A 144,179-nucleotide genomic window follows, 5' to 3' on the forward strand; every position below is an offset into this window, starting at 1 on the left:
AACTTGTAGCTGCTTTTTAACTTTCTTTTGCATTTTGAGTGGGGAAAACACAACATCGTTGCTAAGGAAAGGCTGGATAAATTATCAATCAATCAATCTTAATCTGTTTCATAAGGACTGCGATGATGGATCAAACCAAAAGTCCAACTAGTCCAGCATTCTGTTTGCACAGTGGTCAACCAGCTGCCTGTGGAAAACCCACAAGTAGGACATGAGGACCTTCCCGCCCATGTTCCCCAGCAACTGGTTTGCATATCATACTATATCTCATACTGGAGTTAGCATCTAGCCATCAGGACTAGTAGCCATTGATGGCCTTACCCTCCATGAATTTGTCCAACCCCCTTTTAAAGCAGTCCAAATGGGTGGCCATCACTACATCTTATGGTAGCAAATTCTATAGTTTAACTATGCACTATGTGAAAAAGGCCTTCCATTGCCTGTCCTGAATCTCCCACCAAGCAGCTTCACTGGGTTGAGAGGTGGTGGTGGTGGCAAAGTTCCCCTACTCATTTTCTCCATTGTTACATGATGTGCTCTCATTAGACCCGTGTACGAACTTGCACACGTTCTAATGAGACTTACACCCGCTTATAAGGAATCTTTTGACATTGGCAATAGAGCGTCTGTGGCTAAGTAAGGCGATTCTTACTCAAGAAACTTACAGCATTGAAGGGGATAACGCCACAATGGCCCATTTCTTGAGGTTGAAACAAATGCCAAGGCACAAGCTAGTTTTGGGGAAATTAGCTGAGCAAGTAGAGGCTTAGAAACAGTTTCAAGATTGAAAAATAGACTTTTTGAGACTTAAGAACATACACTAAGGGCCTTCCTAGACGAGGCCTTAGCGCGCCTTCTGTCCCGGCTTCCCTGCTGTGCGTCCAGATGACGCACAGGGGAATCCGGAGACAGGCCGCGCTGAGGCCTTCTCCAACGCGCCATAAGCGAATTCGCTTATGGCGCGCCTTTTCCCCAGCTTCGGCCTGAGGCCGGAGCTGGGGAAGGTCTAGGGACTTCCGTGGCTTTTTGCGGCTAATCGCTTACTCACGAGTAGCCACAAAAAGCCGCGGACTGGCCACAGCGCTGAGCGCTGTGCCCATCGGCCCGGGGAGATCCCGGGAGGGAAAAGGAGGGGAGACGACACAGGACACACACACACACACACACACACACACACACACACACACGGAGGGAAAAGGAGGGGAGATGACACAGGACACACACACACACACACACACACACGGAGGGAAAAGGAGGGGAGATGACACAGGACACACACACACACACACACACACACACAGAGGGAAAAGGAGGGGAGACGACACAGGACACACACACACACACACACACACACGGAGGGAAAAGGAGGGGAGATGACACAGGACACACACACACACACACACACACACACACGGAGGGAAAAGGAGGGGAGATGACACAGGACACACACACACACACACACGGAGGGAAAAGGAGGGGAGATGACACAGGACACACACACACACACACACACGGAGGGAAAAGGAGGGGAGACGACACAGGACACACACACACACACACACACACACACGGAGGGAAAAGGAGGGGAGATGACACAGGACACACACACACACACACACACACACGGAGGGAAAAGGAGGGGAGATGACACAGGACACACACACACACACACACACACACGGAGGGAAAAGGAGGGGAGATGACACACGGGACATGGAGGGAGAGAAAGATCAGGAAGGGATCAGGAGCGGATGGGGGGGGGGGTTTAACTAATAAAAAACCCTTACCTTCTCCGCAGTCTTCGGGCGCACGTGGCCCCTTTAAACTTTTTAAAAAATGGCCGGCGCTGCAGGGCTTCCGTCGTCCCTGCGCGTTGTGCGTCTAGGAGGCTGGGCGACGCGCGTTAAAGTTTGCACGCCGTCGCCCCGCCTCCCTGCCGGCTTATCCCGGCAGGTCTAGCAAGGCCCACAGAGACAGCAGGGGAAAGAGTAGAGGGAATCTTTAAAGGCAATATACCTTTCCCTGGGCTGCAGCCCTTTCCTGTAGACCAGAACTGGGGAGTGTTGCAACTCCTGGTCTTAGGTGAAGAGGAATCATAGAATCATAGAATAGCAGAGTTGGAAGGGGCCTACAAGGCCATCGAGTCCAACCCCCTGCTCAATGCAGGAATCCACCATAAAGCATCCCTGACAGAGGGTTGTCCAGCTGCCTCTTGAATGCCTCTAGTGTGGGAGAGCCCACAACCTCCCTAGGTAACTGATTCCATTGTCGCACTGCTCTAACAGTCAGGAAGTTTTTCCTGATGTCCAGCTAGAATCTGGCTTCCTTTAACTTGAGCCTGTTATTCTGTGTCCTGCACTCTGGGAGGATCGAGAAGAGATCCTGGCCCTCCTCTGTGTGACAACCTTTTAAGTATTTGAAGAGTGCTATCATGTCTCCCCTCAATCTTCTCTTCTCCAGGCTAAACATGCCCAGTTCTTTCAGTGAAAAGAATACAGGGAGGCAAAGCACTCACCCATGGCAGCTTGCTCCTCTGTGTTTCTGGTTCAAGAGAGAGAGAGAGCTAGCTTCCTTCTTCCCTTAAACCTGAGGGGTTTTGTATGATCTTGTCTAAAGATCTACTAGCTATGGGAACAAAAGAGGGTGATTTGGGATGATGGCTGTACTTGATGCAGCTTGAAGTTCAGCAACAGGGCTGCATTAGCATGTGTATGACCAGGTGTGACTCTTGCCATCCAGCATTCATATTCTGCTTAGTTTTACCCCTACCTTTGTCTCTGGGGAATGCATTTGAAGAAGTCTATCAGGAAATGGTTACTTGACCTAGGCCTTTTGTGAATGCTCTCAGGTGGGGTTTTGGGTTGCTTCAAAATGGAGTCAGTACTGCTCACAGAAGCTACCTTGTAATACCATCATGCATACTATGTCTTCCCTCACTTGCCTTTTCTCTAAGCCGAACAGTCTCAACGTATTGTGTCAAATTGCAAAACAAGTGCAAACGTGACACCTATTCAGTGGCAGTAAACAAGCTTTGAGGACAACGCTGTGTAGAAAGGTTCATTTAAATATCATGATGCTCTTTGATAGACAACAGCTACAATAAATAATGCCAAAAGTCCCAAAACACAGGTGCTCTTGGAAGACTGGAAAAAACTTAAATCCATTCCAGGAAATAAAACGTAGCTGCAGTGTTCAGTTGCCTGTGGTTATATCGGGATTCTTCAACAATACCAGATTCCCGTGCAGGTTCCCGTGCACACTGTCAGAAAATCTGGCCAAACAAGGTTTGAAGTTAATCGCGTGATTGTCCCTGGCAGGCTGCCCAATTTGGATCAGGGCTGTGGTGTGTGTGAGAAGACCTTTTACAATTTGTTCCCAACAAAGCCAGAATTCCTGATGGTTTTACCATCAGGAATAGTTTACCATTTAAATAGTTTACCATTTAAAACTTTAATTTTTTTAAAAAAAATATCATATAAAACCAGCAAAAGTTATACTCCGGGGAAGGCTCGTCTAAAAAGATGTGTTTTCAGGGGGCGTTTGAAAGATGTTATATTTTCCACCTCCTGAACTGCATGAGGGAGAGTTTTCCAGAGGATGGGTGCCACTACAGAGAAGGCCCTGCTCTTGAGGTTCTACATGATAGCATTCTGTTCGTCTTGGAATGATGAGCAGGACCTCCTCTGAGGATCGTAAATGTCGTCTGGGTGTGTGTAAGGTATTTGTACCTCACCTTTCTACCAAGTAAAATGGCAGTCTCGGTGGTTGTGTGGAGGAGGGGCCTTCTCCATTTTGGCACTTGTCATGAGGAACGATCTCCATGGAGATCAGCAAGGTTCTAAGTATGGAGCCTTTCCACTGTTAACTAAAACATTTATTTACCCAGGGGTTTTTGTGACCCACCAGCATTGCCAGCTATCCTTGGTTATTTCACTGTGATGTTTTATTGGTTGGTTTTATTGCATTTTATTGTGATTTTACCTTGTGAACTGCTTTGGGTTTGCTTTTTGGTTTTTTGGCGTGTGTTGTTTCCCCCCTTCCCCTTCAAATGTGGTATAGGCGATTTCTGAAATTTTGTATTTTTAAAATGGCCATATTTATCTGGCCTGCTAATCCTAGAATTCCCCATCTTCTAACAACCTCATTGTGTTTATAAACGAAAGCAGGGAGAAAAACCGTTAACTGCACACATTGTGTAACTCCAGAGAGAGAGAGAGAACGCTGGAAATTCAGCCTCTTGTTCTAAAGCTGTCAGTGCTTTCATGTCAACATCATATGACTTGTATACTCAGAATAAAACAAATCCAAACCATGCATTGGAAGGAGACAAAAGTTCATGGCCCGAGTTAAATCGAAGGCAAACTTTTCCTGGATTTGCCGGATGTACATTCTGGATTTGCAAGTAAGTACATTCTCAGACTACAACTATCTTTGCTAAATATTTCTTTCCATGGAAGCTTCTCAGACTTATACAACATACATTATTTTCCTAAGGTGTCCCCCCGCCCCCGTTTCATCAAAAGAGGATATCTTATCAGCACATGACATCATAATTCTGCTTTAAGTAAATTGAACGATGTTGGTGTGGAAATACAACTGATTATCCTTTAATTTCTTTGCTATGTTCATCTGCCTGAAACAATGCTGCATGTCTTTTGGAGAAGACTTCTCAAACCTGGTGCACTCCCAAGTTGCCATACCATGCACTAGGTCAGTGGTGAGCAGAAGATATCTCTAGATGTTGGGACTACAGTTCCCAGAAGCCTCTGCTAGCATGGCTAATGGTCTGGAATGCTGGGAGCTGAAGTCCAAAACACCTTGAGATAGATCTGCTTTCTGCCTACCCTTGCTGTAGGTGGTTCACTGGACAGCTGACCCTGCCATGCAGCAGAGTGAAGCAACATGCTTCAGGCAGCAGCGAGGGAGGGATAGATGAGGGCGTGAATTGCCTGTGAGTTTCATTATTTTGCTTTTTTGTCAGCTGCTGGTTTTATGCTGTATTTGGATTTCATGGTTTTAATTTTGCATGTAATCACTTTACTTTTTATTGTAATCTACTTAGAGAACATTAATTATTGAACGGCATATAAACAACATAAATAAATTAATAAAAATTAGTGCAGCAAGACATTTGAAAGTGTTGGCCCTAACTTTGGGTTGGCTAGGTCATATTTCATCTCTGCTTCAGGCCACAAAATATCTTGGTCCAGCATATATCCAGAGTCCTGGTTGGGAATTTCTTCCACCTGCAGATTGGTTGTGCATCAAAAAAAGCATTTTGTGGTAGGGTGAGTTTTAGGCCAAGACATGTGGGGAGCCACAAGTTGTCCAGCCCTGGCCTAGAGTATTCAGGTGAGGGTCAGCCTGTGGTGACAGCCCTATCGGTAATGCTTTTGGAGGAATCCTTAGAAAATGGCGGTTCCCCCAATCCATCACTGGAGGCACGGGTGGGTGAGACGGAGCCTGCTGGCTTTCCATTGCCTGGTGTGGACTAAAATAGCATCGTATGTTCATTCAACAGATGGGGAGGTGCGGGAATGGAGATGACTTCAGAGTCAGAGGAGCAATTGAAATGAAAAATAATGTATTTATTTTTGCATTTATATCCGGCCTTTTTTCCTCCAAGGAACCCAAGGCGGCACACATAATCCTCCTCTTCATTTTTATCCTCACAACAACAACCCTGTGAGGTAGGTTGGGCTGAGAATCTGTGCCTGGCCCAAAGTCACCCAGTGGGTTTCCATGGCCGAGTGGGGACTAGAACCTGGATCTCCCAACTCCCAGTCCAACACCTTAGCCACTACACCACACTGGCTCTGAAAAATAATCATTCTCTTCTGCTGAAAGCAAAAACTAGTACCATCATTATTCTTATACTAGCTTGACTCAGCAGAGCATCTGCACACTAGTGCATTATCATACTTTTTTGGCTTTTCTAGGAGCTCCCGGAAAAACTGGATGCGAGGCCAACTCCCCTTCCAGGAACTCCCCCCTGCTCCCTCCTAACTGCTCACCCTGTTCGCCTTCCTGCTGACCCGTGGGACTTACCTGAGGCCTCTGCACATGCTGGTGAGCTGCCCGGGCTCCTCTTTGTGTTCCACTCCCCCTCTTTGGACTGCTATAACATCATACTTTTCTGACTTTTGTGTGGGTGCCCAGAAAAGCTGGACTTGGGAGTCCAATCCCACACATTCCCCTCCCCACTCCCCGTTCCCTCCCCGTCGCTCTTACCTGAGGCCTCCGTGCTGGTTCGGCAATGAGATGTTTCAATGCCAGCTGTATCAGCTGTAATATCCTGTTGCTTAGCAACACAAAGTTCTTCTCATATCACCTGTTGCTTAGCAACACCAAGTTCTTCCTCGGAATAGTGCCACGCACTGCTGCATGGCACACACTGCCTTAGCGTTTTATATAGAAAGATGTGAGAATAAGAACGAGCGACTCTAACCACTGATGGTTGTGTGGGCTGTTTATCGTTGGGCTTACCAATGGATGCAGGTTTCTATTGGCTGCAAGTTGCAACTGGAAGGGAGTCATCCATTTGGGTCATTGTTTTGGGGAGCAGCAATGGTATAAGGATGATACTCTGAGTCTTTGCGGAGTTCTGCAAATGCTAACCTGCCCTGGGATTTGGTTGGTTAAGTGCCAGCTTAATTTCCCCCAGATATTTAGCATCATCTTTTTGATGAGTTGCACTGTACCTTGTACAGATTCTTGTTCGGTAGTTTTTGATTGTGACTTTTTGTTATTGCTATTATTGCTTTGATTTGTATGCTGCTCCCTGGACCTTATAAACATAAGATACAAATATATATGTTTTTATACACATGCTCTACTGCTTGTTACTTGATTCTGCTCAGATTTGGTGAGATATGCTCTTGCCTTTTGTAGAGAACACTGTGAGTTCAGTGGAACCAGGATCCTTAGGCGGGATACATATAGTCACACTGACCACGGTTTGCATGTAACAGTGGTAAATCATGAGTTTATTAATGAACCCACATATTTCTGTAGTGTGTTTCACAGCCATTTTGAATATTCAACCCCCAATTAGGTGTTGCCATGTAATGTCCAAACCCAGACATTATAGGTCAATCATGGGTTAAACAACCCACAGATAACCTGCAATTAGTAGGTTAACTTGGGTTGAACCCAATATAGTATCTGGGTTTGAATGTTATGTAGTCTGATTGGGGCTTGAGTTATAAAAAATGCTATGGAACGTGTGTGGCAAATCATGGGATAGTAAATTAATCCACGATTTGCAGCGTTATGTGTGAACAGCCCCATTGCCTCCCCTGCCTTTCTATGGTCCATTGTAGGGCCCAACCATCTTCTCCTCCTCTCATACAAGTCAGTGGGAGCCATTTCTTTCTATTGGATAAATGTACATACTAAATTGTAAAAAACCCCACTGAGGTCCAGAAGCGTGTGTGTTCATGCATGTGTGTGTTGTGCGGGGGAGAATGCAAAACGTGTCCACTCTGATATAGTGAATTACCGCCAGTCTTCAAGGCTGGCTGCATTGGGTGCAGTTCAATTGTGTCCTCTGTTGCAACCCATTTGGTGGAACTGATATCAAGGAGCACTTTGCTAGCTCCCAGTAAAAGAAACAATATTGTATGTGTTTCATAATGATTGGTTTATAAAAACTATTGAAATATCGCTTATACATCTCCTGTTCTACTAATGCAGGCTTCCCCAACCTGGTGTCCTCTAAATGTTTTGGACTTCAACTTCCATCAACCCCAGTTGTAGTTGAAAACATCTGGAGGGCTCCAGATTGGGGAAGGCTGCATTACTGAGTGACCAACATTACTTAAATATTTTCCGTAAAGAAATCTCCATTTTAAATGGCTTCTTCTTTTAAAGGCTGATTCGCGTGTGACGAATAAGAATAACACTCAACATTAAAAAAAATGCTCAGACCAGATGTACACCATCAATTGATGAACTGCTCCCAAACAAGCTTTCCTACTGCTTATAGACACAGTAAGATAGACTTCTGTGCATGCCATGCAACAATGCAATACCATTTTCCTATATTATCCATTTAGGAAATGGCGGCATTGCATGTGAGGCTGGTCAGCTTCTTAAGCAGGGGAAATGGTTCCGTTCTGCAACATTTATGGTAGTGATGAATTCATTGTATGTTGACTCCTGCAAGCCTGGAACTCGGCTTTGGGATTCTGAAATATTCATGCCAGTTGCTTTTGTGATGACCAAATTACTACAAGAGGAGGAACGTGATGAATTTTAAAGGTTTTGCTTTGTTGCCGTCTGTAAGTTGCCTGCAGAGATGACGAAGTGAGAAAGCAGGTTTATGTTTCATTATCTTGAAACTTGACAAAACCATGGAAACCCTCCGCCCAGGTCGGTTCGGGTCAATGCAAGTTTAACTACGTTTTACTTTGTGTGCTAAAGGCGCTGACAAGTCTTGAAAAATATCCCACTTGGAAACAATGGCTGGGAGTTGGAAAGTAGAGATTGTACACATCTCCTGCTAACCGAAGGCTTCTAACTGTGCGGGACACGGTTGCTGCACTAAGGTAAGCCTGTTAGATCTGCACAAACAGTTCTTGCATCGTCACACAAACACTATTTATTGCTGTTCAACTGAGAGCCTACTCCGTGCCTCAATTCTGAGTTTCTGCAATGGACTCAATGACAAGAGAGAATTTGATGTCCAGTTCTGGAACCTTTTGGACAACAACCTATCAACACAGTAAATTTAGATGACAGTTGTCCTTTACAGGATAATGCTGTGGAACAGTTTGGCTGGGCTATTGGAATAAATACTTTTAGTGCTGCTATTTTTGGTAAGGAGGAGTGCCTAAGCAGTTTGTCTAGTCCCGTGCACCAGTGGCCAACCAGATGCCTCTGAAAAGTTTATAAGAAGAGCTCATATTGAAAATGGCCTACTTTTCGCCCAGCATCTGCTAATCAGATGAATACTGCCTCTGAATACAGAGGTTGCACTGAGTTGTTTTGTTTAGCTAATAGACTAACCGCTGTCAGATCCAGGCTCCATAAATCGGTCTATAGCCCTTTGACAGAATTTTATTACATTCCCCCACACCCTCTTAAAGGGGCCAACCTATACACACTTACCTGGGAGTAAGACCCATTGAACTCATTCGGCCTTACTTCTTTGTTGACACATAGGAGTACACTGAAGTCATATTTTTCCTACACCAAAAAGGCCCATACTTGTAGAAAAGATGTACTAATTCCTTGATCATTTTACTTGTTCTTTTCTGCATCTTCTCTAGCTGTAGCTTATATATTTTTGCCTTCTCTTATACTGGTGGATGTATAAGAGATTCCAAATGGCATTAATAGTTTATTTTATTTTCAGGGACTTTCCAAATTCCTCAATACTGCAGCACACTGCAGTGCTCAACATTTCAGTCAGCCTTCTACTATGGCCCCTAACCACCATTCCTTGTTAGTCACAGAGGCCATATATGTTAGGCGCAGAGCCCATTCGGCGCATATATATATATTGAAGTCGGCAGCAGTGGTAGTTTGCATGAATATGAATTATTTTATATGTATGTACTTCATCTGCCATTTTGCTACTCAATGACCCAGTTTGGAATGTCCTTATAGTGTTGTTTTACACTCTGCTTGGAAATTTACCATTCAGAACCGTTTTGCATCATATTACAATAAAAAAATGAATACAAAATAAAATGTATGGATAAATGAAGTAATCCAGATCTCAATGCAGATCGTGTGTGTGCACGCTACCATTTACTTCCCTCCATTATGACAGGTGTTCAATTAATATTTTGCCTTTCTTTTTTTTGATTATTAAAAATCCAACACCTTTTCTCTTACTCTACTCAGTTTTTAATGAGGCCTTTTACCAAAGGATTTTAGATAGTAAGGACTTTTTTAAAGGCCAGTGATAATGTTTGCCAGGCCACCTTTATCAAAATACTAGTTGCTTTATACAAGATATATAAGGAGATACTTAAGCTATTTCATGAATCATAACTGCATACAGACACCCATACTTTGGGCTGGATCTTGACTTAATCATACTTAAGCAGACCCATTGAAATAAATGGGACATAAGTTGTTGTTGTTGTTGTTATTATTATTATTATATTTATTTGTATCCCACCTTTTGCCCAATGCTGGGCCTTACAAAGTTTAAAACATACATTGTGGTGGGGGGGGGAGAAACAAAATCATAAACGTTTAAAATACACAACAAAATTATAAGACATTAACATAATGGAGGGCCAGATTATTCTCCAAAGGCCTGCTGGAACAAAAAATGTTTAGCCTGCTTCCGAAAGCCCATCAAGGAGGGAGCCAGCCTAGCTTCCCCGGGGAAGAGAGTTCCAGAGCACTGGAGCAGCCACCGAGAAGGCCCTCTCCCAGGTTCCCACCAAACGCGCCTGTGAAGATGGTGGGACTGAAAGAAGGGCTTCTCCAGAAGATCTCAAAGCACGGGCAGGCTCATAAGGGAGAATATGTTCTTTCAAGTTAGTCATGATCCTACCCCTTATAATTTAATTTATTTATTTATTTATTACATTTTTATACCGCCCAATAGCCGAAGCTCTCTGGGCGGTTCACAAAAATTAAAACCATCATAAAACAATTTACAGTCTATTTCAGGTAGAAATAACCTGTGAGCTAGAAGTTGCCGGTTCAGATTTTTACTTAGAAATGAACTCACTGGATGACCTTAACTAGGCAACCATCTCTTGATCTCTGCCCCACCCCACCCTAACATGGGGGCAGAATGAGCCTCTCTCATGAAGTTGTGTGAAATATTGAGATAAGATATGTGAAAATATTAGTATTTTGCATCTATGTACGAATACACTGGTGTTAAGTTTATTACTAGACATCTACCAGACCGATTTTGCTCATTTTTTTTAAAAAAAAACCTGAAGCTTGAGAGCTGTGTTGACCTGCAGAAAATTTTGAAACTTGAAAGAAGTTCAAAGCTTGAACTTTGATAGCAAAACAATATGTTTATTTGTTCCGTGCCAAACAGTTTCCTATTACTTTACACTTTAGTGCTGGTTTATTTCTTCTGCGCCAAACAGCGCCTGCTCTGACATCACGTGTTTTCAGCCTGAAACTTAGAAGAAATGCTAAATGATCTTTTTAAAAAGAATGTGCCCAACAGCACCTCTTCTGACATGTTTTAGGCTTCAAACTTAAAGAAATGCTAAATATCTTTTCTTCAACCCCCCCCCCTCCTTCTTCTTGTACCAGACAGATTTTGCTCATTTTTGTTTTGTTTTTACCTTAGGAAAAAACAGGATTCAGTGTAGGTTTTGTGTATCAAACTTATTAAGCTAATTTCTATTTTGTTTTCTCATTCTACTAGTGCCCATGGAGAGACTATGACTAGGTCCAAGAGCATACAGCACCCTGGTTATTGCACCCAGGTTGAAGACCAAATCACTATCTACTATAGCATAGTAGCTTCCAGTAGAGTCCCTTATTAGCTAGCCCTGAAGAAGAGGATCTCTGTCCATCAAAAGGGTCATTCTGTAGAATGCTGCATTCTGTTCCAACAAGAAACAGTTGCTCATTTTCAGCAGCCTGAGCAGGCAGCACAAAATTCTGTGGAGTAATACTCTGGGGAAAGGCTGGATTACAAAAACAATTAACTTTAACTAATCACAGACCTAGGGAGGGAGATGCTGGACAATTCTAATCCCCCTTCCGTTTATATCTTGGTCCCAAATCCAAAGCCCACTTTAGTGGGTGGGGAATAGAAAATTATGCTACAGGACTAGCTGGCCTCAGATATTACTAAACAGCAAGTGCTTCCAAGGCTCTATTATTATTATTATTATTATTATTATTATTATTATTATTATTATTATTATTATTATTTCGCCTTTTTCCCAGGACTGGAACGCAAGGCGGTTTATGAGATTAAAACATGTATAATTAAAACATGTAAATATAAATTACAAAAGTTAAAATAGAATCAAACCTACAGTAAAATTAAAAACATGTTAATTTAAAAAAAAACTGTAACAGGTTAAAAGCGGGGGATCCAATACATTAACACAGGTCCAGTATAGTTCCACAAGCCTGCTGAAACAAAAAAGTTTTTGCCTGGCTCCAAAACTGTAGCACAGAGGGAGCCGGCCTAGCCTCCCTAGGAAGGGAGTCCCAGAGCCTTGGAGCAGCCACCGAGAAGGCCCTCTCCTGCGCACCCATCAAGTGTGCCTGGGATGTTGGTGGGACTGAGAGAAAGGCCTCCCCAGAAGATCTCAGAGCACAGGCAGGCTCATATGGGAGAATACGGTCTTTCAGATATCCTGGGCCTGAGCCGTAGAGGCCTTTATAGGTAATAATCAGCACTTTGAATTGTGCCCAGAAACAGACCAGAAGCCAGTGAAGCTGTTTTAACAGGGGAGTTGTATGCTCCCTGTAACCAGCCCCGATCAACAATTTGGCTGCAGCTCTTTGAAGCAGCTGAAGTTTCCAAACAGTCTTCAAAGGCAGCCCCACGTAGAGTGTGTTACAGTAATTCAAATGAGATGTAACTAAGGCATGTGTCACCGTGGCCAAGTCCGACATCTCAAGGAACTTTGGATTTAGGGTTGTGGGTAGTTGGCCATCTACTGCCTCCAAACCTAAATTATCGGACCCCTCCCCTCCCCCATATTCTATCTCAGCTGCCACAGTTCAGTCCTACACAGTTCAATGCATCACTCACGCCCCACCCCATTTTCTAGGCAATAAGAAAACAAAAACAGGACTATGGCTCCCTGCAAGATCTGTACGTAGCAACTAAAACTTTTGTTGCAACATACTGAGTTATGCCTAAACTATGCAGCCCTGCAAATCCTTTTGTGGGTTTTGCAAATAGTTAAAATGCTTTCACGGAATACGGCACATCAAAAAGACAAGTTCACTGAACGTCCTATTTCGACATTCAGTTTCATATTTCACGATGTACCTGTTCTCGGTGCGTGCTTCTTTCTTACGGAAGGACCAACTCACCGATTACCCAGGTGCAATGAAAGCGTTTCGGGTTTTGATATGTCTTGAGTTAACTGCTATGATATAGAAAACATTCAGCAGAACGGTTTCTCTAACCTCCCCAGCCTCTTCCACTGTGTGAAAATCCTATGGGCTAGAGAGAAGAAAGACTTCAAATCCGCGCCATTGTCATGTCGAATGCACAATGTGAGTGATAAATTTTCTCCATCGCATTAATTACCCTAAATTAGTGTTCCAGATTACTAAATTGTGGTGAATTAGTTCATATTACAAAAGTTATGCGATTAACAGCAAGAGCACACAAATAGCACCTGCTGGAATTATCGCATACTTGAACTGTAGTTGCAACCCTTACAATTAGATGCCATTGCCAATATTCTTAGCTAAGTGCTCAAAATTTAAGGATTCGGTTAGTTTTAAAATGATTTGCAAATACAGCAATAACAAACAAACAAGGTACCAGGTGAACCACAAAAGGGTGAGGGAGAAGGAAAAAGAAGGCACATATCATAAAACACAATAATCATTTGCATCACCCTTAATATCAAAGGAAGAGGGGGAAAGGAGGATTCAACATTTCCATTTCAAATATATATGTTAATATAAGCAGTTCATATATCTAAATAAGCACCTATATGAGATTAATGGCTGTACGAGATCTGTTCAAATGTAGCAAGAGCAGCAAGATCTTCAGCCCTTTGACTGATATGTGGTGGGTTTATCACTCTAAGTTTGAGGTTTAAGTCTCTTTACATCTGTAAGGGCTCTCACTACCCAATTTTGCTGTCCATTTGTTAATCCCCACATTACAGGGATGTAATTTAAAAGCGCGTAAACATCTGTTATTATCAGAGATTTTTCGAGAACAAAACTTAAACGAGCAATGACTTCCAATCCAAAAGAAGCAAATGGAGCACAACTATTTTCATAGAAGTATTGGGGTCTTATTTTCTGGAAAATATAGATGAGCAGAGGCTATGATGGCTATGTGCTACCTCCAGTATCAGAAGCAGTAAGCCTGTCTACTCCAGTTGCTGGGGAACATGGGTGGGAAGGTGCTGTTGTACCATGCTTGCAGTTCCCTGGTCATCAGCTGGTTGGTCACTGTGTGAACAGAGGGCTTGACTAGATGTAATCTTGGGGCATGACTAGACAGGGCGATATCCTGGAGATTGCCCCGGGATCATCCCTGTGCATCCACATGACGCATAAGGGATCCTGGGGGCAGGGAGGGATGATCCCTCCCTTTCCCTGGGATAACTGGGACGGCTTTAATCCCAACTTTTCCCGCGGTCTTGGGATCGTCCCGAGACGTGTTGGCAGCTGTCCCGGTTTCTTCCAAGCTCCTTGTGAGGAACCGCGAGGAACCGGGCACGGAGCTCTTCAGGTATGTTTAACAAATGCTGCCTATTTCTCACACTCTCTAAAAATATCAGCTTAGAGTCAGCTAAACCAGACACACACACACAGAAATGGAGTGCTTCTTCTGTAGCAATTGCAGTTATGGCATTTTGCAAGTGAAGGCTACAGAGCAATAATGATTTCAAGAGGACCCACAAGTCAGGTAGTGCCTTTTGGGGTGGTTTGGTCACACCTGTGCTACAAAAGGAACAAACAGAAGCAGGGAGGTGAAGATTTCCCCCCCCCCCCCAAGAACACCCAGTCTGCTCTTGACAGGACTAAGATTAAATATCAGGCTTGCTTAATCATCAAACAACAACGACTTCTATCAGATAACACCAACTCAAATATTGAAAAGGCAACAGTACAGACAGGGCTGGAAAGGAGTTAGAACTTGTTTATTCGGTTTGGCAGTGCTGAAGGTGTAAAATCACAGTGACTAATTTTGGGTAGTAGTTATATATAACACATCAATAATACTGCATTTTTCTTTAGAAAGGAAAGTGGGGGCGGAGGGAAAGGTGGCATTTAACTTGTCAATGAATTTCCTATTTCTGCTCTATCACTCAACATTAACAAACCAGGATATGCCGAATTTTCCAGATTAGATGCTTTAATTCCCAAATTAATCCAAGCAACCAGCTATTACAGGCTCAGTGTTCTGTTATCCTGCCATTCTACAACATGTGGCATTTTAAAGACCCTGGAAGTGACTCGCAAACATTAGAAAATCTGTGATAACAGCCGAGAAAGAGTCTCTTCTGCTTGACTCAAAGGAAGCCAGGAGCAGGCATGTATTCTTCCTTTGGTCATATCCTTGTTATAACAAGAGAAGGCCATTTGTTAAGCAGTCCAATCCTCCCTGACTCTGAAATTACTTTTACATAGCTTTGTTGTTGTTGTTTATTCGTTCAGTCGTTTCCGACTCTTCGTGACTTCATGGACCAGCCCACGCCAGAGCTCTCTGTCAGCTGTTGCCGTTGCATAGCTTTACCAAATGTCCTGAGGACACATCTTGAACCTTCATTCATTCATTCTGTTTCTAAACAGTCCTAAAGCCAAGGATCTCTGGGCAGTTCACAACATTCTTTATTATTAAAAGTATCTATGTGTTGCTTTCCTGCCCACCAGGGCCTCCAAAACAAGGTACAATAAAATTCAGTAAAATCATAGGAAAATAGAAGCAAAACAAAAAAAAAAGCAAAGCAAAATCACCCAGAACCTTCTTTAAAAACAGACCAGACACAATTTTAAAAAGCCAAAGGCCTGGCAAAACAATACCGTTTTTACTGCCTTTGTAAACTTTTGAAAGTGATGGTGCCAGCCTGATTTACCTGGGGAGGGAGCTAAAGGTGCTGCTTTTTAAAAGGCCGTGTCACATACGCAGCAACCTTATCTCTCTTGATGGCAGGGCATGCAAGAGGGCCTCTAATGAAGATCTCAAAGTATGGGCGGAGGACGAGGTGGTTCTCCAGTTTATTCTGTCCCCAAGCTGTTTAGGGCTTTATAGGTCAAAACCAGCAGCTTGAACTGAGTTTGGAAATAAACTGGAAGCCAGTACAGTTGATTCAAGACTGGTGATATAAAGTGTATGCTAGTTGTCTGTCTGCTGCATTTTGCACAAGCTGTAGTTTCTGAACACTTTTCAGAGGCAGCTCTAAACAGAGTGCATTGCAATAGTCTAAACAAGTGGTGTAATTAAGGCATGGATCACCATGCACAGATCCACCTTCCCTAGGAAGCTGGGCAAGGTACTGCCTCATTTGCGGTCTGGAAAGGAACACAGGATGTATTTTAGGACAGTGGTTCCCATGGAGTGAGGGCATGGGAGATGCACCCTTCCTGGAATGCAGGTAGTCATGAAGCTGGGAAATTGCACCTGTGAAAAACGTTGGTCTTTCTCCTACTTTTCTTTTGTAGCTCACCTGTTATCCAAGATCCAGCTAGACGTTACCAAGAATCCCAGGAAAAAGTAGTCAAACCGTTGATGCCCCTTCAGTGGTGGCATGGGGTATGCTTGAAAGCAAAGCCTCTGGTTGGCCCAGCATGGCTGCCTACCTATCTTAGGCCGTTCCTTAGGCAATGACCAAGACATAATGAGCAGATCTGGCCACCTTGGGAGGCAATTTGGCCACTCTGTGTGACAATGGCCCTGTATGGCTTAGTGTGCTGTCTGAATAGGCCTGATGTTGTAAAAAAGTTGTCAAATACACAAAGCCACCATTTCTAGCATCCTGAGACATTTTCTCTCCTTGTGGACTGTTAGGACAAATTTGTAATATGTTTTTTCCTCAATTATTCAGGTATGTAAAGAAATGAGAAAGGATCCTTAAGAACATAAAAAAGAACCATGCTGGATCAGACCAAGGGTCCATCTAGTTCATCATTCTGTTTGCACAGTGGCCAACCAGCTGCCCACGGGAAACTTACAAACAGGACATGAGTTCAACAGCACACTTGTATCATTAATTTCTATTGCTATTTTTAATTTTTGTGAACCGCCCAGAGAGCATCGGCTATTGGGCGATATAAAAATGTAATAAATAAATAAATAGCTATAGGTTGTACAAACAGAAATGTTTCTTTTGTTTCTGTGTTTAATTCCAGACCCATCACATTCTTTGATATTCAACTTATTAAGAGATTTTAGAGTTATAGTCAACACTGTAGCCACTAAAATCAGGCTAGCTACTCGGTGCTTTTGGACATGGATATCTGACAAGATAAATGCCTTAGACTCAGTGCCTGGCATTTCTCCTCCACAAGCACAGAGGAGGAGATTGCAACAAAGGTAAAGAAGCCAATTTTTAAACATAAGTATGCTTCAAATAATCACTGAAAGCACCATTTGTGATTCAAGCCCCATCAAGCTCAGCTGCACTCTTGCTAACATCTTGTTAACTTGTCTTTGGAATTTAGTATTTTGAAAAGCTCTATCCCACAGCTCTACCAAACAAACTTCACATGGCATACACAGTCTTCCCTGCAAGGAGGATAAGAAGAATACAGCAGAATAAAATAGGGCATGCATTAACTCTGGAAAGCCAAAACTCACTTGTAAGTTCCTGCTTAGTAGCAGTTTCTGATACTAGACAGAGTTCAGCATCCAGATGTTGCCACTTAATCTGGAAAAGTGGTTATATTTCAGCTACAGTGACCATATTTTGGAAACCAAAAAGGAAGACAACATGGCTGCCCCCAAGTGGGCGTGCTCACCAACATGTCCAGCCCCCAAGGGGGCGTTCCCACCCAAACATAGCCTTGGTCACATGTCTGATTTCACAGCACACAATTAAGACAAACCTGTTCTACATAACATCTTAATGTTACAATCACTGGAATAAAGAACAAGTGAGACATTCAGTGTATCTGAAATTAACTTCACTCACACCTACTTTTGTAGCCTCTGCTGTACTTTGAAGCTTTTGCTATATTCTGTGTGATACAGTTTCCACTTCGCTCAAATATCTTTTTTGACAGCAAATCCTTCATACTCTCACCTTTCAAACATTTATTTATTTATTTAGAATATTTATATACCGCTCCTCATTGAAAAAATTTCGGAGCGGTGTACAAGGTAAAATGAAAATAAAAACAGAATAAAACAGTTAAAACAAAATTTAAAAAGAAGCAAAAAACAACACAGAAATCCAAGGCTGCATGTTAAAGAAAGGCTTCTTGGAATAAAGATGTTTTCAGGAGGCGCCGAAAGGAGTACAAGGTTGGAGCCTGTCTGACTTCCAGAGGCAGGGAATTCCGCAGGAGGGGCGTCACCACGCTGAAGGCTCTTCCCCTGGTGGATTCCAATCGGAGGATGGCTCTAGGTGGAACCACCAGGAGCAGGCCCTCGGATGACCTCAGTGACCGGGCAGGTTGGTAAGGGAGAAGGCTCTCTCTCAGGTATCCTGGTCCCAAGTATTCCCATCACTCATATCCATACTCACAGATTCAGCATACTGCTACCACTGAACAAATGAAGCAATTGACAAGTGCTGAAAAATCTAGTACAACAAAAAGCAAGCCACACTGTAAAATAACCATAATCTCAAAGACTAAGGCAAAAATAAAAATTCATACACATACACACACACACACTCAAGATAAAATAACAACAACAATACACACCTCACATATACTCATCAAAGGCAATAAAAATTAAAATCCACACACCCCTGCACACTCACCCAGCATGGAAAAAAACTCCACACCTTGCCCAAGACAATCTAAAGGAAAAAAAACTCCCCACACACACTTAATAGTGGGGGGATATAAATCCATCCCACACTCACCAAAGGCAACATAATAATAATGTACAGTAACACCCCCCCCAAGGCAAACAATAAAATAACATTAAAAATACAATACCTTCTCACCCAAGGCATCATCATCATCATCATACACAGAGGCATCAGCTGGGGAGGGAAACAACAAGCCCGAGGGAAACAACGCCTGGCCAGGAGGGAGGAAGCAAGCCCGTCACAGCCACGTAGCTTGTACCCTGATGATCTGAACTGGGCTGCTGCTTTGTCTGCCTGGGCCGCCACTGCCTGAGCTGCCGGGCTCTGGCTACCACCTGGGCTCCGATTGAGGCAGGCCTAGTAGAAGGCCCCACCAAGGCAGGGGCGGGGACGCGTTCCTGGAAGTCCGATGGGTCCTTCTACTGGGCCTGCGCAATTGTAGAATGCTCCACCGAGGTAGGGAGGGGGTTAGGGACATGGTGGCCACCTGTTTTCCCGGAATTCGGGGCCCAGGCACGGTTGCCCCGGAGATACTTCCCTGTCTCTGGGGTTTTCCGGGTCATCTGGTCACCCTAATTTCAACAACCTATTATTTAAGAAGGAAACACATACAGCACTGATGAAATAGGAAGTGTGTGTGTATATGAGAGAGAAAGAGGGTGCGTCGGGGAAGGAGGGAATGGCCAGCACTATGTGACTATATGTGACGAAGGTTTTTTGTTCATTTAGCATATTAGTATTCAGTTGTATTATGACTCACGATAGGATCATGCACCAATAAAATGGGTCATATCATCATCACCACAATATCTGGGGGGGGGGAATAAAGAGGAAGAAGGGGAAAGAAAAAAAAATAGAGAAAGGGAGAAGTAAAAATTGAGAGGAGAAAACAACAGTAGAGTGAAAAACTAAAAATGGATTTCAGGTTGCAGATTGACATTAAAGGTGAATCCTATACATTACGTATATAAGATTATTGTCATTTTCCATCATATGTACCGTTCATTAAAAAAATAAAAATAAAAATGGAGAGAGTTATACAAAGGTTTCAAGAAAAGCAGACCAAATATCTGTATATTTATCCACTTGCAAGTTGCGTCTATATAACATCCGTTCAAAAGTTGATAATATTATTAGGTTCTCGATCCATTGCATTATGGGAGGTGTGAATTTGTCCTTCCAGTGTGATAGGTTAAGTCTTTTCGCTGTTATAAGAGCTCTGAAGATCCATCTGTGCTAACCATGTATGGGGTCCTCCCCCAGTTTACACGATGTAATTTTTGTTCTGTTTTGCTGATATTCACAATAAAAGATAAAAAAAATTAAAAAGTGAGTCCTGGGTCTGATAAGGGTTATTCAGGAGAAAGTAAGTATTCAATGGGACTTACTATTTTTTTTAAGTGTGGTTATATTAGAGACTAATCCATTATTTTAATCAGTACCTCAAATTGTTGTTTTGGATCATATCTATCAATTACTTAGTGAATGCAACCGAGTCCAGTCAATCCATAATATTATGAATTCATATCCTCTTAGAAGTTATTCTGAGCCCATCCCCATACCTTAGATCAGGGTGGGCAACTTGTGGCATCCAGATGTTTTGGCCTACAACTCCCATTAGCTCTAAGCAGCATAGGCAACGGTGAGGGACGATGGGAGTTGAAGGCCAAAACATCTGGAGGGCTACAAGTTGCCCACCAGCTTGCCTTAGTTTTTTCGCTAAGTATGCCCACAGCAGTGCATACTCTGAGGCTGAGCTAAAAATAGTTACAATTCTGCACCAAGATAATCCAAATTCAATGTCAAGAAAAATGGCAATTTAGCAAGCTTGAAAAATTATGCCAATTCAGATGATTTGCAAAATTTCAATAACTTATATAATTTATAATGATGTAATTTATTTTGGGTTTGCTACTAATGGAGAGGGTCAAGGAGCTATGCAGGGTCCAGAGACTCCAATTGAATTGCTGGAAGTCTTAGGTCTTAGCTAGATGTAAGGTTTATCTCGGGATCGTCCCGGGGTCATCCCTGTTCATGTAAATGACACACAGGGGATCCCGGGAGCAGGCAAGGACGACCCTGGGACGATCCCGGGATAAATCTTAGGTCTAGCTAAGGCCTTATTCTTCCACTCATATGATTTCTGAGATTTCATAGGCATTGCTCACACGCTTATAAACAGCTAACTCAGCAACAAGAGCTATGGGCCACACAGGTGCTTCACGCCCTACCCTCAATGAAACCTGAAATTCTCTGGAAGCCAAATTCTGCAACATCAGCACAATGTAGGGTTCTATGCTTCTAACTGAATCCTAGCATATACAGAGATTTGGGTATAACCTGCTTGGCTCATGCATTCCTCTGTTCTTTCTCCCTCCCCATTAGCCGGAGTTGATGCCCATCTGATCTTTAGCTCATTACCCAGCTCCTATGCACACCTCCGCCCTCTGGTTTCTAGACACTTCCTCTTCTTCCACCACTTAATTCTGGGCATGCAACTATGGTGTTACCCCACAATTGATTATATTGTATATATGTCTGAATTAGTATGTCTAGAAGTATGGAATGTTAGAACTGAGTGGGTGTGGTTTATGATGTAATAGGTGGGGGGGGGAAGGAGTATATAAGGAGAGTGTTGGGAGTTTGTGAAGTAGTATGAGTGGAGGGAGTTGTTTATTTGTAGAGTAAGAAGAGTTTGGATTCTAGGGACTTAGGATTGGTGTAGAATCACAGAATCATAGAATAGCAGAGCTGGAAGGGGCCTACAAGGCCATCGAGTCCAACCCCCTGCTCAATGCAGGAATCCACCCTAAAGCATCCCCGACAGATGCTTGTCCAGCTGCCTCTTGAAGGCCTCTATGTGGGAGAGCCCACAACCTCCCATGGTAACTGATTCCATTGTCGCACTGCTCTAACAGTCAGGAAGTTTTTCCTGATGTTCAGCTGGAATCTGGCTTCCTTTAACTTGAGTCCATTATTCCGTGTCCTGCACTCTGGAAGGATCGAGAAGAGATCCTGGCCCTCCTCTATGTGACAAGCTTTTAAGTATTTGAAGAGTGCTATCATGTCTCCCCTCAATCTTCTCTTCTCCAGGCTAAACATGCCCAGTTCTTTCAGTCTCTCTTCATAAGGCTTTGTTTCCAGCCCCCTGATCATCCTGGCTGCCCTCCTCTGAACACGCTCCAGCTTGTCTGTGTCCTTCTTGAATTGTGGAGCCCAGAACTGGACGCAATACTCTAGATGAGGCCTAACCAGGGCCGAATAGAGAGGAACCAGTACCTCCCATGATTTGGAAGCTATACTTCTATCAATGCAGCCCAAAATAGCATTTGCCGTTCTTGCAGCCATATTGCACTGTTGGCTCATATTCAGCTTGCAATGTACAACAATTCCAAGATCCTTCTCGTTTGTAGTATTGCTGAGCCAAGTATCCCCCATCTTCTGCCTCTTGTTCATTGTTGCACGGTGTCTCCTGTACTTCTTCCTCTGCAAACTGTCCTTCAGACTCATCCTCCAGAAGCTGAAAGCAGTTGCTTAACTCTAATGGTTCCACCGGTGCAGAATGCCTTCTAGTTCTTCTGCTCCTAACTGTCACTCTTTTCCAGAGAGTTTCCTCTTCATTGGCTTTCCTCCCCTCAGCATACTCCACTTCTGCTTCAGCTGGCTGTTGCTCTTCAGTCTCGTGTGCTTCTTGTTGCTGTTGCAGTTCCACCGTTCGGTCTAAGAACTCCTCGTCTTCTCTTATTCTTTGGAGGGTGGACACTCGCCGCTCAAGTCCTCTCACTTTTTCTTCCAAAAGTGCCACCAGCTTGCACTTGTTGCAGGTATACGCCATGTTCTCAGGCAGAAACACGAACATTGCACACCCTTTGCAGGTCACCACCTCTAGGGGCTCCTTTCCATCCATATTGTCTATTTCTACTTTTCCCCCCCTTTCTTATTATAGTGGAATTGCCTTTACTTTGTCCTGTCCTCTCTGAAGGTACACAACTATATGAGTATGTCTTAAGGGAAAATAAGATTCTTTGGTTTTTTGGGGTTTTGTGGGGTGGGTGGGTTTATCTTTATGTTTTTGTTCCCCCCCTCTTTTTTTTCTTAGAGGCCTCCCCCTTGGTCTCCTCTTCCCCTACACTAGAGAGTGAGGTGGTTGGTGTGTAGAGAGTTTAGATTAGGCAGGATTGAAAGTATTACATTTTTATTTAAAGCTTTTAAATAACAATACACTTATTATTTTGTTAGCTACCAAATACCATGTGTCAGCTTGGCATTATTTACCTGCCTTACAGTTATTAAACACCCACACCAGATTATACCCACAGTATATTTAGAGCAGATCCTATATTAAACCTGTTTCCCTCATAGCTAGGGAAAAGGTCTTAATTAACATCCCCTCAGGTTTTATTTATTTATTTATTTATTTATTTATTTATTACATTTTTATACCGCCCAATAGCCGAAGCTCTCTGGGCAGTTCACAAAAATTAAAACCATAATAAAACAACCAACAGGTTAAAAGCACAAATACAAAAAATACAGTATAAAAATACAGTATAAAATATAGTGCTTAGCCTGAGAAGGGTTTATGTGACGGGCCTAGTGTAAGGGGTCTGTGACGTTGCAGCAACACCATCCTCTCAGCAATTCCTCTGTGATCATAACACAGGCCATAGCTAGACCTAAGGTTTATCCCTGGATCGTCCAGGGGTCAAACCTGTTCATCTAGGTGACACGCAGGGGATCCAGTGCTCAGGCAGGGGTGAACCCTGGATGATCCCAGGGTAAACCTTAGGTCTAGCTGTGGCCATAGTTTTGAAATTCTGAATCTTGACTGTATATAAACCTGTTTTTGGCATGGCATGCAAAACTGAACCCGTCTTGGTGTTCCTCACCCCACACCATGCAAACAAATTCTGACAGAAACAACAACTGAGCAGGCATTGCTCAACAGTAGGCATTTGGCAGGCATACATTTCCAGGTTCAGTCTCCAGCAGCATGACTAGAAATGCTGCTGCCAGAGTTGATAACATTAGTCTAGATGGGCCAATGGTCTTACTCAGGCCTTAGTTAGACCTAAAGATTATCCCAGGCAAATGGAGGGGTCGTCTCTGCCTGCTCCCGGGATTCCCTGTGTGTCATCTGGATGCACAGGGATGATCCTGGGACAATCCCAGGATATAGGCCTGGTTTAGCCATGGCCTCAGTATAAGTTGTTCATATGTTCATCTACCTAGTTCAACCTCTTTTAACCTCCAGTAGATGGATTAAGACAGACTTCCCATACCTGGTGCTCTCCAAATATTAGACTAAAACTTCCAGAATCCCCCACCCTGCTAGCTAGGGGATATTGGGAGTTGTACTCCAACACATCCATAGGGCATGTAAGATTATTTCTACATTTGAAATTTTACTAGATATGTGTAAGATTGGGGTTATAAAAGTTTGTTGGCATAGCATAGAGAAAGACGCTTCTGGGGGGCATAGAATGGGTTTGAATGGGTGTACAAGTGATAGGGTAATGCTTTAATATTAAGGGGACAAGTAGGCAGACACACATAGAACACTGTATCGGGGTTTGATGGTTTAGTTTGGATAAGGCCTGATGAGAAAAATGATTGGGAAAAATGATTTATTATTGTTCAATGACGTTAGTCATGAGAACTTGCAACTTGGTATTGCTCAAAAGTCATCAGTCATAAGAACTTGTGGCATTACTAAGTGTAACTAGGGGATGGGTCCAGGGTGAAGGACAGGTGAGGTTGTGGTTGGAAAAATAAGAGCCAGACAACCACAAGAACAGGGAACTTGACCTTTCATTGTCATAAACAAATACGTCAGAAAGGGGAGGTGGTTTTCAGGAGAGGATGGTCTAAATTATGACATGGACCAATAGATTTAGCAATTTCAGAATAAATTAATATGTATTAGGAGGGAGGTCTTTGTCTTTGAGAAGAGTATTTAAGTTTGGATACACAAGACAAAGATGTCTTCCCTTTCCCTCAGGCATGGCTTGGTCTTGCCTGGGAGACCTTCTGTGGAGAAGAGCTCCTTCACAGAGTCTGTCTTTGGCCACAGCTAGACCTAAGGTTTATACTGGGATCATCCAGGGTTCGCCCCTACTTGAGCACTGGATCCCCTGTGTGTCACCTAGATGAATAGGTTTGACCCCTGGACGATCCAGGGATAAACCTTAGGTCTAGCTATGGCCTATGTCTGTCTTTGTTTGTGTTTGTCTATGTTTGTCTTGTTTTTCAAATCTGCCAGACTTGTATGTACTTTTAATTTGCTTTGCGGAATGGAGGTTTGTGTGTCTGTTTGACCTGTACTTTCCTAAATAGTTTTAATAAATGTTTTAAAGTTATAACAGTTTCATTGTGCTTGTAAGTCTGAGTGAAGTCAATCATTCTGGATGTCTATCTCAGGATCTTCTTTACACCTACTATAGTGGGGAATTTAAGGAGTACTGTTGCAAGGTATTGCAGGAACCTACACCTATGTTCAGTACCTCTTAAAAAGACCACCAGAAAATTCCTTCTACAGGCACAAGGTTAGATTGTGCCTGGATTAAGAAGAGATTCCTTGAAGGTGGGCTGCTTTAAATTGTGGCAGACCAGGTTTAGGAAAGTACTACATTTTCTTTTAAATGCCAGAATCAAGTTTTGTAAGAGTTTCCTTTTTAAAACTAACTAAAGCATGGAAAACATGCCAAAATTTGGCACCAAATTAAAAAAAGTTAGGCAGCCGACAATTAGGTTTCTGAGATTTTTCCATCCCTGTTCTCAGGAGTTTAGGTGGCAGGTTGAAATCTTGCTGGCAGATTATGAAGTCCTCCACAGGGAGTGAATTCAGGTTCAATGAATAGGGCAAACTTATACTTTAAGTTTGCTTCCAGCTCAAGTGAAAAAGATAGCTCAGCACAGTTACTGTACTTCAGTTCAACTCCATGAACAAAGTAATAGGAAAACATGGAAACCACAAGTAAACATACTTTTCCTATATTGATTTTTCCTACTCTAAAGGAACCGTAAGAGATATGACAATTTGGCTGAGGGGAAAGGATAGAATTTTTTGACTCAGGCCTAAACTACACTGAGCAGGATATTGTTCAGAGTATTCTAAAGCAGTTGGGAATGACAATTGGATGGAAGAGAAAGGATTCTGAAGAAAGCATTGCAGAGCTGAGGAGAACAAGGAGAAGCAAAATGAGCAGAGAGTAAGTGTTGGGTAGGAGAATATGAAAGTGAGACAAAGGAGAATAAAACAAAAATAAACATATATAGATGAACCAAAAGTAGAAGGTTGCAGGGGAAGCAACTAATACAACATGACAGGCTGAAACTACACACGGCATGCAATTGCATGACAGAAAACCCTGATAGCCCTGTTCTTTGCTAAAGTGAGTGCTTAAAACTTTCCCTGCCATCTGCTTAGCTCTCCCTTCTCAGCTGTTTCCCCCTTCAATGATTTCCAGATGCATGACCATCCTTGCAAACACGAATCTTGAGACCAATGGGATAGGGAGAAAGCAGCAGCAGAAAAGTAGTGAATGGGGGTAAATATTCACTACCGCTTCCCACAGAAATTGCCTCCTCCTGATACTGTCTTTCAGCAAAAAAACAAAGCAGAGTTTTTCTTTACGTGGTGCTATGTAAAGTGCAGTTTAGTTTTCAGGGACATCTGTCTAGTAAAGGCAAGGTTCTGAATATCCACTGTAGCTTTAACGGTGCACTTTTACCAGCCTATTTTCTATCCCAGAACAAATGGGTATTGGGTCTCATTCTGGGATTCAGCCTCAAGCTTCTTGCTATGTATAGGTGATCATGATTTTTCCAGTGGTGTTGATGGCTTCTTCATTTCATCTTTTGCCACCTAACTAGGATGAAGGCACACAGCCTATTTCCTTAATTAAATCCCACAATTTGCCACATACAGTGCTTGTATCTACAGATGGAAATTTGCATAATGCAAGATTAAGATGAGATATACAATTGGCCAAAACATTTAAAAAATAGGGAGGGAAAGTCACCATTGCACCAAGAGGATGGTGGTCTAAGGTGAGACCACAGCTACACAAGATCACTGCTAAAAATGAGCAACTCTGGTCCGCTCAGATGTATATTTATTTATTTATTTAAAATATTTATATCGCACCCTATATCACGAAGATCTCAGGGCGGCATACAGATAAAAACATACATTATAAGACAATAAATATACACAGTTAAAAACAAATTAAACCATGATCCAAGTTAAAACAATATATAATTTAAAAGCAATAGAACTTAAAAGCATTAGCCATTGTTAGTCTTCAAGCCCGGCTATAAAAAAGCCAGAACTGTAGGGTGTTTAAGCTCTGACAAGCCCATCAAGACCAGGTGGTGCTCCAGTTGCAGAGAGCTCAAAGTACCAAGGCACCATCCCAAATGGCAAGATTCAGACGCAGCCAGAGCCGGAGCCTCAGTCATCGCTGTCGGAGAAAGCGACATGGGGGTAAAGGTGGAAAGAAGGGAAAACGGCGCCATGGCAGAAGGAAGAAAGGTGAGCTCCCCCAAACCAGCATGCCATGTGGCCAGGTCCTATGACCATATAAGGAAGTGTAAAAGCCCTTATATGTTAGGCATTGTGGACAGCCTGGCACTGTTTTTTGGTCATGTCAAAGAGCATCTCTCAGCCAGGCAAAAGATAAAAGTCGGGGTTGTGTGTCTCAGAGGTGCCACTTATGAGCCGGGAGCGCGGGGAGAGCTGCTGCTGTGGGGGCCTGCGATCAGTAAGGCAAGTCTGACTTGCTAAGTGGGAGGGCAAATTTGTTGCCTAAAACCCCCAACACCGCAAACGCGCTAATGCCGAATATTAAGTTGGGAAAAACTGGAGCACGCGACGGGGCTTTCCCTTGCCCTATTACGTGTTTACGTCTAGCTAGGGGCGACGGCACGCGCTAGCTGTAGCGCGGTGTCGCCCCTACTCCCGACCGGATTATCTGGTAGGTCTAGCAAGGCCCTAAGTCTTCTGTATGACATGGAAGGTATGTCACAATCGAGACCACAAACCCCAGAATACAGATGTAGATACTGGCATGGCAGACTCAACTTGAGATGTGTGGATTGGTGGGCACTCAAATCCTTCTTAATTCCCTTTTTGAAAGGAATTAACTGTCTCCGGATATCTTAAAGAACCTTATAAATGTTCCTCACTAAAACATGTTTGTTGTTTTAATTCTGTATGATTTGTGGAGTTTTCAACAAAACATACTCCCACAGATCTATGAAGTTAGCAACCCTTGTTCTTCAGATAGTTGCAGTGCGGCCAACTCTGGTTAACAGAATGAAGAATATGCACCACAAAGTATAGCCATTAAAATGCCTCAGACTTTCAGATATATTGGAAGGTTTCAACTAGCCTTAGGTATAATTAGGCACTGGCTTTGTTTTGTTTTTAAGAGTTGTTTTCTTCTTGTTATCTGATGAACAGATATTTATCAGTTCTAGGAGAATTTTGTTTGTATCACATTTGGGTTTTTTTTAAAAAAGAATTTACCCCAAGCATAAAAGAAATATAAAATGACGACAATCAAGCAGCTGCTCTTTGAAAAAGTTGGCTGTAGCTTTTTCTAAGGGTCAGATAACTCAAATTAGTCACATGTCATAGATGAAGATATTTGATTTTATTTTTATACAGAAAAGCAAGAATTCATGGGAAATGTCCAAGAAAGAAAAGGAAAATCAACCAATAAGAAAGGGAAACCACGAGAAAATTTGCTAGTTGAAAGACAAAGTACAATGTAAGTTTCATTACTATGTTGCTGCAGCTCATCACCCTGCTCCAGTTAAGGAGAGCTGCACAAGCAAGCAGGCTTCTATCTATGTATAAGAACAGACTCCCTGCCTGAGCCGATGGAGATGGTCTAAGATTTGGTGTTGAAGGCCCCTAGGATGGTGGTTTTGGGGATCTCAAGTTCCATGCTTTGGCTACTGGATCTGGGGCAGTGCAGGACTTCATGGCCACCATGACAACCATGGGGCTGACTCAACATGTTATCGACCCAACACATGTAAGAGGGCACATGCTTGATCTGGTTTTCTTGACAGGGCAGGATAGTGATATGAAAATGGGGGAATTAATATCTATTCCTTTTTCATGGTCGGATCACTTCCTATTAGGTTTCATCTCTCAGTGGCCTTTCCCCTCTGCAAGGTTGGGGGACCTATTAAAATGGTTCATCCCACAGAGGTTGATGGATTCCAATGGATTCCAGAGGGTTCTGGGGAACTGTCCTGCTGGTATGGCTGGTGTGCCTGTTGAAGCCCAGGTATGCCCTGTGGAATGCAGAGATGACTTGGGCAGTTGACATGATTGTGACAAGTGTCCTCTCCCTCAGTGCTTAGCCAGCTCCTTGGTGCACACCTGAGATGAGGGCAATGAAGCAAGAGGGAAAATGCAGTTGGCAGAAAACTCATGCTGAGTCTGACCAAACACAGGTTATAGCTCTCTATCAAATCTATTCTGTGGTGGTAATTTTGGCAAAAAGGGAGTTCTTTTCCACCACCACCACATCTTCTCAATGCTGTTCAGTGGAACTTTTCCAAGTGTTTCATGGCCTGCTACAATCTGGGCAAGGGAGAGAAACAGCAGAACCCTTGGTAGCACATTGTGACAAGTTCGCACAGTACTTGGTTCAAATCCATCTTCATCCTCAACATTATTTAATGTGCACAGTCTTCAACTGAAATCTGGCTTCATATAGTCTTGATGAACAGGGCTTTTAGCAAGGATTCTGTGTCCCAACCATTAGGGTTGTCAGATGTCCGTTGTTTTAGCAAAATCCTTATTTTGGCATCTCTCCACAGGTGTCAAAAGAATATCAATGAACATTACTGAGAACCCCACATTTCTGTAACTTTTACCAGCAAACTTAGATATTAGTAGGTATAAACTCAACACAAGATACTCAAGCAACCATATATACATTTAAATTAGTTTAATAAGCATAATATACTTTAATTTCTGTAGTGCCTCACCATTTTAGGCACTAAATGGTAATTATTAATTTAAATACAACTAAAGTGGCATATTTAAAATGACGCAATGAAAATGAACTAGACCACCAGAAGCAGCAATCCTATGGGCCATAGACAGTGTCTGAGAAGGCCTTGGATAGTGAGGATCTCCTTCTCCAGTGTCAGAGACAGTACTGTGGCCTTGGAGCAGGGAGTCAGACATCCAACCCCCTCCCCACTTGCAACCAGTGCAAAAAGAACCGCGCTGGTTACCCTCTACGGTCAGAAAAGCAATAATAATAATAATAATAATAATAATAATAATAATAATAAGCCTCTCCCTCTGGATCAAAGTGGGGAACAACGCCAAATACAATATAATACATAAAATTAGTTAAAAGAGCACATAAAACCAATACAATATTAAAATAACAATCACAGCATTTTAAAATTCTTAGGTTTAAAATTCATCTGGGTTGGCCTGCCGGAAGAGACTAGTCTTTATAGAGAGAGCTTTAAGCTGACTAATCTCCACTGGCAGGCCATTCCATAGTCTGGGGGCAGCAGAAGAAAAGGTCCTCTTGGTAACAGTTGCCAGCCTAGTTGTGGCTGACTGTTATTATTATTATTATTATTTATTTATATAGCACCATCAGTGTACATGGTGCTGTACAGAGTAAAACAGTAAATAGCAAGACCCTGCCGCATAGGCTTACAATCTAATAAAATCATAGTAAAACAATAAGGAGGGGAAGAGAAAGCAAACAGGTACAGGGTAGGGTAAGCAGGCACAGGGTAGGGTAAAACTAACAGTAGAAAGTAACAGTAGAAGTCTGCACAACATCAAGTTTTAAAAGCTTTAGGAAAAAGAAAAGTTTTTAGTTGAGCTTTAAAAGCTGCGGTTGAACTTGTAGTTCTCAAATGTTCTGGAAGAGCGTTCCAGGCGTAAGGGGCAGCAGAAGAGAATGGACGAAGCCGAGCAAGGGAAGTAGAGGCCCTTGGGCAGGCGAGAAACATGGCATCAGAGGAGCGAAGAGCACGAGCGGGGCAATAGTGTGAGATGAGAGAGGAGAGATAGGAAGGAGCTAGACCGTGAAAAGCTTTGAAGGTTAACAGGAGAAGTTTATATTGGATTCTGTAGTGAATTGGAAGCCAATGAAGAGATTTCAGAAGCGGAGTAACATGGTCGGAGCGGCGAGCCAAGAAGATGATCTTTGCGGCAGAGTGGTGAACAGAAACCAACGGACTGATGTAAGAAGAAGGAAGGCCAGAGAGAAGAAGGTTGCAGTAGTCCAACCGTGAAATAACCAGCGCATGAACAAGTGTTTTGGCAGAAGAGACAGACAAAAATGATCGAATCCTGGCAATATTATACAGGAAAAATCGACAAGATTTAGCTACTGCCTCAATATGAGGAATAAAGGAGAGCGAGGAGTCGAAGATAAAGCCAAGGCTACGAGCTTCCTTGACTGGAGTAAACCCTTCCCAGAGGACCCGAATGTGTGGGGTGGATTGGATGGGAGAAGGTGATCCCACAGGTAACCTGCACCCAAACCATGTAGGGCTTTAAAGGTAATAACCAACACTTTATATTTCCATGGAGAGGAGGGGAAGCGGGCGGGAAGAGGACTGGAGAGGCCAGTATACAAGCTAACCTGAACCTCTTCAAGCCTCCTTGCCTCCCCTTCAGAAGCGTCATCACTAGATGGGCAAAAAAGCCTTTCTAATGGATTGCACCCTTTATTAATTAGACTACAATAAGACTGACTAGTAACAGTCCCCCCATAAGTTAAAGGGGCTACTTAGATAAATTATTTGACTCCAGAGGTACAGCTATGAGTCTGTGGCACTTTAAAAACTAACAGAAGCCTGAAGTCTGTACATTTCTGCTTTAAGATACTTACAGGAAATAAAAGTTTAGTAAATTATTTGAATCCCTCAATAGTTTATAGTGCATGGGCTTCAATAACTGGACAAGTGGTCTAAACAAGAACAGTCAATAAGACATTTTAATGGATCACACACAAGACCATATTCTCATGTTCTTGAATACATTTCAGCTCGTTTCTTTAATCATAACTACAGTAATATTTTAGAATTGTTGCTTAACAATCCTGAACATGTTTACTCAGTAGTCACATTGAGCACAATAGGCCTTACTCTGTAGTAGGAGAGTTTAGCATTGCAACATTTATCATTCTTCCCTCGCTTGATTTTAACCATGGTAGCCAATTAAAGGTGTTAAGAGATAACTGATTCCCCTGCCAGGTAATGTGACATACTTTAAAAGAATAAAATAAAACCCATAAATATGATTACATCCGGGTTCTAATCCCCACTGGGCCATGGAAACCTTCTAGGTGACTTTGGGCCAGTCACAGACTCTCAGCCCAACCTACCTCACAGGGTTGTTGTTGTGAAGATAAAAATGGAGAGGAGGATTATGTACACTGCCTTGGGTTCCTTGGAGGAAAGAAGGTGGGATATAAATGAAATAAATAAATATACACAACTCAGTACATTGTAGAACAATCAGCATTTAATTACATGTAGACATTCCACACTACAACAAAACACTAAAATAAATATGCCAAAAGAGGCCAAACTTTCAAACACCCTCTGCTTACCTTGTTTTTTTTATAGATTATCGTTTCATTTGCTTCAAAGTCAAACACCTGCATGCTGTATAATAGAGGACCTGTAGCAAAGTCTTCTATCCTTCCATGTCTTCAACATGAACTCCTTTGCATTTAGAGATGCCCTTGAAATAAACATCTATGGAGCTAGATGTGATGGACAGGAAGCAGTATTTATTATGTATATTTGCCATGTTCATGTATAAATTCTACAACAAAATGTATGTGCAGGTGAGGGGAGCTGAATCCACCCTCACTTCACCTCCCTGTGTTCTATCACTTCACACTTTTCTCCCAGCTGGGTTTCAATGCCAGATATTAAGCAGGCAGGAAAGAAACTGAAATGATGAGGCATAGTAAGGTTTAGGGTGGATAGGGAGAGCCCTGCATGCACCTTTTGTTTTAAAAAGACACCTTGCTCTATGTTTTGTACAGGGCAGGTATGTGAACCAACAAGCAAGGCTATCCCCCTACTATATCTTGCTTGGCCCCAAGTCTGAGGCCTAAAGTAAACATGGAAGTTAATTGTTCTCTCAAGAAGTAGGAAAACTCAATAAAAAAACAATACACCATCTCTCCCCACATAGGAACCTAGCATGTCAGGGAAAAGGCTAGGATAAAACCTTCTCCTTGATATTCTAGTTTTCTAGGTAGAGGAAATATTTTTGTGTGGTTGAGCATTCCATCACATGAACCCCTACAGGTAGTCAGAATCATATAACAAAGATGCATATTTATCACCATAGTGAGAACAAGGCTTGAGGGTGTGTGTAGACATACTGCAGTTTGATCTGGACCTCCCTTCTCCAAATCACAAAGAGCTTGAGCACAGTCCACACTGTATCCAGCAATTTGTCACTGTTTATGCACAACTTCCAGGTAGGTATGCATAGGCCTGCAGCCTCAATCAGGGGGTTAAGCCCCTTTGAACGTAGCGGAACTGACTTCTAAGGGAACATGCACAGGATTGTGCTATTAGTTTCTCTTTTTCTGCAGTGAAGCTGCTTTCACAATAGCCTGACTCACAGGAGGTAATTTCAAGTCTGAATCTTTATTTTAAATATTGTCCTTATCAAAAGTTACAACAAATCTGAAATGGATGTTTGAAAGTCAACTGATGCTAGAACTTTGAGAGTTGTTTTTTGATGCAGCTTTAGACACCTGCATTTAGTTGATGCCATTTTTTAATTAAGTGTACAGCAATTCAATAAGAGACATCTTCTAGGCTCTGTCTTTGATTATGCTTGTAGAAGTCTTGCAATATCGACTCAGTTGTGCTCCATAAAATAACTGGATCAGGCTTGCTATCAACCTTGGCCAGTGATTATTTTGTTCTCAAAACGCTCTTTGATCTTCATGTATAGTGTACTGTAGGTACCTTCACAATTCCTCCATCTTATGACCCAGATCAGGAATAGAAATATGTTCATCATTGTCTTCCAAGTGCTTTGCAGCTTTTATAAAGACTTCATTATTGATGGATTCAAGCGGCCACCTAGCAAACATTTTTCTTCTTCAAACCTTTCAGTTGAGGAATTTGATCCATTACTGTAAAACTTCTATTACATGTTTGATGGTACATGGCATCAGTTGTATGAAGGTCGTCAACAGACGTAATCCTTCTCTGCCCAGTTTGAACAGGAAACATGATTTATTTACTTATTTATTACATTGAAACTTTTATTATTGAAACTACTCTTTTTTCCTACAGAAAACCTGGAAGGTTAATCACAAAATAGACAGCATCCATGGAACATAAACATTAGTTCTTGAGAATGAGGGGGTAGATTTCACTGTCAGCCATTTGTGAATCTCTGTTAGCATGGTTTCTGTCTTCTTTGATAACATTTACATTGCAATATAACTAATAGCACTGGTTGTAAACACATTGCTCAGGTGCTGTCACAATGTTTCCCCATTCATGACCTGTGTGGTTAATTCCTGGCTGCCCTTTTCAGCTGATGCCATCAAGAAATGGTATTTTGCATATCTTACAAATCTCCTGTACAACATAACATAAAAGAAATAATTTTATTTTGTTGTTTAGTTGTGTTAAACTTAATAAATAAATAAAATTTTCTTTTCTTTCTTTTTCAGCACATTTCTATTAATACCAATTATTTATCTCAAATGGAAAGCTGCATTCACGAGTGCCAATGCGGTGTTGTCTTCAATTCCCCATTCCTTGAAGGTTATTGAGCCTATCGCTAACATTTATTCCAATTATATCTTCAGATTAATGACTGATGCCTCCAGTCACTGTGTGCCTTCCACTTCCCCAAAGACTAAGGACCTAAGTATTGTGCCAGAATCAAAAGCACACAAAATAATTTCTAAACACAAACAATACATGGATCTTCTAGTCCAATTTTGTCTCCTTCACATGGATTATTCATAGAATATGATTTATTTTTCACAAGTCAAGTAGGATAAAAATCAAAGTGTGAAAAATACTGACACACTACTAGGTATGACTTACTGTAACTGCTGCAGCAGGTCCTAACAAGGGAAAGGGTGCTTTCTCTACTAAAATCACCTCAAGTCATCTTCTCAGTCAATTAAGAGCCTCATCAGGGACAAAAAAAATCTTCCCCTTCAAGTATCCGGTCACAGAATAACAAGTATTAATTGAACGTGGAAAGGAAAAGATGAATTTTGTTGATACATACGACAATGGAACCAGTTACCTAGGGAGGTTGTGGGCTCTCCCACACTAGAGGCCTTCAAGAGGCAGCTGGACAAGCATCTGTCAGATAGGTTTTAGGGTGGATTCCTGGATTGAGCAGAGGGTTGGACTCGATGGCCTTATAAGTCCCTTCCAACTCTCCTATACTATAATTCTATGATCTACAAATTCAGGCCTAGATCATGTTAAAGTGATGGCTATCTTTAAAACCACCAGTTTTGAAAATGATCTCATGATGATACTTTTGGAGGATCATTTTTTTGTGGGGGAGGGTGGGATTAATGAATTAAACAAGAATTTTGGTATCTTTTGCAAAGAGTTTGATGCCAGCCTGGAACTTTCCTACACAAAAATCACCAATGGCGCAGAGTGGGCAGAGGGTAGATCTGGATGTACTGGTAGATGTCTGGATGATTTGCAATTGCTCAGCAAGGATTTTTGGCTTCCAGCTGTTTAGCAATAGCAGCAACAAAGTAACTTGGTCCCTCACTATAGTGCTGAAATGGCGAAAGCTTGGGGTAACCAGGAGTGGGTTTCTTTGTGTGTAGAAGGACTGTGATCTCCATTCATTTCTGGTATTCAGAATAAGTTCCTTGGATCAGAACTCTTTTAATTCTGTAAAAAGTCTCTTGCACCAGTTGTGGTTGTTGGATCGGAGGGAACCTTCAGAGCTCTAGTCAAAACAAAACAGTACATCCCACAAGCCCGAAGTCCGCCCACCCCTGCCATAGAGAAAGCAGAGAATGGGAGGCGTTCTCCCCATTTACACGTGAGCAGCCAAATACACGCAGAGAGCAACCTGCAGAACGGGGGTCGCACTGTGACTTCCTGCACGGAGGCGCTTGTCCCGTGTAGGAAACGCATAACGTGTGAAGCGCCCGGAGTGCTTCCCGGGCAGTCTCAACTTCGGCGCAGCTACGCGCCCACTTCCCAGCAAACCCAGGGATTTCGCTTCCATTTATTTGCAGCGCCTTAATCTAACGAACCCAGGAGAAAAACTGACACTTCGCCCAGGGCGGCGTCCCGTTTGCCTCACAAATATTGTCGCGGTGCGTGAGGGGAGACTGAACCGCCGGAACCGGTGGTGGTAGAAATGCATCCTTCCCTTACCCGACGACGGCAAAAAACACCGACTCTCTCCCCCCCCCCGGTGTCGTGTCCCGTCCCGTCCCGTCCCGTCCCGTCCAATTTACCGCGCGGCCCGCTTCCACTTACCTCACGCTCTTTTCCCCCTTCTTCCCCTCACGGCCGGCCACTGAGGAGAACCTCAGTCAGGGATGAGGAGGCGGGACGAAGTACTCGGCTTGAGGGCCCTCTCGCCCAATGAGGAGGCGCGCTGCCTCCAACGGCCAGGAGGGGCGCAACTGGCGGCGGCGGCGCGCGCGACAGCAGCTCCTCCTGCGTCTCGTGGGCGTGTGCGCGAGGCGGAGCTGTGAGGGGCAGCACGTTCGGCTGCGAGCGAGCGACTGGTGGCTTCGTTGGGTCTGGCTGGCTGGCTGACGGCGCGTGCGTGTGTGGGTGCGCGTGCGTGCGTGGGCCCCCCTCCACCTCCGGAGAGAGCGCGGGAGAGGGAGCGAGCGAGCGAGCGAGAGCCATGGCCGGAGCTCAGTGACTGACTGACTGACAATAGGCAAGAGCCGTAGGAACGCCCGCCGCAGTCACAGCAACAGAAGAGGAAGGCCGCCGCCGCCGCCGCCACCACCGCCACCACCACCAAGCCCCGCTCAGCAGCACCAGCGCCCGCCGCTTCCTCCTCCTCCTCACCGCACCCCGCTCGCTCGCCCGTTCGGCGCCCCTCCTTTCCCAAGGCCGACTCGCCGGGAATGTGAGAGAAGCGGCAGGAGGAGGAGGAGGAGGAGGAGGCCTCGCAGGCGGCGGCAGCAGCAGCAGCAGCAGCAGTGTCGCTGAGGGAGAAGGAAGGCAGGAAGGCGGGCGGGAGACGGCCGAGCGGGGAGCGGTGCATGGGACCGAGTGGAAGCCGCCGCCGCCGCCGCTGCTGCTCCTAACGCCGCCGCCGCCAACGCCGTCTTGCGCTGGGGGAGGCCGACGAGGCCTACAAGGCTGCTGCTGCTGCTCCTGCGGCAGGGACCGCACCGCAGAAAGCGAGCGAGAGAGGGACACACACACACACACACACAAACACACGCACAGGCGGCGCGGCGGCCCGGCTTGCCCTCGCCTCACCCAGGGATCGGCTCCCTCCTCGTTTTCTCTCCTTCTTGTCTCTGGATTCTCTACCAGGAGGGTTCAAGGTAACTTCCTCAGCGGGGGCGGACGCGGGCAAGGAGAGTATGAAAGGGATCGCGGGCGGGGAAGGGGGAGGGAGAGCGACCATTAGGGATTTAGGCACAGAACCCCGCGATGATCCGCGAGGACGTGGTCGCTTCCCCTCGTGTTGTGGGTGGGAAACGGCACCCAGGAAAGCGAGTCTGGCAGGGCAGCTCCCCGCACCTCGCTCGCAGCGCCTCCTCTGCCACCGACGGGGGTGGTTAGGGGGGCGCCCCCTTTCCTCTGGGGGCCCAACGGTATTTTTTTCAAGCACCTTTTCTGAACACTCCTCCCCGCCCCCCTACCCCGGGTCTCCGACGACGACAACTTCGCTTTATATTCACCGAAATCGTGCCAACCCTCCTCACTTAAAAAATAATGATAATCAATAATCCCTTCTTAGATCTACACTATCCCACTGTTTGAGAATCAAAAGGGGTTGGGGTTGGGGGAGGGAAGCCAAAGCTGTGCCTTCCACCTAGAATCCCCGCAGTAAATAAATGTGATCTCAATTCGGTTTTTTTCGATTTCCAAGATATCCGAAGAAGGGGTTGGCCACTTGACAGATCTGGAACGAGGCGAGAGGGGAGTCCCATCCGTGTTCAGTGTTTATTGTTGTATATTGCCTAGGCTTTTTGAGGTAGAATTAGACCTTAATAATGCATTAAAGCAGGAGAGAGGAACTGTTACTAAATTTACAGCTGAGAAGTGTGGCTAAAGCTTCTTGCATGCTGACACAATGATCCTGCAGTTGAAGCGATCTGCTTCAGGGCTTGTCCATTAATACTGTTAGCAGTTCCATTTTCAGTCTTTGTGGAGAGATTTCTGGATAGATGGAGACACTCTAAGCACTGTGGACAGTGCAAAGATAAACCATCCTTTGGATGAGCTGAGCTATGTTTAACAGGCCCAGAACCTAAGACTGGAGTGCAAGCTTAAGTACACTGAGATTAAAAAGAAAATCAAAACAAACAGGAGACTAGGAACCTAAAAGAAGATTTGAACTCAGTGGGATTTAATCCTGAGTAAGCATGCGTAGGATTGGGCTAGCTGTGGTTATCTTTCTTTTTTTAGAGTTTCAGATTTCTGCTGGAGTACAAGTAACATCCTTTTTTTTTGGTGGTGTGTACAACTTTTCTCCTTACATGTTATAGACTGGTTTTGTAAAACTGAAGTATAGGTAACTGTCATTCTTGCATACAGCCCTCACATATACGTAGTATATATAATATTTAAATTGATAACTATTATACTAATGCAGAATCATTAATCTTTTGTGCGTAGGCTGTATAGTTCAGGGTAACAATGCAACGACTATAAGAATGATGAGTTGTTAAAGTAAGGATTGTTATATATAAATCCACTCTCACTGATGAGTGTCGAGGACTCGTGTGATTCCTTTTAGAGGCTTAGAGTAATTTTTTGTGCATGCAATTAAGACTTTTGTGCCTGTTAAATTTCAGCAAACGTCAATTGACATTTAAAAAAATCTTCATGCAACTTTCAAATATGCAAGTTATAGTTTTGGACTGACATATGACCAGAAATATTTAAATCAACATTCAAATATGTTTTATCATTCCATTCATACCCCTTGGCCTGCAAAGATTTATGTAGTATGCATGGATCCATTGACTTGATTATGGGGTGGTCTATAAATGGAATAAATAATAGTAATAGTAATAACTTCTTTAGATTTCAGTAGGTCTATTTGCAATCTGTAAAAGTTTACTACTGTTAAAAAATCCACCATTGGCAAAGGCTTTTTAAAAAATATGTATTTATTGCATATTTAATCTATAAAGTCAGTCCCTTCCCTACTGAATCTCTCTACATGTAAAGAGAAAGATGTGGAAACTTGAAAAGGAATTAGCCACAAAACATTGTATTTGAACTAGATGATAGTAGGTTATGGTTAATCATTGGGAAAACCTCCAGATCTAAGAGTAGTTCATTAGTGGAACAAACTACTTAGTTAGGTTGTGTGACCTTTTCCTGGAGGTCTAAGGGAAGGCTGCGTAAGGACATAAATGTTTAGGGTATACTGGCTTAGGACATGGACTGTGTCACCTAGCAGTTTTTCCAACTTCTCTGATTCTAGAAATGGAAAGCAAAAGAGAAAAATAATATATTGCTAATTAGCATAATAAGTAATAAACTCACGGTTTAATGAAATTAACCTCAATAATTTCATTGCTTTTACAAAATTTGCATTAAAGGTAAACAAGCATAAAATGTTAGATTAGGTCAGGTGTGTCTTTATTATCTTATTTTAACAGTGCTCCTTTGCAGAAACATTTACTAATAGCAGGAGGAGAGTTCATGTTACCCATTTCAAGATGTTGTGAATTTGCTTTCTCTGCACTGTAAGCAGGATTGTTGAATGAGGGTTTTAAAATATCCCCAAAAGGAAAATATGAGAATCAGGATAAGAATAAAAAAATAAATAAAGACAAACCTGAATGTGCATTGCAATGCTCAGCTGATGCCTATTGATGGATGCATCTGGGGCCACTAGTTGCATGCAAGGCGGCATAGTCAGAGCTGGACTAGGAAAATAGATTTTGCTAACTACCTTAAGCCAATGTGTTAAACTAGACTGTGAACATCAGAGAAATATTTCCTTTTAGTGTGATCTTAAAGGGAGGGTTAAATGTGATGAGGGAGTATTTCTTCTAAAATTCTTATTTAGTTGGGAATATTAATAATAATTCTTCCCTTCAGTAGGGATATGTCCTCAGCACCAACCACTCCTCCATCAGTGGATAAAGTAGACGGATTTTCTCGGAAGTCCGTCAGAAAAGCCAGGCAGAAGAGGTCGCAAAGTTCGTCCCAGTTTCGGTCTCAGGGCAAGCCTATTGAGTTAACTCCATTGCCTCTGCTAAAAGGTAAGGCTCTATACCATTCTTATTATCATTTGGGAAGCAATGTCTTAATTGGAAGTCAGTTGTAATGGCAGATTTGGGAAATACTTGCTATTCATTGAAAGAAGGTTCACCCTGCATAAAAATGTGTAGATTAAAGGTTCTTTAATTATGTAATTCTTGTTCTGTAGATGCTTATGTTGAAGAACCTGTGATACAGATACTGAAGACTAATTCTGTTGATTGAAATGTAGCTGCAGTTTTATTAGGAAGTGCACGTTTTGTAAATTAGTCCTTGATCCTATAGCCTGACAGTTTCCTGCAGCATTTAAGCTTTGACAACTTCTACAGCTTCAGTATGCATCTAGAGGATTGCAAAACATGGGGAAAAGTTGTATATAGTCTTTTACTGTCAGGTATTGTCAGCATACCAAAAGTATGGTTCTCATCATGTGCAAGGGAGAATGCTGTTTTACAAGCATGGAAAATACATGCTATGATTATTTGATAATTCTAGTGTGTTTGAGTTTTGAACCTGCCAGCTTTGTTTTGTTCAGTAGTTGATCATATTTTCTCTTCCTTCTATGTATCTAGTTCACTTGCAATAAGCAATATATGGAATATTCAACAATAATTTAACAAGGATGATGCATTGTTTTTATGAGATATATGAGCAGCAAATATGTATGCCTTTCACTCAGAATGAATGCAAGTGGTCTGGATTAGTAGTGACTTAGTGGAGTTTGTAATGTGGCAGAGTTGGCTTGATGTTGGGACGTATGAGCATGTTCCATGTGATTGAGAGAGGGGTGGGGTCTTGCCCAAGCAAACATTGATACAAACTTTAAGGGCAGATTGCACTAAGAGGGCTGGCAGACAGAAGCTTGATCATGCTACCTTCAGCTGCTATTAAACAAAGCTAAGATGGGGTAGAAGAGTTTTGGAGAGCAACTCCCATGATCCTTCGATGTTGGCTATGCTGGATAGGACTGATGGGTGTTGCAGTCCAACAACATTTGGAGTGCCACATGTCCTGTGTCTCATGTAGACATGTCTAAAAGGAGCTATCTGGTAGCATGAGGGCCTGCCTGGTAAGTTCTTTCATTGATGGGTTGCCCAGGCTGAGGTTCTGTGGCAGGCCTTGGAGTTATATAGCAGGAACTGGAGTGGGATTGCTTCTCTTATAACACCTGACACTGAAGCTCAGGATGATCTTGTCATAGTAGTGTATGTTGCCTGACCAAAGTTTCTTATAGTGGCATAGGGAGCAGAGAATTGATAGCTGTTATTATTATTATTATTATTATTATTATTATTATTATTAATTTATATAGCACCATCAATGTACATGGTGCTGTACAGAGTAAAACAGTAAATCGCAAGGCCCTGCCGCATAAGCCCTTTAGCACCTGACACAGGGATGCTTAGTTCTGACGTTAGCTCTCATCTTAACCTGGTGCTTTTCTCCTGAGACTAGTGTTTCAAAAAATTCTGGTCAAGAGATTGACACAGTGATTTTAGTTTTAGCCTTCAATATACCTAATACTCTGAATTCATAATGTGGGCCAGTGTTGCTGTAACACTACAAAAAATCTTGTTCAGTGTGTTGAAATAACTTATTTCCAGTTGTTTTCGTTTGTTCCTACGGCGTCTTCATAAATGAATTAATGTTGTGTTTGAATATTAAGAAAACATTTTAAAAACTGATTGGCCTAAGTCTCCACCTGAAACTTGCAATTTGCTTATGTGTGGGAAAATGCACTTTCACAAGGAACTTGACTTTGCCTTTAAATGGGTCAAAAATGCTTTCCAGAAGATAGGTTCAATAATGGTTGAGTGTGTAAAAAATACTAAGCCAGTATAAATTTAACAAAGAGAGAGGTTTATGGTAATTACAAAACCCCAAATTATTTAGCTTCTATGAAATAGTAAAACAATTTTCTAAACTGTTTTAGGCAGTTATTATTTATAGCTTACTAGAGATGTAAGGAATTTAACCTGGGACCTTCTGCATACAAAGCATGTGCTCAGTGACTGAGCTATGCCCCTTCGTTATGCAAATATAAATGAATGTTAGTAGTATTTAAGAGTATTTTAATTTTAAAAATTTCAGTTTTTATTTAGAACCCCAAGGATAGTCCAAGCACTTAACAAATTCATTTAAAATGAAGGTAATAAAAACACACCTAGCTCCTACCTAAAGACAATAATTTTATAATGTGGATGTAATGCTGATCAGGAGACTCCTTCTCATAACTGAAGAGTGAGAGGATATTTCTGTGCACCTAGTCTCTTGCAGGACTGGTTAGCAAGGAGCAGTTACTTCTATCTTAATTATTGGATGGCACCATGATACAATTATAAAGGTAGGATGCCTCTGCCACATATAAAAGGGCATTATTGACCATGGACAATATTTGACTGTGGACAATATTTGACCATGCAATTGATCAGCTTCCCAGACTTACAAAGAGGGCTTGAAACCCACCAGGTGACTGGCTATCCCTCAATATTTGATGCTGTTGTCTGATAATTTAAAAGTTTTCTAGCTTTGGATCAGAGCTTGCATTTGAAAACAAAATGCTGGTGTCCAAAAACTGGCTTTCCCCCCACATGCTTTGCATATTATACCCTTTTGGTCTTGTTTCTTTAGGATTATCTTAAAAATTTTGTTTCGTGCAAAACAAAGAATGCAGATATTAAGCTTATTAATTATTAGAAGAAACTTGTAGTAGTCTGAAATGGTAAACTTTTATGTGTTGTGTCTGTGAAAAAAGTAGATATTTAAATTCATACAAGATGAACTCAATGATTTGGAATTGAGGGCTTTGCAGGTTAATAAAATAATTGAAAGATAACATGAAAGTAGTCAAGTAACATCTCAAGCGTCAATCCATATGAAGAGACCCTTGCATCTTTCCAGTGTAGAGGCACATTGTCTGTCTGCAGCAGGCCTATATTGAAGGTACTGCTTAGGAAATTATTCTTTGGTCATATAATATGAATACTGAGCTTCATGTGGTGTATAATTTTTCAGATCCCTGTAATGGAGAAACTCATTATTCAGTTGCTGGGTTAAGAGAGTGTTTCAGATTTCTCAACACCAGCAAGTACATTGCACAAGCTTGAATAAATATTTAATAATAGTGTTTAGTATTTCTTGAGTGCTCAAAGCATACCACCTACGTAACAGGGCTGTTGTAAGGATTACTGAGATAATGTTGGTCTGTATTATTATCCCCATATTACTGATTTGGTGTGGTGGTGGGATGAGGTTGAGAGAATAGTGGTTTGCCTAAGGCCACCCAGTGGATTCATGGATGAGGTAAGATTTGAACTGGGGACCTCATTCGTAGCTCAGTCTACTAGCTTCTATATTAAACTTGACTTCATGTTCTTAAGCACAAGCAAAACATTTTTAGGAGCCTGGTTTTTCCCCCTGCTTCTGTTCAACATGGTCTTTTCATTTTTTTATATGAAAACTCCTGATACGCTAAATATAGATAAAATACTAAATGTTCAAAATAGGAAGTGTTTATGTGTCTGATAGTCTCATGACAAGCATGACAGGAGAAAATCTTTTGTAAAATAAAATTTACGTTGAAAACAGTTGTTTACATCAGGCCGGTTTTATATAAAACTTTGCAGATGGGTGGGTGCACAGAGTGTGGGTGTTTAAAGCAACTTAGGTTGCAGTGCTGTGGCCCCTCAGATGGTGTCCCAGATGGTGGCCTTGGGATAGATCAGATCTCACAGTCCGAAGGCAGAGATAGAGCTCCAAGTGAATGAGTTTTCGTCTATTTGTTTAATTGCCCATTGCTTGTAAGCTATCTTAAGAATAAGTTTATTTAAAGGCGGGGTACAAATCTTCAAAAATAACTAAATTAAGATGGCAGGGAGTGATGTGGATTTTCTGGAAAACTTCAAATTGAAAAAAATCTCTATGCAAATTAGGGTAGTTTTCATAGGGGGGAAAATCATTTTTTCAGAATTTTTAGCATCTAGGTCATCAGAAAAAAATTCACTGAAAAGTACACCACAAGTGTACTTTTTGTGAACTGCCCAGGGATTTTTGGCTATTGGGCAGAATAAAAATGCAATAAATAAATAAATAATTTTTGATTTATGAAATATGTACTTTAATATTTAAGGGGAAAAAATTAAAGCACATTTAATGTGATTTAAATGTTGCATTATGCAAAAAAGGAGGAAAAGAAAAAAGATTGGAATACTTGTAAAAATATAAAGACAAGCCAAAGAACTATGCATGATATGTTGTGCTTGGATACAGTGGTGGACTGGATGAGGGCCAATAATTGGGTTTGAATCCTGGCAAGATTGAAGCACTGTTGGCGGGTGTATCACAGGTCCAGGAAATAGGTCAATTGCCAGTTCTGGATGGGATTGCATTCCCCCTGAAGGACCAAGTGCTTAGTTTGAGGATGCTCCTGGATTCATGTTTGTCACTTGAGGCTTGCGTGGTCTCTGTGATTAGGAGTGCCTTTTGCCAGCTTTGGCTGGTATGCCAATTATGGCAGTTCCTGGATCATGGTGGTACAGGCATTGGAACCTCAAGGTTGGATCATCGTAATGGGCTGTGTGTGGGGCTACCCTTGAGCTTGGTCTGGAAGTTTCAGCTGGTGCAAAATGCAGCGGCATGCAAATCTTGCTAAAATAACTGCTTTGGCTGGCAATCAGCTACCAGGCCAAGTCTAAGGTTTTGTTGTTAACATATAAAGCTCTGAAAAACTTGGGACCAGGTTGTCTTAGGGATCACTCTACCCCGTATGTCCCTGACTGATCTCTACCGTCATCAGAGGGAGAACTTCTAAGAGTTCCACATGCTCCTGAGTTTGCTTCAAGAACACTTGCAGTAGAGCATTTACTGTTGCACCGTTCACTCCTTGAAATGCTTTATTGACATTAGTTCTGATGTTTATATGTGCATTTTGTGTTCAACACTTAGATATGTTTGTGGAAAGCAGTATATCAAATTGAGTAATAAATAAATAAAAATAAACCACTCATCTATTTCAACAGAGTTAAACTCTGTTCCACTAAGATTGTTGGGGCACTCCAGTTTTACTGTCATTACTAATTAGTTCTATTTCACATGGAGATGTAAATGCATTTCAGTGACATATATTTATTCTCTCACATACTTGCCAGCTATAAACACCTGAACAACACTACAACTTTGAAACTGCTTGCCTGTCATTGTATTTGCAATTGGCATCCACTCATTATTACTAACGAACCTATAAAATGGAAAAAGAAGCATTGGGGGGAAAATGGCAGGGTGAAAGTGATGACTTTTAGAAACCTCTGCATTCCGTTATATGTTACGCTGCAGTTTACTTGTCAGTTTGCCATCTTTCAGAAACTATTACGTCTTTCAGTTGGCGCAAATATGACAGATGGAACATTTTCTGAAAAGGCAACAGTAATTTGAGTCATATTTTCCAGAAATTCTATAAACTGTGAGTACGCATTCACAGGACACAGCAAACTTTGATTTTATATAAAATATTTCTTGAATTCTTCGAGTTGAAGAGTGTGTTTAATTTTTACCTGTTGTGAAGATTGAGGCATGTTAAATGTGCAATTAAACATTGTCTTTGGATAAAATTATTTTGCAGTAAACATGGGATTCCATCTGTAAAAGAAGGGAGGTGGAGTGGGTGCAAATGGAAAGAAAGGTCTGAAACGGACAGTGGGTAGTAATGCAATCCTTCACAAGTAATGGGTTACTTGCATGAGATGAGGAGCAGGAGTTGGGACTGTTGGAGAGTATGGAGAAGAAAGCAGACAGACATTCACAGGGATTATGGTAAAAAGAAAGTAGCCTTTGGGAATGTTAGACTTCAGTATCTCAGAAATAGCCCATTGCCCTGTGGGAACACCCCCTCCCCCCTGATCGGAATGCAGAAATGAGTGTTGGAATCATTTGGGCACTGGCATATTTTTAGGTGTCTGTACTGTTAAATGCCTAGAAATGGCTATTTGCTGCCTATTTGCTGCCTATTTCTGCCTATTTGCTTTTCTCTTAACCAGAGTCAATTGTAAACATCTTATTGTCAAAGAAACATTTCCCTCCCACCCCAAGATCTTAGCAAGCTGAATGGATTGTGATAGAATTAAAGTTTAATTATATACCTAAAGGGGAGAAGTTAGATACGTTACACAGGAGGTGGAAGGAGGGGGATGATTATGATGGGAATGGTTTGTTGATCTGCAGAACTCTGTTTGCCAAAATTTAAGAACCTACAGATTTAGGGTGTTGAGCGCAAATTTATAGATAAGCATGTTTCTTAAGGATAAACCAAATACATGTCAGGAATGGTTGAGACTAGCACTTTTCAACAACTCTTGACTTTAGGATTGTGATTTACACAATAGGTAACTGGTACAGCCACTTTAGTTTTTTTGGTAGTAATTTGCCTCTTAATACTAGCATGACAGTCTGAATATGGATCTGCACAGGTGGAGCCTTTGACCTCCTGCCAGAACTTCATTGATTTAGGAGGAGCGTTAGGTAATTAAAGAGCTAATAATTGTGTTAGAAGCCGGAATTATTATGTCATCTGAAGAGTTCATTTGTCGAAGGTAGATTATTGAATTGGGGGATTCATCCCTATTAGTGTAAAGCAAGATTCATTAAGCATGAGCCCCATTTGATTATTCATGAGCTGCTCTGTGGTGAAGGGGCCGAAGGGGGAAAAGTGGGAAAGGAACAGGACTTCTAGTGCCCATAGTGACATGGGCTTTATACTAATATTCTATGAATATGTTAACAGTAGTTTATGGAGATGCGAGATAACCTGATGAGGCCTATTCTGCACTGCAGCTGGTGTACAGAAGTGCATTCTCTCTCTCGGCCTTACTCCTCTCTAAGTGCAAAGATAGAGAAGGTCAATGAATAGAGAATTTTGGGAGATGAAGTAGATCTGAACAAAGAGGAGGGTTTTGGATATAAATGCAAGGGATAGGAGAGGGGAATACAAAGTGAAAGCAAAAGTGAACAGAACATACTCATGCAGTCCTCACTCATGAGGAAACTCCTGCCGCATTGTATCCGCCATTGTAGAAGGGAAATACCTAGCATGGCATCAGGAGCCTGTCAAAGAGACCCCATTTGGGAATATTTTGTTTCTGTACCTGCTGTGGTTAAATTTGCCTAAATGTTTTTTTTAAAGAACTTTACTTTTATTCAAAAACTGAAATAGTTAACCATTCAAAAATCCAATTACTTGTTTTGTTGAAGAAGAAAACTAACCAGAGGAATAAACAATCATATTAGTACAATTTGAAAGCCTGTTTGGTGGCAGTGGTGATTCTAACACACCGTGACAAAAGTATCATGATTAATTGAACAGGTGGAGCTAGTTCATCTCCTCAATGATTTCACAAGTTTTTACTGTTTTAGTACTAAATCCTTTTTTTTGGGGGGGGATGAAAAATAAACTGAAAATTCAGAATAATTGCCTAGTGTGTACCTATCTTCTAATAAAACTTATATCTCTGAATATGTATTAAGTTTATTTTATGCAATAATATACCTCCGCTAAAAATGATGATTAAATAGAATCTTCCTCACTAGTGATTTCAACTGTGATTTAAATCAATAAAATTGAGTCCTTTGGAGTAGTGATTTAAATCATGACTTAAATCAATTTGATTTAAATCAAATCAACCCTGGAATGAACAGTGGGAGTGTGATCCTGTTCATGTTCCTGGATCAGCAGTCCTCGATAGCGTCAAGGGTCATTTGACTGGGGGCCTTGTTAGACCAGGCGTTAGCGCGGTGTGAGGCCCGGTTTCCCTCCTGTGCATCCAGATGACGCACAGGGGAATCCGGGGTCAGGCCGTGCTGAAGCCTGCCTTAAGCCGGCATAAGCAAATTCACTTATGGCCCGGCTTTTTCGCAGCCCCGGCCTCAGGCCGGGGCTGCGGAACGTCTAGCAGGGTCCGTGGCTTTTTGCGGCTACTCGCTTACTCACGAGTAGCCGGGAAAAGCCACGGACTAGGCACAGCGCTCATACGAGCACTGTGCCCATCGGGCCGGGGGGGATCCCGGGGGGGGAGAGAGGGGCAGGGGGAAGGCCGGACCTGCCAGGAGAGAGGAGGGGGAAGCCGGACATCGGGGGTGGCACAGGGGGCGGAAAGCCCGACATCGGGGATGGCAAGTGGTGGACAGGGGCGGGTGGGGGAAGAGCGGACATCAGGGATGGCACGGGAGGGGGAAGCCGGGCATCGGGCCTGGCAAGGGGGGGGAGAAGATCGGGGATGGGCCTGGCAAGGGGGGGGAGAAGATCAGGGACAGGATCGGGCCTGGTGGATGGGGGGAGGACGAGCGAGCAGGCAGGGGGGGAATCGGGCAGGGAGAGCGGGGGGGGCTTTATTTTTGTAAAAAAACCCACTTACCTTCTCTCTGGCGGGGCTCCGGCGCACATGGCTCCTTTAAAAAAAAAAAATGGCTGATGCTACGGGGCTTCCCGTTGCGTCGTGCGTGTGGAAGCCAGTGACAGTGCGCGCTAACTCTAGCGTGTCGTCGCCCCTCCTCCCTGCTGGCTTATCTGGCAGGTCTAGCAAGGCCCTGGGTGGGTTTAAGAGTCATGGTGTTGTGCTGATTTTAGCCCTTTTTGACAGGACATAGTAACTTGTGCTGGGGGACATTTGTTACACTTCATGGCTTTTGACTTATGAGGTGCTGCAAGGTTCTGTTCTCTCCCCCATACTTTTTAATAGCAGCATAATAGTTGGAGCAAGTCATCTGGAAGTTTGGGCTAAAGCATAATGCAAACCCAGAAATTCAGGGTTGTTTGTGGGTTAAACAGCCCAGAATTAACCTGATAATTGCCTATGTTTTTGTTAACCCATAAACAAACCAGAGTTTCAGGGTTCACACATCGGGAAACAACCAAACACTGGGGCATTCCTTGGTTGTTAATTAAAAATGGAAAAGGCTTGCATGCTCCACAAATCCCTGCTATTCCTGTGAACTGGGTCAATGTGTTCTGCATCTCTGCAGATCTTCTGAAATTGGGAGGGCAGCATAAAGTAGGCCTCAGCTGATGATCTTAGTGGTAGGGCAGTGTTCATAGAGGAGAACACATTTTCCAAGTATGCTGGACTTGATTCATGCAGTAATGGTTGACTGATACTCTGTTTTTGTTTAAGGGCCACTTCTTGTATTATATATTCTTAAATTATTATTATTATATTATATTTATTTGTATTCCGCCTTTTGCCCAATACTGGGCCTCAAGGCGGTATTGCAAAGTTTAAAACATACATTTTGAAACATAGGAAAAGAAAAGTAATTTTTTTTTTAAAAAAAAAATTAAAATACACAACACCCCCAAAGGAGCCTGCCTCTTAAGCTCCCAGTCCCAAAAAGATGTTGCAGCTGGGGGTGAGATGGTTCTGTGCTGGGAGCCTGAGTCTGCTAAGAGCATTATTTGCACTAGGATATTTGCAAGTATTGACATTTAAAGCCCTAAACGGTTTGGGGCCAGGTTATTTGAAGGAACGCCTCCTCCCATATGTACCTGCTCGGACCTTAAGATCATCTACAGGGGCCCTTCTCCGTGAGCCCCTGCCGAAGGAAGTGAGGCAGGTGGCTACTAGAAGGAAGGCTTTCTCTGCTGTGGCACCCCGGTTGTGGAATGAGCTCCCCAGAGAGGTCCGCCTGGCACCTACACTGTGCTCCTTTGGTCGCCAGCTGAAGACCTTTTTATTCTCCCAGTGTTTTAACACTTAATTTTAACTTAAATTTAAATTTTACTGTTTTAACTCTGTATTTTAATTTTATATCAATTTTGTTGCGTGGTTTTTATTCTGGTTGTGCTTTTTATATTGTATTGTGTATTTGTGTTTTTAGCCTGTTGATTGTCTTCCTATGATTTTAATTTTTGTGAACCTCCCAGAGAGCTTCAGCTATTGGGCGGTATAGAAATTTAATAAATAATAAATAAATAAATAAATAAGTATGTTAGTGGCTATTTTTAGATAATGAATTTCATAAACTCTGTAATGAAATTCATAAGCATCTGATGAAGTGGAATTTAGCTCACCAAAGCTTTTGTTGTAATAAAAAACTAACGTCTTGAAGGTGCCACAATATTCTTAGTTGTTCTTTCTGCAACAGACTAACATGGTTACCCCTGTGGAAAAAGTTAATTACGTGTTGTGGGAAGAAATACTTTTTTCTTATCCTGAATTTTGTTCCCATCTGTTTCATTGGATGACTGAACTTATGGAGTTATATATGTGTGAGAGAAAAATCTCTTTAATTTCCCTACGCTTTTTGGTTGCATAATTCTATTATCTCCCTCTTTAATAGTTTTCCTTCTGTTTAAATGAAAACCTCTTTCAGCCTTTCCTCACCAGAAATTGAATTTGTCTCAGTGTACTTCACTTTTCACTTAACAAATCTCATCTGCCATTCATTTGTCTGTTCACACAGTTTGGAGAGATACCTTTTTGGAGTGCTTTGGATTTCATATCTTGAAATATTTGGTATCCTGCGCAAACTGGACTATGTCACTATTTACTAAGGCTCTTTGATGAATGCTAAGTAAGTCTAGTTCCAATAAAGCATGGGAGGGCAGCTTGTGATCCTGCAAATGTTGTTGGAGTGCAACTCCCCTCAGATGACATCTAATGTTGTCCAACAACATCTGGAAGACCACAGGTTCCTCACCCCTCTCTGCTCACTTTTTCTTTTTGATTATTTTTCATCTGGACTCACTTCTGAGCCCATCTAGTGGAAGTGAACTGGCGGTGGTGGCACTGAGGCTGGAGAGGCCATAGGGTTTCTCATGCTGGCCTCTCCCATCCCTTGCTCACTGGAACGTCCCCTTTTCAATCTGTAGGGGATCCTCTGAGGCCACTTTTGCAACCCTGGAAAGCAGCTGGCATGGTTCTTTCTATGCTGGCTATGAGCGGGGAGAAGGATTGGATCATGTAGCCCCCTTCCTGAGGTCTTAAGTGTGTCTGCGGCTATGGGATGGGAACTCAGGTAAATCTTACGGTCCCTTGGAGGATTTACAAGGATCATAGGATTGCTCTCCAGCTGATTTATATTAGAACACATCTTCTCCTATGCATACTATGTTTTTTAATGCCCTTGGTGAGGGATTTTGTCAAAAGCCATTTGAAAATCCAAATTTATTGTCTACTGTATTCTTCCCATCTACACGTTTGTTGACCCAGAAATAATTCTAAAAGGTTGGTGGCAAGACCTCCCTTTGCAGAAGCCATGCTGCTCCTTTCTCTAGCCTTAATAATGCTTTCTACCAATTTAACTGGAACAAGCATTGGGCTGATGTGTTGTGTAGTTTTCCTAGATTGAGTTGATTCTTCCTTTCTTTTTTTAAAATCAATGTTGATTGCCAATCCCTTCTGATAATGAATTTGATTTACATATTTCAGTTCAAAGACCAACAATGTTTTATTTGAGTTTAAGAATTCTTGGGTGAAATCCATAAGGCCTGGGTGACATACTACTTTTTTAAATTTGTCAATGATTTCTAAAACGTTACCTCTATTTGACATAGTTCTTCAAATGCACTCCATGAAAATAATGATCATATAACAATGGTAGTTTTATCATGTCCAGATATCTTATTGTAGCTGTTTCTTAGCTGTTTAAAATTGTTTGTTTTAAAATTTTGTGTTCTAAAGGTTTTATATTGTGTTTATATTATTTTGTATTTTGGGGTTGCAATTTTTGTGAACCACTCTGAGAGTTTTGGCTGTTGGATGATATAGAGATGAAATAAATGAAGTGATTCAGGAATGGATGTCTCTGCAATATCTCCTGCAGTGAAGATTTATATAAAAGAATCCATTTAGCTTCTCTGCAATTTCCTTTTCTTTCAGTAGTCCTTTTTAGTAATCTAAAAGTCTTACTGCCTCTCAGGCTGTTTTTCTGATTCTGATGTATTCTGTGTGGCTCACAGGCCTGTAGAAATTCTGGGCATTCCAGCTTTCATTTAAAAGCTGTTATCATTGCAAATATAAGCTTTAAAATGTAATGATGGCATGTCTTTGGAAACTGCAAAGCAAATAAAACATGCCTTGAATGGCAGGGGGCATAGCTCAGTGTGATAGAGCGCATGTTTTGTATGCAGAAGGTCCCCGGTTCAATCCCCAGCTTCTCCAAGTAGGACGAGGAAAATATCTTCCCTGATAACCCCTAGTGCTGCTGCTAGTCAGTGTCGACAATACTGGACTAGATGGATCAGTACAAGGCAGCTTCCTATGTTCCCATGTTCTACCTTTTCCGATCATACTGTTTCTGAGATCATATCAGATGGTTTTGAAACTTTTATAGTCCTGGAGTTGGATCACGCACACAATAATTATTTGCTGTGTTGTCTGAATGGGGCGGTGGTTATTGCTATGCAACATTGCCTTTAATACATGGACTTGGTTCGCATGTCATGACAAAATATTAGTTAAACAACCCATGGGTTATCATGCATGAGTGGAAGAGAGTGCGCTCCCACTTCCGCTTTTATTGAGCAACCCACGATTGGGCCTTTTGTAGCTTGCTGATTATAACATCTGAATCCAGACTGCTAGGTTGTTTAGGAGCTAAACAACCCAGAAGTCCAGGTTTGGACGTCACTGTCAGCAACGTATGAAGGAGCTAATTGTCAGTTGCTGAGTAAAAACAGAAGTGGAGAGTATGCTGCAGGCAGCACTCCCCCTCATGCACGACAACCCATGGGTTGTTTAACTAATGGTTTGTCATTACATGCAAACCAGGTCCATGTATCATAGGTGATCTTGCTTAGCGTTGACCACAGCCTGATTCAGGCAACACAAGCAAAAAATTATAGTGTGAGTAATCCACTCTAGTAGTATAATAACTTCATACACACTCCTGTTACTCCCCGACAGCGCGTCAGTTGTCATTATGTGGTTTGAAATCAAGGGTAATAATCTTGCAGACTGTGAGTTAAATCCAATATTATGCTAGGGGACACCCACTAATACACTCTTTGGAGTAAATTTTGAGGTTATGTGGTGGGTGGGAAATTGGCCTCCTCCCAGTTCCAGCAGAATGATGCCATTGGATCCAGCCCTATGGTTATAGTAACGTGGGGAAGGGTATGGGGAGCCTTTAAGCCTATGGCATGTTCCTGCTTTCCATGTATGACTTGGAGATCAGGAAATGTGATGTCTAAATTAGAATATGGTCTGTGGAGGACTAGGAGGGAGATAAACGCAAGGAGAAGCATATCCACATTGATTTCTTCGTCTTTGAGTCTTAGGAGAGATGTTACTCTTGGTTGAAATTTTTTGGGGTGTAATTATAGTAATGAGGGACATAAATTGACTACAGCTGATCCTAGCTGTAGATGAAGCAGTAGATAGGAACTGAATCCTATTATCTTTAGAATGATTCTCCTTGTTTAGGGTTAAACAAGACCAATTTGAAGCCTTATAGCATCCTTTTATTTCATATGTCAACAAGTACCCATATGCCAATACACAACCAAATATACAACACTTATTTTGCAGAAATTATTTAATCTAATTCTCTCACATGCATACTATTATCTTACATGAATTTGAAAATTACGAGTACTGACTAGATGTAAATAGGGCAAACTATACTTACATATTCTGAGGTATATTAGCTGTTATATATTAATCATAGAATCAACATAGACTCATAGAATAGTAGAGTTGGAAGGGGCCTATAAGGATATCAACCTGCTGAATGCAGGAATCCACCTTAAATCATACCTGACAGATGGCTGTCCAGCTGCCTCTTGAATGCCTCTAGCGTGGGAGAGCCCACTACCTCCCTAAGGAATTGGTTCCATTGTCATACTGCGCTAACAGTCAGGACGTTTTTCCTAATGTTCAGCTGGAATGTGGCTTCCATGTTAATATTGTTTACTATTTTGTAAACATTGTTTCAATTACCTTTAAAAGCTAGTAAAGAATATTTCAGAGGAAAAAATAATGGCAACTGACTGTTGTGTTCACAATCTTATGTACTGGTTGTTTGATATTGTGTGTGTGTGTGTGTATGTAGTATTTTGATAAATGCTGAGTTGTGTCATCTGACCAGATAAAAACATTTAGTCATTGTAACCAATGCACACTGTAAGGGCTTTTGTTTGAATGCTAGGCCTGTAATAAATGAAATATACTGCTTGGTAAAAGAAATATGTTATTGTAAACACATTTGATGAATATTCTACAGGCAGGGGATTGAATGTACTTACATTTCAGTTCATGCTATCTTTTTCGCATGACAGAATGTAGGATTAGAGTATTAGGCCATAGCTAGACCTAAGGTTTACCCCTGGATCGTCCAGGGGTCAAACCTGTTCACCTAGGTGACACACAGGGGATCCAGTGCTCAGGCAGGGGCGAACCCTGGATGATCCCAGGATAAACCTTAGGTCTAGCTGTGGCCTTAGTTACCTTCCCTTTTATTTTTTCACTTTCCCCTAGTACCTTTTATCACTTTTCTTTCTTACTTCTCATAACCTTTTGCCACTTTCAGAGCTTTAAATATTCTTTTCCTGTTGCAGTGATTAGCTGCAGCCACAAGAGAGTGATATATTTTTAAACTTTGGATGATCATGTCTTGCCCTTAAACACGACTACTTTTCAGATTACTCAAGAAGCATATATGTTGGGGAAATATGCAACATACTCTATACATTTATGATGAAATAAATTTGAAAAACATACAGTTCTTTAGATAGAGTATGAGTCCTTGAGTTGAACCACCAGAGAGCTTTGGCTACTGGGTGATAATAGAAATAAACAATTAGTTATTTGTGAGTGAAAAATGCAATGTGTTAAAGGCTTATGATTTGACATTTTTTGAAAATTTTTGGGTTATGAATTTTCAGGAAGGGGTTTATCTGTATGTCCTCCTTTATGTGGAATGACACAACGATAGGCAGTTCTTTAGAGTAAATTATGTGGATAGCAAATACAGAAGTGTATTCCTTACATTTTTTGTGTATGTAGTTTTCATTAATTGCCGAAGTGATTGACACAAAATTGAAAAAGATGGAGAAGTCACTGAAGAATGGATTGATAGTGATAAGTGCCTGTTACACCTTTCGTAGTGAAACCCTTTCATAATAGTCTGTTGGCACAATCTGTTGTGAATTGGCATCATTCCAGTTCCTTTTCCCTAGGGCATGGAATGTCCTTATTAGTTGAAAGAGATCAGGTGCCCTTGGTGAGCTGGAAGTGTGGTCAGAAATGTCATTTGGAACAACAGTGCTCATAATGCATGAGAGAAATAAGACTAGGAATGTTGCCTCTGTTCCCAGATGAGATATGCGTTATAATTACTTAAAAACTTGAGAGCAAATCTAACTTCTACCATCTTAATTGTGAGCATATTTTGTTGCATTTACACATTAGTTTTTATTTATTTTATTTTATTAAGTAAATTTTTATGCCACTTTTTCTAAAGTAAACTGAAATTAAGATAACCTAATCTGAATTTTTGACATGAACTTATGAAAACAAAACATTGATTAAAAAACCAAATACAAGATAAGTATCCTCAGGGTTATAACTGACACCTGAAAGTTTAGGCTATCTTGGAAACTCAGAGGTAGGTCTTGAGATTATTATTTTTTTAAAAAATTACTTATATTTAGAAGTCAGGTGAAGTTTAGGAAATAGACATTCCAGTTAGAGCATGGAAATTAACAAGAGTGAATGAAGGGAACAAAAGAGGCCTGTGGCAAATGAACTTGCTTAGAATGGAGGGAGTGATAAAAGCAATACACGGAGAAAGTAACTATTGAACATGGTAAAACCTGCGAAATTCCAGCAGTTGCAAGGTGACTATGATTGGGTAACGCTCAACTGCAAAAACAATGTTGAATATATTATATGCTCCAGGATTCAGGAAGTGCAAGACTCGGAAAGTTGAGAGGATGCACTATAACATAACTAATGCTTAATTACTAAAAGAGAAGTTAATGCTCTTGTCTGTCTGGAACTGCTACTCCATGACCTAGAGGCCTTTTTTCTAATCCTGCTGTCTAGTGGTCTTCTTTAGCCGGTCTCTCTTTGATTTAGTCTTTCTTCATATATTCCAGGGATTGGTTACTGGCATTGAAAAAATGCCAGGAGTGATCCCCTAGTATGAATTAAACCCTGTCCACAAGCTTTTGCATTAAGGATTATGGAGTGTGTTCTGGAGCACTCGTTTGCGATGGCATCCAGCCAATGCAGAGGCAGCCTGACCAGCTCTGTGAGTGAACTGAAGGTTGCAGTGAGTGCAGCAGATTGGAAGGGGCAGAGCCTCTCTGCCACCTTGGCTCTTCAGTGGGGCTGCTGCTTTTCATGCTGTGTGAAGCAGCAAATGCTGCTTAATTATTTGTATCATTGTTGCTTCTGGACTATTTTCCGAGATTGCCAATTCAGAGTAATTGTGCAGAAGTAACAATTTTGCCTCATTCTCCTGCTGCGACCTGAGGCTGGAACTTATAAGATATTGATGTCAACCATTGTGTTATCTATTCATGTTGGTTTATTTTTAGACATTTATATACATAAATATAAAATATATATAAAAGAACTCCCCAAATCAAGGAAACATGGTGGGGGAGGGTGGGGCTACATCAGTTTTTCTCTTCAAGAGAACTGAAGCACTTTCCCTTTTCTGTTCACCCATGTTTAGAAATGCTTATTCCTTGCTGTGGATTAGAAAATCTGAAACCTAGCATAACTAGGAGTTAAAAACACACACAACCTCTGTAATTTCCCAGTATTTCCAAAGCCCTAGCTCACTTGACCTTTAACATTTTTAATACATGATTAAAATAGTAATACTATGCTTTTTAATCAGTTAATTGGTTTAAAATACATTTTCCTTGATAACCAAAATCTCAATATAGATATTCTTTGGGATATTTAAGATAGGGTAAGTTTACTTACAGTATAGTCCTAGGCATGCCTACCCAGAAGTTAGGGCAATTTAGTTCAGTGGATCATATCTTGGAGCAACTGCCTAAATTACCATTCATTGATAGAGAAGGATATCTTATCACACACACGCGCACACACTCACACGACCTATAACAAAAAGTTGTAGTGTGGAATACCGTTGTGAACCGCCCAGAGAGCTTCGGCTATTGGGCGGTATAAAAATGTAATAAATAAATAAATAAATAATGTCAGTTACGTTCTCTTCCCCCTAACCTCCTCACCCCCCCCCCCCGCTAACGGGATGGTTTTCCAAACCTCCGTTTCCCCACAGGATTGCCAATATTTTCCTTTTGTGTATGGCTGTTGCTGTTTTAGCTGCATAAGCATGGGCCCTTCCCCATGAAAATTGGAAATAGAATATTAACTCCCAGCTCTACTGATGAAAATCGAAGATTTACATTTCTGTCCTGCCCTTTGTCCAAGAAACTCAGAGAAATGTATAAAGGATCCCTGCAAGAAAGATATATAGAAAAGTGGGCCCATTATACGAAAAAAAAGTGTATTACCTTTCTTGTTCACTTGGTGTGATATTGCTACCTGAGATATTTAACATATTTCAAATAAAAGGTTGAAATGTTTGATAATTTGGAGTCTTTTCTGATATTGATTATTTTTTTGTCAGATTTATTAGTCGCCCTACTGCTAGTAGCTCTTAGAGCAACATACAATAAAAATTTAAATAAAATTCCAAATCCACATAAAAACAGAAACTGCATAATAAAACAATCAGTTAAAAGCATCAGGAGCTAAAGCAGGCATCACAAGATGATCTAAAAATATAAAAAATAAAACTACTAAAAACACAGCATTATGAGCTTTGGATGTAACCTTTGACTGTGTATACTGATCTGAATTTATCTTAGGCTAGGTGATTAAATGTGCAATCTTATGCATGTTTAGATAAAAAAAGCCCTACAACTCCCAGAATTCCCCAGCCAGTCATGCGTGCTGTGGAATGCTGGGAGTTGTAGGACTTCTTTTCCTAAACGTTTGTACGATTGCACCTGATTTCCTAAATGTTAGTACAATTGCAACTGAATTTGAATAAATTTTCTAGCAGATTGAAATGTTAGATAAACTTTTAATATTGCTGTTTAGTTACAGTGGAAACTAGATGCTTGCAAATGCTGTCCCTTATGGGAACAATAAACTACCAAACAACAATTGGGTATGAAGTTCTTTTGATTGGGTCTTGTATCACACTAACACCACAGAATTACATTGTTTCATCTTTTTAAAAAAATCATTTTCTGTGTATGTTTTAAATAAAGTATAAAAATATCAATTTCATGTATTTACTTAGGGAAATGCATGAAAGGGAAACACAATTTCTTAACAGATTTTAATGTGAACTCCTTATTTTAAATGCTGATCATGTTGATGACTGGTTTTTTTTGGATATCCATGGCCAGAGCTTTCTGTATAAATCTTATTCATGTCTTGTCATCTTTTCTTACTTAATTGGTTTTGCACCTCCCATTACTTAATATGCAGAAATGTAGGCCTTAGAATGGAATTTTGTGTTTCACAGATGAGAGTGATTGTAGTAGAAACATCTAGAAACATGCCAGAGGTAGTTTCATGTATGAAGCCATGCCTGTTTTCTCCACTGTTGTGAACTGTGTAAAGACCTTTTAACAGGTAATCAGAAATGTGACTGTATTTATACTAAGAGATCTATGTTTGACTTAAGATAAGTAACTTTTTGTTAAAAGATAGATAATCTACTTGTTGATGTAAGTGTGTATATTATAATTAATTTATTTGAAAGACAAACAGGTAAATATTAGCTAGAAAATAGGTTTTTAGAAACCAAAATTGATGTCTTAGCTTGTGTGCGGTTTTTGTTTTCTTGAATAGGTTTGCTGTAACAAAATTAATAGGAAACAGGTTTTGTTTTGTTTAAGAGTTCAAGTCCCTTCTTTCCAGTTTACAACTTGACAACAATTTAGGTTGAAAATTAAGGTTAATTTTGATTTTCTTAAAGCTGTGTTTTGGGAAATTTTAAAACCATACAGCATATTAAAAGTAACTTAAGTTATATCCCCAACTTCCCAAACCAACATATGAGCATATTTGCATTGCCCAGTCCCATCACCACAATTCCCAGTTTTACCTTTTAATAGCTGGTACTGTGTTCTCCTCATTTTCCTGAGAGAGGAAGCACAATCCATAGAATCCTTGGAACAAATGATCCTATGCCAAATGAAGAAGAAAAAAGTGGTAGCAGATGGGACAAGATTTCCCCCCTCAAAGTATTTCCAAGGGTTATTTGAGTACTCCTGGGGTAGTGAAATACTTGGTACTGAGGTTCTAGTAGCACCTTAATTCAGTTGTCTTTTTTTACTAAGACTTCAGACATCCTCTTCTTACTGTGTAAAAAGCAAACCCTGTGAGAAAAGAGGATGAGGAGGAAGTCAAGCCTCCGTATAATTACAAAGAGCAAACCTTTTCAGTTTAATGGTTGGTTAATCTAAATGTTGTACACCACCCGGTTTGTGTGACAAGTAATTTCTATATTAGTCATTGCTTAATTATGAATGGATATGTGTAGGTATGATTCTATGTACACTGAGGAGGAAAGGGTTGGTGTTAACAGAAATACTTTTGTGTGTGAGAGACACTGGAAAACTAAATGAGAACAGTACCTATGAAGGCAAATTGGAGGAATGTGATTTTTTTTTAACGGGGCAGTGTTAATCCATACAGATTGGCAGGAATCCATGTCCGTGAACTAAAAATACTTCTACGCATGCACAGTGGGAGTTGCTGATATTTTCTTCCGTCTGCATCTCATGTTGCATCAATGCTGCTTTGGGTTTTCCGCCAACCTTCAAGAGCAGCTTTTTGGGTGACACTGGCCTTTGCTAGACGAGGGTTTAGCCTGGGCTGATACCTAGGCTCACCCCTGTGCGTCCAGATGACGCACAGGGGATCCCGGGGTCAACCCTCCCTTGGCCCGGGATAAACAGCACCACTTTTGGCCCAGTATTTCTGCAGGCAGGCCTGGGCTGAGCCAGGGGCTGCGGAAAGACTAGCCCGTTCCGCGGCTTTTCCCAGTTCCGCGGCTTACTCATGAATAGCCGGGAGAAGCCGCGCACTGGGCACAGCGCTCCACAGGATCGCTGTGCCCATCAGGCTGGGGGGGGCGGAAGAGTGGACCCGGCGGGAGAGATTGGGGGGAGAGTGGAGCCATGGTGGGGAGATTGTGGCCTGGTGGGAGGGAGATTGGGGGCAGGGGGGAGCGGGGAAACCTTTTTTTAAAAAAACACTTACCTGAGCGCTCCTGCCCCTTTAAAACATAAAAAATATGGCGGACGCAACGGGGCTTCTTTTACCCCGTCGCGTCTGACGTCTAGCTAGGAGTGACAGCCCGCGCTATTTCTAGGGCGGGCTGGCCTCTCCTCCCACACAGATTCTGAGGTAGGTTTAGCAAGGCCCACTGAGGGCCAGTGGGGAGGCCTGGTTGACATGCAGAGCAGCATGCATGGTTCTTGGATCCTAGTAGTGGTGTCCAAACGTTTTTACTTCTCTCAATATTCAGGTTACTCACGTTCTCCTTATTAGCACTTTATTATTAGTCGTTTAGTCACTGTTCCTAATTTATTTTACAAATGCAAGTATTTTGTGGAATATCTTCCTGAGACATGCCATGTAGCAAGTTTGCTTTCTTCTAGGTGCTGGTTTAAGATATTTTAATTTTCATGAGTGTTTAATAGATGATGGCTTTGCTTATCTGTGAGTGGAACTCTGCTAACAGGACTCCCCCATTGCATGAAGGGAGAAGCCGATTCTCTTTGATTATTCCTTCCCCTTTGCCTCCCCCCATCTCCAAAGCTGTTGCAGATGGCCAGGGGTCCCCACAGGAGCAGGATGGGATGTAGTGCTGGGGAAAGTGGAGAGTTGCAAAAGTCAGTCTCCTCCAATCCTTCCTCCAGTGGAGATTGTCTGCTGGATCTCAATTCCTTCCATGAATAGGCATAGGCTTTATGTTTGCAGAATGCCAAGTTTGTATTCTAACTGCTTATGGGTATAATGCTCCTTGTATATTTTATATTAGTCTGGGTTTACACACACATTTTATTCATTTGTAAGCTGCCTTGAGGCTATTTTAAAACATTCAAAGATGAGAAACAATTGTCTTCATATATTTTATACATAATGTTACAAATCATGACATTTTTTGAAGCCAGCATATCATTTTTATGTGCAAACCCATGTGAGGCAGAAAAAAAAATCTTATTCGTGCCCATGGGAAAAAGGGCAATCCCATAGACCTAGCAGTTGGTATTCGTAAACCCCAGCTTCTGCACTCAATTCTACTGGGGGGGTTGTCTAGGCACAATAGGTTATAACTTTGAGAATTCTTCAGTCCATTCTAAATCTAGTAATTCCGGTGCTATTTCTCTAAGGCTAAGTGAATATCTGCTCGAACTGGCAGAGGGACTGTTGGAAAGCTACTGTGCTATGGAGGAAGGAAGTTGTGGGCCAGATGGAAAATCTACATTCCAGTCTTTGCTATTTCAAGGGTGTGTATTTGCATATCCAAGAAAGGAGGAAGACATCAGTCTAATGAAAATAAATTTGCTTTCAAATGTTTCCTTGGCACCTTCAAATAGAGAATACCTTTTAAAAGTCTCTTGGCTAGCAGAGAGATTATCTTGTTGACTTACTATGAAAGCCCAAATGCACAAATGTATTTGTACCTTAGGGGGAAAAAACCCATGAGGAATAGTATTAAAGTAGTAGCAACTAGCTCTCCGCCATATCTTTTGTGGCAGAAATTGACATTGCTGTTTGTTGGTTCCTTAGTTTTTGTCAGCAGCTCTCTGGCTTATATGGAATAAGTGCACTTCCTTCACAGATACTATAAGCTTCATCATAAATTTAAAGATATTGCCTAATAATCAAGAGGTGTGTTGTTTGTAGTTATGGGCACCTGGCTACTTCTTTCTACATATGAGGCCTTAGCTAGACCAGGCTATATCCCGGGGTGAACTTCGGGATCGTCCCTGTGCTTCCACATGACGCACAGGGGATCCCAGGATCAGGGAGGGATCATCCCTCTCTTGCCCCGGGATAGAGCCCTTCCCTTTGGGCCCGCTTATTCCGCAGTCCTGGGCTGAGCCCGAGACCACAGAATGTGTGGCCCGTTTCCATGGCTTGACCCTGCTCTGTTCAATTACTCGCGTGGAGCCGGGAGCTGCACCCATTGGAGTTAGGGTGGGGGGAGCAGGAAACCAAATTAAATTGAAAAAAAAACACTTACCTTCAGCGCATGAGTGGCGGGCGCGACACCTTTCTTACTGAGGTCATGGCGCCTTACGTGTAAACGGAGGAGGGATCTTGCATTAATCACAATGCGAGATCTTCACTCCTCCATTGCGTTGAAAAAGGTAGGTCTAGCTAAGGCCTTAGTCTCTATGTAGCTCACGCTGAATCACTTCCTTTAGTGTACTCAGTCCAAAATAGTTGTCTGATCCATTGGATTGATTCTTTTTTAAAAAAGGGAGTCAGATGTGGCTTAGCTATGTCCCTCTCTTGCGAATCATAAGCTACAAATACTTGGTGTCTTAATCATACCAGTTCTAGGTGAGCTACATATGTGATCCTCAACCTAGACGTGTTGGGCCCAGTAAATGCAAAGTGGTACATTTCTTTTAGTATACACTAAAATGATGCTGAATGAAAGGCACATCTCAGAATTGAATAGCTTACTACTAGTTGTCACTTTGAGAGCTAGTTAGAAATGTTTTGTCTCGTGATAAGGTTTCTGAGGAAGTGAGGTTCTGGCTAGGATTGGTAGGTGTGGAGCAAGGCAGGGAGCCGTAGGAAGTTGAGTTCCTTTGTTGTTCAGACCAAAGGAGCAGGTATGACCTGTTTGAGTTTGTTAAGTGTCTGGGTAGGTCTTGTAGCTTTTTCTGATTTGTTGCTATTCTTTCCTTTAGCCATATATCAGGAATGGTGCACAGAATGTGTTTAACCTGAGACTGAAAAGGGTTCCAGGTTAGTTCATTTTGAGTACTTGAGTGTAGTTTAAAATATTTGGATTTAAGGTTTTTTTAAAATAAATGTGTTAAATTATTCAGGTTTTTTAAATAATAATAATAATAATAATAATAATAATAATAATAATAATAATAATCCAATTCTATTGTGTGCCTTGAAAAGAATATTTAGTCTTTCAAGTGCATTTCAGGAAAGTCTCCCTTAGTTGCCTTGTCTGGCTTACTGAATTCTGCTGGCTTCACTTGGGTTCTTCATATGTCTTAGAGAATGTACTCCGCCTACATCTGCCCCCAAGTCAACTTACCCAGCCTGTCTTTCCTGGCTGTGATGTGTTTTGCTGATACTCACAAAGAAAATATAGTAAAGATGTTGAGAAAGTTTGTCTGAGCCAGGCTCAGAAATGAACTTCAGAGGCTCATAAAAGTTCCCCTTGAATGAGAGACAAACTTTTAAAGCTCCCAAATTCTTTGCTTGCTTGGATCAAAACCTAGTCGGGTGAAGAATCCCTGCATTCAAAACCCCTTCCCTTTTAAACAGTGGTAGGAGCATCAGTGGAGACAAGAGGGGTGAAAGAAGTCCCCCCTCTTTCCCCCATCATCCTGATGCTTTAGGTAACAGTGTATTCGAGTGTGGGGGACCATGGGAGATGTAACCTTCCTGAGTGCTGCTATAGTTTCCGTCCTCTACGATGTATTCCTGTCCCTCTTCCTGCTGCTGCTGATTTAAAGGTAAAGGAAGAGAATGGGCAATTGTGTAAGGAAAGGGAAGTGGAGAGGTCAGTAGAGACAGGTTGGTAATTTTTTGAGCCCTGGATTATCTCAGAAAAAGATCCAGTTCTGGTTCGCACCATCAAACAAGCCACTGTGCCTTGTTTTAATCAGCATTTTGCTTGTTGGGCTGTGGTAATGTGTGGACAGGCCCAGTTTATGATGAAATTCAGAAGAATTATCTTTTTAAAATTCATGGTAGACTTTATTCTTGGAGAGGCTAAACTACTATGAAATTGTATTCCAGAACATGATTTTGGGGAGAGAAAATGTGCACCATTCTTTGTATCATTACATTTTGGATATTCCTAATCGTGAACATATAACTTGCGTAATGGTTGTCTTAGGCTGTAATTCTTTGACCTCTGAGAGGGTGTCCTAGGGGCCAAAGGATTGTTCATATCTCCCTCTTCGAGGGCAGCAAGTGAGGTTCTCCATTAAGGGGGAAATCAGACCTCTTGCAAAGGAGCATTAAGCATCCCCTGGACCCACCCAGTCAATCCCCTTTTTACATCACTTTGAAGTGATGTAAAACAGCCACCATAGGCAAGGGTCAAGATTACAGGTGGTTTGTCAGTGTACTCAAGATGCAACAACTGAAACTGATCCCACAAAATCAGACTAGACAATTTTATGCTCTGGACAGCTCCACAGGGACCATATCAATAAGTGTAAAATTCAGCAAATATTCTAGATCTTTTTGGCATTTTTTTTGTCACAGCAGCCTTCTGAGTGCTTTTATCTAAATGTATGTTTAAATCATGGGTGTATATGGAATCTTAAGAGATGGGGTATGTTGGTATGCATGCCTGTTCAAAATGTAGTATGGCTTAAAGGTATGTTTTCTATCCCCCATAGATGGATGTTGTCTGTGCTTCTGTAAAGCAGGGGTATTATCTGAGTTTCCTAGTGATTTCCTAGTGATTTCCGATTGTCTATACATATGTCATATTTTTATTTGGGCTCTGCCTTAGGGACCCACCTTGATAATTCAGATAGGGGGCTGCCTTGGCTCAGCTTGACATTGTGCATCGTTTTGGATATGAGGTGGAGGACTGCCTTAGCTTGTTTTCCAAAGCCTAGCATTGCTTCCACATTGACAATCATGTGAAAATCTACAACAATCAGCTGTATTTTTTGGCAGAGTCATTGTGCATTTTGCATGTGCATGTCAGCGTAGACAGAACTCCCTCCAAATTTTAGGGGGACCTTGGCAGGCTGCCCTTGGTGGGCTCTCTTAGTGCCTGCCATGTCCCCTTAGCACTCACCACCACTTGGGCCCTCTTACAGCATTGCTGCTCCAAACACCAGTCTTTCCCTTCTCCTTGTGCTTGCTTGTGAAGGGCTGGAGCAGCTGCCAATCTTCTCCTTGTATGAGCGCATGAGCACTAGCTGACTTACAGGCCCGCCTAGAAGTGGCAGCTCGTTAATGTTCTAGGAGCCAGGTTGTTCATCGAGATATCCACCACAACCCCAAGATCTCTTTCTTGGTTGGTCACTGCTAGCTCAGATCCCATCAGGTTATACTTGAAGTTGGGATTTTTTTTGCCCCAATGTGCATCACTTTACGCTTGCTAACATTGAACCACATTTGCCATTTGGATGCCCATTCTCTCAGTATGGAGAGATCCTTTTGGAGCTCCTCACAAGCTGATTCTATTTGGGGCATTTGGTGTTGCATCAGAAGGATTGTGAAAATTACTACATGAAAAGCTATATAAATGCTAGCAAAATTGACATCGGACTCACTACAGCGTCCCCCTTTTTCTTTTTCTCTTTCATTCTGAACGACGTCAAAGCAACAAAGAATACTTCAGGTCAAAGTATCCTGAATTTCTTACAGTATTTTCCATATAACCTACAGTGCTGTCAATAACTCTCTCTCTGGATTTTTGAGGTTTGCTTTTGGACTTCTGAACAGATACAGAAACTATGTTAAAAGCAGAAAAACTGCTCAAGCAAGTTCAATGCATAAAAATTGTATGGCTTGGTTCATTAATAGAAAAGGTCTGAGGTCAGGGCGGAGTTTGGACCTTGTGGAATGTTGGTTGAAATATAAAGATGATGAAAGGAATGCAGAAGGCTTTCAGCTACTTTTTTTTTTAAAAAAGCTCAGAACCTATTCATATTGCGGTGTGAAACCCTTTATTACTTTACTAAAAGCTGTGCACTTTAGTGTTTTCAGTAAAATATAGGGTTTTGGTTTCCTCCCCACGTTTGCTTTCCTATGTATCTATGAACAACCGGGCCCAATTCAAAGTGCTGGTATTCACATTTAAAGCCCTAAACGGTTTGGGGCCAGGTTATTTGAAGGAACACCTCCTCCCATATGTACTTGCCCGGACCTTAAGATCATCCACAGGGGTCCTTCTCCGTGAGCCCCTGCCAAAGGAAGTGAGGCAGGTGGCTACTAGGAGGAGGGCTTTCTCCGCTGTGGCACCCCGGTTGTGGAATGAGCTCCCCAGAGAGGTCCGCCTGGCGCCTACACTGTACTCCTTTCGTTGCCAACTGAAGACCTTTTTATTCTCTCAGTATTTTAACACTTAATTTTAACTTAAATTTAAATTTTACTGTTTTAACTCTCTATTTTAATTTTATATCAATTTTGCTGCGTGGTTTTTATCCTGGTTGTGCTTTTTATACTGTATTTTGTATTTGTGCTTTTAACCTGTTGGTTGTTTTATTATGGTTTTAATTTTTGTGAACCTCCCAGAGAGCTTCGGCTATTGGGCGGTATAAAAATGTAATAAATAAATAAATAAATAACCAGCCAACCAACCAGGATATGTTGGGGCTAAGTGTACCCTGGGCTAAGAAAGCAAAACTTCACCAAATTGACTTAAAAATCTGTGCTAAAAAAGAATAGGGAAATTTATGCAAAAAAGTGCGTACAGAACCTGTGTAGATTATTGAAGGCCATGCTGATTCTGAGTTGCTATGTCATGAATATCACATCACCTACATAGCAGTTTATTCTGAGTTGTTATCAGGTATTGCTCGTATTTGTTAAACTTAGTTTTACAAGCTTGCTTTTTGAATATTGAAAGCTGAGTCTCTTAAGAATGCTGATTTCTGTGAGGCATTCTCCAGTCATGGAATCAAAGGACACCAATGCTCCATATTGAAGAGAGTGCTTTTTAAAAAGTTGTTTTAACTAATAGGGCTATCTGATTTGCCCTTGCTAATCAAAATAAGAGGCATCACCTCATTTTAATGATTTTAAGGACGTTGAATTGCCTGTGCCTTTAGTAATTGATGTAGACGTCTCGACAGACAAGTGATGGACAAGAGCGAAGCTCAGTTCTTTGCGATCTGGTAAATTTCTTCAGTCTTCCAATCCACAGATACTTAAAATGGAACATTTCTTCTTTCCAAATATTTAAAATAGTTCTTGGTAGGAAAGGTGTTTAAAAATGTCAGTTTTTGAACTGTCATTTATGAATACGGCAGGATCTTGTGCCTCTGATGTGGTGAGAATGTTCTATTTCTAGAAAAAGTTGCCTTACTGGGTAAATGCCATTAAACTGCCTCACAAGGGAAGAAACACGTATTGTATATTTGGTGTTAAGCAAGAGTTGATTGGAATGTAAGTTCACCTGAACAAAGGAAGGAAATATGATACCCAAACAGGACATAGCAGGATCGTGTTGGTTCCGTGTTGAAGTTCAAGTCCAATATCAAAACCTTTCATTAAAGAAAAGAGAAGAAAAAAGAAAAGAAAAATTAACTGAGAAAGCAGAATGTGCTATCTGGCTTAGATGAGAGACACATAGAAATAGAATATAAAACAAAGTTATCCTGGGGCTTTAATGAAAGATTCCTGTGCCAGATGAAGGCCATGTAGTTGAAATGGATGCTTTGCATGACTTTCTGCGTGGAGACCAAGGAAAGTAGTGGTCGGAGTTGATCAGATTAACAACTTCAAAACCTTGGTGTGCAGCTCCTGCTTAATAATGCTTATGTAGACTATAGTTGAACAATTGAATTGCTTTCAGAATTTTTTGGACACAAGGATGGAAAAGGAATGAGAAAATGGCAGGAAATGCTGTGTGATAAATAGATACTGATATGAAACTGTTGAGGTGACTCTTGTATGTAATACCATAACTGCAAGCTGCATGGCAGGTACTTAAGCTTGCCTCATGACAGCTGGTCTATAAATACTGATTTTTGTGTAGTTTCTCACTGCTCCCCCCCACCCCACTCTAGTCTTTACATTCTCTGGGCAGAATCTAGTGGTTCTTGTTAGTGGTCTCTGTGCATCACACATATGTTTTGGGGCTTGTCCTCAGAAGAACTAAATCTCCATCACACAAGTGTTGGGTTCTGCTTGTACAACAGAATCAGTGGGGCTGGCCTCATGCGTGGAACAAAATCGGCAGTGGGCCCCGTGCACGAATGGGCGGGCAGCATTGGGTACTGCCCCATGTTCCACACAGCAACTTCTCTAGACTTCACTGTCCATTAAGTTGTTAGGAAGGTATAGGAAGTTTAATTTGTTTTTAGCTGTGTATATTTATTTATTTATTATTTATTTATTTATTACATTTCTATACCGCCCAATAGCCGGAGCTCTCTGGGCGGTTTACTGTTTTATATTATATGCTTTTATCTGTACACCGCCCTGAGATCTTATTGATATAGGGCGGGATATAAATGCTTTAAATAAATAAATAAATGAGTTAAGAGCATATTTTGGTTAGTAATGTTGGTCATCCCTACTACGATTGAAAGGCGTTAAATTGATTGGATGTCAAAAAAGCATTTTTTCTTTATGTAAGAGCTATCCTTTAGGGAAGGATTTCACAGTTGATGGCCCTTCAAAAAATAAATAAATCTCATGCATGTTTTTTTTTTTACTGAGGTAAAGCATTTAATGCCAAGCTGCATACATGTCTTATTTTTAGATAAGAAGAATATTCTTTTATTCAGCAAGCATAATTTGCATGACTTGTATTTTTATTTTTGAATATATTATGTATTTTCCTCTTCCAGTGATCTACATAGCCATAACATATTATATTCTTTTATTCAGCAAGCATAATTTGCATGACTGTATTTTTATTTTTAAATATATTTTGTATCTTCCTCTTCCGGTGATCTGCATAGCCATAACACATCATAGAAATATATTTACACTAATATATTGCATGTTTAATAAGATCAATTACTTTCTTATGTTACGTTGAACCTTTCATGACTCTTTATTCACCATTTGTTAATTTAATAAAAATATATTAACTTAAGCAAACAAATCCTCAGATTGTAGCTTTCCTATCAACTGTATCCAGTATTTTATGTTTTCCTAAGGCTAAGCAGTTAAAGTTTTGTTCTAATCAAATATTAATATTAATTTAACCTTCCTTATGTGTGTGTATGCATGCAGAATACATGCCTTTATACAAATCTATGGTGTGACCATACTTAGAATACTGTGTACAGTTCTGGTCACCACATCTACAAAAAGATATTATAGAGCTGGAAAAAGTGCAGAAAAGGGCAACTGAAATGATTAAGGGACTGAAGCATCACCACTATGAGCGAAGGTTTCGACAGCTGGGATTGTTTAGCTTGGAAAAAAGAGGCTAAGGGGAGACATGATAGAGGTGTACAAAATTATGCATAATACTGGAACCCTATGGGGCCATCCAATGAAGCTGATTGGTGGGAGTAGAGAGTGAAGAAAACATTTTAAAATGCAAAGTGTTGTGATGCCCAAGCTTCACCAGTAAGCAAAATAAAATAGAGGGTGAAAACTTCACCAAGCTGCTCAGGAGCCATGTGCCTGGCTCAGAGAAACTGGCTTGCGGAAAGATAGCCCAAAATAGTCTCAAAGCGAAGGGAAAAAGTGTTCCAAAAGAGAAAATAGGACTCTTCTTCTCCCGAAAGGGAGGCAAGAACCAGGCTGAGCAAAAAAAGGCTCTCAAAACAATCAAAATCTGCTAACAAAGTTCGCAGTTAAGCAAAAGGTAAAAAAATCAAGCCAGGTTGGAACAAATATGGTCTTTTCTTTTTCACAGGGTGCTGTTGCTTTGTTTAATCTCCCGACACCCTTCCATTTTCTGCTTTTTCATTGGCTCTTTTTCCTAATTGCTAACTGGAAAATTTGGTTCTGGTTTGGTGAATGACATTGGGCCTTTCTACACCTAAGGATTGTCCCAGGAAAATAGAGGGATTGTCCCTGCCTACCCCCGGGATCCCCTGTGTGTCATTTGGATGCACAGGGATGATGCCGGGACAATCCCGGGGAAAAACAGGTGTAGAAACAGCCATATTGGAGGGCAGAAACCTGCAGGGACAGTTTCTCATTGTTTTAGGCTACTGATGTTACTCTAGGCCTTATCAGGGTACATGGGAACAAACTGGACTTGTGGAGCTGCTAGCGGCAGAGAGTAGCAAACGTTGTAACCTTTTCTCATACTAGTCCATTGTTCCATGGCTTGACCATCGTTCCATGGCTTTGTCAGCATGATTGCTTGCTTCTCAGTCTTCAGGCAGCAAAACTTTCTGCCCACAAGGAAAGAGAGGCCTGCTTATAAAACAATGTTTCATCCCATCCCATTGCTTCCTTCTAAGCCCTCTATCCCCATCACTTGAACCCCAAAAGGGACCTTAGTAACACAAATGCTTAAGGGGGGGAGTATAGGAAGAAGGGGGCAGTTATTTCCCTCACCCCCTCAACATGCTGAGATAGGATACTTCACTAACTAAAAGCTGTTTACTTGATCGACAATGTTATTTGTTGATATAGAAATTAATAATAATAATAATAATAATAATAATAATAATAATAATCTCTCCCTCTCTCTCAGTATGTAAGCAGATCTCATTGTTATCTGACCTGATTTGCTTCCTGCCTTATTGCAGCAATAGGAGGAAGGGAATCTGGATTCTATAAAGGGTTAGGTACTATTAGATTCCATGCATCTCTGACATCTGTGAACTTTTAAGCCCTTCCATAACTATAACTAGAATAGCATGACAATATTAGATAGATACCTAACTTTTGACTATTCTTATTGTCATGCAGAATTTATTCTGTGGAATAAATTTATTTTGTCACACTAATGGTGTGACAAATTTTTGTGAACCGCCCAGAGAGCTTCGGCTATTGGGCGGTATAAAAATGTAATAAATAAATAAATACTCTGACCTATCTGATAACAGAGGATAATTTTTAAACATTAGGCCAATTGCAGGAAATAATATATTTCATTTATTGTAAATATTTACATTCTGTATTTTCAGCTCATTAGTTCCTTAAAATGGTTGACAAGCGAGCATAATTAGCAAAAACAATGAATAAACAGCTGAGCTGAGCAAATAACATTGAAAGAATGGCTCATACATCAAAGATCTGTTTATAGATGTCTTATATTACTCATACATAGTATTTATTTGTACATCCAACTCTTCACATTACCCATTTTGGTACTGATCTATTTGGTGCTTCCAATGCCCCCCCCCAAACTATACTCATTGTTAAATGCTATACTGTGTATTACATGTGCTATAATGATTACTTGTAATTGCATCATCATATCCAAACCAACCAAGATAAGCCTTGATGATCTGAGATGTGCAATACGGAAACTTACATGTTACAACAAGTGAGATACATAGAAATCACAAGAGTAGTTCTTTAGCTAAACCAATTCAGAAAACAAAGTCTAGATTGCATTAACATCCTGTCAGGAATTCCACATTTGGAAGATTTTGATGGTGATCGCTGCTGGAGATGTAATGGCTATCTGGTACATCTGTTTTGGTTCAGGCATTGAATTGCAGCATTCTGGCTTGAAGAAGTGAGTTAACTTAATTCTGTCAACCTCCATATGTTTTTGTTAAAATTATATCATATTATGCTATATTTCTGTTGCGGTCCCCTCCAAAAATTTAGTGATGAATGGATTGCAAGAGCTGTAATAATGGCTCTGTAAGGAAGTGCACATTTTAGGCCTAATCTACACCAAGCAGGATATTGCACTGTGAAAGCTGTATATAAAAGGCAGGAGCCACACCAAGCAGGTCATAGCACTATGAAAGTGGTATATTTATTGTATGTGTCAATGGGCCCAAACATTTGTCAGTGCACTTCAATACTGCTATAAAGCAGTAGTGTGGCTCCTTCCTTTTATATACCGCTTTCATACCGCTTTCATAGTGCAATATCCTGCTTGGAGTACATTTTGAATCTTGTAATAAAAGAAAAAAATGGGAATAGTAGACAGGAATCCACAGATAAGCATGTTTAGACATGGAAGTTATTTGAATAAGATACTAAGCAGCTATGCAGCGACATTGAACTCTAGCCCTCGTTTAGCTATGTACTTTTCTTGGTTTGGTTCTTGTTAATGGGGCATTAGGTTAGGGTATGCTCAGCAGTGGAAGAGGGAGGGTATATTTTATCTGCAATAATTGCTGTCTTGTATTGCTACTTTAAAAATTAGTCGAATTTTTAAATAGAACAAAAATCCTGTTTGGTGTTGAATATATCAGTATCACTGAACAGGTAACTAATGGACCTTTAAATCTTCACTTTTTTTGGAATACCCATTTTGGCAGAAATAATTTCTGGTCCATTTAAATTAGTATTTGAAACCTGCCACATTTAATTTTGAACAGTTGAACAACTGTTGGATTCTTTGACAATCTCATCCATTTCAGTGGTTGTAAGAACTTCTATGACTTTTCTTAGTGTTCCCAGCATTGTATTTATTAAAAGCAAACACCTTCCATATGGAATTTGATGAAACTCTGACTACTTTAGAGTTACTCAAGCAGCGTAAGCTGCAATAATTCCTAACACTGGGACGTCGTCTCTGTACATTAACTATGGAACAGGATTTGGCAGTTGCAAAAGAATGTTTGTAATGTTTCTATTGCAATGTGTTGCGATTTTATCTTCGTGTTAACTCACAAAATTCCTTGAATTCTTTAATGAGGCAATGGTAAAATAACTTGTATATGCAGTTGTCATCCAACGGTTCAGTGCTCTACTTGCAAATCCGGTTCTGCTGTATTTTAATATTTTTTATTGTTCATCTTAACACCAGTTTTAAAATGTCAATACTGGCTGCCAATTAGTTTCTGGGCGAGGTATAAAGTGTTAGTTATCACCTTTAAAGCCCTACATGGTTTGGGTCCAGGCTACCTGCGGGATCGCCTTCTCCCGTACAATCCGCCCCACACACTCAGGTCCTCTGGGAAGAATCTACTTCAGCCAGCCAAAACAAGGCTGACAGGTATTACCCAGAGGACCTTCTCTTCTGCTGCTCCCAGACTGTGGAATGGCCTGCCGGAGGGTATTTGTCAACTTAACACTGTCTTTTTGCATTTAAGAAAGCTATAAAGACTGATCTCTTCTGGCAGGCCTATCCAGTGGAATTTTAGGATGCTTTTAGGATGGTTTTTTAGGATGTTTTAACAATGTATACTAGGTTTTTAATCAGTATTTTATGTGTTTCGTACTTGCTGCTGTTCCCCGCCTTGATCAAAATGGAGAGGCGGGTAAGAAATAAAATTATCATTATTATTTTTATTATTGGTTTGAACAATATCCTCCTCAAATTCTTTATGGGTTATTCCTCCTCTCCACCCCCAGCTTTCCCTGCGTCCTATTCCACAATGTCCAGGAGAGCCATCTAGATGCTTTTTTTGGGGTGGGGAGAGGCTGGGGTATGTGGTTGCAGGGGGAAAAAAGAGAATGGAAACTTCTTTAGCTTGACTTATCTCAGGATGCAAGCCATTATCACTTTTCTTTGCATGTGTTCTTTGAGAGCTCAAGACTGTTATGTTACACTCCAATGGTTTTTGCTGATTCCTTTTTTATATTTTCCCTATGGCTGTTGGGATATTCCCCAGGATTCAAACATGTGCTAATATGAGCTTCAGTAGTCTCAGTCTGCTGACACTCATCTCTGTGTCACCCCTTTTGACCCAGAGGCAGAGGTTGAAGGACTTACTAAGTGCCTGGCAGAAATTGAGATCCAGCTGAGTGGCAGCTGACTTTAAGCTTTGCTATTTCAGCTTACAGGGAAACTACTTCAGGATTATAAGGAGGTCTAAACAGATTTTGGTGTGATTTCTATGAGAACACATGGCGATCTGCTATGCAGAAGGACAAGGACGCTTTCCCTTGCAACCACATATTTGGTGTCTTTGTGCCTGAATATTTCAGATATTAAGGATACAGAAGAACCCAGCCTTTCCGTTTCTCAGATCCCATCCAGGACCCTGTGAGTTGTGATACATTCACCTGAAGAGACCCCAGAAACACCAGGGGCAAAGCACTATCGAACTCAGGGTACTATATGTCCCTAATCACTCAGACTGTTTGCTCTGGTCTTGACCCTTTAAGAAGCCACAGTAGCCAAGAACTGGGGCCAGAGCCTAAGAGGCTTTTCTTGGCTCACAATTTGCTACATTCTTTCCCTCCTTGTGATTGTATTGTACATTTCTGTAGTAAGTAGCTCCGGGTGCTTGATGAACAGTATATAAATATTAATGGTTGTTATAATTAAGGCATCAGTTGTTAAATGCCTGTCGGCAGTCCTGTGAATGTCAGTTGTTAGAACAGGATATACATGAAGGACAATTTCTGTTCTCTCCCTTGCAAATAACCTGCATGTTTCTCTTAATGTTATAGACAGATCCAAGTAACTGCTGCCTTGTTATTTTATTGTAAATGGAGGAACAGCCATTGTTGCTTTTATCGCAGTAGCCCTGAAATTTGTTTTGCACCTAGCATGATCTGATCCAAGAGTACCCAACCTTTTTAGGTTTGTTGTCACATTTGGAATTTTGAGGGAGTGTTGTGGGTGTGCTCATAAAATGGTTGTGATGGTTGCGGGGGCTTGCCCATGTATAAAATGGCTGCCATGGTAGACATGGCCAGTTACAAAACACTCGTTTCTCAGAAAGCAAATGGTTGAGACTAAAAGAAAATAACTTCCCCAAGCACATAAGGGATTTTATTATATTCAGCGGTATATAAGTGTCACAAAATTAATAAACAGGTATAAGGAAAATGTGGGGTCTGAGATCCAAAACACAAAACCACTCTTTTGAACTTAAATAAAGAAGGGGCTATAGGCAACGCTTCACTTTGCACTATGCCAGCCTCCCAGATATATATATATATATATATATATATATATATATATATATATAAAAAACCCCGAAAAAATAAAATAAAAATCAGGAGGGGCAGTTTGCCTAGGGCTCCTTCTGTTGCTTTTGGAATGCTTACTGTTTCTCTTTTCTTTGTTTTTTCTCTGCATTTGAAGTAGCAACTCGCTCAGGCAAGAGAGTGACTGTGCAGATGGAAGAGCACAAATTCTGTACTTGCAATGTAAATTTCCCATAGTGACACTGGATGTGGACAAGCTGAGATTTATGCTAGTGGCTGTCCTCTTTTGTAGATGAAACACAGCCAGACATGGCTCTATAGTGTGCGTGGCAAAGGGAGGGTCTCCTCTGTTCCCTGTGGGCAGCAGTATGTGAACTTTTTGGGCTAAGGAGAATAGTGCAGCCTAACATAAATTTAAGTGTGCCAGTCAATATAGTAAGTCTGGTACTGGGAGTGGGGGTGTTGTCTGTGGCCAGTCAGGGAAGTAACTGTTTCAGGCAAGGGGAGGAGGGAGCATGTGAACCCAAGGCTTGGACCTGACAGCTAACCGTGGTTTGGCCACTGCTAACCATACATTGTTGATTGGAAAATATGCTATGCCACAAAACCCCTATATAGTTTAATTCCTATGTAGGATTTGGAATGCAGGAGTTTCTACTAGGCAGTGAAAATGGTAAATTATAGGCCATACTAATTTAATTTTACACAACTGATATGTCATTGTGCACTGCAAAGTATGTAAATAAAAGTAAGGGTTTCCGCACCCCCCTCAGAAGAGAGAGTAGATAGCTTTTTGCAGGTCTTCAGAATAGCAAAATCTATATAGACTCAAGTAACCTATTTAAATTGAAGCACTCCTTTACAACACATTTTGTTTTGGTTCATGATGCTGTTTAAACATTATGAATAAGGCTGCTGTTTCTAATCAAACAGGGTAGGAGAGAAGTCTTTTCCCTTTGCTTGGTGTCTCCTGTTCAAGTAGAGATCAATGTTCCTTACTGTGACTTGCATATTATCATTAGCTCCCCCGGCTACTTGAGATTAATCTGCCTTTTATGCTTTTCCTTTGAAAATGTGTTGCAGGGTTACTAACCTGCCACTGTGAGTAAAATAGAAACTGTCAACTGTTTTGAGGAGATTTATGATATGGCTGCAGCATTCATGGTTGCCTTATATGATATTTTTGTGCCGAATAATTGATTCAGTACAAAACAATGAATACATGAAAGGTTTGTGTACATATAGCTATAAAGAAACGTTGTAGAATATACTTATGTCTTACATAATATGTACATATTATACATAGAAACATATATTGATTTTTTTATGGCTTCATTAGTCAGGGAAGTATGACTTCCTTGAAAGGTGTAGAGTTACACTTCTGAAAGGACATGTTGATGCTAGAGAAGTGAAGTCTCGCAATGTTTTTCCCCAAAGTTGAAATATATACAACTCGTTCTTATCAAAGTTAAACTTGATTTTCCCTCCCACTCCCTACCCAAATTTTCTGTGTTATTCTTCTGCACTTCGCATCCCTAACAATGTTCTGGAAAGTTAAAAGGTTTCTGCAATAGAAAGATATTAACTATGAATTGAAAAGATAAGTGATAACTGTTGGAATAAAATAAAATAATCCCAAAATGAATGGGATTCAGTTGCTTGGATCTAGTCTAAAGATTTTTCCATATAATATAGTTTGGGAAATACTGAATTGAAGTTCAAATTGGATATGCCTGTAAATAAAAATATACACATTTGATTATTTTTGTTATTCTTTATTATTTGAGCTGTGGGAGATATTCAGCATTCTCCAGTTCTACTAAACCTAAATGGGAATTAAGGATCTTGATTCCTTTGCAGGATTAAGACTACCAGACTATGTTTTGTCTACTTGAAGGCTTGGGCTGATCTCTGAAATTACAAATGTATTTATTAATTGATGGCCAGAGTGTAATTCAGTATTCAAGAAACCAACCTCCAAAAAAGCACAATTGTTAATTTGGTTGCCATTTTACTGACATTTAATGGATATGGCTTCTTTTTAAGCATTATTTGTTTCATACAAGAATGATTTTAGACTCACAAGACTTTCCTTCTTTCACCCTTGCAGACGTTCCATCTTCAGAGCAACCTGAGTTGTTTCTAAAGAAACTTCAGCAGTGCTGTGTCATTTTTGACTTCATGGACACGCTTTCAGATCTTAAAATGAAAGAATACAAGCGCTCAACTCTTAATGAACTTGTGGATTACATTACAATAAGCAGAGGCTGTTTGACTGAACAGACTTACCCTGAAGTAGTTAGAATGGTGAGTTTTCTTTTTTACAGTGAACAGTAAAATTAGTAAAATGTAACATGTGGAGTAAGTACCTTAAATAGAATGTTGGGTCTTTGAGTTAGTATTGAAGGATTGTCTTTCAAATGCAAAACAGGGAAGATATTTTTCACTTAAAATAACTTTAAACTTAGATTATTTAAACTGTATTAATTCACAAGATGAAATACAAAGAGATGTGAAGGTCTTGGAAAATCTGAGTTAAAAAAATCCTAGTTTTTCTTTTCTCCCCATTTGTCCACTGAATTGTTCAGTTCCCTCCAGTCTTCTCTCTCCCACACACCCCGGGCTGGATTTTTCCTGAACTTCACATCTCTAGAAATACAGCAAAGTGGAGAGCATGGAAAAATCTTAGAAGCCTTTGCATTCCTTATTTATTTATATCCAGGTCTTTTGAATGATGAGCTTCTGTGTTATGGTTTTAAAGCAGGTCTATGCAGTGTTTAAATGCAGCACAATGTATTGATGTTTAGGGAAGATACCAGCTTGCATAGGCACTTGATTTACATGTGGAGATGACTTTAAGCAATTCTTGGGGTTGCGTTTTATACTGTAAGCACTAGTTGCATTGATTTTCCAAGTAATAAGAGGCCTTTTATAGGTTGGCCCACAATGGGACAACCATTGGCCCACAATGGTCTTGCTTGCTGTGGTGAGCAGCTTGTACTGGGAGACTGAGAAGGGACAGTTGGCCCTGCTACTTCTTCTGGATCTTAGCATTTGATGCCATCAATCGTGATACCCTTCTGAGTTGCCTTGCAGGGATGGTTCAGGGGGAACTGTATTGAGGTGGTTCTGGTCATTCCTGGGGGCAGGGGGAGGCATGTATTGGAAAGTGCTGCTTGGGGACTACTGGTCTGCTCCATGGCCATTGGCTTTTGGGATATTTCAGAATGCCATTTATGCTTTTTAATCTGTGGGTGAAATTGAGGGCTTTTAATGGAATTGTCTTAATGTGGGTTGAGCGTTTTTAATGGAATTGTTTTATATGTGATTGTAAAGCACCATGATACCAGAAATGGTGAGGTTATTTAAAGCTATAAAAATTCTTTAAATAAATAAATAAATAAATAAAATCATTATCTAGAGATGTGGTCTGAGATGTCATCAGTCTGAGGTGTCAGTTGATGACATCCAGTTCTATCTGTTGTATTTATCTGCTCCCAGGGAAGCAGTGGAAACCTGAATTGGTATCTGGAAACTGTGAGGAAGTAAATAAACCTAATCCTGATAACATGAAGATACTGTTGGTTAGGAGATTTGTTTATCCTGGAGTGGGGAATACAACCTGTTTTAGATAGGATGCTGCTTTTGGATGCTGAAGCGGCAGACAAGGAGTTCCTTTTACCAGCTTCAACTGGTACACCAGCTGTGCCCTTTCCTGGAGAGAGCAGCCCTAGCCAGTCATTCAAGCTTTAGTAGCTTCAAGTCTGGATTATTGTAATGAACTATATATGGGGCTAACTTTTAAAAGTGTCTGAAAACTGCAGTTGTTACAAACAGGCTGTTGTCTAGGGAAGCTTTGAACATATTACCCCAGTGCTCTTAGGTGAATGGTGCTAACATTTCTGGGCCTAATTTAAGATGCTGGTTCTTGCCTTTAAAGTTCTAAATGGCTTGGGTCATGGGTACCTGAAAGGCTGCTTTATCCCATATATTTCTCCCCCGTTTCCTTCCTTCAGCACCGGAGGTTCTGCTCCAGATTCTTACAATGAACATCTATAAGGAGCAAGGCCGCCTTGGATGAAGCACCCACTGGAATGTCCTCCCTAAAGGGACTACCTAGCACCAACATTAGTCAGTTTTAGATGCCAAGTTAAGACTTGGCCTTACAAAGAAGCCCTTGGCAGGGGCTGAGAGTTGCTTTGGATGTTTCATCTTCTCTTTGGATTTTATGTTAAGATTGTTTCTCCCCTTTTTAATTTGCTGTTGCTTTAGTTTTGATACGATTATTTAATTTTCTGTGTTACCTAATTCTTTTACTGTTATAGTAGCACTTCACTTTGGCAGAGTTCACACATAATGCTAACCTATGATATTGGTTATTTAATTCTGGGTTGTTGTGATGTGTCAATGTGGTCTTGCGAACCATAGTTTTCTTAATTTATTTATTATTGCATTTATATACCGCCCCATAGCTCTCTAGGCGGTTTACAAATAATAATAATAATAATAATGCCCAGAGACAGGAACAGCCCAGAAAGAGAGCCCATGGTTGGCACAATAAACTGCTATTAAGTTTTATTCCTTCTGAAGTTGAAGATAGTTGGCTATAGATATTATCTGTTTTTATATTGGCTAGTTTCTGAAGGGGTGCAACTGCTAAAGTAAATTACATTGCACTAGTGTAATTTACCTGGGGAATTTGGCACACCAGCTACAATAGACTAGTTTACGTTACTGCAACATTGTTTATGTTAGCAGTTGCCCCCTGTTGGATACTGCCCATTCAGATCAATAGGCAGTATTCAACATGCTTTCTGCAGTCACACAGAAAATTGTGGACAGACCAACAGTGTAAGCTTTTATACAATGCTTTTGTGCAAAATGTACACAGCTCATATACAGGCTGTGTCTGTGCTAGATTTTACTGCATGTTTGAAGTGGTACTTAGTTCTGGAAGTGGTTCCATGATGTATACCTGTTGGTGGTTCATTGCCATTGGTTCCATGTTTTATAACTATCCGTGGAGGTTGCACAATAAGTCAAGTCTGATTTTAATACATTGTGCATTAGAATAACAGAGAAGAAACATTGATTTATCCTAAGCATCTGGTAGAGCCCAAAATATATGATGAAATAAGTTTTAATGTTTATATGATATATCAGTTGCTTAATTGAGATACAGTATTTTATTTATTTACAACAGTTCAATAGGCTGCCTAATGGTATTGTTCTCTTGGCAGTTCTAAAAGAAAAACAAAATGTAAAGAAGCATGTATCACATCCCAGTACCATCTGCTTGTATTTGTAGGAAAAACAAAATGTTTGATATGCATCCAAAGGAACATAGGAAACTGCCTTATACTGGGCCTGTTTGCTTGAGGAAACAGGCCCAGTATAATGCAAATAAGCCACAATGACTTATTTCCCCTGCCACATGTGCCGGTTGCATTTGCATAATTACCCTTGCCAGTGCGGCTTGCAATGTCATATGAACCCGGCAGGGGTGGCTTGTTGCTGTTGTTAACTAGCTACCTCAGAACCCTAAAGCAGCCCATGTATTCTGTATGGGTGGTTAACCACAGCAACAAGCCATCCTCGCCAGCTTCACATGACATGATAAGCTGCACCAGCAAGGGTAATAATGCAAATCCTGCCTCCCCAGCACATAGAATCATAGAATAGCAGAGTTGGAAGGGGCCTACAAGGCCATCGAGTCCAACCCCCTGCTCAATGCAGGAATCCACCCTAAAGCATCCCTGACAGATCCCTGACATGCAGCAGGAGAAGTAAACCACTGTGGCTATTTCCCCCTCCGTGATTGTGTGAACCCATTCACTGAGTCAGGCCATTGGTCCTTCTAGCACAGTACTGTCAACAGCAACTGGCAGCAGCTCTTCATGGTTTCTGGCATGAGTTCTGGCAGGGATCTTCTGCATACAGAGCTTGAGTTCTGCCACTGAGTTCTGCCTCCCGCCACCCCCTAGTTGTACAATCCTTAGTTATACATATTTAACTAAAAATCAGACGTAACTGATTTTATTAATGGGATACGTATAGGCAAAATCTAAGGTCTGATTCAGTAACAAGGGCCTAATCTACACCAAGCAGAATACTGCACTGTGAAAGTGGTATATAAAAGGCAGGAGCCACACTACTGCTTTATAGCAGTATTGAAATGCACTTAGAACTGTTGGGGCCCATTGACAGATACCATAGACCGCTTTCATACTGCTATATCCTGCTTGGTGTGGCTCTTGCCTTTTATACACCACGTTCATACTGTTTTCATAGTGCAATATCCTGCTTGGTGTAGATTAGGCCTAAGTTTGCCTATTGACAGCTTTATCTTGGGGGCTGTGCTGTAAGTTGATCCTTTCAGCAGTGGAGAAAAAAATGTGTCACTGACTCAGTTTGATATAATTTTATTCTACTTCTACATCTTGCTGTTTTTAAAATGAAATGGACAAAGAACTTAGCTATCCCAGTCTACCACTGCATGCTGTTGCCTTTATTTAGTTTCCCCTTCAGGTCTCATCTGTCCTCTCCTGCTGGGGAACTTTTACCTTTCTAGCTGAGCAGTCTCTGCCTTTCATTATGACACCAGTGGCAGGTTTACCCTTGAAAAATGCATCATCCTTTCCTTTTAACACTCATTAGATTCATTGTCATGATACTGCATTTTAAAAAGTGTCATCAAAAGACTGACTCCCCAAACTAAAAGCAGATGTGGTTTAATCCCCTGGGAAAAAATCTGGACTTTTCTCATTCCCTTGATGTTTGATATACTTATGCAGGGTTGTGTGTTTTCTGCATTCACCCCTACAATTCCACAGACTCCCGTAATGTGCAATTGGAATGAATATGCACGTTCAAAGTATTTGTTTGTATTTATTTATTCTGCACATTTCCATCTCCTTCCAAGATCTATGTTGCTAGTGGCATTCATATTTTCGCAAGGAGTGAATTTCCTGAGGGATATGGGTGGGAGAGATTGAGGAGGAGGGAAGCTGCTGCATGACGATAGGGTTTAAATGGCTAGTAAGGTCAAGGCAGGAAGACATAATAGACACCAGAGAAGGATAGAGGGCTGTTTTAAGTCAGTAGTGCCTATGGTCTAACTTGTGAGGGACCTTCTCAAACCAGGCATTGTCCACACTTTTCCCACCTTTTATCTTCATCTACTAGGACTAAAAATTTTGTTTTATCTTTCTAATACTGGTACATGCTAAATTCACTGAATTCTATGCTCAGTTCCATTAACATAATTGACCTGCAGAACCATTTGACCTGCAGAACCATTTTGTGCATGGGACAGGGCATGGAATAATAAATGCTTTGCATTCTAGAAAATCTTAGCTTCATTCCCCAACACCTCCAATTTGAGTCATCTCGTCAGTGCTATGAAACACCTGAGATTCAGGGGAGCTACTTCCAGTCAAGGTAGACCGTTCCCTTGTGGAAGGTCAGGAGGTCTTGTTCATTATAAATCATATTGTGATAAAGCAAGTATGCTTAGTTTTGCGTAACCGTACTTCGCAGCACAGTGGTGCTGACCTACACTGCTGGTGTACATCTTGAATCTGCTTACAGTGACACAGATGTGATGTTCTGTGGTGCAGTATTCATTGTATATTTTCTCCTGACCCAGTGGCACAATGACTTACTGTCCTTAGCTTGTTTATACTGACCATGTGATGTGCCATTGTGATGGAAAAGCTCTCAATTCTTTTTTCTGGTTGATATCATAAGCTCCATAACGAAACCTCAAACTGCCTCCATGAAGGCAGGCTGATAGAGAGGTATCTATGCAGGGCTGTCAGTCCTAAGAAATGTGTATTCCTTTGATATGGAAACTCATTGATGAGGAGCTTCTCAGTAGCAAAGTGACCAGCCATGGTAACTCTCTTTCTCCTTACCTAACTTGATGGTCTATCCACTTTAAACTTAGCAGTCTAGACTTTGCCTATGGTCATGAGGGCCCGGGGTTGGGGTGGGTGAGAATCTTTTTTAGTATAGGCTAGTGGCAAAGAAAATACTTCATTTGGTCACTTGACCTTGGGATCCTAGTGAACATTAGTTGAGAGCTGAAATTAGCATCTTAAATAGGTTCAGTCCCTTGAAGCCAATTGAGCCAGTGCCCTACGGGTTATCCCTCCCCTTTCTGAAATCTCTGAAAAAAAGAGAAAAAACATTGGCTTACTGAAGCAGTCAGAATTTAGATTTCTATCTCAATGTTAGATTTCTTCCCATGACTTGGGGAAGTCCTGTCTCTTTGTCCAGTTGAAGTTTTGACTGTGTTGCACAGGAGCTAAATAAAATTATAGGGCCAGCTTATAGTACCATCTCCACAAGCCTATATCTAGAATTTACCCTGATTTTATTATTTTATTTCTTTTGTAAATTTTCATTTGCTCTTTGTCTTTCTACCTCTCTGTGGAATTATTAAAAAAATGTTTTCTGTATTAAAATTTTCCTAGTTGGTATGAATCCTTATGTTACAAAACCCCATGTGTTTAGTAGTTTGACAACCTTACTGGACTTTAGCGGAGTAAGAATAGGGGAAACCCAAGAAGTGATGGGCTGAGTCTATTCCAATATGCCACCCTCTTCCAGTAAGCCTGCAAGGGTGCGTCTCCTTTGAGGGAAATTATGGTTGCCTGTTGAAGCCTAGTTGCAACTGTGAGAAAGCCTAGAGCTGGAGACTTAGGGAAGTACGTTGTGTGAGTAGGTGGAACATGCCGAACCTTGGCTAATTAGGGTAGTTTAAAAAAACAAACTCAGAAGACTGGCTTCCTTCGTTCCTGTGACAACCACATATTAATATTTTCTAGCGCTGCAGGAAGATATGTGCAAAAACTTTGCCAGTGCTCTTAAATCTGGATTAAAATATATAGAAACAGCTGTGTTGTTAACAGTCTTTGACAAATACTAACATATGCACCAAAGCATTTAAAACATGCTTTAGAATTCAATCTTCCAGAGTTCTGAAAGCTGGCTTTGAAAATATCTATTGTCAACAGTGACTGTTAAACTTCTTAGATATGACAGTCCCTAATATACTTTCTGTGGCTTACATGACACTGTCATTTATCCCTGTTTGAGCCAGCCTGTCCAGGTTTGGCTGCTTTATTTAAAATCTATAAAGAATACATACAATATTAAATTTTGAGGGTAAAGTAATTTAAAATCTTTTGCAATATTTAAGGTAACTTGAGCAGAAGGGAGCTAAAACTAAAAATTGTTTTGCTTGTTGACTATTTTGAATTATTACTTATTAGCAGCAGGTATTTTTTGGTTCATTTTATTGTCTTCACATACAGCTATTATTATTATTATTATTATTATTATTATTATTATTTATATAGCACCATCAATGTACATGGTGCTGTACAGAGTAAAACAATAAATAACAAGACCCTGCCGCATAGGCTTACATTCTAATAAAATCATAATAAAACAGTAAGGTGGGGAAGAGAATGCACCAAACAGGCAGTATAAAAGTCAGAACAAAATCAAGTTTTAAAAGCTTTAGGAAAAAGAAAAGTTTTTAGCTCTACAGCTCTACAGACGTTGTGCAATCTGTTTGGCTTGTGTAACATTCCATTATGTTTTAGTGTCCTTTTACTTCATTATGCTTCTCTACAAATATTGACCACAGATAAATTGTTTGATGTGAATCACGCAAGTGTATGTGAGAGGAAGAGGTATGTGTGTGGGGCGGGGTGGCAGAGAGAAATCTGATCGATATACCATCAGGGCTTAAAACATATAATTGACTTTATACAGTATGTTGAAAACAAAACTTTGTTAAAAATATAATGAAGAGCTTCACATATATAACTTCATATTTCAGTTCGCTGTTTGCCATGCCAGTAAACGTTTGCCTAATTAAAATATACATGTTATCTTTTCTAGTGAATTAGGGACTAGTGAATTAGGAAAACAGAAGTCAAATATGATATAAAGGAAGCAGTTAGAGTAGTTGTGTGATGTCAGCAGTCACTGTAGCTAGATTAAAAGAACCATTCCAACTAAACTATTTGGATCTATTCAATAATGGCACCTGTTCTTTCAGTTTCCTGAACTTCAGCCATGTGTGTGCTTGTTGGAGATACTTTCTTTCAATTTAGATCCCATGCATGCAGTCTGAATGTGGTAGCTACTATAACATAAGAAGAGCCATACTGTATCAGACCAAAAGTCCATCTAGTCCAGCATTCTGTTGTCAGGATGGACAACCAGCTGCCCACGGGAAAGCAGGACATGAGTGTAGCACCCCCATCCCACCCATGTTTCCCAGCAACTGGTATACGTAGGCACACAGACTCTGTTACTGGTAGCCCTCAATGACCTTATCCTCCATGAATTTGTCCAATCTCTTTTTGAAGCCATCTATATTGGTGGCCATAATTACACCTTGTGGAAGTGAATTCCATAGTTTGACATCATGCTGTTTGAAGAAGTACTTCCTTTTATCTGTCCTGAATCTCCCATCCATCAGCTTCATGGGATGACTCCATTGGGTTCTAGTTATATGAGAGTGGGAGAAAAATGTCTCCCTATCAACTTTTGCCACACCATGTATAATTTTGTACACCTTCATCATGCCCCCCCCACTTGCTGTTTCCCCTAAACTATGCAATCCCATCTGCTGTAACCTATCCTCATAGGGGAATTGCTTCAGCCCCTTGATCATTTTACTTGCTCTTTTCGGTACTTTTTAAGACGTGGTGACCAGAACTGTACACAGTATTCTAAGTGTGACCTTAACATAGATTTGTATAAGGGGGATATGGCCCTGGCAGTTTTATTTTTGATTCCCTTTTTATTGTGGCTAACATGGAATTATGACTAACCCACAGCAGGTGCACATTGGGTTGGCATTTTCATTGAGCTGTCCACCACAACCCCAAGATTTCTTTCTTGGTCAACCGCTAGCTTAGATTCCTTCAGCTTATACTTGAAGTTGGGAATTTTTGCCCTAATGCTTCACTTTACAGTTTTAGTTATATTTTAAATCCAAAATTACTTTAGGCACCAGTTGATTTACCCTTCAATAGCTGTCTAATCATAGAATCATAGAATCATAGAATAGCAGAGTTGGAAGGAGCCTACAAGGCCATCGAGTCCAACCCCCTGCTCAATGCAGGAATCCACCCTAAAGCATCCCTGACAGATGGTTGTCCAGCTGCCTCTTGAATGCCTCTAGTGTGGGAGAGCCCACAACCTCCCTAGGTAACTGATTCCATTGTCGTACTGCTCTAACAGTCAGGAGGTTTTTCCTGATGTCCAGCTGGAATCTGGCTTTCTTTAACTTCAGCCCGTCATTCCGTGTCCTGCACTCTGGGAGGATCGAGAAGAGATCTTGGCCCTCCTCTGTGTGACAACCTTTTAAGTATTTGAAGAGTGCTGTCATGTCTCCCCTCAATCTTCTCTTCTCCAGGCTCAACACGCCCAGTTCTTTCAGTCTCTCTTCATAGGGCTTTGTTTCCAGACCCCTGATCATCCTGGTTGCTCTCCTCTGAACACACTCCAGATTGTCTGCGTCCTTCTTGAATTGTGGAGCCCAGAACTGGATGCAATACTCTAGATGAGGCCTAACCAGGGCCGAATAGAGAGGAACCAGTACCTCACGTGATTTGGAAGCTATACTTCTATTAATGCAGCCCAAAATAGCATTTGCCTTTCTTGCAGCCATATAGCACTGTTGGCTCATATTCAGCTTGCAATCTACAAGAATCCCAAGATCCTTCTCGTTTGTAGTATTGCTGAGCCAAGTATCCCCCATCTTGTAACTGTGCATTTGGTTTCTATTTCCTAAATGTAGAACTTGGCATTTATCCCTATTAAATTTCATCCTGTTGTTTTCAGCCCAGCACTCCAGCCTATGAAGATCACTTTGAAGTTTGTTTCTGTCTTCCAGGGTATTAGCTATCCCACCCAATTTGGTGTCATTTGCAAATTTGATAAGCGTTCCCTGCACCTCCTCATCCAAATCATTAATAAAAATGTTGAAGAGCACTTTTTCCTCTTTCTGGGATACCTATATTTGTCTTTGTTTAGAAGAATGTTGACATAATCTAAGGCTGAACCAGCAGCTCAGAAAAAATCTGTTTAAAATAGATAACTATGTCCACTTACATTTTTGATAAACAAGTATCCATATAACTGGGTGCAGCAGCTATGAATCCTGTACACACATAAGAATGAGCCTCTCTCCCATGTGCATGTGAACACACACACACATACAAAGAGGTATATGTATATGTAATTCATGTAAATATTTAAGTAGTGTATTTGCCAGTTCTTAATCCCTTTGCATTTTTTTGTTAGTGGGCCCATTGAGTTCTGTAGGACAAAGTAAATGACCTGTTGTTGGCAACACCACTGTGGGAGACACACCTGCTTTCTATCATATAAGTCAGCATGAGACATTCATTCACTTGCCTCCCCTTTCAACTGTGCAGATTCAGCACCAGAAATTCCTATCACTACTCTTCAGTTTTGACTGAGGGACCATCCGCAAGCCATTTTTTTAAACACACACACACACACACACACACACACACACACACACACACACATTAAAATGGTGTTCTCCAATTTAAAAGCAACAATACTTTGTGAATATGATTGGTGCACTACATAGGATGAGAAACCCCTTCCCCTCTAAATTAATTATATGTCTAGAAATGTCTCTGTAGAATTGGAGTAATTTAGTGGATGCACACTTCCCTTTCCCTGCAAGTATGTGTAGTTTTAGGTCTGAATTAGACATTTCACATACACTTATTTATTTATTTATTTATTTAGCACCAACAATGTACTTGATGCTGTACAAAATATACAAATAAAACAGTGATACCCTGCCTAGAGGCTTACAATCTGAAACACATATAATAAACCTCTTTAACTCCCTTCCCCTTTCATTAAGAGGGCGCAATGGCAGATGGAAAAGAATAAAACACTTGCCTCTGCCATTTTTCTGCTTTGTATCACCCCATCCTACAGTTGCTTTTCTCTGGTGTCTGCTGCATGCAAACTGGGAAGGGACTCCCAGAATGGATTCTGCTGTAACTTGCAAGAGTTGACTCCTGCAAGCCCCAGCCAAGTCAGGCTCCTTCCTGATTGGTATGCAAGCCATGCAGGAAGTGATGCAGGAAAATCCATAGGTTATCTCAAATTTTGGAGATAACAAAGGGATTCCCCTTTGCCCTGCCTGCCCCCTGGGTAAAGCTTTGGGCGGGCAGGGGGCGGGGCTCACAGAGGGTGCTCAACCCTCCATGGTCAGATTGAGCCCCACATGTGCTGGAAGTTGCAGTCCCCTAATCTAAAGTGTAGTTCACCACTCAGAGTTGTGCCTTATTCATTCATCATATTTTTGGCATTTACCAACATGTGATCCAGAGTATATGGCCTCTCCTGCAGTTGAAGCACATAAAGGTGTATAATGTTGGCTGCTTATGCAAAGACAACCTTGGAGTTGATGTAGCAGCCCAAGGAGTGCCTAGGATAAGATAATGGGATTGCAAGCATCTTCACAAAAGGTGATGTGCTGATGTTGCATCTGTTTGATGGTGGGTTCATGGGCTAATGAATGGAATCTTTCCTATTCCATTCTTATTACAGATTAGTAAGTATTAGTCTAATAGATTAATCTGTGTTATTAATTAATCTTGTGTGCTATTGAAATTGCATTTTGATTTGAAAAATATTGCGTAAATTATCCACAGATAAATATTTATAAAGCAAATACTTCTCTGGCTTTCAATAACAGCAGTGTAGCAAAGCACTTCCATTAGAAATTCTGAATCTTAACTAATTGGTTTCTTTTTAAGATGAAGCTTTCACAAATCGGAATTCCTGTGACTGCTCTGACACAGGTTTGCATAGGTTCATATTTGTTGAGCTTATCGTCTCGGTTGTTCACTTTGTGAATTTGTGGACAATGACAAGGAAGAACATACTTACTGGACGTGATCCCTCTTTATGTGGGTGTAGTGCCTGCATAGAAATCAATTCCCCCATAGGGCATAAGAATCTTTACAGAGTTCTGTTTTTCTACTGCCTCAGTGTTGTGCACACAGTCAACAAGCCAGGCCATTGCAAGGAACGGAAGGTCTGCGTCTCATTCCTGTCCAGCATCCCCCCCTCTCTATTTGGTCAAACAGCATGAACACATTCCTCGAGTAAATGGAGGAGAAAGGCTGTATGAGGATATCAAAGGTATGCACACAGTTCCTACTCTCTGTAATGGCTCGGAGCACTGACTGTACCATACATAAAAGGGGCAGGGGACAGGGCTCTGTTTTGCTCCATGGGGGATTCCTCTGTACACAAGTGCTGCACCCATTTGGAAATGGATAGTGCTAATTGGTCTGTTTAATGGATTTACCTTTCAAAAAGGCTAATGTGTCCAAATTATTCTTTTAAAACGACTAAAGCATGTTGCGCGTCACTGTTTTGTTCAACTTTATTCCAGTTTTTAAAAAGATAATAAGAATGCAGTATATTACTAAAAATAGAAGACCTTCCTCTGGTCTACTTAACTTAATAAAATTGATGCTTGTGAAAGGTCCAGCTCAACATTGTGACATTATTAATCTTTGTAAGCCACCCTGGGAACCTTTTCTGGCTGAAGAACAGGGTACAAATGCTGCAAATAAATAAAATTTCACCAGAAATGGTTAACCCTGTAGTCTGAATCATTACACATGCAGATTTTGCTCTTAAAGGTTGAAAAATGGTTTAATTGTACCAAGATTTCAAAATGAATCCTGGGCTAACATAATTCGGATTGTGCAGGATCTATCTCTATCTTATTTCACAAGATAGAGATGTGAAAATGCAGGGGAAGACTGCAATGAAGTCTGTTTCCTTTTTGTTTTGGGGTGGTGTTTAGTTTTCTTTAGAATTCGGGGGTAGGTGGGTTGAGAAATATTTTCTTTATCAGACAGATGGGGAAACACTTTTTAAAGCAGTGTTTTAAAATAATATTGTTACTGGCAATTTATGCTGCTACAGTGCTCCCTGTATTCAGGGAGTGAGGATATGCGGTGTAGTCCTGCCCCAATGTTGTGTGTGACTGCTGTGAAAAAAGGCAAATTGTATATTAGGAAAGGAATTGAAAAGAAAACTGCCGGTATCATACTGCCCCTGTACAAAGCTGCTGTGCGACCTCACTTGGAATACTGTGTACAATTCTGGTCACTGCATTTTAAAAAGGGCATTATAGAGTAGGAAAAGGTGTAGAAAAGGGCAACTGAAATGATCAAGGGACGGGAGCAACTCCCCTGTGAGGAAAAATTACAGTGTCTGGGACTGTTTAGCTTAGAAAAATGGTGGATAAAGGTGTACAAAATTATGCATGGTGTGGGGGAGGTGGAGAGGAAAAAGTTTTCCTCCTTCTCTCATAATACCAGAATCCAATGAAGCTGACTGGTGGGAGATTCAGGAGAGACAGAATCATAGAATAGTAGAGTTGGAAGGGGCCTACAAGGCCATCGAGTCCAACCCCCTGCTCAATGCACGAATCCACCTTAAAGCATCCCTGACAGATGGTTCTCCAGCTGCCTCTTGAAGGCCTCTAGTGTGGGAGAGCCCACGACCTCCCTAGGTCACTGGTTCCATTGTCGTACTTCACACAGAGTACAGTTAAACTGTGGCATTTGCTATCACAAGATGTAGTGATGGCCACCAATTCAGATGGCTTTAAAAGGAGATTAAACAAGTTCATGGAAGATCAGGCTATCTATGGCTGCTAGTCATGATGGTTATATGCTATCTCCAATATCAGAGACAGTATGCAGTATTTATAGCAGTTGCTGGGAAACACGAACAGGAGGGTGCTTTGCACTTATGTCCTACTTGTGAGCTCCCCATTGGGGCAGCTGGTTGGCCACTGTGAACAGAATATAATGCTGGATGAGTTGGACCCTTGGTCTGATCCAGCACAGCTCTTCTTATGTTCTTACATTGCCCCCCAGATATCTGCACCATAGAGTCCTGCCTCCAATGTTGCACATGGCCCATTCCCCCCCCCCCCCATCCAATGTGTCTGCGCTGAGGAGCCCTATGTGTGTAGGTACCTGTGTAGGACTCCCCTTTGCAGATGTTCATGCCATACGTAATGCCCAGAGAGCTTCAGCTATTGGGCGGGATAAAAATGTAATAAATAAAGACGTACAAATGCTTTGGATGGTGTTATGCAGTGTGTGACATCAGGGGTGGCCTTAGCGGTGCAGCTCTACTCCCTGATTACATGTTCAGCAAATTGGGTACAATAACAGCAGAATAGGGTTTCTGACTAAATTACTAAACAAGCAACACACATTGGTTAGGGCATGATAAAATAATGCTATCAAATGTTGCCATGTACAGAACATCTTCATTTTATTGGTGCCAGAGTGCAGTCTTGGAGTCTGCCAAGCATATTATATTGCTTCTGCAACACGGTGGTAAGGCTTTTGTACAACACATCCTCCGACTCCAGATTCACGCATCTTCTGCATCATGAAATAAACAGATTAATATTTGAAAATAGAGGTTCATAGTGAAGGTATAAACAGTGAAAGAGTTTAGACGCTTGTTTCAATTCATGCAAAACTTTCATTTTTTCCTGGTTTTATGGACTTTAAAGTTCAGAATCAGAAGCTATGGGTTTTGGAAATGAGTTTTTCTAGTATTTGAAAAATAGGTTTAGAACAGCTACTTTTGTCTACTGTTATGATATTGTCAGCATCCTTTGTGGCTTAACTCAGAAGCAATGGAGCTCAGTCCCAGGTAAGCACGCACAGAGTTGCATCTTTACTGTATATAGTGATGGTATACTAATGAAAATGTTAACATGGTAATAAAGTTTAGCTGGACATTCAAATTCATTGCTGTTTCTTAATTATGTTCTAGAAATGTTGGTGCCAGTGGCGGATTTCCTCCTGGCAGTGCAATAGTAACTTCAAAGGATTGATTTTCATCAGAAACACAGCAGGGGAGGAAAGGGTTAACCTCCCACCTCTGTTTGACTTCAACAATCCTAGCCTTTCATAGTGCCTGCTAACCAGTATTACTTTAGGACACATTAATTTTGTCACTTTCAGCAACAAGTAGCTTTAAATTGCTTATATATCAGTCATGTTGAATGTTTTCATTTGTAAATATACAATGGTAGTGGTGGTAGTGAAGGAAATCAGAAACAACTTTCAGGAGAAAAACTGAATAGTACTTGGCATTTAAATAGTGGTTTAGAGGAGATTGTAGGGATTGAGGTTGAGAATTTGGACTTATTCAGACGACACCCTAAGCCATAGTTAGGCCATGAACCCTTTTGCAGCAAATGGCTAGTGAGCATGTTTAAACCATGGTTATGTAGCCACCATGATTAGGAATGGTTCACATGACATGCTAAGTCATGGTTCACACGATACGCTAAGCCATAATGTTTAGCTCAAAATGCTTAATTTCCATGGCTTAGAGCATCTGAACAGGGTCATTGTGGCTTGTTTTAATGTCATTTAGTGAGTTCATGGAAAGGTAAGACTTGACCTCAGGGATCTTTGGTCACTATGCTAAGCTATATCACATAAATAAGCAATTTGGTGGATTGGTCATATTACATGAGTAGCATAAATAGTACGGGTGTGCACTCCGCCCCAGAATTATCTGGTAACCATGAAAATCTGCAGAGCATTCGATCTTCCAGAGCAGAGATTGGCCGATTCCAAACCCATCGATTAATATCAGAGCAGAGATGAGCCCAACCAGAGCTTCTAAAGCCTCCAGAATTATCCTGCTCTGTGTGTGTGTCTCCATATTTGGAAGACACTGAGTGGGGTGAGGGGTAGCTTTGCTATTGGCTTCTGTGGCTAACCAACAGGAAAAGCCACAGTGCTTTCCCTGACCATGATTTCCTCCAATCGCAGTGTTCAGGGAAGTGGGAAACATTTGCTGCTGATTCTAGCCGTGGGGTGGGGGGAGGGAGAGAGTTTCTACTCAGACTCATAGAAGTCAATCATCCATATTTCCACAGTGTGAAAGTGCTGCTGGGCTGGCTGGTGAGTGAGAAAGCTTCTACACCTAAGTAAGACACAGGCAGGCTCTTTATTTCAGTGGCTGGGTCCGGGGGGATGGGTGGGCTCTGTCCAATAGATCGGGAGGGCACCAGGCTGGAGAAGGCTGGAGTGAGGATTTTTTTTAAAAAAAAAAACCCCTAAAAATTCAAGGTATAAATGGATCTCATTCAAACTTGGTGTGGCTAAAGCCCTCATTAAGAGCTATCACCTTGCCATGTTTCATCTCTTTAAGTATAAAAATTATGCAGATGTAAGCATTTTTGTTAATTTCCATTTAAAAATTCCTAAAAAATCAAAGCATGAACTGATTTGATTTAAACTTGGTGGGGCTAAAGCTCTCCTTAAGAGCTATCACTGTGCCAAATTTTATCACTTTATCTTTAAAAATGATAAATACCTGTTAATACCAGTTACCTGAATACTGAACAGTTCTTCGAGGGTAATTCAGTGAGGTGGAGAGAGGGGAAGGGGCTCCAAAATCGAGGCAGAGAATCACCTCTATGGAGCTACAGATAGAATTTTGAGGCAGAGAAGACCCACTTTGCACACCCCTAATAAATAGATCCCATGAATGATCACTGGTACTTGATCTTAAAATTTGTGGAAAAATAACACATAGTTTGTCTCTTAGCAAACAAACTCCAAAGACGAATTTAATCCAGTCGTGATGTTATCTATTGTTGATAGATTAATCTCTCTCAGTTTCAAATGCTGCAAATTATTTGTGCATACCAAAGATTTCTGTGAAAATCAGCCTGTTCTACTAGTAGTATATCAAAATGCACCCTCTTGTGGTAGAAAAAGGAAAGACTAATTATAAAGCCTTTTACTTCCTGGTTGCTGTTCCTCAGTATTTTAATCCACTTTCATACTTCCTTCGTGTTTCTGCATCCCCATAGCTCCTTTTCAAATGAGCTTTTCTGGCTTCCTGGCTTAAATTATTTTTAGTGTAACAGTAGCTATTTTATATGAGTTTTGTTTGACCAAAAAAACACCACCAAAACAAAAACCGCCTAGCAAACGGCCCAGGCACCTATATCCATAATTAGTAACTTGTGTTCTTCCAGATGTTTTGGTCTACCACTGCCATGGCCCTAGCCAGCATAGCCAATGGTGAGGGATGATGTGATGATGAGGGATTGTAAGGCATGATGGGCCAAAGGATCTGCATGACCACAAGTTTCCCACCTCTCTTTATGAACTACTACGTCTATATCAAGTTAGATGTTCAGGAAGATTTGTGTGTTTAAAGTACAGTATAGTATTTTATTTATGTATTCTTTTAATGCATTTTAATCACTCTTCCACCAAATGAGTGCTCCAGTCGATTTGCAATAAAACCATTTTAAAATATACCATTTCCATTTTTTTAAACAAAACATATACATACATTGTAATAAATCAGGGAAACTCTCTAAAACCAAGAAGTGTTAATTATCGCTGAAAGCTCAGCGGAACTGTTTAGTTTTTATCAGCCATCTTAAAGACCAGTAATAAGGCAGCCAGCCTCCATGCATTTCAGTATACTAAAAGACAAACTTTGCCACAAAGCTCATTCAGTGATCTTGGGCAAGACACTGTATTTCAGCTTCTACCTAATAGAGGTGTTGTGAAAATAAAATTATCTTGATCCCTACTGATTGATAGCTCCTTTACATTTGAATTAATTGAACATTTTAAGGAAGAAGTACAGGAGGCTAGAGATGTAAAATTTTCAGAAATTTTGAAGCCATGGAAAAAAAATCTGTTTTTCCCCCGGGTTTTTTTGAGGGGGAAATTGGAAATTTTCAGAATAAATGATTTATTTATCAATATTAGCATTTTGAAAGTGTTACTATAGGAATAGAAAACGTAATTATGTACTAGTTTGTTTGGTATAAAATTATTACATTTGGTATATTGTGAACTGCCCAGAGAGCTTCGGCTATTGGGCGGTATAAAAATGTAATAAATAAATAAAATAAATAGAAGTACAGTGTATTCAAACAATTATTACAAATTGATTTACTTATTTAAATTTTTACTTATTTTGGTAACAAATGGAGCTACAAGCTGCTGAACAGTAAGGAACCTCTTTGGTTTTGCCAGTTTAAAAAACCCCAGAAGAAACCATCAACATTAGTAACAAAGACAATTATTTATTTCTCTTCTAGTCCTCCACAGTGTCAAGCAGACATAAATCACCCATTCCCATAAAAAGAACAGAAAAAAAGGAGGGGAGAGATTCAAGATGCATGAAATTTAATCCGACTTGTTTTCTGAGCTATCGCTATAGCTATCAGCTTCAGTCTCTGCTTCAATTGCAGTGCCCCCTAGAGGCAAAAATGCATCTTGCTCTTGCATTTGAGAGTTGTAGTCTCAGTTTGCAACCTAGGACTTGCTTGTCCTCAATGCACAAAAATTCTAATAATCTGAAACTGTACATCGTTTTTGGAAATCAAAACAAAACGATTTCCCCCCTTGAATTTTTCCATTTTTTTCCTGGGCCTTCACATCTCTACTGGAGGCTGCATACACACTTGAAGTGGGCCATTAAGGTGCAGCTATTGCAGTGGACTGTGTCAGTATCAGGTAACTTCCCTTTCTTGGAATATGAGCTATTCTTCATACCCAAGGTACCAAAAGAAGGGTAGATAACTCTTAATTCTAGGTTACTATTACTACTATTGCCACCACTATTTATTTCATTTCTATGCTGCCCAATAGCCAAGGCTCTCTGGGCGGTTCATTAAAAAGAAGAAGAAGCATAGTGCTGTTGCATAGAACTGTGTCTTCACTAGAATTAGCAGGGCCTGATTACTTGCTCTTATGGGAAGGATAAAATGAGACAAGCATTGTCAAGGCACTTTGTAATCCATAAAGCGCTATAGGAATTGCTCCTGCCTAAGAATAACGCATTAGAAAATGCACAAGAACAACTCATGGACTTTGGGTGAACTCTGGTGTCTTTGAATGGTTTTCCTTTGCAATCTTCATGGGTGTGGAAATTATAATGAGCTTGATAGATGAGAGTAATTGTAACAGAACAGCAGCTTGCTAGGGTTATAGGAACGCTACTGGGACAGAGGCTGGAAGACTTTAGTGAGAAAATATTGAAGGATTGGATCTCCTGAGTGGTATGTTTATATCACTGCACCCAAGCCTCTGGAATTTGTTATCTTTGTAGAAGAACGGCTTTTAATTTTGTTTGCTCAACGTTCTAGGTTTCTTGCAATATATTCCGAACACTTCCTCCTAGTGATAGCAACGAGTTTGACCCAGAAGAAGATGAACCTACCCTTGAGGCATCATGGCCACATTTACAGGTGATTTCATTTTTAATTTTTTCATTATTTTATTGTATACTTTCTAAAAATGAAGTACACTAACTTGCACGCACACACACACACACACACACGACTAAGCACGCAAGGGGAGAGGAAGGGTAGGGGGAAATTGGCTTGTGCCAGAAGAAAGTGTTGACAGGTATTTAAATCTAGTAAGGATGAATCTGACCTTCCCTGCTGGGCTGGTAGTATGCTAACTACCCAGCAGCCCAGTTCTGGTGATTATGGAGCTACTTTGTCCTTCCCCTCAGCCTCTGCAGCCACAGGACAGCAGGCAGTTACAGCAAGTTGTTTCTGGGAGAGAGAGAAGTGAGTTCTCTGCAACATCTGGGCTGTTGTTGGGTCCAGGATGGTTTTCTGTTTGCTTTGATGTTTGCCTGGCAGGGAAGAGAATCTGCTTTCGCTCCTTCTCCGGTATCCTTCTGCCGGCAGGCAAAGACCTTTTTATTCAGGAAGCCCTTTGGTGTGTAAGCAGGTCTGTTTGTTTGCATGCTGGTTTTTATTGGAGCTACAGTGCCTAAGGGCTCCATCCAGTGCAGCGTTGGAGGAGCAGTGGAAGCGATCTTCCCTTCTGCGCTCCTCCCACTCTGTATTTCAGCTAGAGGGGCTTTTTTGCCCATCTAGCTGAGGTGTTGGGGAGGGAAAGAGAAGGAGGCTGGGAAGGCCAGAGGATTCCTCGTAAGCTGGCCTCCCCAGTCCCCTCCCTGCCCATGGGAACAGCCCCTTTACCTTCTTTTGCGACATGGGAAAGGCTGCTGGTGCAGTTTTGTCTATGCCAGCAGGGAGGCGGAAGGGAGCTGGGGACTCCAGGGTCTGAGGCTGGAGTGCTGACTCTGGCCTTGGATCCATGAATCCAAACTATTCTATGGTCCCTCAAATGCTGCCTAGGAGCCATACGATTGCTCTTCCTTTCTCAAATGTCATGGTCCTATTTCTCAGCCACAGAACTACTGAATCGCCTTATATTATGGAAGAATGCGCAGTGCTTTTAAATTCTACATTTATCTTGGCATTCTGCTTTAATACAAATACCGATTTTTTTTGCAAAAGGAAGTATGGGACACTATTTTAAATAGGTTCCTAGGACATATAGAGTCACATTACGGTGAATTAGCTATAGGCTACAGCTTTCAGTCTTCTTACTAGCTTATTTTTAAGTTGCTAAAATACCTGAGCCAAATTTATCATAGAATAGTAGAGTTGGAAGGGGCCTATAAGGCCATCGAGTCCAACCCCCCACTCAGTGCAGGAATCCACCCTAAAGCATCCCTGGCAGATGGTTGTCCAGCTGTCTCTTGAAGGCCTCCAGTGTGGGAGAGCCCACAACCTCCCTAGGTCACTGGTTCCATTGTCATACTGCTCTTAACAGTCAGGAAGTTTTTCCTGATGTCCAGCTGGAATCTGGCTTCCTTTAACGTGAGCCCATTATTCCGTGTCCTGCACTCTGGGATGATCGAGAAGAGATCCTGGCCTTCCTCTGTGTGACAACCTTCATAGGGCTTTGTTTCCAGACCCCTGATCATGATAGGCTACAGCTTCTAAAATCAATTTCGTGGACATTTTAATAGTAAAATGTCAATTTCATTGCTTTCTTTAGATTCTCTTTTGTACTTTGAACAATAGTTTGGTCTGGTCAGTTGCTTTCTTCTAAAAGAAATCAGGCATAGAGCCACATGCGTTATGTGTGAAAGATCCTAGATTCAAGCATTGGCATCTCCAGAGTCCTATCTCAAATCCTGAACAACCAGAGACAGTACAGTTAGATGGACAGAATGGTTAGACTGGTAGAAGGCAGCTGTATATGTTTCCATGTACATGCAAACGTGCAGCTGTAGCCTATGTTTTGTTTAAATGTCTTTGAGAGGGTGCCCTTTCCTTGCTCCAAATTGTGCTGTCCTGAGGAGTTTTCATAAAATGTCCATACATTAAAACCCCGCAGGGGGAAGGGAAGTTGCTTTCATAAGTTGCTTTCAGAGAGCTCCGGCTATTGGGCGGTATAGAAATGTAATAAATAAATAAATAAATAAATAAATAAATAAATAAATAAATAAATAAATAGGGTTATTTGGAGTGTGGAAACTGGGCAAGGAAAAAAGTTAAATACCCCCTCCTTCTACTGCTGCTTTCCTATCAATTATGCCATCCCAAAGTGGCTTTAAAAAGAAACAAAAAAGGCTATAGCTGCACATATTTATATGTAAAGTATAGTTCGGCCATTAGTGTGTGTGCATTTACGTGCAAGTGCATGTGAGGCAGTGTATATGTAAGTATCCTTCAGGCTAGAGAAAGCGACTCCTGATTTAATCAAATTATTCTGCACCAGACATCTGTGTTGTAGGAGACTGCTCCTGAACATTTTCTAATTACTGTAAAATGTTTCCAAACTGTTTCAGCAACTCTTGTCAACATCATATTTGCTTTATTTTATATGATTTCAAGGGTCTGGAGGGGCAGAAGAATGTGCTTGTGGATTATCCCTGGGAGTTTGACAAGTCAGTGTACAAGCATTGCAGGATTGGCAATGCCTGCTCTTAGCATGAGTTGGAATTCTTTTGACGACGATTAAATGAGAAAAATTAATGGGCGCTAGGCTTGAATCACTCTAGTTTATATGAACACGTGGAAATATGAGTTTATTTATTTGGATACATACCCCATCCAATCCTGAGGTTTCAGGGCATATAACAGCAGTAGTCAGTGGTATACGTGGGTCTGTGTCATTTAAAAGGGTTAACTATAAAAACAGGCCAGATAAAGTGACCCAAGGAATGTGGGAGGTGACAGAGGGAAAAGGGTGGTTATGTGGAGAATTTTAAAAAAATGTTGGATTTAACAGCCACAAAAATTCCTTCCACATGGAGAATATTTAGTACCTCTGTAGGGGGGATTGGGGCAGCAGATGGGGTAGCCTATTGATGATGTCTATAGTGAACCACCCAGAGAGCTTTGGCTACTGGGTGGCATAAAAGTGCAATAAATAAATAAATAAATAAATAAATAAATGTCTTTACCTACCTACATGTTTACCTGCTGCCCTAAGATAGAAGCAGAACAACAATTTACATATGTGTCTAGTAAAAATTCAGTTACTCATGACTAAACTGTGTTTTGATCTACAGCTTGTATATGAATTTTTCATCCGATTTTTGGAAAGCCAAGAATTCCAGCCCAGCATTGCCAAAAAGTACATAGATCAGAAATTCGTATTACAGGTAAGGAGATTTGTCTTCTTTAAGCTCATGATGGCATTAATTCTGTTAGTCCTTATTAATTAGAATTGTTAGTAATCATAGGAATTCATGAGTCTGAGAAATTAAGAACCAGGTGTACATCCCTGTTTTACACATCCACGAGAAACTCCCATTGAGAATGAAGATAACGTTGCGGGATGGTAGCTGAAATTGATTGGAAGGTAGAAGATGAGAGGAAATGTTGGCACTGACAAATGGGTAACTTAACCAGAAACTACGTGGAAAAGTGTGCCACAAAGCCATCTGTTGAAAAAATTCTCTCTCTGCTGCCATATTATAAATATTACATATTGTTTGAAATGTCTGAACTCACTGCTTCTTCTTAGGGCTTACGAATGCATAAGCAGTGTGGGCAGTATCCAACAGGGCAGCTCCACCTGTTCTGTTCTGCCTGTGAGACCTACCTTTTGCTCAGTGGAGCTTTGAGGTTATAAAAACAAACCCGAAATGAGCAGAAATGCTCCCTTCTGCAAGCTCTGCTGTCTTGCCCTGTTCTGGAAACGAGTGTTTCCACTTGTTCAGGGTTGTTTGAGCCTAGATCATTGGTTCTTCAACTCTCATCATCCCTGTCCATTGGCCATGCTGCCTGGGGCTGATGGGAGTTGGTCTAACAGCACCTGGAGGACAACAGATTCCCCACCCCTGGTCTAGACATACTAGACGTTTCCCTCTAATCTCAAGCTGAACTTCCTTGATTCAAACGCCATACTTTAGGCTATCCAAGGACACAACTGAACAAGCTAACAGTGTCAGACTGCCCTCCCCGCCCCACACACACTCCATAGAGTCCCTACCTCTGACATACCACTGTCAGATGCAGTTCCTGGTGTAGCTGCTGGGCAGTATCAACTTCCATCGGAAGTTTTTAGATTATTACACCTGCCATTAAATGATTATTCTGCATTTACCTTGTGTGGTGGTAACCTTGATCATTCTGATAGGAAGACATATAAATATACATTTAAGAAATACTAATAAATAGTTTCAGCTAATCCCAAGCATTTTACTGTCTCCAGGCTGTAGTGCCTAGCTGGTTTTGGAACAACTAAAACCCTGACTATGTTACCACTTGAGAACTACCAACTCAATCACAGCTTTTAAAATTCAGCTAAAAACTTTTCTTTTCCCTATAGCTTTTAAATATTGAGTTTGTTCTGACTCTATACTGTTAGCTTCACCCTACCCGGCGCCTGTTTACACTTCCCTGTGCCTGTTTGCATTCTCTTTCCCTCCTTATTGTTTACTGCAACTTTATTAGATTGTAAGCCTATGCGGCAGGGTCTTGCTATTTACTGTGTATAATCTGTACAGCACCATGTACATTGATGGTGCTATATAAATAAATAAATAATAATAATAATAATAATAATAATAATAATAATAATAATAATAAAGTGCCAAAGCCCCATTTCTCTAGCAGTTGGTGCCACGAGCGGAACCTACCCTACATTTGGCAGGTTAGTGCATAAGAAGTAAATACTGGTAGGGATCAGGCAGGCAGTGTGCAGAAATCCACAATCGACAGAATGGATGCAGTGTTTAAGGTAAGCACGAAGATTCCAAAGAAAAGGCAGAAAAAGCAGATTCAGAGGCGTCGAGTCACGCACCATGTCTGAGCTGCCTTTCTTCTCTTTTTTAAATAGCTGTTGGAGCTATTTGACAGTGAAGATCCTCGAGAACGGGACTACTTAAAGACAGTCTTACACAGAATTTATGGCAAGTTCCTTGGTCTTAGAGCATTTATCAGAAAACAGATTAACAATATTTTTCTACGGTAAGTTTTTTTTTGGGGTGGTGGTGGCGGTAGTAGGGGAACGAAAGCTGCTCATAGGGGTTACGTGGATTGTAAAACAATTCATTTGAGCATTTAATCTATGTAATTTATTTGGGCAGGTTTGTTTATGAAACTGAACACTTCAACGGTGTAGCTGAACTGCTGGAAATATTAGGAAGGTAATGAAGTCTCATTTTAATTGCTAACCTCACCGATAACACTCCTGCATGGTGTTAAACCTGACACGTGAAAAGGCTTACCTTAATTTTTTTGAGAGTCAAAGACTGGATCCCCCAAAATGTACGATTTTAAGACAGCACCATCATTATCATTGTTGTCATCCGCCTATTGCTCCCCTTTCTCCGAGGAGAAAGGAATCAGTGGGCATGGTTCTCCCCCTTCCCATTTTATCATTACACTAACCCTGTGAGGTGAGAAATGGGGCCTGGCCCAAAGTCACCCAGTGAGCTTTGTGGCTGAGTAGGGACTTGAACCTGTGGTTATCCCTCCCTGAAACTAGTTATGGGGTTTCCCTGACATAGGGTGAAGTCACTTGCCAAAGTTGGATGCTGCTTTGTCTTAGCTAGTTTGAGGCAGTCTTTACAGTATCCATGATAAAGTAGATTTAAAGAATTGATCTGTTAGTGTGGGTTGTCAGACATTCTATGTTTTACCGGGCATCCCATTTTTGGCAAGGTAGTCCTTTCATTCTTACCAATATTACATGTAAACAGGCTGATATTTTTCAAAGGCTATAGGTCCGTATCCTTAGCTGTATGACATCCGCTTAACTTTAGTTTAGATGCCAGGTCACATAGTGGCATCAAGCTTTTCTCTGTTCCCATTGTAGATCTTTTGGATGGTCCATCCCAGCCTTCCCTAACCTGGTGCCCTCCAGATGTTTTGAATTACAACTCCCAGCATTCCTGTTCATTGGCTGTGCTGGCTGGTGCTGATGGCAGTTGAGGACCAAAACATCTGGAGGAACCAGATTGTGGAAGGCTGGCCTGCACTTCGAGTTTGCTTACCTGTTACTTGATCCTCAGGATTCCAGCTCCATAGAGACCAGGAGCAGACCTCACTCTCGTGTGCTTCCTTCCCTAGTTGTTTTACTTCAAGTAGAAGTGAATGACTGAAGATTTCCCGCATTCATTTCAGCATGAAATCTCTCTGATCCTGAGAGAAATACCTCTAGTTTTATCTTGCACTGTCAGGGAAATTCCACCTTCAAGTAAATGTGGTTCATTTACACAGGGAGGAAGAGAAGGAAACCAAAGTTCACTTCTGATATCATTGTGCCAGGGGACAAGTAATGAGATGAAAAATCCCCTAGAGTGCTTCCTAATATGCACTTCTCTTGTTTGTTTGTTTATAAATAAAATTTGCAAGATCATCTTTGTTCTTGGGCAAATCTAGAACATGCTTTACATATATGTGTATACTTGTGCCAATGCCTAACCCTTGTGTACTTGTGATTAGGTAAGGTTCTGTTCAGTCTGAATTGACAGATGCCATGATAATAAAAAAATCTTTTTCCTCTTCTTTCTAGTATTATCAATGGCTTTGCTTTACCTCTTAAAGCAGAACATAAACAGTTTTTGGTGAAAGTGCTGATCCCTCTACATACTGTTAGGAGTCTATCACTCTTCCATGCACAGGTAGAAACTTTTATACAAATATTTTCTGTTTCCCATTTTTGTTAGAATTGTGCTGTGCTGTACTTAATATGCAACTGTACCAAATTGGAAACATCAACTCCACACAGAACCTAAACATTTAGATTGCAATAAACACATTTTGTTGTTGTTGATCTTGTCATAAATCTGAGCTATATTTTAAAAGTGTAGTTGCACTAAGCGTGAGGCTGGTTTGAGGTGTGAGCTTGTTGGTGTCTTACAAGGTTACTGAGGTGAGGTGTCATATCCTGCAATTGCACTTTGCACGCATCCTTTGCTTGCACTTTAATGGCCTGGTTCCCACAATCGCTATGGTCTGTTGGGTTATTTGAGGGTTGTTTCCCTCTTCGACAAGCCATGCTGCCCCGGTTCGAATGACATGACAAGCAGTGCCTTGGGGGGTGGTTACGCTGACACGCTCTGCGGCTGAAACAAGACACGATGGTTTGTTTAAACTGCAGTGATCATGTGAACCAAGCCATTACGTCTGCCTCCAACCCTTTGAAAGCAACACAAGAGAGAAGGCATTTGGTTTGTCCTTTTTCATCCTGAACTAGAATCATAGAATCATAGAATAGCAGAGTTGGAAGGGGCCTACAAGGCCATCGAGTCCAACCCCCTGCTCAATGCAGGAATCCACCCTAAAGCATCCCCGACAGATGCTTGTCCAGCTGCCTCTTGAAGGCCTCTAGTGTGGGAGAGCCCACAACCTCCCTAGGTAACTGGTTCCATTGTCGCACTACTCTAACAGTCAGGAAGTTTTTCTGACTGTTAGAAAGTTTTTCTGACTGTTCTGACTGTTTCTACTAATCTTGGGTAAACTCAAATCTGGGTCTTTAGTGCTTTAATGTTTTCTCAAGCATTCAGGTTTTTCCCATCACCACGTGAACACAGGTAGTATAATCAGATCTGAAAGCCACACATTGAGATACAGCATTTTAGGTTCATATCTTGTTAGCAGAGGGCTAAACAAAGCATGAGTTGGGATTTTATTGAGACTGCAGTGATGGGTTTTCAAAAACCCTTTATCTCTCATGATTGCTTTCCAATAAAAATTGCACATGCACACACACACACACACACACATACACACCATGTGGCTGCAATCTGCCCCTGCTAGGGAAAATTTATGGAAATATGCATGTGCCCTTACAGGGCAAATAGCAGCTATGGGACTGGGGGTGGGTGGGAGGGATTTATATTGGTAAATTAACTCAAGGGAAAGGGTTAAACCCTCCCCTATTGCCATATTGCATCCCCACAGCTGCATTTGAAAGAAAAGTAGAGATGGGAGATTTTTCTCACAGATCTCCACTGTTTTGTGTATTTTGGCCCACGGTCAAATGCTAAGCTGTGAGGGAGACTGGCTTTTATCTGCTGTAAGGGAGTGGTAGCCCATCAGTGACTGTCTGTGTTTCGGATTATGCCTCATGGGCATATCATACTCTGAATGCCTGGCACAAATGCTGAACGAGCTGCTTTATTTTAGCGGCTAGAATAAATCCCGCAGTTAGAATTATCCCACCACCACATTCTTGCTTTTTAATTCTGACAATAATAAGCATAACCAGGTGGTGGGCAGCCTGGTGTCCTCCAGATGTTCTGAACTATAACTCCCATAATCCTTGACCATTGGCCATTGTGGCTGGGCTTATGAGAGTTGTGGTACAAATTATGGGAATTGTGGTTGGTACTACACCTAGAACACAAGAGCCATGCTGGATCAGACCAAGGGTCCATCTAGTCCAGCACTCTGTTCACACAGTGGCCAACCAGCTGTCGACCAGGCACAAGCAGGACACAGTGCAAAGCACCCTCCCACCCATGTTCCCCAGCAACTGGCATATATAGATACTGGCGGTAGCACATAGCCATGAGGACTAGTAGCCATCTGGAGAGCAGCTGTTTGCCTATCCCTTGAATGACTGTATGTCTTATCTTTTCCTGAGTCGTAGGAATAGTACTCTCTAAACTTTGCCTCTGTTGTCTTGCTAGCTTAGCCTTTTTATATGTCAGTCTTTGGCTGTGGTAGCACATTTCATGAGATGCCCTAGTGCTGCCATACATGTAAAAGAAAAAAAATGAAGCGTTTTAGTGCTGAAATTCAGTTTCAAACTCACATGTATCTAGTTGCTTTAGTATACTAAGGAATTTGGTGTTTTGATGAACTTGGTTGCAGCTTTGCTGGATCGCCTGAGGGGACTGGGAATTGGGGTCACTGTGCTTCAGTGGTTCCGGTCCTACCTCTCAGGCAGGTTCCAGATGGTGATGCTTGGGGATAGCTTCTCCTCAAAGAAGGAGCTGCTGTGTGGTGTTCCACAAGGTGCCATCCTTTCCCCAATGCTATTTAATATTTACATGAAACCACTGGGAGAGATCATCCGGAGGCATGGGGTGGGGTGCTATCAGTATGCTGATGACACCCAAATATACTTCTCTATGCCTTCGACAACAATGTCGGCTAAGGATAGTGTGTCTCCTCTGAATAAATGCTTAGAGGTGGTAATGGGCTGGATGAGGAAAAACAAACTGAAGCTGAATCCAGACAAGACGGAGGTGCTTGCTGTAAAAAGCCATAACCTGGGTTTGGAGGTGTGTCAACCAGTTCTGGATGGGGTTACACTCCCCCTGAAGGATGTTGTTCGAAGCTTGGGGATGCTTCTGGATTCGTCGCTCTAAATGACAGCCCAGATAGATGTGATGGCCAGGAGTGCCTACTATCAGCTTTGGCTGATACGCCAACTGCACCCCTTCCTAGAGTTAGAAGACCTAAAGACGGTAGTGCACGTGCTGGTAATTTCAAGGCTCGAAATCTGCAATGCGCTCTACATAGGGCTACCTTTGTGCCTAGTCCGGAAACTTCAACTAGTTCAAAATATGGCAGCCAGGCTGGTCACCGGTACACCAAGGGGTGACCACATTACACCAGTTTTAAAATCTCTTCACTGGCTGCCAATTAGTTTCCGGGCGAAGTATAAAGTGTTGGTTATCACCTTTAAAGCCCTACATGGTTTGGGTCCAGGCTACCTGCGGAATCGCCTTCCCCTGGACAATCTGCCCCGCACACTCAGGTCCTCTGGGAAGAATTTACTCTAGCCAACAAAAACAAGGCTGACAGGTATTACCCAGAGGACCTTTTCTTCTGCCGCTCCCAGTTTGTGGAATGGCTTGCCGGGAGAGATTCATCAACTCAACAGTCTTCCGGAATTTAAGAAAGCCATAAAGAGTGATCTCTTCCACCAGGCCTACCCACTTGAATTTTAAATTTGCCTTTAAATGATGTGCAGCTTTTAGTTATGTATTGGTTTTAAATGTTTTGATTAGTTGTATGATGTTTGCATTTGTGTTGTGCCCCGCCTTGATCCAGAGGGAGAGGCCGGTAACAAATGAATTGATGATGATGATGATGGTGATGATTTTCTGGAAATATAAACTACTTCTAGCAGAATGCAACTAGGATCCAAAACGGCCCCTGTGCAGGTGGAATGCTCTTGTGTTCACACAAGAGAAAGGATGTCCCTGATTTGGCTTTTCCCAGTGCAGCTGCTCCCCGCCTCTCCTTGGCATCACATCCGAGATTGTTCCAGAGAGGTCACCCAATCCTCTGGTGCAAGGGACTACAGCAGAAAGTGGGAGGAGAAAATGCCCAGTATCACATTGGGTAGTTTGCTTGCTGTAGTTGGGATCTAAGCGGTATATCTGGATTAGCTGCCCTAACAATACATTTATCCCCCTTGACTTCCCAATACAAGTTTTTAATTTTCATGTTTTCCCCTCTTTGCAGTTGGCATATTGCATAGTGCAGTTTTTGGAGAAAGACCCTTCACTCACAGAGCCTGTAAGTATGATACATGTACATTTACTATCTTGAACATTAACTTTGCAGAGCACAGTGCGGTGTATTCCTATATCTAAATGGTCTGTGTACCTTTTTGGCTTTAATTTAGGTCATTAGAGGTTTAATGAAATTCTGGCCGAAAACTTGCAGTCAAAAAGAGGTAAGCTATGGGCTTTAGGTTGCCTTCCTGTTTGACAGAATCCTTACAAAAAACGCAGACCTAAACCATATGACTTCACATTTCCATGGGCACCTGCATGGAGAGAACTCAGTGCATGTGGACTTGATCTGCATGATCTGTCCCTTGCAATGTTTTCCGAAGCTGATACTACTTATGTATATGGAGATGAATCTTAGCTCAATGATAGAACACATGCTGGGCAGATAATGAGATCCAGGCTCAATCTTTGGTTGTGTGTATAGTAGCTCAGATCTATTTTGGTTCAGTCCACTCAATCTTATTAACTCTAGTTGCAAGTAGTAAACCATGGAGCTTCTCTATACATGCATTGAGGTAGTATTGGCATAGGAAAATCATTGTCTGATAGACCTTTTGAGCTAAATAAAGTAACACATACTTCTACAAAGCTTTCCCCCCTATTTTATGGGATAGCTATGGACATAAACATGAGCAACTTCCCCCTCTCAACTCAGAAGGAAGTACCACGTTCTTCCACGTATGTTAGTGTTTCATTCAGTCACTGGGCTGGTTTGCATTACACGATAGTCCATGGGTTAAACAACCTGCAGCGTGCCTGCTGCTTCGCCTTTTAATCAGCACCCCACGAGTGGCTCCTTTGTTGGCTGCTGATCATATTGTCTGAACCTGGAGCGTTGGGTTGTGTAGTGGGTAAACAACCCCATGGTTAACCCAACAACAAATCATGGTTAACCATTGGGTTGTTTAGCCCCTAAACAACCCAGTATTCCAGGTTTGCACAGCAAGCTCAACAACCTATGAAGGAGCAGCTCACGGGTTGCTGATTAAAAGTCGAATTGGCAGTGTCCCCAGTCTCCTGTTCGTCCCTAACAGCCCATGGGCTGTCTAACCCATGTCTATTGTGTCATGTGAACCAGGTCAATATCTCTCAGCCTTACCTACCTCACTGGTTTGTTTTGAGGTTAAAATGAGGGGACAACCATGTACGCTGCCTTAAGCTCTTTAGAGAAAAGGCAGGATAGAAATATAATAAATATATATGGTTTGTAGTGCAATTTAAAATTTAGCTGCCTATGAGGAGGCCTGAATACTGCTAAACCATTTTGTAAATATATCTTACATTGTAAGACACCTAGAGAAAATAATTTTATGAGGCATTTAATAAGACCTTTTTGAACATGCATTGTTGACTTCTTAGATATCATAAGCCCTTTGTTTTGCACAGTTTGACAGTAGCCTAATTTAGGATTTTGAATAGTAACTATTGTGTGTTGCATATTGTTGTAGGAGTAAAATAATGGCTACCTCCTTAATGCCATCTGGGAAAAGTCAAGTGCCCACCCCACTTTGTTCTTAAACATTTTAAGAGTTGTTGGAACTGCTTGCGTCTCCTCTTGAGTGTGACATGTGGAAGTCTGGTGGTTTCACCTTAGGTGCATAGTCTTCAACACTACACACATTCATGTCCTGTACAAATAAATTGTAGTCTTTTGTGCATTTATTTTCTAAGAAGTATATGGAGAATTGCAGCTAACATATGCAAATAAAGAGTTTGCAAATAAAGAGTATTCCTTCAATGCATTATCTGTACTTGCCTAAGTGTAGAAGCTGCGTTGATACTTCCTTCAGAATCTGTTTGAAAAAACTGCACGCAAAAGAGTTTTGAATTTAATACTTACTTTTTCACTGTAGGTCATGTTTCTTGGGGAGCTGGAAGAGATATTAGATGTGATTGAACCTTCACAATTTGTCAAAATTCAAGAACCCTTGTTTAAACAAATAGCTAAGTGTGTCTCTAGCCCTCACTTTCAGGTTAGTATTGCGGCTTTCTGGTCTGTGTTGTGCGTTGTAGGTAAAAAGCCACAGCGCTTTTTTTTTGTCATGAGAAGTCACTTCAGAACAACAGGTTTCAGAACTGTGAAGGAGCACTTCCCCTCCATATTTTTCCTATGGATTTTCACATGTAGATTTACTCTCATAAACGCGTAACTTGAACACTTCAGGGGTGTTGGAAGGAGTCATTTGTGGGGGTTATTTGGCACAGAGAAGAGATAGAGGGAGAAGCCACAGACTCCCCACTCCTGTGATAACTCCATTCTAGATTTCCCTCTTCTAAAGTGACCTTCACATTTTAAAAGAAACGGAGTTGCAGCTTTCTTATGTGTATTTGTTTGCAAGATTGTACTAAAAGCCTCTTAATAGATGTAACAAATCAATACTTAAGTTCTGAGTTTGCCCTGTATTGATAGTATTAATTCCACAATGACATACTCCATGACACTGACTGGAAACACTTGTTCTGTTGTCATTTCGAGAGGAAATGTTCCCAAAATAGAGGTCGGCATTCAGGGAGGCTGTAACTTTACATATAGAAGGGAAGATAGTAGTGAACAATGCTGCTTTTGTTTTCTCTCCCACACAACTATAATTTTAGGCAGCTAATAATAAAGGCATTAAAATTATAGTACAAATAAAAGTATTTAATTGGGTTGTCTTCCTATTGGAAAGAGAATTTAAAGAAAAAGTAACTTGTGTAGCTTATTCCAGTGGTTTTAGATAGAGAAAGCCAAAAATGCATTTGGGAGGCACCAATTATAGACCTATGTCTTTACCCAGGCATTCCCTGATTGATTATGCTGCCCAGTTTGTTTGCTGATTATGGTATTTTGTGTATTTGGTTTAATGTTTTTATAACTTACATAAATGTTTTTGTATTTATTATGTTTTTTTTTAATTTATTTTTGCTTTGTTAAACCACTTAGAGATAGTTTTTTGATCTAGTAAGCAGCATATAAATTTATAAAGTAAAATAAATAAGCACCTTTGTCTCAACTTCGAGTATTGCTGTAAAATGGAAATAGTGACCTATTCCACACTTGTTAGGGGAATCCACAGAATACTAGCGGAAGGCACATTGTAAATTTTAATAAGTGCTGTAAGTAACTACTGCTTGCTGTTCAGGAACTGACATGTGCACACTCATTAATATTTATTTAGTTATTTGATATATTTTTAAATTGTCTTTCAAAGCACGCTACCCTTACAAGGCAGCTTTTAAGATGATAAAACACATGAAAATAGAAAAAAGGCATACTGGAGGTCTTCTCAGGGCATGGTTGTTGGAACCTGCTGGTCTTCCTTTGCTGTTCTTCACTGCAGCAGTACCCAGGGAGCCCAGGGCTGTGGGGTGTGGTAAAGGGATGGTGGCCTGAGTAACAACCCTTCCCCTGGCTTCCCTAAAGGACCATCTATTGCAGTGGTTCTTGGTGTCTGGCAGTTGGTCTAGTTGCTTCTGTGGTCACATTTTGCCGTGTGCTTTTGTTTTCACTTGGAAATGTTACAGAATTATTATTTTTTTGAAAAAACAATACAAGTTTTCCTTTCATTCAAGGTGGCTGAAAGAGCATTATACTATTGGAATAATGAATACATCATGAGTTTGATAGAGGAGAATTCCAATGTAATACTTCCCATCATGTTTTCCAGTCTGTACAGGATTTCCAAAGAACACTGGAATCCGTAAGTGTGTTTTGCCATTGCTGCTTACTTCCCAGCATACCAAGAGCCTTACGTTTCTGCCTTTGAATGCTGCCTCCTACCCACTAAAACACAAATTCTCTGACCTATATGTTTTACACCCCCTACAAGGTTTATGGCATAACTAAACGCGACACAGAATGTACTTAACTTTGGAAGTACACAATCAGAACAGTGCATTTAAAACTGTTACAGATATTTATCTGCATTGTATGCAGGAAAGCTGTCTCTGGGATACCATACAATGACAGGGAAAGTTGTTGTGTATCCAGTACACAGTATATACTGTGCTAACTGGCAATGCTGTAAAGTATAGTGTGATAAAATAACCCCATAGACACTGCCCTGAGAGCCTTGGAAAAGGGTAAAAATCGAAACAAAACTCGAACTGTTGAGCGAGAAAGCGTGAGCAGATGAAGTTGTGTCCTTAACCCTGTCTTCTTCTGTACATGGACACTTAGGAACATAACCAAAGATATAACTATTGGAAGATAGGGAGGGCCTATTTGGACTTCCAAAAGTACTCTTAGTATGATCTGATTGTATTTACTTGAAAGTTACAGTGGAAATTTGTACACAAATATTGTTTGGTGCATAGCCATAGTTTCTGATGTTGTATGTTATTTGAATCTAGGTTCCCTGGAATTAGTGATTGCTGTGCTTGCAGCCTTGAGCATACAGGTTTTCCAAAGTATTATTTAGGCTTGTGTGGTAGTGTGGCAGAAAATGGCGAAAGCCGCAAATCACATTTTGCCATGGGTTCTTTCAGATATGCTTCTGTTGTAGATTATACAAGTGGCAAGCTATGGGAGTGAATGGCAGGCTTGCACTTCCTGTTTGCTGTACACATAACCTTTTAATGAGATCTAGTTAGGCATATGTGAGCTAGGTCCTACATGCTCAGTCTTTCCAACTCTTTTTAAGAGTTTAAGAGCCGTCTATTAGGCAAAGGGAATAGCCCTTCTCAAGCTGCCACTTCGGAGATACCATTAAATGGCAGCAAATGCCATTTGGTTTTCTTTCTCAGACACCAAGGTGTCTTGTGCTGTCTCTGGTTCTACATGTAATGTAGATGTGTGTGTGCAAGCCCAAAGGACCTCCTTCCATTCACTACATATGAAAACCCACAAACTATGTGTGAACAAACCCCAGAAGAGGTTGTGTCATTGGAATCAGCCTTGAGGGGTAGGTGGGTCATTCAGAGAGCAATCCTATAGCCTCTAGACAGTGTGTGTGGGGGGGCATAGAATAGTTTGGATTCCTGGATTCGAGGTCAGAGACCGCACTCTGACCTCGGACCCAGGAATCCAAGCTCCCCTCCCCATTCCCCTTGCAGCTGGCGCAGAGAGCACTGTGCCAGCTGCCTCTTAAAGGTTGCAATAGTAGCCTTGGAGAGGAGGGAATGGTGGGGGCATTCCTGTGGGCAGGGAGGGGAACAGACAGGGGAGGCCTCGACACCTTGGCTAAACAGGCAAAAATGCCTGCCTACTTGAAATGCGGAGTAGGAGGGGTGGGCGCCACGGCGGCGAAGATTACCTCTGGATTCTTATCAGCCACTGAGTTCATAGGCTGATAGGAATGGCGCCCTAAAAGCTTAGTAAGGAAAGTTGATGAGAGATGAGACCGTAACTTTATAAAACTTCCTTATAGTGTGTCTCCCTAACTCTGGGGTCCTCAGCCGGATGCCTGTGGGTGGTAATCGTCCCACAGAACCATCTTTTGGTACCTGCCAGTTACCCCTCCTGAATTTTATTTTATTTCTTCTGAGTTTTTTTTTTTATTAATCTGGGAGGCTACAAAATATAATGCTGCCCTCCAGTGGCATCTTTATTTGGCTTCAATGGAGAGTTTTTTTGTAAACTGCCCAGAGAGCTTTGGCTATTGGGCAGTATAAAAATCACAATAAATAAATAAATAAATAAATAAATAAAGTTTTTGTCTTTTGGAGCTCAGAACTGACATCTGACATCAACATGGGTTGTTAGGCAAGAAACTTTTCTTTTAGTCCCACCAGTTTGCCTTTAGTGCTTTGTGACTGGCGATGCTCACCATACTAGGCGTTTCGTGAATGGGCAAGGCCCCCAGTGACCATTTTGTGATAGTCCACACAACACACAAAATTCCTAATGTGCCTCCTGGCCCAAAAAGGTTGGAGACCCCTGCCCTTAATGTGCCTGCCTACTTATGGGTAAGCAGTAGTGACCTCAGTGGGACTTCCTTCTGGGTAAATATGCATAGTATTCTCTGAGTTTCCGCAGCTATAAAGGAAAATTTTAAATGTGAAATCCGTGTTTTATGTAATGCTGATTTCTGTCTGCTTTGACATAGATGAAACAAAGAGCTAGAGCTGATTCCACTGCATAATATAGCCTTGTGGGAAATGAGTGTTTTGTGAACGATGCCCTCCATAATGGCTGGGGGTGGTGGGAGTTGTAGTCCAACACATTTGGAAGGTGCTAGGTTGAGGAAAACTGGTCTAGAGAGAGGCTCTAGAGAAAGCCTTGAAAGGTCCCAAAGCTTTGGGTATCGTGTGCCCTATTATTTGGCAGCTTGAACCACTCACCACTACACTGGGGTCATAGCTAGACCTAAGGTTTATCCCTGGATCGTCCAGGGGTCAAACCTGATCATCTAGGTAACACACAGAGGATCCAGTGCTCAGGCAGGGGTGAACCCTGGATGCTCCCAGGATAAACTTTAGGTCTAGCTGTGGTCACAGATGAAAGGAAGGAAAGGCAACCTTTTGGTCATCTGCCTGGGCAATTGACTCTAATCCTGTGCTGAAGTTTTTGTTCTCTCCCTGCTTTCAGTTTTTTTCTTTTTAGCAGCAAACTCTAGATTTTAATTGCTCCTTCTGGTTCTTCTCGTTCTGCACAGAGCAGTGACCTCTTGAGTTTGGCTTGCTACAGTTCCATTTTGATTTAGTGTTGCAGAATTTTAAAAGCCTCCATTCTTTGGATTGCGCTGTGGTTACTGACACCTTGCAGCACAAAATACATTAACTCAGGATTCTGATACCGTAGAGTCATCATAAATTTGGGGAAGACAGGAAGGACTGTACCTCAAAGGATATAACTCCGATTTTCCTTGCAGCTGAAACATTGTTCTGAGCATGTCCAGAAGGCTTGTGGGTGTGAGGAAGCCTGGGAAATGTGTAGGGGCCGTGTTATAACTATTTAAATGTGGGGTGATGGTGGCCTTGGTGATCTCAGGAATTTGACCATTACAGGCAGAAGAGATCAGAACAAGGCTTTGGCAAAATATTTTCTGTCCTGTGTTTGAACTGCAAATTAACGGACCTTTACCTCTTCTTTCATATTTCACAGGGCTATTGTGGCTTTAGTATACAACGTGCTGAAGGCATTTATGGAAATGAACAGCGCAATGTTTGACGAGTTGACAGCCACTTACAAGTCAGATCGCCAGCGGTAACTTTTTAAAGCTTTTTTTTTTTTTTGGTCAGCTGTGCATTAAGCCTGCTGTTTTAGTTTTCCGTTCTTTTTTTCTTTTCTTTTTCTTTTACACTTTGCAGTAACGGCATAATTTTCACACACGATTGATTGCAATGCCTCATTTTTCCCCCTGCATGCTCATTAGCCTGGCCCTTGCAAGACGTATAGATGGTTGTTTTTTCCCCCCCTTTATGAGATACAGTACCCATTGCGTAGCTTGTGAACTTGCATTCCTCACAGAACTTCTTTTGGCTCTATGTTCTTAAAGACTTAAATGTATCAAGAGTTTGGGTAGAAAAAAATAAAATTACAAAAAACCCCCCACCTCCCAACAATTAGGCATCACTTTGCTTGAAGATAGTGTCCGGAATGTACAGGACCTCTTGGCGAGTGGCAAAAGCATTTGACATTAACCCTCATGACCTATATCTTGATCTTCATTGAAATCTCTAAGCAAAGTGACACTTTCCCCATCTTTCTAGCTTTCCTTCTTCAAATATCTTGATACATCCGAGGCTTTGACATTGCAGGATCTAGAAGAAGTGCCATCCATACAGTCATTAGTTGCACCCTAGATAAAATGTTTCTCTGTCTTTTCCTTAATCATCCTTCTCCAATTATAGTGCATCATCTTTTGTCTGAAATTTCAGCTTATCCAAAGCAGCAGGTGAAACTAATGAGGAAACTTCGGGAACTCCGGGCAGTTTGCGACTTGGTGAAAGTCGTGTCTTTTGTGAGACTCGGGGTTCCCACAAGCAAAGCGAAGGGTACTGTATGTCATCAAGCCTTGTTAGGTTAGTATAGCCTCTCACACATTTTTGGAGGCCGTCTTGTTGCTCAGTTCCATCTCCAGGCTCACAGCTCACTGCTTGACGTTTTTTATTTTAAAGAAATGTTATTGGCGGAGTACAAAGTGCCCTTGGTTTTTATACACTCCATATACACACATAGTTTCAGTCTGAGTTATGCTTGTCTATTAACATTTTGTTTAAACCAGGCTAGGCAGCTTCTATAATGCTAGGACCATCTTGGAAAACTTCCAGGGAAACAGAGGGCATGCTACTAATTTTGACATATGCAAATGCTATGCAAGTTTCATCAAAGACCTGGTGAACTCTTATCCGTTAGAGATGCATTGATCATGTTTTTGGCATCTCAACAGGAGTCTTGATATTCAATAACCTAAAACAGTCAAAACAAGGCTTCACCTATTTTGCATCAGTTGCATTTTAGAGATTATGAGATCTGGAGGCAGTGATTTATAAAGCCATTTTAGGGCTTGAGAATCTGCACTGGCATTCTTGACTTTTTGTTACTTGAACAGCTGATTCTCATGGCACACCACTGTTTAAAATCCCTTTGGTTTATTATTTATTTATTTATTTATTTATTTATTTATGTATGTATATATTTATTTATTACATTTATATACTGCCCCATAGCCGAATTCCAACAAGAGGAATTTGTTTGGGAAACACAAGCCCCAAATCTAACGAACTGTGGTTAGTTGCACAGAACTAGTCAAACTTCTTTGGATCTCGGCAGTAATAGCATTATTCCTATACAAATTGAAAGTGTTAATCATATAGAGGGCACACTTCAGTTAGAGAGTAAACCTTACTGTTTTCACTGGGGCTTCTATATTACAAACAAAATAGTTGTATGATTGTAGCTCAGGATTGTACTTGAATGCAAAATATCACAGTTCTGAACTATGTATGATATTTATTGCTGTTGAATCATTGTAGGGTATTACAAAGAAAGTTAAATTCCTGTGTTCGGACTAAAAAACTAATCCCTAGCTCCAGCAAATTTAAAGTTATGCAATATTGTTTATAAACCAGAGAGATGATAGTTTCTGTTTTGTGAAAAGTTGGGGGCTGGAGTTTGGTTGAGATTACTACTTACGATAGAATAGTTATTCTCATTAATGATAAAGCATATGAATGCTTTATCAATCAAATGGAATAATGCTTTAATGTTGAAATTTAACTGAGAGAAGCCTATACTAAAAATATATTAAATTAGTTCGGATTCATTGGAAAAGAAAATAGATGCCTTAGGTTTGGGTGGCAGCTCCATAATATTTGAAGGAATGTATTGAATATGTTAGCTTTTTTAATGGCTTGAAATGCAGGAATATTAACACATTCCTTTCCCCCCCCCAAAGTCTACATTATTGATCCATAGTTGTGTTCATTCTATTGCCTATCATCTACCTTTATTTTGTTATAGAAGGCAGGTTTTCATTAAATTGGATAAAGAAATTCCATTAAGTGCAGGAGATGTTCAGCCAGCGAATTGAGCAAGTGGTGTGACTCTGAAGTCTTGACAGACATGGTAGAATTGGATGCTACAAGGCATTACCAGCTTGGGTTGTTCTGTGAATGCTTGAGATTATACAGTTGCTGTTATTTTGTGTGCAATCTTAGGACATTTCAGAGAAAATGGATACCTTGGGATACTTTGGGTGCATCATTTGTCTCCTGCTGTGTTGTTTTTGTAGCAGTACTATTGTAAGCCACAAGGTAAAACCAGGATCTTAAACATCTTTTTGTCACTAATCCTTTTTTAAAATTATTTGTTAGTGAGAAGAAAAAGGAGAAGGAACGTGAAGAACTATGGAAGAAACTGGAGGATTTGGAATTAAAGCGGGGTCTTAGACGTGATGGAATAATTCCAACTTAACAAAAAGAAACCAAGCAGCATTAATTAACCTGTGGAGTCACACATGTATGTAGTAGAAGATGGAGCAACAGTTTTCTGTATTGTGCAACTTTACAGTAGATTTCACATTTGTTTCATTATTACAACAGCACTGTATATATCTGTCTCTAAGTAAAGGAAAAAAATAAGGACTTCAATCCAAAGTTTGGACACCGGATGGACTTCTCAGAACTTTGCAAAAATAATCATTGTTTTAACCCTTCTTTAAACCAGTCTTCAAAAGATCTGTTGCTGAAAATTGCTATGTCCAAATTCCATTGTCAGGACCTGTTCCTTATTTATCATTAGCAGAGAGTGTTACAACTTCAAATGTGAACAATCTTAAATTTAGCTTGTCTTTCTGCTAAACTGTTAAATGTATTTATAGTAAAAGCGAAAAAAAAAGATTGTCATTTTCTTATGAGTTTGTGTAACATCTTTCTCCTCTGGATAACTATGATGTAATTTGACTTTGGGTTCCCTCCCCCCCTTTTTTTTCCTTTTTGCACATCTTCATGAGTTGAATGTTTATACAGTTTAGGGCCATGGAAAAAAAAATAGAGGTCCTTAATGCTAAGAGTTTGTTCTGGTATAAGCAACTTTTGAGTACCAGACTTGCTTTGGTGCTCCTTCAGTGTGAACATTATGAGTAAATATAAGGTGGTTATACACAGAATTGGGAAGTGTGCTCTGGATTTGTCAGTGAATCAATTGATTGTGAATCCAGGCTCATCTCGCCAATCCTTATCAAAGTGTGCAGTGGCAACAACGCAGACTTCAGTATCCGACCAGTATTAGTTGTATACCGTTGATAACATGACCAGATTTGTGTTAGTAATACTGAGGCTAAATTATTGTATTGCTATACATTTTCTTCAGGCCATTTGAAAGTAATTAAAGAAAAGAGTACATCTATGACATTGGTCTCTTAGGTCATCATGGATCTAGTATTGGGAATTGGAGGGGGAGTTCAGCAAACAGTTTGGATCGTTTGAAGTTGTTGCCTTACCTTTCTAAATATGTATTTATTAAACATTCCAGCCAAAAAGAAGAAAAAGAAAAGATGTAGTCTTTGGGGAGAGGAAAGATACTGCGGTGTTTCTGTATCTCTAATCCCTTTTCTCATCACAGTAACATCTTTTTTGTTTGTTTGTTTTGAGCTGGAACGGATTCTGGATAACATACTTCATCTTTCTGAACTTGTCTGTTCGTTCCTGATTACGGTATTTGTTACCAAACGTGGTTCTCAAAATACTACTGAAAAAAAGAATATTCCAATTCTGGCAATCCTAATGTCCTGAGTATTAATAATAAAATTTAAAATGATTTTATATCAAAGGTGCATTGTGACCAAATTGTTTAAGGTTAAAAAAGAAAAGAAAAAAGAAGAAGAAAAGGAGGACTGTATTATAAGTATACATTACTGGCTATCTGCTTTGTATTTAAAAGTGGAATCTCACATCTTTGGTAGATAAAATGCTGATAAGACTTGTGTACAGTATATATTTAGCTAATGCAGGTGCATTATTATATACCGTAAGGTATGTGTTTTTCAGGATTTTTCTCCAGGATGCTTTTTGAACTGTTATAGACAACATATGACAACGATGATTGATAATCCTAAACCATTGATCCAGCAGTATTTACAGTATAAAGCTGAGTTGGTGTTCATGAGTCTTTTGTGATAGTTGCAAACATGAATTTACAACCTGTTGCCATTGATAGAAGTACGGTATAAATACAAGCTTGTATATTTTTCTTCCTGCCATTTAAATATTTGGTAGAATTTGAGAGATTCTTGTTTCTAGGCCAAAAAAAAAAAAAAAAGTGTGTGTGGAAAAATAATAATCCCCTTCCTGTCTAACTGACTACTGTTTCGGGATTATCAGGTCATAGTTTGTACATATGAGTCTTTGCATATGGATGTTTTAAACTCAACAGCTTTGTAAAAACCTGAGACTGCTAATTCGGGGTGGGGGGTGGGGAAATTCAGACGTAAACTAGTCATATGCAACAACGAACACAACATGGTTTAATGGGATTAAGCTAAGCCTCTCTTAAGAACATTGACTGGGACTCAATGTAAACTTGGCAGACGCTGCCATAGGTGAAACGTTCTATTTTAAAAAGTGCTGGAGCAAAGGTGCAAGCTGAAATACTGAAGATAAAATAAATTTATAACAAATCGTATCCCTTAGATCTTCTTGATTTTGATCAGTCTTTTCTTTCTGCTGCAGATTTTCGGAAGCTAACCTCTGCCTGAAACAGGCACGTTTTCTACATGTCTGACTAGAATGTTTTAAAGTACATTTTAAACCCATTAAAGCAAAAGCAAATTATAATTTATTTGGTGGAGCAAAGCAGCAATGGTAAATTAGGAAAAGGCATCATCTCCTACACCTTCGGTGAATATCAGTTGGTCATATGGGTCACACTAGGCTATCTACTGGTACTGCATATTACCAAAAACAACACGAGGTTGTGTTGGACAGCCTAATGAAAATGTTGACCAAGTATGCAGCTGTTGTGAAAAAGACACACTCCATGTTGGGGATGATTAGGAAAGATATTGAAAATAAAACTGTCAAGATTATATAATGTTTTTATATGAATCTATAATGCACTCACATTTGGAATATTGTATACATAGTTCTGGTCATTGCACCTCAAAACAGATATTGTAGAGTTGGAAAAGGTGCAGAAAAGGGCAACCAAAATGATCAAGGGGTTAGAGCAATTCCCCTATGAGGAACAATTACGACATTTGGGGGCGATTTGGCTTAGAAAAATGGTGATTAAGGGGACACGGTAGATGTGTATAAAAGTCTGCATGCTGAAAGAGAGTGGAAAGATGTCTCCCTGTCTCATAATACTAGAATCCAAAGCTGAAGGGTGGAAGATTCAGGACAGTACATTGGCACACAGTGCATAGGTAAACTCTCGAATTTGCTAGCACAAGATGTAGTGATGGCCACCACTGTGAACAGCTTTAAAAAAATTCATGGCGGATAAAGCTATTTATTTAATTCATTTCTATACGGCCCAAATAGCCGAAGCTCTCTGGGTGGTTCACAAAAATTAAAAGCTATCTTTGGTTTCTAGTCATGATGATATATTACCTTTAGTGTTGGAGAAAGTATGTCTCTGAATTCCAGTTGCCGGGAACCAATGACAGGTGTCCCATAGGTCTCCGAATGTATTCTGTGTGAACAGAATGCTTGACTAGAGAGGCATTGGTCTGATCCAATGCACCTCTTACGTTCTTACGTCTTTTCTAATATGGCTCTTACCTTTAGTGCGAAGAGAAGGGGACAACTTAATGTTCATGGATGATGTATCACTTCCCGGAAGGAACAAACTGTTAGGTATATACCCAATGTCTTCCAGATATTTGTAGTACCCTGAGTATTGCATTGCAGAAGGAATGAGATTTCGGGCCCCTTCTCCCATAGGGTCATAGATACACTATTCACAAGTCAGGTCTATGGTTGAAGAGGTACACAAATGTAGAGTAACAACAAGCATTTCTTTGAGTCAAGGACCAAGCACAACAGAGGTGGTTCTGGCTTCTCAAACCCATTTACCCAACAATTGTCCACAGGTACCCATCTTATTGGGAATTTTTAAAGTGCCCTGTTAGTGGAGTCTACAGAAAAAAGCCCTATCTACTGTGAGAAAGGACAAAGACGCATGAGCAGTCAAAGCCCTCGACCAGCCGTTGCTAAGAGAAGGGAGTATCAAGTACTACTGTCCTACTCATTACTTCCTCCTGGCTCAGAAGGTCATGGTTTCCGAAACGGTATCATCTGTTAAGTGGCAGAAACTTCAAGAACTAGGAGGCTATTTTGTTAGTGCTACTAGTCATGGTGGCTATCTGCTACCTCCGGGATCAGAGGCAGCATGCCTCCAATTAAGGGGAACTACAGCGGGAGAAAGTGATTGCCCTTCTTTGTTCTTATTTTTATTCATTACATTTCTCTTTATTAGGGTGGATTACTGCATTGAGCAGGGGTTGGACACAATGGCCTTGTAGGCTCCTTCCAACTCTGCTATTCTATGATTCTATGATTACATTTCCTTATGTCCTGCTTGTGGGCTTTCCAAGAGAGATCTGGATGTTTACTGTGGCGAATGGGATAATGGACTTAAGTTAAAGGAAGCCAGATTCCAGCTGGACATCAGGAAAAACTTCCTGACTGTTAGAGCAGTACGACAATGGAATCAGTTACCTAGGGAGGTTGTGGGCTCTCCCACCCTAGAGGCATTCAAGAAGCGGCTAGACAACCATCTGTCAGGGATGCTTTAGGGTGGATTCCTGCATTGAGCAGGGGGTTATTATTATTATTATTATTTATTTATTTATATAGCACCATCAATGTACATGGTGCTGTACAGAGTAAAACAATAAATAGCAAGACCCTGCCGCATAGGCTTACATTCTAAAAAATCATAATAAAACAATAAGGAGGGGAAGAGAATGCACCAAACAGGCAGTACAAAAGTCAGAGCAAAATCAAGTTTTAAAAGCTTTAGGAAAAAGAAAAGTTTTTAGCTGAGCTTTAAAAGCTGCGATTGAACTTGTAGTTCTCAAATGTTCTGGAAGAGCGTTCCAGGCGTAAGGGGCAGCCGAAGAAAATGGACGAAGCCGAGCAAGGGAAGTAGAGACCCTTGGGCAGGTGAGAAACATGGCATCAGAGGAGCGAAGAGCACGAGTGGGGCAATAGTGTGAGATGAGAGAGGAAAGCTAGACAGTGAAAAGCTTTGTAGGTCAACAGGAGAAGTTTATATTGGATTCCCCTTCCAACTCTGCTATTCTGTGATTCTATGATTCTATGACTACTAGATTAACCTTTAGTCTGATCTTTCAGGGTTCTTCTTAAGTTCTTTTGTCATCCAAACCACCTCAGAATAGGATATACTGCACTATTTGGTAGGCCTTCATTTCATGGTGAAATGAACAGTGTGAATCCCAAAGATAACTGAAGTCCACCCCATTATAGAAGTCCTGCAAGATCAGGGCAAAAAGTGACTCTGCATCATTACAGTCATTCGCTAGGTTTCTGCTATAGCCTTAACCACAAAACATAAATTCTTCCAGCATGATATGTTCAGGTTCCTTAGGGAACTTTGTTCCTCAATTCCAAGCGTCTCAGCCTGGATACTTAAATGTGGCTTGCTTATTTATTTAGTTACCATATTTAATGGGTCTATTTCCTAACATAACACGTGTATGCTGAGAATCTGTGTGTCTGGTGTGGGCAGAATGAGGTGGCTGGCTATAACTTACTGTGGTATTGTGGTAGGTGAATTGCATGTTGGGAGTTGTAGGAGAGGCATGGAGGGGAGCTGAGAGGAAGAGGAAGTAAAGGGGTGGAGTCAGGAAGATTGGAGTGTGTTTGTTAAAGTTGCAGTTGCCGTCTAGGCCGAGAATAAAGGAGTGTTTAAGAAGATGTCTCTGGTGTCTTAAGATGCTTGCAATACAACAAATTGGCGACAAAGGTGGGATGGCTCTTCTACCTTTGACTCCCCCCCCCACCTTTCCTCCAAACTCCGGGTGAGCCAGTGATTCCCTTTACTTCTTGGATTAGAATGTTTGATACCTATGTGCTGGCTATTCATGATGGGGAGCTTCCAGAGGCAAGGAAGCATGCATTACTCATCCACTGCTTGGGAGCAGAAGCTCAGAGAATCGTCTATCATTTACCTGTTGTGCATAATAAATATGAGACAGCTTTGGCTGCTTTAAGGAACTTTTTTGTGCCTAAAGTTAATATTGTGGCAGAACGCTATAAATTTCGCCAGCGGGGACAGAAACAAGGAGAAACTACAGATCAATATATTGCTGCTTTGAGGGAAATGGTTGTTACTTGTAATTTTTAATTATTAAAATTATTAGATTGTTAGCCTATGCGGCAGGGTCTTGCTATTTACTGTTTTACTCTGTACAGCACCATGTACATTGATGGTGCTATATAAATAAATAATAATAATAATAATAGCATTCTGCCTGTGTATACATACACTAAACAAGTCATAATGGACCATTTTCCACTTGGCTACAGAGGAAAAAGTAACTAGAGCATCTGAATGGGCTAATATGAAGCCCCTTACGCCTGGAACACTCTTCCAGAACATTTGAGAACTACAAGTTCAATGGCAGCTTTTAAAGCTCAGCTAAAAACTTTTCTTTTTCCTAAAGCTTTTAAAACTTGATGTTGTGCGGACTTTATACTGTTAGTTTTACCCTACCCTGTGCCTGCTTACTCTACCCTGTGCCTGTTTGCATTCTCTTCCCCTCCTTATTGTTTTACAATGATTTTATTAGATTGTAAGCCTATGCGGCAGGGTCTTGCTATTTACTGTTTTACTCTGTACAGCACCATGTACATTGATGGTGCTATATAAATTAATATTAATAATAATAATAATAATAATAATAATAATAATAATAATTTTGGAGATATAGCAGAGGAAATGATTCGGTATCAGTTGGTGGAGAAGACAGTGATGCCTCGCATCAGAGAACGCCTGTTGCTAGAAACTGATCTTAACTTGCAGAAAGCCATGACAATTGCCAGCCAGATAGAAACTGCAGTGGCAGAGGCAAAGCTAATGGATCAAGACAAGATAGAACCAGTGCAGGCTGTGCAGCCTTTCCAAACAGTCCCCAGGCCTTTGGTCAACTGCAAAGATGGTACAAAAAAGCGCTCACAGCCCTCAAAATCTGCACTAACAGTATGCTATCGCTGTGGATCAACACAACATATAGCAAATTATGCTAACTGCCCTGCAAGGGAGGCTCAGTGCAGACAGTGCAAAAGGAAAGGACATTTTGCCAGAGTATGCCGGAGTGCCCAGTCTCAACAGTCTATAAGTGAAGTTGCTGTACCAGAAGTTACTGTTTTAAGTCTGCAAAACCTTGCTGAAGCTACTACAGTGGATAGAATTACATGTATTGTTAGAGTGTCTGTCCCTACAGTACAGAATTCCCAGGACATTGAGTTGATGTTAGATACAGGCTCTGCAGTCTCCATTCTGCCCAAGGCTATTTATATGCAATACTTCAGTAGCTCACCACTTACAGCACCTAAATTGCGTCTTATAAGTTACTCAAGGAATCCAATTTCAGTTCTGGGTTGTGTATCAACAAAAGTAGAATTTGAGACAAATTGTGTGGTAGCTGAGTTCTACGTTGTACCAGAGGGAACACCCATCCTGGGCAGAGATCTTTTTGTTGCACTACGCATGCAAGTACTTAATGGGACTATCACCTCAATATCACCTGACACTACCACAATTCATACTTCGCTTGCAACCATAATAGCTCACAAAACTGAGGAAGACTTTGGCTGTGCAAAGGGCTTCATTCACAAAGTTAAAATTAAACACAATGTGAGGCCAGTACAACAGAAACTACGCCGGTTACCATTTGCTGTGAGAGACGCTGTATCACAGGAAATAAAAAAATTAGTACAGAATGACATCATTGAAGCTATTGATTCTTCTGAGTGGGTTTCCCCACTTGTGATTACAAAGAAAACAGGAAATATCCGTCTGTGTGTGGACTTGAGGGAGCCAAACAAGGCAGTGGTAGTTGATAGCCACCCACTCCCTCACATAGAAGAAGTCTTTACTGAACTGCGGGGTGCCACATTATTTTCCACCCTTGACCTACAAAGTGCTTATCATCAAGTCATATTACATGAGGACAGTAGAGATCTCACTGCATTCATCACCCATGAGGGCTTGTTTCGTTTTAAACGTGTCCCATATGGTTTAGCATCAGCCCCCAGTGCCTTTCAGAAGATGATGTCTCTGATCCTTAAGAATCAGCCAGGGGTCCAGTGCTATCTAGATGACATCATTGTATTTGGACAGACCCAAGCACAACATGACAAACATCTACAAACTGTTTTGCAGTGTATAACAGATGCAGGACTAAAGTTGAACCTTTCCAAATGTGTGTTCAGACAGAAGGAGTTACCTTTCCTTGGACATATTATATCACAAAATGGATTGAAACCTGATCCTGACCATGTCAAGGCAGTTATAGAAGCCCCCACCCCCCCCACCTAAAGATATCCAAACACTGCGCTCCTTCTTAGGCCTTACATCTTGGTATGCAAAATTTGTGCCAGATTATGCATCTGTAGTAGAACCACTACGTCAGTTGCTTCGTGGATCTACACCCTGGATGTGGACATTGGCTGCACAAACCAGCTTTGAGACAGTGAAATCACTGATTGTACATAGTCCAGCATTGTCCTTATTTGACCCAGCATTACCAACCATTGTGACTACAGATGCCTCTGACTATGGTCTTGGGGCTGTACTTACCCAAATCCATGGAGACAACATTGAAAAGACAGTTGCTTTTGCATCCAGAACATTACAAGGGGCAGAAAGATCATATTCTACAGTTGAAAAGGAAGCACTGGCATGTGTATGGGCTACAGAGAAATGGCGGACATATCTATGGGGTCGTTCATTCACATTGCATACTGATCATAATCCATTGACATTGTGGGACCATTTGAAAAGGGCCCTGCTGATTGTCGTTATGCCATTACCCTTATAGACTACTTCAGTAAATGGCCTGAAGTGGCTTTTACTCCAAATGCTACTTCTGCTACAGTTATCAAGTTCCTCTCTTCAGTTTTCAGTAGAGAAGGAGATCCAAAGGAACTGATCTCTGATAATGGCACCCAATTTACTTCTGTAGAGTTGGAAACTTTCCTGTCAGAAAGGAATATTAAACACAGACGTTCATCAGTTTATTATCCACAGGCGAATGGAGGGATAGAATGTTTTAATAGAAGTTTGAAGGAAAGTCTACAAACAGCTGATTTGGAAAGTAAGGCTTGGAAACCTTTTATTACAGAGTTTTTACAAGTATATAGAGCCACAAGGCATGCCACAACACAGAAGTCACCAACTGAACTATTACATGGGAGTGAGATGCACACAAAGCTTAGTGTTGCTGGACTACAAATGCTTAAGCCAGATACTTCCCTGCAATTGGATGTGAGGCAAACAGTACAAAAGAAACAACAAAAGTATAAGACTTATACAGATCACCGTTATGGCGCCAAGGAACCAGGAATACAATGTGGTTCATTTGTACGGGTGAAGAAACCAGGAATCATTCGGAAAGGAGAACAAAGATTCACTTTACCCCTGAAGGTACTTGACAGGGTAGGACAATACACCTATAAACTATCCGATGGCCGTATATGGAATGCTTGCTATCTTGCTCATTCTTATTCTGACTCATCTACAAATGGACAGAGATGGCAGGCCAGGAATCTGGCTCCTAGTCAGTATGATCCAGTTACCGACACGAACGGGCACCTAGTTGGCATTGATGACTCCAGGGTGTTGCCCCTTGCTCAAAATAGCCAACCAAGACCCCTGCCTGATCAACGTCCTCAGCGCACTAGACAACAGCCTGCATGGGCTAAAGACTATGTTAAGTAATTACATCAGCAGTAATTAACAATGTTATTGACTCAAGGATAAAAGTTGTATTATGTTGTTTGCAGGGATGTGCTAGTCTGTTATGTACTAGGGTGGGGAAAAGTTATTGTGTTTAAATAAAGGGGATATGTGGTATTGTGGTAGGTGAATTGCGTGATGGGAGTTGTAGGAGAGGCTGAGAGGAAGAGGAAGTAAAGGGGTGGAGTCAGGAAGATTGGAGTGTGTTTGTTAAAGTTGCAGTTGCCGTCTAGGCCGAGAATAAAGGAGTGTTTAAGAAGATGTCTCTGGTGTCTTAAGATTCTTTTAATACAACACTTACTTTTCTTGGAAATACAGGCTTTCCCCATTTTATGTTTTTAGAATTAGCTAACAGTAAAAACGTTTCGTTTCTGGCTGCATACTGCAGGTGGACGCATATGAAGTTTACAATTTACCCAAGAGACAAACTCTCATGCAGCTATTTCCCAAATCTTAGGGCAAAATGACCCTTGGTTCAATACCACCTCTGTGATTCTAAAGCCCTTAAACCAGTACATTTTTTTTTTAAAAAAGTATAATTTTCTTCAGTATTTGATAAAGTGGACTATAGGTCACAGATAACTTGTGCCATAATAATTATTTTTTGGATTTAAGGTACTACAAGACTCTTTTCTGCAACAGACTAAGGGCATGTCTACATCGAAGGGTTTCGAGGGAGGGAGGGGGAGTATCGCAGACTTACCTGCTTTCATGATCCTCCCCCAGTGTCTACATGGCCGCACGATGTCCCGGAAGTAAGGAGAGATATTGCAGCTGCCTTTTTAAAAAAAAAACAAGAAGGAGCTGTGTGGGGCAAAAAAGGTAAAAACGAACACAAAAACCCCATGCCCACCCCACCATCCCAGGGATGGCAAAATTGCTCCCCCCACCCCACCCCAGGCCCATGCCACCCTGTGAGGCTCCGTGCCCTTTTCAGGCCCCGGAACCACACGGCACACCAGCTGTGGTCCTCGGGATGGTCTCGGGACCATGGGGAAAATCGGGATAAGTGGGCAACCAGTTCTCCCACGAAAATGGAACGGTTGTCCCTGCCTGCTCCCAGGATCCCCTGTGCGCTATTTGGACGCACAGGGACAATCCAGGGATGACCCCGGGGAAAAAACTTGGTCTAGACATACCCTAAGAAAGCTACCCCTCAGGAAAATATTTCCTAAAAGTCATATTAAGGGCACAATCTTATGCATGTTTAGACAGAAAAAGGAAGTCCTACAAGTCCCAACATTCCTGTCAGCCGGGCTGTTCGGAGAATGCTATTTATTTATTTATTTATTTATTTATTTATTTATTACATTTTTATACCTCACAATAGCTGGAGCTCTCTGGGCGGTTCACAAAAATTTAAAACATTCGAAGTATAAAACAACAGTATAAAACCATAATATAAAATACAATATAAAAGCTCAACCAGATAAAAACAGCAGCAATGCAAAATTACAAATTTAAAACACCAAGTTAAAATTTATTTATAGACTGTTAAAATGCTGGGAGAATAAAAAGGTCTTCACCTGGCGTCTAAAAGCATATAATGTAGGTGCCAAGCGAACCTCTTTAGGGAGCTCATTCCACAGCTGGGGTGCCACAGCAGAGAAGGCCCTCCTCCTGGTAGCCACCTGCCTCACTTCCTTTGGCAGGGGCTCGCAGAGAAGGACCCCTGAGGATGACCTTATGGTCAGGGCAGGTACATATGGGAGGAGGAGTTCCTTCAGATAACCTGGCCTTAAGCCGTTTAGGGCTTTAAATGTTAATACCAGCACTTTGAATCGGGCCCGGACCTGGACTGACTAGGAGTTGTATTACTTGTTTCTCTCTAAACATGCCTACGATCGCCCCTTAAAAGTTACCTTCCTTCCATGGCACAACACCCTTCATTCCTGACCTTTAGCTGAACCCGCTAGGTCTGATGGGAGCTGTAGTCCAAATCATCTGGAGAGACCCATACTGGGGAAAGCTGTTTCCCAGGAAATGGCTGAACCACTGTAGGAAAACAAAATTTTACAGTTTACAATCCAGCTGCAGAAGTTGCATTCATGTTCTGTATATTTCTGCATGTACGTCACTCTTCCTTTCTTCTTCTCATTGCTTTTAACTTTCTTTTCCAAATTATCAGGAATGTTTTATTGAAGAAGCTGAAATGGCATCAGAGAATTTGCAATAAGTGTAACTGTAAAGTGACACACTTTGCTTTATACAGCCTTGCTCAACCTGATGCACTACAGAGGTGTTGGATTACAACTCTATCATCCCCAGCCAGCATGACCAATGCCTGGGGATGATGGGAATGCTAGTTCCATCACAGCCAGTTGCGATGAAGAGGGGATTTCACCAGGTTCTTCATATATGCAAATGATACCTGCTGAAATTCCTTTTTTATGTATGTATTTATTTATTGCATTTGTATACCGCCCCATAGCCGAAGCTCTCTGGGAGGTTCACAAAAGATAAAAACACTTAAAAACAATATACAAAATACAAAATTAAAAATTAAACTATACAAAAATTAAAAATAACAAAAACATGCAAAATGCACATACATTTAAAACTAGGGCTGTGCATGGACTCCCTCCCGATCCACTCTGCACCCGATCCGCAAATTCCAGATTGGGCCCACTCCGCCCCGCATCGATCCACCTATGGGCCGTTACGCTCCGCTGCAGAGCTCCGGCTCCAAATTGGAGCTCTGCAGTGCCGCCACTGCCGCCAGGTAAGGCCCTCCTCCCTCCTTACCTGCATGCGTTGCGGTCCGGCAGCTGCTTCAACTGAGCCCGAGGACTCAAACAGGAAGACCAGGCCACGGCTGTGGCCTGGTCTTCCGGTTTGAGCCTCAGCTTCAGGTGAAGCCGCTGCCGGAACGCGACGGACTCAGGTAAGATCCTGTCCCCTCACCTGGCTCAGTCGCTGTTGCTGCACGGACTGCGGTGGCGCCGTTGCCGCACGGACTGCGGTGGCGGCGCCGGCACCAGGTAAGGCCCCCTCCCTCCTCCCCCCTTATCTGTGTCCATCGCATTCCGGCAGCGGCTTCACCTGGGGCCGAGGCTCAAAGCGGAAGGGCAGGCCGCGGTTGTGGTTTGAGCCCCAGCCTCAGTTGAAGCCGCTGCCAGACCGCAACAGAGGCAGGTAAGCCCCCCTCCTTCTGCCCCCTTACCTGGCTCTGCCAGCGTCACCGCATGGACTGTGGCAGCACCGGGTAAGCCCCCACTTACCTTTTTTTTGGCGCTCCGGATGGAGGTGAAGGATCCGCTTGGTCTCGATCCTCTTCGCCTCGATCCGCAGCCTCCCTGACCCGCTTTGTCTCCTCCTTTGTCGGAGGCGAATCAGGCTGCCTCACTATTGCTTCTACGCTCCGATGTGAAGTGGAGCACAGCCCTATTTAAAACCACTAACAAATGATGAGCCAAAAAACAGACCCAGGCTCATTACATATTGCTAAATGCCTTTTCTATGCAACTTAAAAATACAGGAGCCATGTTCTCCTTTCCATAGGATCACGCTAACTGCAACACACACCAACACACTCCCTCCCAATGATCTTTCAGGATGGTTTTGTTTTGCCTCCCCCCACAAACAAAAGTTCAAAAAATATATTTTTGAAATTTTTGGCCCAGACTTCATACTCTTCTGTTTACTCCTCGACTCCATTTCTCTCTGTTGTCCCCCAGTTTCAAATTAATATTGTAAGCTCCTTGGGTCACAGACTTGTACTATTGCACTGATGGTGTTATATATATAAATAAAAATAATAGTATAGGATGATGCTTAGTCATTGATCTCCCTCTCTTTTAGGAATTCATCTAATCCTGTTGTCATCTAAAAGTCTGGCCAATAGTAATGAGTTATGCATTGTGTGAAGAAATATTTACTTATTATTATTATTATTATTATTATTATTATTATTATTATTTATATAGCACCATCAATGTACATGGTGCTGTACAGAGTAAAACAGTAAATAGCAAGACCCTGCCGCATAGGCTTACATTCTAATAAAATCATAATAAAACAATAAGGAGGGGAAGAGAATGTAAACAGGCACAGGGTAGGGTAAACAGGCACTGGGTAGGGTAAAACTAACAGTATAGAGTCAGAATAATTATTTTTAATAATAATAATAATAATAATAATAATAATAATAATAATAATAATGATAATAATTTCTTACCCGCCTCTCCGATTGGATCATAGAATCATAGAATAGCAGAGTTGGAAGGGGCCTACAAGGCCATCGAGTCCAACCCCCTGCTCAATGCAGGAATCCACCCTAAAGCATCCCTGACAGATGGTTGTCCAGCTGCCTCTTGAAGACCTCCAGTGTGGGAGAGCCCACAACCTCACCAGGCAACTGATTCCATTGTCGTACTGCTCTAACAGTCAGGAAGTTTTTCCTGATGTCCAGCTGGAATCTGGCTTCCTTTAACTTGAGTACAATATGAGTGATAACACTCAACCACAAAGGTACTAAGAAAGTTTTATAGATGAATAGTTCAAAAGATATCACAAATGTACAAAAGACAGGCATATAGATAACATTTACAAGGTGTTCATCAAACATTCATAATGAAGTATACAATAAGTTGGCATCCATTAAACATTCATGACAAGAATCAATAATCTCATAAATATGCGTCCAATAAATAATTTCCTAAAGCGTCTAATAAACAGTAGTCCGGTACAAGTCCTGTTTCGAGAATTCTTCGTCAGTAGGACGCAACTGGTTCAGAAAAGGAGCTGCGGCTATACATTTAGAGTGGAACCCTCCAAGGTTTATCACCATATCATTTTCACGTATTCAAGCTGTCAGATAATGCTCTCAACCACAGCCTTCTATTTTACTTTTACTTTAACTTGAGCCTGTTATTCTGTGTCCTGCACTCTGGGAGGATCGAGAAGAGATCCTGGCCCTCCTCTGTGTGACAACCTTTTAAGTATTTGAAGAGTGCTATCATGTCTCCCCTCAATCTTCTCTTCTCCAGGCTAAACATGCCCAGTTCTTTCAGTCTCTCTTCATAGGGCTTTGTTTCCAGACCCCTGATCATCCTGGTTGCCCTCCTCTGAACACGTTCCAGCTTGTCTGCGTCCTTCTTGAATTGTGGAGCCCAGAACTGGATGCAATACTCTAGATGAGGCCTAACCAGGGTCAAATACAGAGGAACCAGTACCTCACGTGATTTGGAAGCTATTTTGCTATTTTGCAGCCCAAAATAGCATTTGCCTTTCTTGCAGCCATATCGCACTGTTGGCTCATATTCAGCTTGTGATCTACAACAATTCCAAGATCCTTCTCGTTTGTAGTATTGCTGAGCCAATAACCCCCATCTTGTAACTGTGCCTTTGGTTTCTATTTCCTAAATGTAGAATTTGGCATTTATCCTTATTAAATTTCATTCTGTTGTTTTCAGCCCAGCACTCCAGCCTATGAAGATCACTTTGAAGTTTGTTTCTGTCTTCCAGGGTATTAGCGATCAAGGCAGGGAACAACAGCAATCATAAAATACTGATTAAAAACATGGCATACACTGTTAAAAACATCCTAAAAGCATCCTAAAAAAAACCTGACCTCAAGCTCAATTTTTGTCAAATTCTAGGATCTTGAGAAGGGTAAAAATGTTCTCTTTCCCTCTTTGCACTCCTCATTTCCTTAATTCATAAGCTCAACCAATTCCTTAATATTAATACAGAGTCCTCTCTTAATAGCATCAGGACTTGATTCTGTTGATATTAATAGGAGTTTGTCACATATTAATTACTCCAGTAACTTCTTATTAGTGTACATGGATTAATGACACCTGCTTTTGTTCATAACTTTGTCATGGCTTAAGGATTCTTTTGCATTTTGTGGTTTGTGCAGGAGAGGGCAGCAGAACCTCAGTTTCGTCTCTGTAGGGTAGCTGTGATGTGTTCCATCACATTTTAAAAAACAACAGTCTCAATGCCTGTGAGCTCTCTGCTGGTGGAGCTGATGGGTAATGAAAGAAATATTTTGTATTGGAAAAGCAACTCCTGTGATGCAAAGGTTTACAGCAGTGGTTCCCAAACTTTTTCAGGTCACCGCCCCCTTGGTTCCACAAACTCATGCCCAGTGGCCCCTACCCTACCCTACCCTATAAAAATAATTCAGAATAGCAGTTTTTAACAACCCTCTAAGGAAGATAATAACAATAACAGTAACAATTAAATGAATATTTATTCAAAATCTGAAGCACCCGCCGCAGGCTTGCTGAGGGAGGGAGGGAAAAGAGAGCCAACGCCTCTGTTTTGCAGCCATTGTGGTGGGGCACACCAAGCAGGGTATGTCTCTTCATTAGCGTATTTCAATTCACCGTTAAAAGGACTCTTCTTAAACAGTATTAATACATGTGTGGATTCTTCTCCTATATGGCTTGGGACCAAACTACCTTCTCCCATAAAAATGTCCCTGGGTTTTAAGACCTTCTGGAGAGCCGCTTCTCGGAAAAGACCACCTCAAGCGCCCCGCTGCTGCCCCTTTGCCTCTTAGCACCCCCCTGCTGCCCCCTTGCCTCTTAACGCCCCCCTATGCAGTCCCACACCCCCAAGGGGGCAGTACCGCCCATTTTGGGAACCACTGGTTTACAGTTACACTTTTGACCAATAACAGAAGTAGCACTTTAACTCCTGTATCCCAAGGTCTCTGACTCAAGTGGTGGATTTTGGCAATATCATGAATGGGGTCCTAGTGATGTTGCAGGATTGCCAACTCTCGAAAATGACCATCTGATATGTGGGATGGGCCTGGGAGTAGGGTGGTCATGTGTCCCCTTTTGCAGAGGACAGTCCTCTATTTGAAGGGTTGCCTGGGGAACATCCTCTACTTGATGGCATCCTGTATTTGAAGGGCTCTCCAGTCCAAGCAAGCTTTAAAGATAAAGGTCCATTAGAACTGTTGCCCATCCTTACTTAGCACCTGGGAAGCAGGATGAGCGGGCAGGTACACTGGTCACTTGGTCGTGATTTCCACATTACAGTGAGAACTATGCATTTCTATTTGCCCCTATGCACATGCCAGCTTTATGCAAATTTAGGGTGACCCTATGAAAAGGAGGACAGAGCTCCTGTATCTTTAACAGTTGTATTGAAAAGGAAATTTCAGCAGGTGTCATTTGTATATATGGGGAACCTGGTGAAATGTCCTCTTCATGACACCAGTTAAAGCTGCAGGTGCCCTGCCCTCTTTTAAATCTGGTCACTCTAGTATAGCTCCTGCAGCTTTAACTATTGTGAAGACGGAATTTCACCAGGTGCTGCATGCATACAAATGACACCTGCTGAAATTCCCTTTTCTATGCAACTGTTAAAGATACAGGAGCCCCAGTCCTCCTTTTCATATGGTCACCCTATGCAAATTGCTATCCTCTTTTACCGTGTGTGTGTGTGTGTGTGTGTGTGTGTGAGAGAGAGAGAGAGAGAGAGAGAGAGAGAGAAGTGGCCACTCTACCAGGAACCACAGCCCAACAGGAGCCCAGCAGTAAAAAGGTGGAGCGAGAAATGTCAAGGCGTAGAAAAATAAAATAGAGAAGCAAAAAACAAAGAACGCCCCCCCAGCAGCATTCACTCTCCCTTTAAAAAACAAAATGGAAACCCTCTTATGAATGATGAGCAAGATACATTTTTAAGCACTCGCTGCCCCAACTTTATTTATTTATTTATTTATTTATTGCATTTCTATACTGCCCAATAGCCGAAGCTGTCTAGATGGTTCACAAAAGTCAAAACCACAAGGTACAGTGTAAAATATAAAATATGGGATCTTAAAACCACAACATAAAAGAACAACCAGAATAAAGCCAACCAGCAATGCAGAGATTTAAAATACAGAGTTAGAACCAGCGATAAAAGACTAGGATAGTAAAATACTGAAATACTGGGAAAATAAAAAGGTGTTCATCTGGTACAGAAAGGAGTACAAGGCAGGTGCCAAGTGAACCTCTCTAGGGAGCTCATTCCACAGCCGGGGTGCCACAACAGAAAAGGCCCTCATTTCCTTTTGCACGGGCTCCTGGAGAAGGACCCCCTGAAGATGATCTTAGGGTCCAGGGAGGTACGTAGGAGAAGAGGCAATCCTTCATATGCTCTTCTGTCGAGCAAGTTAGAAACAATGTTGCTAGGCAAACAGCAATCCTTTACGGATGGGTGGGTGGATGGATGAATAAATGGACCCCACCCTTTTTCCTCTTGCAAGGAACCTAAGGTGGCGTACATGTCCCATGTGCTGCTTATTTGTATAACTGTTGGTGCTGAACGTGCAAGTGACATCTGCAATAAACAGGCACATGTCAGCTAGTTTAGCATTCCCATATCATAGAATCATAGAATCATAGAATAGCAGAGTTGGAAGGGGCCTACAAGGCCATCGAGTCCAACCCCCTGCTCAATGCAGGAATCCACCCTAAAGCATCTCTGACAGATGGTTGTCCAGCTGCCTCTTGAAGGCCTCCAGGGTGGGAGAGCCCACAACCTCCCTAGGTAACTGATTCCATTGCCGTACTGCTCTAACAGTCAGGAAGTTTTTCCTGATGTCCAGCTGGAATCTGGCTTCCTTTGGAGTATGGTAAACTCTATTGTAGAGTGCAAAGAATAGATAAATGAATTATCCAAATAATCCAAAATTCTTTCTAATAATAATACATTATTATTATTATTATTATTATTATTATTATTATTATTATTATTATTATTTACATTGGGTGGGATCCAGAGAGATGCCAGTGGTAGAAATTCTGGTGGTGAATTCAATTCTGTGAACTGCTGCAGAAGAGCTACTGGAAGACATCACACTGAAAGGACTTGGTGCATCTCGCGATGTTGCGCGTGACGCTGTGCAAGAGATGCACAACACTTATCTTGAGTTGTTGTGCAAGAAGACCTTGCGCAGTAGACTGCACAACACACACCTTGAGATATTGTAAAATACGTATTTATTTAATTATTGTTATTATTTATTACATTTCTATACCACCCCATAGTGGCCATTTTGAAAGATTAAAAACTATTAAAACTACAGTATACAAAGTTTTAAAAACCATTGACATAAAAGTGAACAAACAGACACTACAACATATAACTAAACATATCTATAAGCAATGAACCAGAAGACAAATCCAGGACCTGATTGCAACTCATCATAGGCTGCCAAATGCCTGAGAAAAGAGAAAGTGTTAATCTCATGCCCAAAAGATAATGATGTTGGTGCCAGGCTGCCCTATTGGGGAGATTATTCCATAATTGGGGGGGGGCACCACCGAGAAGGCCCCATCACTTTTTGTGCTGCCTTCCAAGTTTCCCTTGGAGGAGGCATCAGTTACTGGGGAGCATGGGTTAGATGCTGAATGTAGTGTACAGGTAGGTTCATGCTCCATCAGGTATTTAATAAATTATTTCAGGACAAGCAACGCTCCTAAAGTGATTTGCAGTGTCTTGTGCCAGTAATTGCGCAAGGCCCTGTGCCGGTACACATCTTGAGATGTGGTGCCCGGTAGGGTGCAATACATGGTGCGTAATAGAAGCTTTTTTCTTTTGTTTTTATTTTGTTACACAAGGAACTTGCACCACGTCAGGAAAAGCTGCTGCTCACAGAAGGAAGCCTTCTGTTTGAAAGGGTTATCCAGTCCAAGTATCACACAAAGATAAAGAACGGCTGATCGGCCGTTAGTATATGGACAAGAGTGAGCAGCAAATGCACAGGTCAGTCTTCCCTGCTGTGGTGAGATGTGTTGCATATCTATGTAATGTGTGTGTGTGTGTGTGAACCGCCCAGAGAGCTTCGGCTATTGGGTGGTATAGAAATAAAATAAATAAATAATTTCTGAATCTGTGTCTATACATAGACATTAATATATGCAATGTCCTCTTTGGGCTGATGCCTTTTTACTTTTTTGGGGGAGGGTGCAATGCGTAAGTGACCGCCATACCCATGGATAGAACGGAAGGATTTGATGGTGGATATCTATCATCAATGCTATTAACATGACATGTAATTGGAAAGCCACCCCCCCCCCAAATAGAGGCAGCATAACTCCATATATCCAATGGTGGGGCCGGGGAACAGAGAACAGTCACTAACTTTATGCTCTTCTTGTGAGCTCCATAGGCACTGCGTTTGGATTCAGTGCTTATTTCCTAATGGATTTGCTATTGATTTTGGTGGTGGTGGTGATAAGAACATAAGAACGCAAGAGGAGCCGTGCTAAATCAGACCAAGGGTCCATCTAGTCCAGCACTCTGTTCACACAGCAGCCAACCAGCCGTCAACCAAGAACTCATGAGCAGGACATGGTGCAACAGTACCCTCACACCCATGCTCCCCAGTAACTGGTGTATATTGGCTTACTGCCTCTGATACTGGAGGTAGCACATAGCCATCACAACTAGTAGCCATTGATAGCCTTCTCCTCCAGGAATTTCTCTAACCCCCTTTTAAAGCCATCCAAATTGGTGGCCATCACCACATCTTGTGATAGTGAATTCCATAGTTTAACTATGCGCTGTGTGAAGAAGTGGTGGGATGGTTAATCCCATTTTCTGAGAATCTCTACGTGTAGATTCCCAGTTCGCTTCAGGGAAGAAATGTGAAATCCAGACTGCGCTAATCAGTTATTAGTTCACAGATGATTTCACAGGCACACAAAGAAGATATTATGACTTTATTTCTTTTGCTTGCACACGTCTGTCCTTAGACGGCAATTGATTCGTGCGTGGGCTGTAGATTCCAAGTCCTGATGATCACTGAACTAACCGCACTCTTTAGCACGACAAAGGAAACACTGTTTCCTTTCTGTAATTCAGCCTCCCACCCCACTTTTTAATAATGCCCCATTAAACGGTGTTCAGCTTCACTAGGGCTCATCAGATCTCATCAGACATCTCCAGCATGGAGCCAAATGAATTCCGGAGCAGCCAGGTAATCTGCATCAGGTAAGATGGATTTTGGGAACTTCTGTGGGGTTCATCCTCCAGTTAGTGTTGTGCGTCTGTATGGCCCAAACCAACCTTCTTTTGTAAGCTCAGAGTTTAGGGCCTTTTTGCAGGAGCTAAGTAGGGCTGTGCACCACCACCCTGAGCCGCTTCGGGGCCCGATCTGGACCTTCAGGATTGGGTCTGAACCAGTTTGGGTCAATCCGACCCTCCCCTGATCTGCTCCGGAACTGGATCCGGATTGAGATCCGGAGGGCTGGATCGCGATTTGGCCCCCATTTGGCCCCCCTTCCCCACTTACTTGCCTCCGTGGCGGATGGCGGAGGCAGATAAGTGGGGATGGGGGGACAAAATGGGGGCCGAATAGGTTCCCCTCCCCCCTTACCTGAATTCACCGCCATCACCGCACGGACTGTGGTGGTGCCAGGTAAGTCCCCCTCCCCCTCCCCCACTTACCTGGCTCTGCCAATGTCGCCGCATGGACTGTGGCAGCAGCAGATGGGGGAGCCAGGTAAGCTCCCCTCCCCCACTTACCTGGGTCCGGAGCTTCGGAACGCTCCAAATCGCTTTGGACCATTCCAAACCGCTCTGAACCGCTCCGTACCTCCTCTGATCTGCTCTGGAACTGGGCGTCGGAGGTGCAGATCGGCCCCGCTCTGCTTCAGATTCGGGGATCCAAAACGGAGCGGAGCACACCCCTAGAGCTAAGTCCATTAGGAGAAGCACCAGCTGTAGTCGTTCACTCTCCCCCTGGTCCTGAGCTATGTGATACTTTGCGGCAATGTTACAGAGTTTAATTCCCTGTAGACAAGAGAACAACGGCTTATGGTGGATAGGTTGATGAAAACATTGCCCCGAGGGCTGTCTTTATGGCAGTGGGTTGCTGCCGCAATGATCCCAAACCCCACACTTTTGCTGTTGCGGGGCGGCGGTGGTTAATCTTGATACCGCAGGGAAAACGAGGGTTTATGGCACTGGTCACATTCCCTGTCCTCTGCCCAGGTGGACAGCGACCAATCAGGGGTCACCATCCACCCGGCCATGCCTCTGCTGCGACTCTGGAATGAGGGTTAGGGGTTGTCTTGACATTATCTTGCACCATCCTTGCCTCGCACTGGGGGGGGGGAATGGGGTAAGTCCCTGACTTTTCCCCCCCACAGCTTCGGCAGAAAGCCCCGGGGTGGGTGTGCAATTGCTGCTGCGTCGTATAATCGATGCCACGCCACCCTGGGTGTGCAGCTGTTGTGAAACTGGCAAATTCCATGTTGGGTATTATTAGGAAAGGAATCAAAAATAAAACTGCCAACATCAAACTGCCCGTATACAAATCTAAGGTGCAACTATACTTGGAGTATTGTGTAGAGTTTTGGTCACCACACTTAAAAAAGAGGATATTGTAGAGTTGAAAATGGTGCAGAAAAGGGGAACTAAAATGATGTAGGTGCTGGAGGAACTTCCCCGTGATGAAAGGTGGCATGTCTGGACCTGTTTAGCTTAGGAAAAAGGTGAGTGAAGGGGAGACAAAATTATGGATGGCATGGAAAAGACTGAAGAGGGAGACATTTCCCTCTCTTTCCCATAACAGAGGGAGAATCCAAAGTCATCTAAGGAAGCAAACTAGCGGGAGGTTCCGGATAGATAAAACGAAGGGCTTTTTCCACACAGCACAGACTTAAAACTATGAAATTCACTACCACAAGATGTGGTGACAGCTACCAATTTCGACGGCTTTAAAAGGGGTTGGATAAATTCCTGGAGGAGAAGGCTATCAATGGCTACTAGCCCTGATGGTTGTGTGCTACCTCCAGCATCAGAGGCAGTGTATTTATGCACACCTGTTGCTGGGGAACATGGAAAGGAGGGTGCTGTTGCATTCATGCCCTGCTTGTGGGTTTTCTGAGGGCATTTGGTTGGCCAGTGTGTGAACAGAATGCTGGATAAGAGGGACCCTTGGTCCAATCCAGCTCTTTATACTGTATGTTCTTTTAACAAAAAAGCAAGCAAGCAAGCAAGCAAGCAGAGATTCTGAGAAAGTGAATTCTACACCCAAAATCCTATTTCTGCACTCCCATGAAATTGTAGTCTCTATGCTGCCATGGTTGAAAATTGCTGGTCACACAAGAGAGCTTGGAAAAAAGAAAAGCCAAGGGCAAGGGGTGGAAACGGAGATATGTCTTTGAAAATATTTATTTGTTTTTGCCAACGTGTTTCGGACTATGAAGTCCTTCTCAGGGCAATCTAAAAGAATATATAGTATAATATAGGGCTGTGCACGGACCCCCCGATCCGCTTCGGGCCGATTCGCCTGTCCCCCGCTCCATGGAACGAGATCCGGCTTTGCCGCCATCGCCACATGGACGGCGGTGCTGGCGCCAGGTAAGCCACCCCCCACCCCCTTACCTGCATCCGTCATCGTGGGCTTCAATTGAGGCCCTGGCTTGAAGCTGGAAGAGGCCTTGGCCTTCACTTCTGGCTTCAACCGGGGCCTCAATTGATGCCCGCGACAGACTCAGGTAAGCCTCCCTCCTCCCTGCCCCCTTACCTGGCTCCATTGCCATCGCCACAGGGACTGTGGCGGCGGCAGTGCCCCCCCACTTACCTGTGTCCCGAGCTCCGGATTGAGGCGATCCTCTTCGCCTCGATCTGCAGCCCCCCCGACTCTCTTCGCCTCTGCCTTTTCCAGAGGCAAATCAGGCCGCCTCACTACTGCTTCTCCGAACCGAAGAGAAGCGGAGCACAGCCCTAGTATAATATAATATTTACAAGAATAAGGAATTGTGAAATAATATATGCTCATACAATATACTTCAAAACTTTATATTCTATCTATCTATCTATCTATCTATCTATCTATCTATCTATCTATCTATCTTCTTTTAGATTGCCCTGAAGAAGTATTTCATAGTCTGAAACGTGTTGGCAAAAACAAACAAATATTTTCTAAGACATATTTCCATTTCCACCCCTTGCCCTTGGCTTTCCCCCCCACTCACTACTTGGGGTTTCCTTTCGTTTCTAGCGACACACAGAGAGCTTGCCGTGATGACTTTGCCCTTCCATCCTGCTGTGGGGCTTACCTCACCCTGTGCCCGCAGGAAGTTTCTGTGAGACGGCAGCTCAGCTCCAAAGCGCTGGCAATGAGTTGTGCCTATGCATCTCCTCACCTAATGGAACAGCGTTCAAGCTGCTATTGTGAACAGATGGCAAAATATACATGTTTGGCTTAATTGCCAGGGAAAACAGAAGTTCATCAGTAAGCCCCTGAAAGGCATTCACGGATTCTCTTTTGATCGGATCTGTTACGAGGGCAAGAAAGCCAAAGTCAGTTGCATCATACTCGGAAAACATACACAGGGTGTGGGCGAGCATGAAGTGTTACTGAAAGAACTGGGCATGTTTAGCCTGGAGAAGAGAAGATGGAGGGGAGACATGACAGCATTCTTCAAATACTTAAAAGGTTGTCACACAGAGGAGGGCCAGGATCTCTTCTCGATCCTCCCAGAGTGCAGGACACAGAATAATGGGTTCAAGTTACAGGAATCCAGATTCCAGCTGGACATCAGGAAAAACTTCCTGACTGTTAGAGCAGTACAACAATGGAATCAGTTACCTAGGGAGGTTGTGGGCGCTCCCACCCTAGAGGCATTCAAGAGGCAGCTGGACAACCATCTGTCAGGGATGCTTTAGGGTGGATTCCTGCATTGAGCAGAGGTTTGGACTCGATGGCCTTGTAGGCCCCTTCCAACTCTAGTATTCTATGAGTCTACGATTCCATAAAAAGAAAAGCGCTTAATTTTTTTTGGTAAAATGGCATCCCCCCCACCCATGATTTCAAGTTTATTTCTTAGCAGGGATGGTGGAGGCAGGATCTCAAAGAGTGAGCCCCTGAACACGTTTTTTATTTTGGAGGGGGGAATGAAACCCATTGAACATTATGGAGCCCTACCTTTGTGTAAGCTCACTTTAGGTTCAACTGGCATGCATTTGGTCTGCTTTACATATGCAGTAGGATGAGGCAGGAGTGAGGGAGGGTAAAAGAGGACATTGATTTTACATAAAATTTGCATATATGCACTTATATGATGCAAATTGGGAAATAATTACTATGGTTTAAATAGAAATGCAATAATCTCAACATAGGGCTCATCTACACCAAGCAGGATATTCCACTATGAAAGCGGTATGAAAGAGGTATATAAAAGGCAGGAGCCACACTGCTGCTTGATAGCGGTATTGAAGTGCACTGGCAACTGTTGGGGCCCACTGCCACACGCCATATCCCGCTTTTATACCACTTTCATATTGGAATATCCTGTTTAGTGTAGATGTGTCCTGGGCCCCAACAGTTGTCAGTGCACTTCAGTACCACTATAAAGCAGTAGGGTAGATCCTGCAGTGCACTTCAAAGCAGTCGTGTGGCTCCTGCCTTTTATATACCACTTTCATATTGGAATATCCTGTTTGGTGTAGATGAGCCCATAGTGGGGAAGGCTGTGAGCAGGTGACCTGTGTCCTTGCTGCTCAGTCTTGAAGGGATTATTGGGCATTGCTGGCTCCTGTTAAAAAGGCAGTTGGCAGAGAAAAACAAAAGGCAAACCAGAATGAGTGTTTACCAGTCTCACATGCATACAAAAGATTGAAGCAAGCAGGCTACACCGTTCTTTTGGTGAAGAAAGAGTAAAACGGTGGAACAGAGATGTCCAGGGAGACGCATCTCACATGTGTAAGCTAGGTTTCTTTAAGTGGCTAGTCCCCTGTATTTAGACTAGAGCAACAAGGAGTAGAGTTACCTGGACACAACATCATTGTAATAATAGTAGTAGTAGTAGTAGTAGTAGTAGTAGTGTGACCATATGAAAAGGAGGACAGGGCTCCTGTATCTTTAACAGTTGTATTGAAAAGGAAATTTCAGCAGATGTCATTTGTATATATGGGGAAACCTGGTGAAATTTCCTCTTCATCACAACAGTTAAAGCTGCAGGTGCCCTGCCCTCTTTTAAATCTGGTCACTCTAGTATAGCTCCTGCAGCTTTAACTGTGGTGATGAAGAGGGAATTTCACCAGGGGCTGCACGCATGCAAATGAAACCTGCTGAAATTCCCTTTTCTATGCAACTGTTAAAGATAAAAGAGCCCTGTGTCCTCCTTTCCATATGGTCACCCTAAGTAGTACTTCTTCTTCTTCTTCTTCTTCTTCTTCTTCTTCTTCTTCTTCTTCTTCTTCTTATTCTTATTCTTTTTCTTCTTCTTCTTAATTTCTTAACTGCCTCTCCGTTTGGATCGAGGTGGGGAACAACCGTAGGTATAAAATACATCAAATACCGATTAAAAACATAGTATACATTGTTAAAACATCCTAAAAGCATCCTAAAGCTTCCTGGTTTGGCTGGAACTCTAAACTTGTTTGGCTTTATTCCGTGTGCTGAACCCAAGGCTGGCTTTTGTTGGGATGCTCATAAACTGATCCAGGTTGCAATTTGTTGACTGCGGACCTTTATTGGGACTGTAAAGGATTATAGCTAGTTACTGGGGTTACTGCAATAAAGCTTTACTGGGACTTGTTCCTCTCTCTTGGGAAGTCAGGCAGGAGTTTGCATGCAATCTTCTTGTATGCAAAGCAGGGCCTCTACCATGGAGCTGCGAGCCTTCTCTAAGGGGGAGTCTACACCAGCCATTTATTGCAGGATTGTATTGTAGTCGTCATTAATAGGCCACATGACGTTCACCGGTGAAGTCGGCTCCACCACTCAGTTTTTCTGGAAAAACTTCCTGACTGTTAGAGCAGTACGACAATGGAATCAGTTACCTAGGGAGGTTGTGGGCTCTCCCACACTAGAGGCCTTCAAGAAGCAGCTGGACTACCATCTGTCAGGGATGCTTTAGGGTGGATTCCTGCATTGAGCAGGGGGTTGGATAGGGTGACCCTATGAAAAGGAGGACAGGGCTCCTGTACCTTTAACAGTTGCATAGAAAAGGGAATTTCAGCAGGTGTCATTTGTATATATGGGGAACCTGGGGAAATTCCCTCTTCATCACCACAGTTAAAGCTGCAGGAGCTATACTAGAGTGACCAGATTTAAAAGAGGGCAGGGCACCTGCAGCTTTAACTGTTGTGATGAAGAGAAATTTCACCAGGCTCTCCATATATACAAATGACACCTGCTGAAATTCCCTTTTCAGTACAACTGTTAAAGATACAGGAGCCCTGTCCTCCTTTTCATATGGTCACCCTAGGGTTGGACTCGATGGCCTTGTAGGCCCCTTCCAACTCTGCTATTCTATGATTCTATGACCCTTGACTGCTTTTGTCGTGGCTTTTCCGTCTCTCTCGCTTCCATTCTGAAGAGCGTTGGCTGTGTGCCCCCATTTGCGAGGTCACTGCGAGTTTTGGACTCAGTGAACAGCCAATCAGCTGCGAGGGTATCGGCGTGTTTTAATACAAACGTATCTCTGCGCAGGAGCGCAGATTCGATGGAGTTCCTACCCCCCATGTGTTACTGCGTGTCCGCTCCTGCGCATCCCTCACGAGTAATTAAAAAAAATCCTGTGCCCCGTAGCCATCTCCCTAGCCCCGCCCACTTCTACTGATACACATGCGGAACCACCGTAAATGGGGCACACATGGTCCCGCAACGGCACTCCTCTAATTGTGGTAGGCATCAGTCCTGTGTGCCCTGTGATGGGCAATTGTGGATGTAGGGAACCTCTGGGAGCATGCCTCTTCCGTTGCGAAAGGGCTGCTGGGGTAGATTAGCCTTATCTGCTGGGGTAGATTAGCCTTATCTTATTAATGATAATAATAAGATAATAATATCTTATTAATGATGAACAGATTAAGGGAGTTTCAAGGTTAGGGTGCCCAATTCATAAAGCTCCCCCACCCCCAGTATTATGATTAGGCATGGTCCGCATTTTTAAGCAAACAGACCTAATTCACTGTTCCTTAGGGTGACCATATGAAAAGGAG

The 144,179-nt window shown here is 41.6% G+C and overlaps 1 protein-coding gene across 4 annotated transcripts; it reads left to right on the forward strand.

Annotated features, from left to right (window-relative positions):
- The first annotated feature begins 36,898 nt into the window (after positions 1 to 36,898).
- On the forward strand, positions 36,899 to 118,962 carry PPP2R5E (protein phosphatase 2 regulatory subunit B'epsilon). Of its 4 annotated transcripts, none has more exons than XM_063118144.1 (15): positions 36,899 to 37,201; positions 39,942 to 40,105; positions 77,097 to 77,293; positions 96,258 to 96,359; positions 99,500 to 99,592; positions 101,275 to 101,405; positions 101,525 to 101,584; positions 102,955 to 103,063; positions 106,866 to 106,919; positions 107,029 to 107,079; positions 108,772 to 108,891; positions 110,471 to 110,598; positions 113,943 to 114,044; positions 114,719 to 114,862; positions 116,657 to 118,962. In XM_063118144.1, exons 2-15 carry the CDS (start codon positions 39,949 to 39,951, stop codon positions 116,754 to 116,756), a joined length of 1,548 nt encoding a protein of 515 aa, XP_062974214.1. In that variant the 5' UTR covers positions 36,899 to 37,201; positions 39,942 to 39,948; the 3' UTR covers positions 116,757 to 118,962. The 4 variants fall into 4 exon arrangements, with proteins under 4 accessions (XP_062974214.1, XP_062974215.1, XP_062974213.1 ...); XM_063118142.1 differs by having other exon boundaries at positions 37,124 to 37,201; positions 39,945 to 40,105; XM_063118143.1 differs by lacking the exon at positions 114,719 to 114,862 and having other exon boundaries at positions 37,119 to 37,201.
- The last annotated feature ends 25,217 nt before the right edge of the window (positions 118,963 to 144,179 follow it).

This window comes from Elgaria multicarinata, chromosome 2 (assembly GCF_023053635.1).
Source record: "Elgaria multicarinata webbii isolate HBS135686 ecotype San Diego chromosome 2, rElgMul1.1.pri, whole genome shotgun sequence".
NCBI classification, from domain to species: domain Eukaryota; kingdom Metazoa; phylum Chordata; class Lepidosauria; order Squamata; family Anguidae; genus Elgaria; species Elgaria multicarinata.

Coding starts and splice junctions, on each gene's coding strand:
- PPP2R5E (XM_063118144.1), top strand. CDS start 39,949: ATGTCCTCAGCACCAACCACTCCTCCATCAGTGGATAAAGTAGACGGA. Junction 101,406..101,524: donor ATTAACAATATTTTTCTACG/GTAAGTTTTTTT, acceptor TTATTTGGGCAG/GTTTGTTTATGAAACTGAAC. Junction 106,920..107,028: donor ACCCTTCACTCACAGAGCCT/GTAAGTATGATA, acceptor GCTTTAATTTAG/GTCATTAGAGGTTTAATGAA.